Raw genomic sequence first — 144,179 nt, 5'->3', positions numbered from 1 at the left:
TGAAGCAGTCACACACTCACCTTAGCCAGAGTGATGAGAAGGCATTATGACTTGGGCTTAAGTCCAGGAGGAAGGCAATGGGTCCCTTGAAGAATAGATTATGTTCTCATAAACCAATCTAGGACTATATGATTGGTTGAACACTTATATGTGTCTGGAGCAATTCTAATTGGCTGTTCAAGGACCCTCTGATGGTGCTATTGACCATTTTACTGAGTGATAGCTTAGGCTGGTAAACATGTCTTATTCATATTTCTAAAAAGCTGCTTAGATGAAAGCATCTATCCACACAGACAAGTAGACAGAGAAACAGAGGGAGATGGGGAGGTAGAGAGATAGAAGGTGACAGAGACAGATATCTAGTAAGGGTAATAATGGGGCAATAGCTCAAGCGGACACAACAAACACTCTCCAGTGTGACCTTTCAGGTGGAGAAGGCTGAGCTCTGGAGAAGGCTGAGCCTCTGAATGGTTGAGTGACCTCATACATCACCCTGGGAATCTGCTGGTCTCACAGTGAAATGAGGGATTTTGTGCGGAAATACACACACATACATGTGCATACACACACACGATACGCACCCACACACACATGATATGAACACACACACCTCAGCTTGAGAAGAACACGCTACCGTGGGTTACTGTCTGTTACCATGACACTGCCTATCTGGAGTCCATCCAGCCTCTCTTACACAACCACACTATCAATCAGGGAGCCTTCCCGACACACTTCCACTAGAGCCAGTAATATACACACACACACACACGTATATGGGCAATATTTTACATTTCTCCCCTTTTATTCTGTACCAGACAGCATGTACTGTACTGTAAGAGCACCAGCTATCTGACAAGAATCTGGAGATGTGACAGAACATCCTTAAACTTTTAGTATCTCAAGGAAACTTGCTGATTAGCAGAATAATTATCCTATTAGCAAAGTGACTTAACAAGTGATAAAATACATGAGTCATTTAGAAGAGTTCCATCTGATACCTTATCCAAAAAGCAACGAAGCAATCATAATAATTAGACTAATCAGTGTAACAGTATAATTTTTAGACCGTCCCCTCGTCCATACCCGGGCGCGAACCAGGGACCTTCTGCACACATCAACAACTGACACCCACGAAGCATCGTTACCCATCGCTCCACAAAAGCTGCGGCCCTTGCAGAGAAAGGGGAACTACTACTTCAAGGTCTCAGAGCAAGTGAAGTCACCGATTGAAACGCTACTTAGCGCGCACCGCTAACTAAGCCAGCCGTTTCACATCCGTTACATCAGCACTAATCCGAAATGACAACGGCAGAACCTGACACCTAACAAACAGTGAAGAGAGGGAAAGAAGACAATGAGAAATAGAGGATGAAAAAGGAAGCAAGGAATGAAGAAAAGTGAGAGAGGAGAGGATGACAGAAAACTGAAAAGATGAGAAGGATGGAATGATGGGTAAAATGGAGGACATTTAAAAGGAGAAGTGAATGAGCATAGGAAAGATAATACAGAATGTTCTGTCTCCTGTCCTGTTGAAAGGAAGACAGGAAGTCTCCAGTGATGGTACATAGTGTGAGCGGGATGAATAGAGCTAGTCTGCCCACCAGAGCAAACACACACGCTCAGAAAAACATGAACAACAGGTGATAATGTTGGCTCTACTGGACTGTGATTAATCAATGACAGCAATCTACTAATTACAGCCTCCAATCAATTACCTCCACACTCATTAACCAGTCAACACAACACGTCTCTATATCCTCCACAGCATTAACCAGTCAACACAACACGTCTCTATATCCTCCACAGCATTAACCAGTCAACACGTCTCTATACCCTCCACAGCATTAACCAGTCAACACGTCTCTATATCCTCCACAGCATTAACCAGTCAACACGTCTCTATATCCTCCACAGCATTAACCAGTCAACACAACACATCTCTATACCCTCCACAGCATTAACCAGTCAACACAACACGTCTCTATAGCCTCCACAGCATTAACCAGTCAACACAACACATCTCTATACCCTCCACACTCATTAACCAGGCAACACAACACGTCTCTATATCCTCCACAGCATTAACCAGTCAACACAACACATCTCTATATCCTCCACAGCATTAACCAGTCAACACGTCTCTATACCCTCCACAGCATTAACCAGTCAAGACAATACATCTCTATACCCTCCACAGCATTAACCAGTCAACACGTCTCTATATCCTCCACAGCATTAACCAGTCAACACAACACGTCTCTATATCCTCCACAGCATTAACCAGTCAACACAACACGTCTCTATATCCTCCACAGCATTAACCAGTCAAAACAACACGTCTCTATACCCTCCACAGAATTAACCAGTCAACACGTTTCTATATCCTCCACAGCATTAACCAGTCAACACGTCTCTATATCCTCCACAGCATTAACCAGTCAACACAACACGTCTCTATATCCTCCACAGCATTAACCAGTCAACACAACACGTCTCTATACCCTCCACAGAATTAATCAGTGAACACAACACGTCTCTATACCCTCCACAGCATTAACCAGTCAACACAACACCTCTCTATATCCTCCACACCATTAACCAGTCAACACAAAACGTCTCTATATCCTCCGCATCATTAACCAGTCAACACAACACGTCTCTATACCCTCCACAGCATTAATCAGTGAACACAACACGTCTCTATACCCTCCACAGAATTAACCAGTCAACACGTCTCTATACCCTCCACAGCATTAACCAGTGAACACAACACGTCTCTATACCCTCCACAGCATTAACCTGTCAACACGTCTCTATACCCTCCACAGCATTAACCAGTGAACACAACACGTCTCTATACCCTCCACAGCATTAACCAGTCAACACGTTTCTATATCCTCCACAGCATTAACCAGTCAACACAACACATCTCTATACCCTCCACAGAATTAACCAGTCAACACAACACGTCTCTATACCCTCCACAGCATTAACCAGTCAACACAACACGTCTCTACATCCTCCACAGCATTAACCAGTCAACACAACACATCTCTATACCCTCCACAGAATTAACCAGTCAACACAACACGTCTCTATTTCCTCCACAGCATTAACCAGTCAACACAACACGTCTCTACATCCTCCACAGCATTAACCAGTCAACACAACACGTCTCTATACCCTCCACAGCATTAACCAGTCAACACAACACGTCTCTATATCCTCCACAGCATTAACCAGTCAACACAACACGTCTCTATATCCTCCACACTCATTAACCAGTCAACACGTCTCTATATCCTCCACAGCATTAACCAGTCAACACAACACGTCTCTATATCCTCCACAGCATTAACCAGTCAACACAACACGTCTCTATATCCTCCACACTCATTAACCTGTCAACACGTCTCTATACCCTCCACAGCATTAACCAGTCAACACAACACGTCTCTATACCCTCCACAGCATTAACCAGTCAACACAACACGTCTCTATATCCTCCACAGCATTAACCAGTCAACACAACACGTCTCTATACCCTCCACAGCATTAACCAGTCAACACAACACGTCTCTATATCCTCCACAGCATTAACCAGTCAACACAACACGTCTCTATATCCTCCACAGCATTAACCAGTCAACACGTCTCTATATCCTCCACAGCATTAACCAGTCAACACGTCACTATATCCTCCACAGCATTAACCAGTCAACACGTCACTATATCCTCCACAGCATTAACCAGTCAATACGTCTCTATATCCTCCACAGCATTAACCAGTCAACACGTCTCTATACCCTCCACAGCATTAACCAGTCAACACAACACATCTCTATATCCTCCACAGCATTAACCAGTCAACACAACACGTCTCTATATCCTCCACAGCATTAACCAGTCAACACGTCTCTATACCCTCCACAGCATTAACCAGTCAACACGTCTCTATATCCTCCACAGCATTAACCAGTCAACACGTCTCTATATCCTCCACAGCATTAACCAGTCAACACAACACATCTCTATACCCTCCACAGCATTAACCAGTCAACACAACACGTCTCTATACCCTCCACAGCATTAACCAGTCAACACAACACGTCTCTATATCCTCCACAGCATTAACCAGTCAACACAACACATCTCTCTCTATACCCTCCACAGCATTAACCAGTCAACACGTCTCTATACCCTCCACAGCATTAACCAGTCAACACAACACATCTCTATACCCTCCACACTCATTAACCAGGCAACACAACACGTCTCTATATCCTCCACAGCATTAACCAGTCAACACAACACATCTCTATATCCTCAACAGCATTAACCAGTCAACACGTCTCTATACCCTCCACAGCATTAACCAGTCAAGACAATACATCTCTATACCCTCCACAGCATTAACCAGTCAACACGTCTCTATATCCTCCACAGCATTAACCAGTCAACACAACACGTCTCTATACCCTCAACAGCATTAACCAGTCAACACAACACGTCTCTATACCCTCCACAGAATTAACCAGTCAACACGTTTCTATATCCTCCACAGCATTAACCAGTCAACACGTCTCTATATCCTCCACAGCATTAACCAGTCAACACAACACGTCTCTATATCCTCCACAGCATTAACCAGTCAACACAACACGTCTCTATATCCTCCACAGCATTAACCAGTCAACACAACACGTCTCTATACCCTCCACAGAATTAATCAGTGAACACAACACGTCTCTATACCCTCCACAGCATTAACCTGTCAACACTTCTCTATACCCTCCACAGCATTAACCAGTCAACACAACACGTCTCTATATCCTCCACACCATTAACCAGTCAACACAAAACGTCTCTATACCCTCCACAGCATTAACCAGTCAACACAACACGTCTCTATATCCTCCACAGCATTAACCAGTCAACACAACACATCTCTCTCTATACCCTCCACAGCATTAACCAGTCAACACGTCTCTATACCCTCCACAGCATTAACCAGTCAACACAACACATCTCTATACCCTCCACACTCATTAACCAGGCAACACAACACGTCTCTATATCCTCCACAGCATTAACCAGTCAACACAACACATCTCTATATCCTCCACAGCATTAACCAGTCAACACGTCTCTATACCCTCCACAGCATTAACCAGTCAAGACAATACATCTCTATACCCTCCACAGCATTAACCAGTCAACACGTCTCTATATCCTCCACAGCATTAACCAGTCAACACAACACGTCTCTATACCCTCAACAGCATTAACCAGTCAACACAACACGTCTCTATACCCTCCACAGAATTAACCAGTCAACACGTTTCTATATCCTCCACAGCATTAACCAGTCAACACAACACGTCTCTATATCCTCCACAGCATTAACCAGTCAAAACAACACGTCTCTATACCCTCCACAGAATTAACCAGTCAACACGTTTCTATATCCTCCACAGCATTAACCAGTCAACACGTCTCTATATCCTCCACAGCATTAACCAGTCAACACAACACGTCTCTATATCCTCCACAGCATTAACCAGTCAACACAACACGTCTCTATACCCTCCACAGAATTAATCAGTGAACACAACACGTCTCTATACCCTCCACAGCATTAACCTGTCAACACTTCTCTATACCCTCCACAGCATTAACCAGTCAACACAACACGTCTCTATATCCTCCACACCATTAACCAGTCAACACAAAACGTCTCTATATCCTCCGCATCATTAACCAGTCAACACAACACGTCTCTATACCCTCCACAGCATTAATCAGTGAACACAACACGTCTCTATACCCTCCACAGCATTAACCTGTCAACACGTCTCTATACCCTCCACAGCATTAACCAGTGAACACAACACGTCTCTATACCCTCCACAGCATTAACCTGTCAACACGTCTCTATACCCTCCACAGCATTAACCAGTGAACACAACACGTCTCTATACCCTCCACAGCATTAACCAGTCAACACGTTTCTATATCCTCCACAGCATTAACCAGTCAACACAACACATCTCTATACCCTCCACAGAATTAACCAGTCAACACAACACGTCTCTATACCCTCCACAGCATTAACCAGTCAACACAACACGTCTCTACATCCTCCACAGCATTAACCAGTCAACACAACACATCTCTATACCCTCCACAGAATTAACCAGTCAACACAACACGTCTCTATACCCTCCACAGCATTAACCAGTCAACACAACACGTCTCTATATCCTCCACAGCATTAACCAGTCAACACAACACGTCTCTATATCCTCCACAGCATTAACCAGTCAACACAACACGTCTCTATATCCTCCACAGCATTAACCAGTCAACACGTCTCTATATCCTCCACAGCATTAACCAGTCAACACGTCACTATATCCTCCACAGCATTAACCAGTCAACACGTCACTATATCCTCCACAGCATTAACCAGTCAATACGTCTCTATATCCTCCACAGCATTAACCAGTCAACACGTCTCTATACCCTCCACAGCATTAACCAGTCAACACAACACATCTCTATATCCTCCACAGCATTAACCAGTCAACACAACACCTCTCTATACCCTCCACAGCATTAACCAGTCAATACAACACGTCTCTATACCCTCCACAGCATTAACCAGTCAAAACGTCTCTATACCCTCCACAGCATTAACCAGTCAACACAACACATCTCTATATCCTCCACAGCATTAACCAGTCAACACAACACGTCTCTATACCCTCCACCGCATTAACCAGTCAACACAACACAAATCTATACCCTCCACAGCATTATCCAGTCAACACGTCTCTATACCCTCCACAGCATTAACCAGTCAACACAACACGTCTCTATATCCTCCACAGCATTAACCAGTCAACACGTCTCTATACCCTCCACAGCATTAACCAGTCAACACAACACAGCTCTATATCCTCCACAGCATTAACCAGTCAACACAACACGTCTCTATACCCTCCACAGCATTAAGCAGTGAACACAACACGTCTCTATACCCTCCACCGCATTAACCAGTCAACACAACACAAATCTATACCCTCCACAGCATTATCCAGTCAACACGTCTCTATACCCTCCACAGCATTAACCAGTCAACACAACACGTCTCTATATCCTCCACAGCATTAACCAGTCAACACGTCTCTATACCCTCCACAGCATTAACCAGTCAACACAACACGTCTCTATACCCTCCACAGCATTAACCAGTCAACACGTCTCTATACCCTCCACAGCATTAACCAGTCAACACGTCACTATATCCTCCACAGCATTAACCAGTCAACACAACACGTCTCTATACCCTCCACAGCATTAACCAGTCAACACAACACGTCTCTATATCCTCCACAGCATTAACCAGTCAACACAACACGTCTCTATATCCTCCACAGCATTAACCAGTCAACACGTCTCTATACCCTCCACAGCATTAACCAGTCAACACAACACGTCTCTATACCCTCCACAGCATTAACCAGTCAACACGTCTCTATACCCTCCACAGCATTAACCAGTCAACACGTCACTATATCCTCCACAGCATTAACCAGTCAACACGTCTCTATATCCTCCACAGCATTAACCAGTCAACACAACACGTCTCTATACCCTCCACAGCATTAACCAGTCAACACAACACGTCTCTATATCCTCCACAGCATTAACCAGTCAACACGTCTCTATACCCTCCACAGAATTAACCAGTCAACACAACATGTCTCTTTACCCTCCACAGCATTAACCAGTCAACACAACACGTCTCTATATCCTCCACAGCATTAACCAGTCAACACAACACATCTCTATACCCTCCACAGCATTAATCAGTCAACACAACACGTCTCTATACCCTCCACAGAATTAACCAGTCAACACGTCACTATATCCTCCACAGCATTAACCAGTCAACACAACACGTCTCTATACCCTCCACAGCATTAACCAGTCAACACGTCTCTATATCCTCCACAGAATTAACCAGTCAACACGTCACTATATCCTCCACAGAATTAACCAGTCAACACGTCACTATACCCTCCACAGAATTAACCAGTCAACACTTCACTATATCCTCCACAGCATTAACCAGTCAACACGTCTCTATACCCTCCACAGATTTAACCAGTCAACACGTCACTATATCCTCCACAGCATTAACCAGTCAACACAACACGTCTCTATACCCTCCACAGCATTAACCAGTCAACACAACACGTCTCTATACCCTCCACAGCATTAACCAGTCAACACAACACATCTCTATACCCTCCACAGCAATAACCAGTCAACACGTCTCTATACCCTCCACAGCATTAACCAGTCAACACAACACGTCTCTATTTCCTCCACAGCATTAACCAGTCAACACGTTTCTATATCCTCCACAGCATTAACCAGTCAACACAACACGTCTCTATATCCTCCACAGCATTAACCAGTCAACACAACACGTCTCTATATCCTCCACAGCATTAACCAGTCAACACAACACGTCTCTATATCCTCCGCATCATTAACCAGTCAACACAACACGTCTCTATATCCTCCACAGCATTAACCAGTCAACACAACACGTCTCTATATCCTCCACAGCATTAACCAGTCAACACAACACGTCTCTATACCCTCAACAGCATTTACCTGTCAACACGTCACTATATCCTCCACAGAATTAACCAGTCAACACAACACATCTCTGTTAACTGACCTCCAGACGAGCTTCAATGCCATACAACTCTCCTTCCGCGGCCTCCAACTGCTCTTAAAGGCAGGGAAAACTAAATGCATGCTATTCAACCGATCACTGCCCGCACCTGCTCGCCCGTCCAGCATCACTACTCTGGATGGCTCTGACTTAGAATACGTGGACAACTACAAATACCTAGGTGTCTGGTTAGACTGTAAATTCTCCTTCCAGACTCACATTAAGCATCTCCAATGCAAAATTAAATCTAGAATCGGCTTCCTATATCGCAACAAAGCATCCTTCACTCATGCTGCCAAACATAACCTTGTAAAACTGACCATCCTACCGATCCTCGACTTCGGTGATGTCCTCTATAAAATAGCCTCCAACACTCTACTCAACAAATTGGATGCAGTCTATCACAGTGCCATCCGTTTTGTCACCAAAGCCCCATTCACTACCCACCATTGCGACCTGTACGCTCTCGTTGGTTGGCCCTCGCTTCATATTCGTTGCCAAACCCATTGGCTACAGGTTATCTACAAGTCTCTGCTAGGTAAAGCTCACCTTATCTCAGCTCACTGGTCACCATAGCAGCACCCACTCGTAGCACGCGCTCCAGCAGGTATATCTCACTGGTCACCCCCAAAGCCAATTCCTCCCTTGGTCGTCTTTCCTTCCAGTTCTCTGCTGCCAAGGACTGGAACGAACTGCAAAAATCTCTGAAGCTGGAGACTCATATGTCCCTCACTAGCTTTAAGCACCAGCTGTCAGAGCAGCTCACAGATCACTGCACCTGTACATAGCCCATCTGTAAACAGCCCATCTATCTACCTACCTCATCCCAATACAGTATTTATTTATCTTGCTCCTTTGCACCCCAGTATTTCTACTATACATTCATCTTCTGCACATCTACCATTCTAGTGTTTAATTGCTATATTGTAATTACTTCGCCACCATGGCCTATTTATTGCCTTAACTCCCTTATCTTACCTCATTTGCACTCACTGTATATATACTTGTTTTCTTTTATTCTACTGTATTATTGACTATGTTTTGTTTATTCCATGTGTAACTCTGTGTTGTTGTATGTGTCGAATTGCTATGCTTTATTTTGGCCAGGTGGCAGTTGCAAATGAGAACTTGTTCTCAACTAGCCTACCTGGTTAAATTAAGGTGAAATAAAAAATAAATAAAAAACAGTCAACACAACACATCTCTCAGTATTCATAGGTCCCAACAACTTATGGAAAACGGACTGCTGGACAGACTGCAGCATGTGTGTGCGTGAACATGTGTCATATGCTTCGTAAACAACACGTGTAGACTAACAGTGAAATGCTTACTGTGTGTGTGTGTGTGTGTGTGTGTGTGTGTGTGTGTGTGTGTGTGTGTGTGTGTACAGTTGAAGTCGGAAGTTTACATACACTTAGGTTGGAGTCATTAAAACTTGTTTTTCAACCACTCCACTCATTTCTTGTTGACAAACTATAGTTTTGGCAAGTCGGTTAGGACAACTACTTTGTGCATGACAAGTAATTTGTCCAACAATTGTTTACAGACAGTTCCAGTAATACAATTCCAGTGGGTCAGAAGTTTACATACACTAAGTTGACTGTGCCTTTAAAAAGCTTGGACAATTCCTGAAAATGATGTCATGGCTTTAGAAGCTTCTGATAGGCTAATTGACATAATTTGAGTCAATTGGAGGTGGACCTGTAGATGTATTTCAAGGCCTACCTTCAAACTCAGCGCCTCTTTGCTTGAAATCATGGGAAAATCAAAAGAAATCAGAAAAAAAATTGTAGACCTCAACAAGTCTGGTTCATCCTTGGGAGAGTTTCCAAATGCCTGAAGGTACCATGTTCATCTGTACAAACAACAGTACGCAAGTATAAACACCATGGGACCACGCAGCCGTCATACCACTCAGGAAGGAGACACATTCTGCCTCCTAGAAGGCGAACGTACTCTGGTGCGAAAAGTGAAAATCAATCCCAGAACAACAGCAAAGGACCTTGTGAAGATGCTGGAGTAAACAGGTACAAAAATATGCACAGTAAAACGAGCCCTATATATCGAAATAACCTGAAAGGCTGCTCAGCAAGGAAGAAGCCACTGCTCCAAAACGCCATAAAAAAGCCAGACTACGGTTTGCGACTGTACATGGGGACAAAGATCATACTTTTTGGAGTAATGTCCTCTGGTCTGATGAAACAAAAATATAACTGTTTGGCCACAATGACCATTATATTTGGAGGAAAAAGGGAGATGCTTGCAAGCCGAAGAACGCCATCCCAACCGTGAAGCACGGGGGTGGCAGCATCATGTTGTGGGTGTGCTTTGCTGCAGGAGGGACTGGTGCACTTTACAAAATAGATGGCATCATGATGGAGGAAAATTATGTGGATATATTGAAGAAACATCTCAAGACATCAGTCATGAAGTTAAAGCTTGGTTGCAAATAGGTCTTCCAAATGGACAATGACCCCAAGAATACTTACAAGCAAAGTTAAAGTTAAGGACAACAACGTCAAGGTATTGGAGCAACCATCAGAAAGCCCTGACCTCAAACCTATTCTGACCCACTGTGAAAGTGTTGAAAGAAATAACAGATGAAATAAATCACTCTACACTATTATTCTGACATTTCACATTCTTAAAATAAAGTGGTGATCCTAACTGACCTAAGACAGGGAATTTTCAGTCTTATTAAATGTCAGGAATTGTGAAACACAGAGTTTAAATGTATTTGGCTAAGGTGTATGTAAACTTCTATATGTGTGTGTGTGTGTGTGTGTGTGTATGTGTATATGTGTATATGTGTGTGTCTGAAGTAGAGTAAAATCCCGGCCGTGGTGTAGCAAGCAGCCTCAAGCCTTCACTTTGCATTTTGAGCGAGACTAAAGATTAAAGCTCCTCTCCCAGCAGCTCTCTAACAGGGCACAGCCCAATTATACCTCTCTGGACCTGCACCACAGACCACAGAGAGAGAGGAAGGATAGAGAGGGGGGGTGAGAGGTGAGAGCGAGAGGAAGGAAGGAAATAGACAGTGTATGCAAGAATGGGAAGAGAAGATGGAGAGATAGAAAAGAGAGGGAGGGAGCAAACAGACCAAGTTGGGGTTCAAGGGAAAGCAGGAGAGGAAACACAAGAAGGGTGTAATAGAGGGAGAAAAGGAGGGGGGTTAGAGAAGGGAGAGCGGAACGAGAAATACGGAGGAATTCAAATGAACAAAAGCTTGTCACACCACCCAACATGTGCAGCCAGGTGCATCCACAGACCAAACAGCCAAGTCTTTATAAGCCTCCTCTATAACAAGACCATAGATCAGCATGGCTGGACTGACAGTACAGTAACTACCTGTCGCTACCCAATGCCTTGCCCTTCAACAGTACGGTTGTATCCCAAATGGCACCCTACCTTTCACCAGAGCCCTATGGACACTGATCAAAAGAAGTGCACTTTTACGAGGAAAAGGTGACAATTGGGAAGCGCCCGTTGTCACCAGACCAATCCTGTCACTATGCCTTGTGCTTCAACTGAATAAGGAACTGTGCCAGATCTATAGATCTGTCTTCTGAGTCCCAGCTAGTGTTGGTTTACTAGCAGTCTAGTGGTTTACAGTTCTAACCTAATTCCTTCCTTTTAGCCTCAGCTCACGGAGAACAGCACAGCAGGCAGCCACAGATCACATGAAGAGTAAAGGTTGGGCGGAGGAGGTGGGCAGACAGAAGCAGGTTAAATCTTCTTCCTCATTTCCCTTTTCCCAGCCGTTCACAGAGATTATACAGTTGGTGTTTGTAACTATCAAAGAGACGAGAGATGAAACGAGGAGGAGATCGAATTAGTGCACTTTCTCTTTCTTTCTAGCTTATTCTCAGGTACAGGCTCATTACACTGAGTGAATGGAAGAGGAAGGAAGGGAGGGGGAGAGGGCAGGTGTGTGTTAAGACTTCATTCTGAGAACCCTGCGTCAATGGTATAAGTGTGAGCCTTAGCGCTAGCCAGGGTGAGCCTTAGCGCTAGCCAGGGTGAGCCTTAGCGCTAGCCAGGGTGAGCCTTAGCGCTAGCCAGGGTGAGCCTTAGCGCTAGCCAGGGTGAGCCTTAGCGCTAGCCAGGGTGAGTATGTGTGGCTGAACTGAATATTCCAAGAAGATGGATTTCAGCTATTCCAATGACTCACGAGGAGTTGCAAGTTCAAGCTTCTGTATAACCTGTAAATCACTTGTCCTCAAAATGGACAAATGAGCCAAAGAACCTCCCTCTGGCCTCGTCTCCCCCAACCCCTCTGGCTGAGGTAAAAGGCTAGATAAATAAGGCATGGCTGTGGGGTCACTGAGGCGTGACCTTTCGGCCCATTTGCTGTGGCACTGCAGCAGGGGGACAGGAGTGCAGCCTCAGCCCTGGTCTGCTGCCCACTCCTCTGGCTCATCCAGCCCTGGTCTGCTGCCCACTCCTCTGGCTCCTCCAGCCCTGGTCTGCTGCCCACTCCTCTGGCTCCTCCAGCCCTGGTCTGCTGCCCACTCCTCTGGCTCCTCCAGCCCTGCCGCTGCAGACGGTGCATTTTAATCAGCACTGCGCTAGGATGGCTGGGGCAGTGCATCAAGCTGAGAGAATCCTTTCATTTACCCACATGCTGGTAACAAATGGACCGGGCCCATCGCAAGACAACCCCGCTCCCTCGCTGTCCTTCAAAATCTCACTGTTATGACACAATGTCTGTCTCCTTCCCTCCAGCTCACGCCATCTCTGTTTCTTCCCCTCTGTATTAGCGTGCTCTCTCCTCCCTCCACACCCTCAAGTCCTCCCTCTGTATTTTCCCTCCAGTCTCTGCCTGTCCTTGTGCAGTATCTTTCTTTCTGCCTCTCTCCGGGCGCTCATCCTCTACCGCCTCTCTCCGGGCGCTCATCCTCTACCGCCTCTCTCCGGGCGCTCATCCTCTACCGCCTCTCTCCGGGCGCTCATCCTCTACCGCCTCTCTCCGGGCGCTCATCCTCTACCGCCTCTCTCCGGGCGCTCATCCTCTACCGCCTCTCTCCGGGCGCTCATCCTCTACCGCCTCTCTCCGGGCGCTCATCCTCTACCGCCTCTCTCCGGGCGCTCATCCTCTACCGCCTCTCTCCGGGCGCTCATCCTCTACCGCCTCTCTCCGGGCGCTCATCCTCTACCGCCTCTCTCCGGGCGCTCATCCTCTACCGCCTCTCTCCGGGCGCTCATCCTCTACCGCCTCTCTCCGGGCGCTCATCCTCTACCGCCTCTCTCCGGGCGCTCATCCTCTACCGCCTCTCTCCGGGCGCTCATCCTCTACCGCCTCTCTCCGGGCGCTCATCCTCTACCGCCTCTCTCCGGGCGCTCATCCTCTACCGCCTCTCTCCGGGCGCTCATCCTCTACCGCCTCTGTCCGGGCGCTCATCCTCTACCGCCTCTCTCCGGGCGCTCATCCTCTACCGCCTCTCTCCGGCGCTCATCCTCTACCGCCTCTCTCCGTCTATCTCGTCATCTACTCCTCTAGTCTTTCAGCTCCTTCCATCTCCTCCTTGTCTTAACCAACAGTGCATCTCTTTCAGTCACATACCCTCCCTCTACCTCTTTCTCTTCTCACCATTTCTCTCTCCTTCCTTCCACCAGCTCCCTTTCCTCACTCCTGCTCTCCCCCTTCCTGCCGTGCTCTCCCCCTTCCCCCCTCCCTCTCCTAGAGTTGTGTGTTGTCCTCCCAGGCAGAGTTCAGCTCCATCACTCATCTGCTCCACAGGTCTCATTAGGGACGGGCCAGGCCAGGAGGGAACATTTTAATAAATAGATGAATGTGAAACTGCCACAACAGTGGGTACACACACACACGAATGCATACACGTGCAAACACACAAATTAACACACACTCCAATGCGTCTTTGGGGATCTTGAGAAAGATTAAGCCAGGGATGAGCCCGACACTCACGGAATAAAACTCTTTCATTTGATTATTTCAAGCCGAATGATTCTCCGCGCTCAGACACACTCTTCAACCTAGCTTGAATAATAGCAACAAAGTATCCTCTGTGGCAACACAAACACATACTGATAACAGGGCACCTAGTCACAAACACCCCCCCCCCCCCACCTACCTACCTCTGCTGCATTGTGCACAATAAGTCTTGCTTCATTAAAGCCAAATCTCATCCACTATCAGTTCACAACCACAGAAGTCGTTTGAACCGCCAGGGAAATACAATTCCATTTCAGGGTTATCTTAATATATGAGCTTGTCTCCCCCTCACTGGTCTGTTGTTATGAGCCAGGCAAACACCCACAATAGCACAATATTGCTCCTGCTCCATCGCACCACAGATTGGAGCTCACAAAGTAATTAGCAGTTTATATATGAGTGTGTGCATGTCTATGTGTTAGTGTGCTCTCAGCTCCCTGGTCTAATTCGTTCCCAGCTCTAATTTCTCCATCCGTTGTTAGCAGCCGGTTCATTTCACATATCTGGGGGAGAACGTGTCTGTCTGCCCTCAGTGTGCAGCAGACTATCCTCTCAGAACACTACGGAGGAATCAGACCAACACCTGCTTTTTACACAAAACTAAACAGACACACCGGGAAAAAGTCATGTTTGTTGTTGAAACAAAGTTTTGTGATTTATTTTGTCAAGATCCGTCAATAAACCAGACAGATCTGTACAAGAGGATCAATTCATTTTCTGTCTAGTTTTCCTTCTCTCACTGTCTTGTCCCATCTGTCACCTGATCATCTCCCTTCATCTATCTAGCTATTATCCCCATCCGTCTCCTCTTCCATCTCTCCCCCGAGGCCTCAGTCTTTTTCACTTGTCACATGAGAGGGAGGGGTCATGGAGTAGAAGACTTATCATATGTGTTGTAGTGTGTAATGGAGTCAGATCGTACAGGATAGTCACCCACAGCTTGAAAAGGAGCCAATGGAGCCATTGAATTAGATACTTTTCAGTGGTGAGTACGTTGTCAAGCATGGCGGCGAGGTAGACGTGTTGGCGTGGCAGGGAGCACGAGATCAAGCATGTTGTGGGAGAGGAAACAACACGCTCAGCAGTACAGTGAAGCCCGTTACATACTGTACAGAAATAGACCACAGGAATATGACATGACCTTGTATACATTGATTGGTGAGTGTACAGACAGTGTTGTACAACAGTATAATGTATCAATAGAAAATATCAGCCATGTGTTAGGATATTAGTGGATATGCTGAATGTATGCATGTGAACACATTGTGTGCAGGCTCCTTTATAATCCATCTCCAGGCTTTGCCATTGGAGTTGTCAGGGTTTACAATGCTGTCTGGAAGATCTAAGTCAATTCTAAGCCTTCCCTTTCACAACTGCTTCCCTCCCCCTTTCCTGCCTCCGCCCGTCTTCCCTCCCCCCTTCGCACGTCTTGCCTCCCTCTGCCCGTCTTTCCTCCTCCCCTTCATCCCGCCATCTTCCCTCCCCCTTTCCTCCCTTGGCCCGTCTTCCTTCCCCCCTTTCCCCCGTCTTGCCTCCCCCTTTCCTCCCTTGGCCCATCTTCCCTCCCCCTTTCCCCCGACTTGCCTCCCCCTTTCCTCCCTTGGCCCGTCTTCCCTCCCCCTTTCCCCCGACTTGCCTCCCCCTTTCCCCCCTTGGCCCGTCTTCCATCCCCCCTTGGCCCGTCTTCCTTCCCCCCTTGGCCCGTCTTCCTTGGCCCGTCTTGCCTCCCTCCGCCCGTCATGCCTACTCCCCTTCCTCCCCCCTCCCTTTCCACCTTTCCCCTCTCTCCCTCCCTCTTCTTTCTGCTGCAGGGCAGAGTGGAGCAGTGGACATCAATCTTAAGGCCGGCTTCTCTTCTTTAGCTGTGGCGGGCTGACACAGCCACAGAGCTTGTTACCTAGTTTACAGCACTGACCTGCTGGCTCATCTCTCACTCCCATAAAGAGTGAGAGATGGGGTGATGTGGGAAAGAGGGAGAGGGAGGAGGGGAAGGAAGGCGAGAGCGACAGACTTACACAGCATGCATGCCAATAGCACCCGCCTCTCCTCATCTATCCCTCTATCCAGCCATCTCTTCCCGAGGCTCTAAACCGCTTACAGAGCCCACACACACACACACTCAAGGGAAGCTTGGACATGAGTATGTAAAGTAAAGAAGCCAGCTCAGAGGAGTCCCAGACTTTTCTCTCCTCAAAGACAGACTTGTTGGTATAATAAAGGACAACTGAGAACAATTCAAGGACAAGGCTTAGTAAAAGGATGTGTGACTAAACCATACGGATAGAAATACACTCAATGTGGTTCACGATGACACGCACATGTGTACACACACAAACACACACACACACACACACACACACACACACACACACACACACACACCTTGATCTAAACAGCAGAGTCTATGCCATGGTTGCAGTGTCTGGAAAGCATACTCACTAGCCTAGCTCTGCCTGTGACCACTTTCCCTCCCCTCCCAGTAGCCCTGCCTGTGACCACTTTCTCTCCCCTCCCACTAGCCTAGCTCTGCCTGTGACCACTTTCCCTCCCCTCCCACTAGCCCTGCCTGTGACCACTTTCTCTCCCCTCCCACTAGCCCTGCCTGTGACCACTTTCTCTCCCCTCCCACTAGCCTAGCTCTGCCTGTGACCACTTTCCCTCCCCTCCCACTAGCCCTGCCTGTGACAACTTTCTCTCCCCTCCCACTAGCCCTGCTTGTGACCACTTTCCCTCCCCTCCCACTAGCCCTGCCTGTGACCACTTTCCCTCCCCTCCCACTAGCCCTGCCTGTGACCACTTTCTCTCCCCTCCCACTAGCCCTGCCTGTGACCACTTTCTCTCCCCTCCCACTAGCCTAGCTCTGCCTGTGACCACTTTCCCTCCCCTCCCACTAGCCCTGCCTGTGACCACTTTCTCTCCCCTCCCACTAGCCTAGCTCTGCCTGTGACCACTTTCCCTCCCCTCCCACTAGCCCTGCCTGTGACCACTTTCTCTCCCCTCCCACTAGCCCTGCCTGTGACCACTTTCTCTCCCCTCCCACTAGCCTAGCTCTGCCTGTGACCACTTTCCCTCCCCTCCCACTAGCCCTGCCTGTGACAACTTTCTCTCCCCTCCCACTAGCCCTGCCTGTGACCACTTTCTCTCCCCTCCCACTAGCCCTGCCTGTGACCACTTTCCCTCCCCTCCCACTAGCCCTGCCTGTGACCACTTTCTCTCCCCTCCCACTAGCCCTGCCTGTGACCACTTTCTCTCCCCTCCCACTAGCCTAGCTCTGCCTGTGACCACTTTCCCTCCCCTCCCACTAGCCCTGCCTGTGACCACTTTCCCTCCCCTCCCACTAGCCTAGCCCTGCCTGTGACCACTTTCCCTCCCCTCCCACTAGCCCTGCCTGTGACCACTTTCTCTCCCCTCCCACTAGCCTAGCTCTGCCTGTGACCACTTTCCCTCCCCTCCCACTAGCCCTGCCTGTGACCACTTTCCCTCCCCTCCCACTAGCCTAGCTCTGCCTGTGACCACTTTTCCTTCCCTCCCACTAGCCTAGCTCTGCCTGTGACCACTTTCCCTCCCCTCCCACTAGCCTAGCTCTGCCTGTGACCACTTTCCCTCCCCTCCAACTAGCCTAGCTCTGCCTGTGACCACTTTCCCTCCCCTCCAACTAGCCTAGCTCTGCCTGTGACCACTTTTCCTCCCCTCCCACTAGCCTAGCCCTGCCTGTGACCACTTTCCCTCCCCTCCAACTAGCCTAGCTCTGCCTGTGACCACTTTTCCTTCCCTCCCACTAGCCTAGCTCTGCCTGTGACCACTTTTCCTCCCCTCCCACTAGCATAGCCCTGCCTGTGACCACTTTTCCTTCCCTCCCACTAGCCTAGCTCTGCCTGTGACCACTTTTCCTCCCCTCCCACTAGCCTAGCTCTGCCTGTGACCACTTTTCCTTCCCTCCCACTAGCTCTGCCTGTGACCACTTTTCCTTCCCTAGCACTAGCCCTGCCTGTGACCACTTTCCCTTCCCTCCCACTAGCCCTGCCTGTGACCACTTTCCCTTCCCTCCCAACAGCCCTGCCTGTGACCACTTTCCCTTCCCTCCCACTAGCTCTGCCTGTGACCACTTTCCCTTCCCTCCCACTAGCCCTGCCTGTGACCACTTTCCCTTCCCTCCCACTAGCTCTGCCTGTGACCACTTTTCCTTCCCTCCCACTAGCTCTGCCTGTGATCACTTTTCCTTCCCTCCCACTAGCTCTGCCTGTGACCACTTTTCCTTCCCTCCCACTAGCTCTGCCTGTGACCACTTTTCCTTCCCTCCCACTAGCTCTGCCTCTGACCACTTTTCCTTCCCTCCCACTAGCCCTGCCTGTGACCACTTTTCCTTCCCTCCCACCTAGCTCTGCCTGTGACCACTTTTCCTTCCCTCCCACTAGCCCTGCCTGTGACCAATTTTCCTTCCCTCCCACCTAGCTCTGCCTGTGACCACTTTTCCGTCCCTCCCACTAGCCTAGCTCTGCATGTGACCACTTTTCCTTCCCTCCCACTAGCCCTGCCTGTGACCACTTTTCCTTCCCTCCCACCTAGCTCTGCCTGTGACCAGTTTTCCTTCCCTCCCACTAGCCTAGCTCAGCCTGTGACCACTTTTCCTTCCCTCCCACTAGCCCTGCCTGTGACCACTTTCCCTCCCCTCCCACTAGCCCTGCCTGTGACCACTTTTCCCTCCCCTCCCACTAGCTCTGCCTGTGACCACTTTCCCTCCCCTCCCACTAGCTCTGCCTGTGACCACTTTCCCTCCCCTCCCACTAGCTCTGCCTGTGACCACTTTCCCTCCCCTCCCACTAGCCTAGCTCTGCCTGTGACCACTTTCCCTCCCCTCCCACTAGCCTAGCTCTGCCTGTGACCCCTTTTCCTTCCCTCCCACTAGCCCTGCCTGTGACCACTTTTCCTTCCCTCCCACTAGCCCTGCCTGTGACCACTTTTCCTTCCCTCCCACCTAGCTCTGCCTGTGACCAGTTTTCCTTCCCTCCCACTAGCCTAGCTCTGCCTGTGACCACTTCTCCTTCCCTCCGACTAGCCCTGCCTGTGACCACTTTCCCTTCCTCCCCCACGGGCCTTACCTGTGACCACTTTGCCTTCCCTCCCAATAGCCCTGCCTGTGAACCCTTTACCTTCCCTCCCACTAGCCCTGCCTGTGGCCACATTCCCCCCTCCCCTCCCACTAGCCTAGCTCTGCCTGTGACCACTTTCCCTTCCCTCCCACTAGCCCTGCCTGTGGCCACATTTCCCCATCCCCTCCCACTAGCCTAGCTCTGCCTGTGACCACTTTCTCTCCCCTCCCACTAGCCTAGCCCTGCCTGTGACCACTTTCTGTCCCCTCCCACTATCCTAGCCCTAACTGTGACCACTTTCCCTCCCCTTCCACTAGCCCTGCCTGTGACCACTTTCCCTCCCATCCCACTAGCCTAGCTCTGCCTGTGACCACTTTCCCTCCCCTCCCACTAGCCTAGCTGTTGCCTGTGACCACTTTCCCGTCCCTCCCACTAGCCTAGCACTGCCTGTGACCACTTTCCCTTCCCTCCCACTAGCCCTGCCTGTGGCAACTTTCCCTTCCCTCCCACTAGCTCTGTCTGTGACCATTTTCCCTCCCCTCCCACTAGCCTAGCTCTGCCTGTGACCACTTTCCCTCCCCTCCCACTAGCCTAGCTCTGCCTGTGACCACTTTCCCTCCCCTCCCACTAGCTCTGCCTGTGACCACTTTCCCTCCCCTCCCACTAGCTTAGCTCTGCCTGTGACCACTTTCCCTTCCCTCCCACTAGCCTAGCTCTGCCTGTGACCACTTTCCCTTCCCTCCCACTAGCCTAGCTCTGCCTTTGACCACTTTCCCTTCCCTCCCACTAGCCTAGCTCTGCCTGTGACCACTTTCCCTTCCCTCCCACTAGCCTAGCACTGCCTGAAACCACTTTCCCTCCCCTCCCACTAGCTCTGCCTGAAACCACTTCCCCATCCCTCTCACTAGCCCTGCCTCTGACCACTTTTCCTTCCCTCCCATTAGCCCTGCCTGTGACCACTTTCCCTTCCTTCCCACTAGCCCTGCCTGTGACCCCTTTCCTTTCCCTCCCCTCCCACTAGCCTACCTCTGCCTGTGACCACTTTCCCTCCCACTAGCCTAGCCCTGCCTGTGACCACTTTCCCTTCCCTCCCACTAGCCCTGCCTGTGACCACTTTCCCTCCCCTCCCAATAGCCTAGCCCTGCCTGTGACCACATTCCCTTCCTTCCCACTAGCCCTGCCTGTGACCACTTTCCCTCCCCTCCCACTAGCCCTGCCTGTGACCACTTTCCCTCCCCTCCCAATAGCCTAGCCCTGCCTGTGACCACATTCCCTTCCTACCCACTAGCCCTGCCTGTGACCACTTTCCCTCCCCTCCCACTAGCCCTGCCTGTGACCACTTTCCCTCCCACCCCAATAGCCTAGCTCTGCCTGTGACCACTTTCCCTCCCACCCCAATAGCCTAGCTCTGCCTGTGACCACTTTCCCTCCCCTCCCACTAGCGTAGCTCTGCCTGTGACCCCTTTTCCTTCCCTCCCACTAGCCTAGCTCTAACTGTGACCCCTTCTCCTTCCCTCCGACTAGCCCTGCCTGTGACCACTTTCCCTTCCCTCCCACTAGCCCTGTCTGTGACCACTTTCCCTCCCCTCCCACTAGCCTAGCCCTGCCTGTGACAGCTTTCCCTCCCCTCCCACTAGCCTAGCTCTGCCTGTGACCACTTTCCCTCCCCTCCCACTAGCCTAGCTCTGCCTGTGACCACTTTCCCTCCCCTCCCACTAGCCTAGCTCTGCCTGTGACCACTTTCCCTTCCCTCCCACTAGCCCTGCCTGTGACCACTTTCCCTCCCCTCCCACTAGCCCTGCCTGTGACCACTTTCCCTCCCACCCCAATAGCCTAGCTCTGCCCTTGACCACTTTCCCTCCCCTCCAACTAGCCTAGCCCTGCCTGTGACCACATTCCCTCCCCTCCCAATAGCCCTGCCTGTGACCACTTCCCCGTCCCTCCCACTAGCCCTGCCTGTGACCACTTTCCCTCCCCTTCCACTAGCCTAGCTCTGCCCTTGACAACTTTCCCTCCCCTCCAACTAGCCTAGCCCTGCCTGTGACCACTTTCCCTCCACTCCCACTAGCCTAGCTCTGCCTGTGACCACTTTCCCTCCCCTCCCACTAGTCTAGCTCTGCCTGTGACCACTTTCCCTCCCCTCCCACTAGCCTAGCTCTGCCTGTGACCACTTCCCTTCCCTCCCACTAGCCATGCATGTGGACACTTTCCCTTCCCTCCCAATAGCCCTGCCTGTGGCCACTTTCCCTTCCCTCCCACTAGCCCTGCCTGTGACCACTTTCCCTCCCCTCCCACTAGCCCTGCCTGTGACCACTTTCCCTACCCTCCCACTAGCCTAGCCCTGCCTGTGACAGCTTTCCCTCCCCTCCCACTAGCCTAGCCCTGCCTGTGACCACTTTCCCTTCACTCCCACTAGCCCTGCATGTGGCAACTTTCCCTTCCCTCCCACTAGCCCTGCCTGTGACCACTTTACATCCCCTCCCACTAGCCTAGCTCTGCCTGTGACCACTTCCCTTCCCTCCCACTAGCCATGCATGTGGACACTTTCCCTTCCCTCCCAATAGCCCTGCCTGTGGCCACTTTCCCTTCCCTCCCACTAGCCCTGCCTGTGACCACTTTCCCTCCCCTCCCACTAGCCCTGCCTGTGACCACTTTCCCTCCCCTCCCACTAGCCTAGCTCTGCCTGTGACCACATTCCCTTCCCTCCCACTAGCCTAGCTCTGCCTGTGACCACTTTCCCTCCCCTCCCACTAGCCTAGCTCTGCCTGTGACCACTTTCCCTTCCCTCCCACTAGCCTAGCTCTGCCTGTGGCCACTTTCCCTTCCCTCCCACTAGCCTAGCACTGCCTGAAACCACTTTCCCTCCCCTCCCACTAGCTCTGCCTGAAACCACTTCCCCATCCCTCCCACTAGCCCTGCCTCTGACCACTTTTCCTTCCCTCCCATTAGCCCTGCCTGTGACCACTTTCCCTTCCTTCCCACTAGCCCTGCCTGTGACCCCTTTCCTTTCCCTCCCCTCCCACTAGCCTAGCTCTGCCTGTGACCACTTTCCCTCCCACTAGCCTAGCCCTGCCTGTGACCACTTTCCCTTCCCTCCCACTAGCCCTGCCTGTGACCACTTTCCCTCCCCTCCCAATAGCCTAGCCCTGCCTGTGACCACATTCCCTTCCTTCCCACTAGCCCTGCCTGTGACCACTTTCCCTCCCCTCCCACTAGCCCTGCCTGTGACCACTTTCCCTCCCCTCCCAATAGCCTAGCCCTGCCTGTGACCACATTCCCTTCCTTCCCACTAGCCCTGCCTGTGACCACTTTCCCTCCCCTCCCACTAGCCCTGCCTGTGACCACTTTCCCTCCCACCCCAATAGCCTAGCTCTGCCTGTGACCACTTTCCCTCCCACCCCAATAGCCTAGCTCTGCCTGTGACCACTTTCCCTCCCCTCCCACTAGCGTAGCTCTGCGTGTGACCCCTTTTCCTTCCCTCCCACTAGCCTAGCTCTGCCTGTGACCCCTTCTCCTTCCCTCCGACTAGCCCTGCCTGTGACCACTTTCCCTCCCCTCCAACTAGCCTTGCCTGTGACAGCTTTCCCTCCCCTCCCACTAGCCTAGCTCTGCCTGTGACCACTTTCCCTCCCCTCCCACTAGCCTAGCTCTGCCTGTGACCACTTTCCCTCCCCTCCCACTAGCCTAGCTCTGCCTGTGACCACTTTCCCTTCCCTCCCACTAGCCCTGCCTGTGACCACTTTCCCTCCCCTCCCACTAGCCCTGCCTGTGACCACTTTCCCTCCCACCCCAATAGCCTAGCTCTGCCCTTGACCACTTTCCCTCCCCTCCAACTAGCCTAGCCCTGCCTGTGACCACATTCCCTCCCCTCCCACTAGCCCTGCCTGTGACCACTTTCCCTCCCCTTCCACTAGCCTAGCTCTGCCCTTGACCACTTTCCCTCCCCTCCAACTAGCCTAGCCCTGCCTGTGACCACTTTCCCTCCACTCCCACTAGCCTAGCTCTGCCTGTGACCACTTTCCCTCCCCTCCCACTAGTCTAGCTCTGCCTGTGAACACTTTCCCTCCCCTCCCACTAGCCTAGCTCTGCCTGTGACCACTTCCCTTCCCTCCCACTAGCCATGCATGTGGACACTTTCCCTTCCCTCCCAATAGCCCTGCCTGTGGCCACTTTCCCTTCCCTCCCACTAGCCCTGCCTGTGACCACTTTCCCTCCCCTCCCACTAGCCCTGCCTGTGACCACTTTCCCTACCCTCCACTATAGCCTAGCCCTGCCTGTGACAGCTTTCCCTCCCCTCCCACTAGCCTAGCTCTACCTGTGACCACTTCCCTTCCCTCCCACTAGCCATGCATGTGGACACTTTCCCTTCCCTCCCAATAGCCCTGCCTGTGGCCACTTTCCCTTCCCTCCCACTAGCCCTGCCTGTGACCACTTTCCCTCCCCTCCCACTAGCCCTGCCTGTGACCACTTTCCCTCCCCTCCCACTAGCCTAGCTCTGCCTGTGACCACATTCCCTTCCCTCCCACTAGCCTAGCTCTGCCTGTGACCACTTTCCCTCCCCTCCCACTAGCCTAGCTCTGCCTGTGACCACTTTCCCTTCCCTCCCACTAGCCTAGCTCTGCCTGTGACCACTTTCCCTTCCCTCCCACTAGCCTAGCACTGCCTGAAACCACTTTCCCTCCCCTCCCACTAGCTCTGCCTGAAACCACTTCCCCATCCCTCCCACTAGCCCTGCCTCTGACCACTTTTCCTTCCCTCCCATTAGCCCTGCCTGTGACCACTTTCCCTTCCTTCCCACTAGCCCTGCCTGTGACCCCATTCCTTTCCCTCCCCTCCCACTAGCCTAGCTCTGCCTGTGACCACTTTCCCTCCCACTAGCCTAGCCCTGCCTGTGACCACTTTCCCTTCCCTCCCACTAGCCCTGCCTGTGACCACTTTCCCTCCCCTCCCAATAGCCTAGCCCTGCCTGTGACCACATTCCCTTCCTTCCCACTAGCCCTGCCTGTGACCACTTTCCCTCCCCTCCCACTAGCCCTGCCTGTGACCACTTTCCCTCCCCTCCCAATAGCCTAGCCCTGCCTGTGACCACATTCCCTTCCTTCCCACTAGCCCTGCCTGTGACCACTTTCCCTCCCCTCCCACTAGCCCTGCCTGTGACCACTTTCCCTCCCACCCCAATAGCCTAGCTCTGCCTGTGAAAACTTTCCCTCCCACCCCAATAGCCTAGCTCTGCCTGTGACCACTTCCCCTCCCCTCCCACTAGCGTAGCTCTGCGTTTGACCCCTTTTCCTTCCCTCCCATTAGCCTAGCTCTGCCTGTGACCCCTTCTCCTTCCCTCCGACTAGCCCTGCCTGTGACCACTTTCCCTCCCCTCCAACTAGCCTAGCCCTGCCTGTGACAGCTTTCCCTCCCCTCCCACTAGCCTAGCTCTGCCTGTGACCACTTTCCCTCCCCTCCCACTAGCCTAGCTCTGCCTGTGACCACTTTCCCTCCCCTCCCACTAGCCTAGCTCTGCCTGTGACCACTTTCCCTTCCCTCCCACTAGCCCTGCCTGTGACCACTTTCCCTCCCCTCCCACTAGCCCTGCCTGTGACCACTTTCCCTCCCACCCCAATAGCCTAGCTCTGCCCTTGACCACTTTCCCTCCCCTCCAACTAGCCTAGCCCTGCCTGTGACCACATTCCCTCCCCTCCCACTAGCCCTGCCTGTGACCACTTCCCCGTCCCTCCCACTAGCCCTGCCTGTGACCACTTTCCCTCCCCTTCCACTAGCCTAGCTCTGCCCTTGACCACTTTCCCTCCCCTCCAACTAGCCTAGCCCTGCCTGTGACCACTTTCCCTCCACTCCCACTAGTCTAGCTCTGCCTGTGACCACTTTCCCTCCCCTCCCACTAGCCTAGCTCTGCCTGTGACCACTTCCCTTCCCTCCCACTAGCCATGCATGTGGACACTTTCCCTTCCCTCCCAATAGCCCTGCCTGTGGCCACTTTCCCTTCCCTCCCACTAGCCCTACCTGTGACCACTTTCCCTCCCCTCCCACTAGCCCTGCCTGTGACCACTTTCCCTACCCTCCCACTAGCCTAGCCCTGCCTGTGACAGCTTTCCCTCCCCTCCCACTAGCCTAGCCCTGCCTGTGACCACTTTCCCTTCCCTCCCACTAGCCCTGCATGTGGCAACTTTCCCTTCCCTCCCACTAGCCCTGCCTGTGACCACTTTACATCCCCTCCCACAAGCCTAGCTCTGCCTGTGACCACTTCCCTTCCCTCCCACTAGCCATGCATGTGGACACTTTCCCTTCCCTCCCAATAGCCCTGCCTGTGGCCACTTTCCCTTCCCTCCCACTAGCCCTGCCAGTGACCACTTTCCCTCCCCTCCCACTAGCCCTGCCTGTGACCACTTTCCCTCCCCTCCCACTAGCCTAGCTCTGCCTGTGACCACTTTCCCTCCCCTCCCACTAGCCTAGCTCTGCCTGTGACCACATTCCCTTCCCTCCCACTAGCCTAGCTCTGCCTGTGACCACTTTCCCTCCCCTCCCACTAGCCTAGCTCTGCCTGTGACCACTTTCCCTACCCTCCACTATAGCCTAGCCCTGCCTGTGACAGTTTTCCCTCCCCTCCCACTAGCCTAGCTCTACCTGTGACCACTTCCCTTCCCTCCCACTAGCCATGCATGTGGACACTTTCCCTTCCCTCCCAATAGCCCTGCCTGTGGCCACTTTCCCTTCCCTCCCACTAGCCCTGCCTGTGACCACTTTCCCTCCCCTCCCACTAGCCCTGCCTGTGACCACTTTCCCTCCCCTCCCACTAGCCTAGCTCTGCCTGTGACCACATTCCCTTCCCTCCCACTAGCCTAGCTCTGCCTGTGACCACTTTCCCTCCCCTCCCACTAGCCTAGCTCTGCCTGTGACCACTTTCCCTTCCCTCCCACTAGCCTAGCTCTGCCTGTGACCACTTTCCCTTCCCTCCCACTAGCCTAGCACTGCCTGAAACCACTTTCCCTCCCCTCCCACTAGCTCTGCCTGAAACCACTTCCCCATCCCTCCCACTAGCCCTGCCTCTGACCACTTTTCCTTCCCTCCCATTAGCCCTGCCTGTGACCACTTTCCCTTCCTTCCCACTAGCCCTGCCTGTGACCCCATTCCTTTCCCTCCCCTCCCACTAGCCTAGCTCTGCCTGTGACCACTTTCCCTCCCACTAGCCTAGCCCTGCCTGTGACCACTTTCCCTTCCCTCCCACTAGCCCTGCCTGTGACCACTTTCCCTCCCCTCCCAATAGCCTAGCCCTGCCTGTGACCACATTCCCTTCCTTCCCACTAGCCCTGCCTGTGACCACTTTCCCTCCCCTCCCACTAGCCCTGCCTGTGACCACTTTCCCTCCCCTCCCAATAGCCTAGCCCTGCCTGTGACCACATTCCCTTCCTTCCCACTAGCCCTGCCTGTGACCACTTTCCCTCCCCTCCCACTAGCCCTGCCTGTGACCACTTTCCCTCCCACCCCAAAAGCCTAGCTCTGCCTGTGAAAACTTTCCCTCCCACCCCAATAGCCTAGCTCTGCCTGTGACCACTTCCCCTCCCCTCCCACTAGCGTAGCTCTGCGTGTGACCCCTTTTCCTTCCCTCCCATTAGCCTAGCTCTGCCTGTGACCCCTTCTCCTTCCCTCCGACTAGCCCTGCCTGTGACCACTTTCCCTCCCCTCCAACTAGCCTAGCCCTGCCTGTGACAGCTTTCCCTCCCCTCCCACTAGCCTAGCTCTGCCTGTGACCACTTTCCCTCCCCTCCCACTAGCCTAGCTCTGCCTGTGACCACTTTCCCTCCCCTCCCACTAGCCTAGCTCTGCCTGTGACCACTTTCCCTTCCCTCCCACTAGCCCTGCCTGTGACCACTTTCCCTCCCCTCCCACTAGCCCTGCCTGTGACCACTTTCCCTCCCACCCCAATAGCCTAGCTCTGCCATTGACCACTTTCCCTCCCCTCCAACTAGCCTAGCCCTGCCTGTGACCACATTCCCTCCCCTCCCACTAGCCCTGCCTGTGACCACTTTCCCTTCCCTCCCACTAGCCTAGCTCTGCCTGTGACCACTTTCCCTTCCCTCCCACTAGCCTAGCACTGCCTGAAACCACTTTCCCTCCCCTCCCACTAGCTCTGCCTGAAACCACTTCCCCATCCCTCCCACTAGCCCTGCCTCTGACCACTTTTCCTTCCCTCCCATTAGCCCTGCCTGTGACCACTTTCCCTTCCTTCCCACTAGCCCTGCCTGTGACCCCATTCCTTTCCCTCCCCTCCCACTAGCCTAGCTCTGCCTGTGACCACTTTCCCTCCCACTAGCCTAGCCCTGCCTGTGACCACTTTCCCTTCCCTCCCACTAGCCCTGCCTGTGACCACTTTCCCTCCCCTCCCAATAGCCTAGCCCTGCCTGTGACCACATTCCCTTCCTTCCCACTAGCCCTGCCTGTGACCACTTTCCCTCCCCTCCCACTAGCCCTGCCTGTGACCACTTTCCCTCCCCTCCCAATAGCCTAGCCCTGCCTGTGACCACATTCCCTTCCTTCCCACTAGCCCTGCCTGTGACCACTTTCCCTCCCCTCCCACTAGCCCTGCCTGTGACCACTTTCCCTCCCACCCCAATAGCCTAGCTCTGCCTGTGAAAACTTTCCCTCCCACCCCAATAGCCTAGCTCTGCCTGTGACCACTTCCCCTCCCCTCCCACTAGCGTAGCTCTGCGTGTGACCCCTTTTCCTTCCCTCCCATTAGCCTAGCTCTGCCTGTGACCCCTTCTCCTTCCCTCCGACTAGCCCTGCCTGTGACCACTTTCCCTCCCCTCCAACTAGCCTAGCCCTGCCTGTGACAGCTTTCCCTCCCCTCCCACTAGCCTAGCTCTGCCTGTGACCACTTTCCCTCCCCTCCCACTAGCCTAGCTCTGCCTGTGACCACTTTCCCTCCCCTCCCACTAGCCTAGCTCTGCCTGTGACCACTTTCCCTTCCCTCCCACTAGCCCTGCCTGTGACCACTTTCCCTCCCCTCCCACTAGCCCTGCCTGTGACCACTTTCCCTCCCACCCCAATAGCCTAGCTCTGCCCTTGACCACTTTCCCTCCCCTCCAACTAGCCTAGCCCTGCCTGTGACCACATTCCCTCCCCTCCCACTAGCCCTGCCTGTGACCACTTCCCCGTCCCTCCCACTAGCCCTGCCTGTGACCACTTTCCCTCCCCTTCCACTAGCCTAGCTCTGCCCTTGACCACTTTCCCTCCCCTCCAACTAGCCTAGCCCTGCCTGTGACCACTTTCCCTCCACTCCCACTAGTCTAGCTCTGCCTGTGACCACTTTCCCTCCCCTCCCACTAGCCTAGCTCTGCCTGTGACCACTTCCCTTCCCTCCCACTAGCCATGCATGTGGACACTTTCCCTTCCCTCCCAATAGCCCTGCCTGTGGCCACTTTCCCTTCCCTCCCACTAGCCCTGCCTGTGACCACTTTCCCTCCCCTCCCACTAGCCCTGCCTGTGACCACTTTCCCTACCCTCCCACTAGCCTAGCCCTGCCTGTGACAGCTTTCCCTCCCCTCCCACTAGCCTAGCCCTGCCTGTGACCACTTTCCCTTCCCTCCCACTAGCCCTGCATGTGGCAACTTTCCCTTCCCTCCCACTAGCCCTGCCTGTGACCACTTTACATCCCCTCCCACAAGCCTAGCTCTGCCTGTGACCACTTCCCTTCCCTCCCACTAGCCATGCATGTGGACACTTTCCCTTCCCTCCCAATAGCCCTGCCTGTGGCCACTTTCCCTTCCCTCCCACTAACCCTGCCTGTGACCACTTTCCCTCCCCTCCCACTAGCCCTGCCTGTGACCACTTCCCCTCCCCTCCCACTAGCCTAGCTCTGCCTGTGACCACATTCCCTTCCCTCCCACTAGCCTAGCTCTGCCTGTGACCACTTTCCCTCCCCTCCCACTAGCCTAGCTCTGCCTGTGACCACTTTCCCTTCCCTCCCACTAGCCTAGCTCTGCCTGTGACCACTTTCCCTCCCCTCCCACTAGCCTAGCACTGCCTGAAACCACTTTCCCTCCCCTCCCACTAGCTCTGCCTGAAACCACTTCCCCATCCCTCCCACTAGCCCTGCCTCTGACCACTTTTCCTTCCCTCCCATTAGCCCTGCCTGTGACCACTTTCCCTTCCTTCCCACTAGCCCTGCCTGTGACCCCTTTCCTTTCCCTCCCCTCCCACTAGCCTAGCTCTGCCTGTGACCACTTTCCCTCCCACTAGCCTAGCCCTGCCTGTGACCACTTTCCCTTCCCTCCCACTAGCCCTGCCTGTGACCACTTTCCCTCCCCTCCCAATAGCCTAGCCCTGCCTGTGACCACATTCCCTTCCTTCCCACTAGCCCTGCCTGTGACCACTTTCCCTCCCCTCCCACTAGCCCTGCCTGTGACCACTTTCCCTCCCCTCCCAATAGCCTAGCCAAGCCTGTGACCACATTCCCTTCCTTCCCACTAGCCCTGCCTGTGACCACTTTCCCTCCCCTCCCACTAGCCCTGCCTGTGACCACTTTCCCTCCCACCCCAATAGCCTAGCTCTGCCTGTGACCACTTTCCCTCCCACCCCAATAGCCTAGCTCTGCCTGTGACCACTTTCCCTCCCACCCCAATAGCCTAGCTCTGCCTGTGACCACTTTCCCTCCCCTCCCACTAGCCCTGCCTGTGACCACTTTCCCTCCCCTCCCACTAGCCTAGCCCTGCCTGTGACAGCTTTCCCTCCCCTCCCACTAGCCTAGCTCTGCCTGTGACCACTTTCCCTCCCCTCCCACTAGCCTAGCTCTGCCTGTGACCACTTTCCCTTCCCTCCCACTAGCCCTGCCTGTGACCACTTTCCCTCCCCTCCCACTAGCCCTGCCTGTGACCACTTTCCCTCCCACCCCAATAGCCTAGCTCTGCCCTTGACCACTTTCCCTCCCCTCCAACTAGCCTAGCCCTGCCTGTGACCACTTTTCCGTCCCTCCCACTAGCCCTGCCTGTGACCACTTTCCCTCCCCTTCCACTAGCCTAGCTCTGCCCTTGACCACTTTCCCTCCCCTCCCACTAGCCTAGCTCTGCCTGTGACCACTTTCCCTCCCCTCCCACTAGTCTAGCTCTGCCTGTGACCACTTTCCCTCCCCTCCCACTAGCCTAGCTCTGCCTGTGACCACTTTCCCTCCCCTCCAACTAGCCTAGCCCTGCCTGTGACCACTTTCCCTTCCCTCCCACTAGCCTAGCTCTGCCCTTGACCACTTTCCCTCCCCTCCCACTAGCCTAGCCCTGCCTGTGACCACTTTCCCTCCCCTCCCACTAGCCTAGCCCTGCCTGTGACAGCTTTCCCTCCCCTCCCACTAGCCTAGCTCTGCCTGTGACCACTTTCCCTCCCCTCCCACTAGCCTAGCTCTGCCTGTGACCACTTTCCCTTCCCTCCCACTAGCCCTGCCTGTGACCACTTTCCCTCCCCTCCCACTAGCCCTGCCTGTGACCACTTTCCCTCCCACCCCAATAGCCTAGCTCTGCCCTTGACCACTTTCCCTCCCCTCCAACTAGCCTAGCCCTGCCTGTGACCACTTTTCCGTCCCTCCCACTAGCCCTGCCTGTGACCACTTTCCCTCCCCTTCCACTAGCCTAGCTCTGCCCTTGACCACTTTCCCTCCCCTCCCACTAGCCTAGCTCTGCCTGTGACCACTTTCCCTCCCCTCCCACTAGTCTAGCTCTGCCTGTGACCACTTTCCCTCCCCTCCCACTAGCCTAGCTCTGCCTGTGACCACTTTCCCTCCCCTCCAACTAGCCTAGCCCTGCCTGTGACCACTTTCCCTCCCCTCCCACTAGCCTAGCTCTGCCCTTGACCACTTTCCCTCCCCTCCAACTAGCCTAGCCCTGCCTGTGACCACTTTCCCTTCCCTCCCACTAGCCTAGCTCTGCCCTTGACCACTTTCCCTCCCCTCCAACTAGCCTAGCTCTGCCTGTGACCACTTTCCCTCCCCTCCCACTAGCCCTGCCTGTGACCACTTTCCCTCGCCTCCCAATAGCCTAGCTCTGCCTGTGACCACTTTTTCTTCCCTCCCACTAGCCCTGCCTGTGGCAACTTTCCCTTCCCTCCCACTAGCCTAGCTCTGCCTGTGACCACTTTCCCTCCCCTCCCACTAGCCTAGCTCTGCCTGTGACCACTTTCCCTCCCCTCCCACTAGCCTAGCTCTGCCTGTGACCACTTTCCCTTCCCTCCCACTAGCCTAGCTCTGCCTGTGACCACTTTCCCTTCCCTCCCACTAGCCTAGCTCTGCCTTTGACCACTTTCCCTTCCCTCCCACTAGCCTAGCTCTGCCTGTGACCACATTCCCTTCCTTCCCACTAGCTCTGCCTGTGACCACTTTCCCTCCCCTCCCACTAGCCTAGCTCTGCCCTTGACCACTTTCCCTCCCCTCCAACTAGCCTAGCCCTGCCTGTGACCACTTTCCCTCCCCTCCCACTAGCCTAGCTCTGCCCTTGACCACTTTCCCTCCCCTCCAACTAGCCTAGCTCTGCCTGTGACCACTTTCCCTCGCCTCCCAATAGCCTAGCTCTGCCTGTGACCACTTTTTCTTCCCTCCCACTAGCCCTGCCTGTGGCAACTTTCCCTTCCCTCCCACTAGCCTAGCTCTGCCTGTGACCACTTTCCCTCCCCTCCCACTAGCCTAGCTCTGCCTGTGACCACTTTCCCTCCCCTCCCACTAGCCTAGCTCTGCCTGTGACCACTTTCCCTTCCCTCCCACTAGCCTAGCTCTGCCTGTGACCACTTTCCCTTCCCTCCCACTAGCCTAGCTCTGCCTTTGACCACTTTCCCTTCCCTCCCACTAGCCTAGCTCTGCCTGTGACCACATTCCCTTCCTTCCCACTAGCTCTGCCTGTGACCACTTTCCCTCCCCTCCCACTAGCCTAGCTCTGCCCTTGACCACTTTCCCTCCCCTCCAACTAGCCTAGCCCTGCCTGTGACCACTTTCCCTCCCCTCCCACTAGCCTAGCTCTGCCCTTGACCACTTTCCCTCCCCTCCAACTAGCCTAGCTCTGCCTGTGACCACTTTCCCTTCCCTCCCACTAGCCTAGCTCTGCCTTTGACCACTTTCCCTTCCCTCCCACTAGCCTAGCTCTGCCTGTGACCACTTTCCCTTCCCTCCCACTAGCCTAGCACTGCCTGAAACCACTTTCCCTCCCCTCCCACTAGCGCTGCCTGAAACCACTTCCCCATCCCTCCCACTAGCCCTGCCTCTGACCACTTTTCCTTCCCTCCCATTAGCCCTGCCTGTGACCACTTTCCCTTCCTTCCCACAAGCCCTGCCTGTGACCCCTTTCCTTTCCCTCCCCTCCCACTAGCCTAGCTCTGCCTGTGACCACTTTCCCTCCCACTAGCCTAGCCCTGCCTGTGACCACTTTCCCTTCCTTCCCACTAGCCCTGCCTGTGACCACTTTCCCTCCCCTCCCACTAGCCCTGCCTGTGACCACTTTCCCTCCCCTCCCAATAGCCTAGCCCTGCCTGTGACCACATTCCCTTCCTTCCCACTAGCCCTGCCTGTGACCACTTTCCCTCCCCTCCCACTAGCCCTGCCTGTGACCACTTTCCCTCCCACCCCAATAGCCTAGCCCTGCCTGTGACCACTTTCCCTCCCCTCCCAATAGCCTAGCCCTGCCTGTGACCACATTCCCTTCCCTCCAATTAGCCCTGCCTGTGGCCACTTTCCCTTCCCTCCCACTAGCCCTGCCTGTGACCACTTTCCCTCCCCTCCCACTAGCCCTGCCTGTGACCACTTTCCCTACCCTCCCACTAGCCTAGCTCTGCTTGTGACAGCTTTCCCTCCCCTCCCACTAGCCTAGCCCTGCCTGTGACCACTTTCCCTTCCCTCCCACTAGCCCTGCATGTGGCAACTTTCCCTTCCCTCCCACTAGCCCTGCCTGTGACCACTTTACATCCCCTCCCACTAGCCTAGCTCTGCCTGTGACCACTTCCCTTCCCTCCCACTAGCCATGCATGTGGACACTTTCCCTTCCCTCCCAATAGCCCTGCCTGTGGCCACTTTCCCTTCCCTCCCACTAACCCTGCCTGTGACCACTTTCCCTCCCCTCCCACTAGCCCTGCCTGTGACCACTTTCCCTCCCCTCCCACTAGCCTAGCTCTGCCTGTGACCACATTCCCTTCCCTCCCACTAGCCTAGCTCTGCCTGTGACCACTTTCCCTCCCCTCCCACTAGCCTAGCTCTGCCTGTGACCACTTTCCCTTCACTCCCACTAGCCTAGCTCTGCCTGTGACCACTTTCCCTTCCCTCCCACTAGCCTAGCACTGCCTGAAACCACTTTCCCTCCCCTCCCACTAGCTCTGCCTGAAACCACTTCCCCATCCCTCCCACTAGCCCTGCCTCTGACCACTTTTCCTTCCCTCCCATTAGCCCTGCCTGTGACCACTTCCCTTCCTTCCCACTAGCCCTGCCTGTGACCCCTTTCCTTTCCCTCCCCTCCCACTAGCCTAGCTCTGCCTGTGACCACTTTCCCTCCCACTAGCCTAGCCCTGCCTGTGACCACTTTCCCTTCCCTCCCACTAGCCCTGCCTGTGACCACTTTCCCTCCCCTCACAATAGCCTAGCCCTGCCTGTGACCACATTCCCTTCCTTCCCACTAGCCCTGCCTGTGACCACTTTCCCTCCCCTCCCACTAGCCCTGCCTGTGACCACTTTCCCTCCCCTCCCAATAGCCTAGCCCTGCCTGTGACCACATTCCCTTCCTTCCCACTAGCCCTGCCTGTGACCACTTTCCCTCCCCTCCCACTAGCCCTGCCTGTGACCACTTTCCCTCCCACCCCAATAGCCTAGCTCTGCCTGTGACCACTTTCCCTCCCACCCCAATAGCCTAGCTCTGCCTGTGACCACTTTCCCTCCCCTCCCACTAGCCCTGCCTGTGACCACTTTCCCTCCCCTCCCACTAGCCTAGCCCTGCCTGTGACAGCTTTCCCTCCCCTCCCACTAGCCTAGCTCTGCCTGTGACCACTTTCCCCCCCCTCCCACTAGCCTAGCTCTGCCTGTGACCACTTTCCCTCCCCTCCCACTAGCCTAGCTCTGCCTGTGACCACTTTCCCTTCCCTCCCACTAGCCCTGCCTGTGACCACTTTCCCTCCCCTCCCACTAGCCCTGCCTGTGACCACTTTCCCTCCCACCCCAATAGCCTAGCTCTGCCCTTGACCACTTTCCCTCCCCTCCAACTAGCCTAGCCCTGCCTGTGACCACTTTCCCGTCCCTCCCACTAGCCCTGCCTGTGACCACTTTCCCTCCCCTTCCACTAGCCTAGCTCTTCCCTTGACCACTTTCCCTCCCCTCCAACTAGCCTAGCCCTGCCTGTGACCACTTTCCCTCCCCTCCCACTAGCCTAGCTCTGCCTGTGACCACTTTCCCTCCCCTCCCACTAGTCTAGCTCTGCCTGTGACCACTTTCCCTCCCCTCCCACTAGCCTAGCTCTGCGTGTGACCACTTTCCCTCCCCTCCCACTAGCCTAGCTCTGCCCTTGACCACTTTCCCTCCCCTCCAACTAGCCTAGCCCTGCCTGTGACCCCTTTCCCTTCCCTCCCACTAGCCTAGCTCTGCCCTTGACCACTTTCCCTCCCCTCCAACTAGCCTAGCTCTGCCTGTGACCACTTTCCCTCCCCTCCCACTAGCCCTGCCTGTGACCACTTTCCCTCGCCTCCCAATAGCCTAGCTCTGCCTGTGACCACTTTTTCTTCCCTCCCACTAGCCCTGCCTGTGGCAACTTTCCCTTCCCTCCCACTAGCCTAGCTCTGCCTGTGACCACTTTCCCTCCCCTCCCACTAGCCTAGCTCTGCCTGTGACCACTTTCCCTCCCACCCCAATAGCCTAGCTCTGCCTGTGACCACTTTCCCTCCCCTCCCACTAGCCCTGCCTGTGACCACTTTCCCTCCCCTCCCACTAGCCTAGCCCTGCCTGTGACAGCTTTCCCTCCCCTCCCACTAGCCTAGCTCTGCCTGTGACCACTTTCCCTCCCCTCCCACTAGCCTAGCTCTGCCTGTGACCACTTTCCCTCCCCTCCCACTAGCCTAGCTCTGCCTGTGACCACTTTCCCTTCCCTCCCACTAGCCCTGCCTGTGACCACTTTCCCTCCCCTCCCACTAGCCCTGCCTGTGACCACTTTCCCTCCCACCCCAATAGCCTAGCTCTGCCCTTGACCACTTTCCCTCCCCTCCAACTAGCCTAGCCCTGCCTGTGACCACTTTCCCTTCCCTCCCACTAGCCTAGCTCTGCCCTTGACCACTTTCCCTCCCCTCCAACTAGCCTAGCTCTGCCTGTGACCACTTTCCCTCCCCTCCCAATAGCCTAGCTCTGCCTGTGACCACTTTCCCTTCCCTCCCACTAGCCCTGCCTGTGGCAACTTTCCCTTCCCTCCCACTAGCCCTGCCTGTGGCAACTTTCCCTTCCCTCCCACTAGCCTAGCTCTGTCTGTGACCACTTTCCCACCAACTAGCCTAGCTCTGCCTGTGACCACATTCCCTCCCCTCCCACTAGCCTAGCTCTGTCTGTGACCACTTTCCCTTCCCTCCCACTAGCCTAGCCCTGCCTGTGACCACTTTCCCTCCCCTCCCACTAGCCTAGCCCTGCCTGTGACCACTTTCCCACCAACTAGCCTAGCTCTGCCTGTGACCACATTCCCTCCCACTAGCCTAGCTCTGCCTGTGACCCCTTTCCCTTCCCTCCCACTAGCCTAGCCCTGCCTGTGACCACTTTCCCTCCCCTCCCACTAGCCTAGCCCTGCCTGTGACCACTTTCCCTTCCCTCCCACTAGCCTAGCTCTGCCCTTGACCACTTTCCCTCCCCTCCAACTAGCCTAGCTCTGCCTGTGACCACTTTCCCTCCCCTCCCACTAGCTCTGCCTGTGACCACTTTCCCTTCCCTCCCACTAGCCCTGCCTGTGGCAACTTTCCCTCCCCTCCCACTAGCCTAGCTCTGTCTGTGACCACTTTCCCACCAACTAGCCTAGCTCTGCCTGTGACCACATTCCCTCCCCTCCCACTAGCCTAGCTCTGTCTGTGACCACTTTCCCTTCCCTCCCACTAGCCTAGCCCTGCCTGTGACCACTTTCCCTCCCCTCCCACTAGCCTAGCCCTGCCTGTGACCACTTTCCCACCAACTAGCCTAGCTCTGCCTGTGACCACATTCCCTCCCCTCCCACTAGCCTAGCTCTGCCTGTGACCCCTTTCCCTTCCCTCCCACTAGCCTAGCTCTGCCTGTGACCCCTTTCCCTTCCCTCCCACTAGCCTAGCCCTGCCTGTGACCACTTTCCCTCCCCTCCCACTAGCCTAGCCCTGCCTGTGACCACTTTCCCTCCCCTCCCACTAGCCTAGCCCTGCCTGTGACCACTTTCCCTTCCCTCCCACTAGCCCTGCCTGTGGCCACTTTCCCTTCCCTCTCACTATCCCTGCCTGTGGCCACTTTCCCTTCCCTCCCACTATCCCTGCCTGTGGCCACTTTCCCTTCCCTCCCACTATCCCTGCCTGTGGCCACTTTCCCTTTCCTCCCACTATCCCTGCCTGTGGCCACTTTCCCTTCCCTCCCACTATCCCTGCCTGTGGCCACTTTCCCTTCCCTCCCACTAGTCCTGCCTGTGACCACTCAGCTGTCCATCTCCTTCTCCCTACACTACTAATACCAGGGACCACACCATTCTATCCTGAAAGAGATGTAGGTTGTGTCCCAAATGACCACCCTGGTCACGAATAGTGTACTAAACATGGAATAGGGTGCCTTTTGGGCACTGTAGAGTCTGGACGGTGTGTTAGCTAGTGGACAGAGATGGCTGGGACACGTGGCAGATGACTGATAGACTGGTGTGGAAACAGCTTCTCTAGCGACTTCAGGGTGATGGGAGTGCTGATAGGAGTCCTGCTGGGCTACAACCTCGGTCAACAGAGACAAATCCTGTTCAAATACACACCATTAGCCCAGCAGACCGAGGAGATTACATCTGTAGTCACAGACAGGAAGCACACTAAGATCAAGTCAAACACAACTAGAACTGACAGTGCCAACAGAAAAGGCTATACACCAGACATACCCTGGCACTTACAGTACAGTAGGATGAGGTGTGTGTAGGGGATTTAACAGACTTTGATCATGTGTGGATGAGATGTAAATAGGGCTGAGTGCAGCCGTTTCAAATGGGTGTTTATCCAGTTAATCGTTGGCAGACATGGTCACCACACACACACACTAATGACAACTCAGTAGATACTGAAAGACAACAGGGCTTTTACAATCCAAAATAGCTGTATTTTGTGTTTAGACAAAACATTTGTTAGCGTTTTGACAGTGACGCAGGAGTGCGTTCTAATTCCACCAATGAGGAAAGTAGTCCTGAAAAGGGTCAGAGTAAAAACAGTTGATATAATATGTTTTTGTATGTCGTTTTTCTAAGAGAAAAAGGTTGGACATGTTGAACATTAAAACGTGTTCATCTCCATCTTGTTTCTTGCAAAAATCACCTTTCGGTGAGAAAAATGCTTAAAATGTTATTCTGTACAAGATGGATGTCAAACATGAACTACAGGGTTTTTCTCTGCTCAGGGAAGATGACTGGGACATGGTGGCACTTCATCACCCAAAACCTTATCTTTGTCCATTTCTGGTTATTGTCTTTTTTGTTTGTTTTTCTGATTTCATACATAAAGCTTGGGCTTTTACACAATGCTACAAGGAGGACTTAAAAAAAATGTAAAGTAAAAAAAAAAAGAATTTACAACTTCTACCTCCCTCATATACCCAAACACTCTGTTCTCTACAGGTGTACAGGGTAAGACAAGGTAGTCACTGTCTATATTCAGTTATCAGGGTGGATCATCCCTTTTTTTCATCGTCTTTGTACCAAATCCATACCATCCCCCCTGTCTTTTCAGCTGAGGGAGGAGCTCTGGTATCAATCTGGGCGTCTCTAGGTTCTGGAGGAGGCCTGGAGGAGGAGGAGAGCAGAGTAGGGCCCTCTGTGGTCCCAGGGCAGAGCAAAGCTGGGCAAGGGATCCAGGGACACTAGGACTGTTTGAGGCGTTTGCGTGGGGGTCCCAGGAAGGGGCACTGGGCCGAGGCCAGGGAGCGATAGGCCTCAGCCACCAGGTGGGGGTGGGATGCCACCATGGACTTCCAGCCAGACGTCTCCATCACCTCAGCAGCATGGCTAGAGGAGACAGAGAGAGAGGTGGGGGAGAAAGAGGAAGGGACAAGGAGAGGAGGAAAGAGTGAGGCAGAGGAGAGACATTAGCACTGTTCTCACCTGGCCCCTCCATCCCATCCCTCCCTCCCTCCATCCTCCAAACAGGCCTGACAGACTGCATACCACTGGGCCCTGTGGGAATCCCCAGCCTCCTCACACCCTCAGGGTGCAGTACTGCACTATCACGCACACACATACATGGCCTTTAATGACATTTGTTCTGTGTATTAGTGTGTGTATGTTATTGAAAGTGAATGTGTGTCCAGCAGCATACCTCCCAGACATCCAAGCCCACCTCTGACCCAGTTCCCTGGTAGGGACATGTACCCCCTGCTCCCTCTAATGGCCAATGGGCTATGAGCTGTGCCTGGGGTTAGCAGACCAGCAAAGGGCACAGAGAGCAGCCACAGCTGGAGAGCAGGCCGGGCCCAGGGGGCTGGAGGAGAGGGGGGGAGAGGAGAGAGAGAGAAGGTAGGGGGAGATGAAGGAGAAGCGGAGGGAGGGAAGGAAGGAGAGAGGGAGGGAGAAAATGGAAGGAGAGCAAGTGGAAGAGGAAGAGAGGTGGGAGCTAACTGGTGTTGACTGCAGGGCGGGGGGACGGAGGTCTGGGGTTTATTGGTTACACTGTGTAGTTTCTTTTCTATATTCGTCCTCTTTATTGATTTCAGTTGTTGTCGATGTTGTCCGAGGGAGGAGGGTTGATAGCGCTTTGCAAGCCAGAGTCCCCCATGGTCAATTTCCACAACAACAACAATACAGTCAAATTAAACTGTCATAATGCCCATAACCACAATTAATGACCAGTATTAGGAGTGGAATCACAGGAGAGAGAGAGAGAGAGGACAGAGGAGTAGGAGCGAGAGAAAGGACAGAGGAGTAGGAGAGAAAGAGAGAGAGGACAGAGTAGGAGAGAGGGGGGTCAGAGCGTAAGGTAACGGGGGAGAGGGTGACTGAGAAAGGAAAAAAACGACTCAAAGATGGAGAAAGAAAAGAGTGGATATGTGCAGGAGTAGGGACTGAAGAGAGTACAGAATAGAGGACCAAGGCCCTCTTCACATAATTAAAATGCCCTTATTGGTATGGCAAGTTTAATGGATGACCTTCGTCAGTGTTGACTAAGGGAAGAGTAATGTCGTGTTCACATTAATGTTGACAAATCATAAACAACCAGCACATTCAGGAGCAACCTCATGCCGTGTATGGCCTCGGTCATAGAGAATCGCTCTAGTTAAAGGGATACTTCTGGACATTGGCAATGAAGCCCTTTACCTACTTCCCCAAAGACAGATACAATTGTGGATACCATTTTAACATCTCTGTGTCCAGTATGAAGGAAGATAAGAGGTTCGTTTTGCAAGACAATGCAAACTAACGTTAGCGCAATGCCTCAAAGTCTATGGCTATCCGCTAGCATGCTACCTCTAACTTCCTTCATACTGGACACAGAGCTATAACATTGGTATCTACAAATTCATCTGACTCTGAGGAAGTAGAGAAAGGGCCTCATTCTGAAATCCCAAAGTATACCTTTATATCCCTGCCATACAAGTTCAAGTGTGTCAAAACATGTTTGCTGCTAAATTGCCCCTGTTAATATGGCATAAAATTGGTCTGAGAAGAGGTAAAATACAATTTCCAAAAAGAGTAAACGAGCTCCCAGTGAAAATTAATGACGATATTTCTGTGTTAGCCATTTAGCGAAAATGTTCTGAGTGATGGATGCAGTAACGGTATATGTTAGGTATTTAGCAAGAGTGTTTTGAGTGAGGGGTTCAGTAACAGTGAGAGTGTTTTGAGTGAGGGGCACAGTCGTGTGTGTTAGGTATATAGCGAGTGTTCTGAGTGAGGGGTACAGTAACGGTATGTGTTAGGTATATAGAGTGTTCTGAGTGAGGGGTACAGTAACGGTATGTGTTAGGTATATAGAGAGTGTTCTGAGTGAGGGTTACAGTAACGGTATGTGTTAGGTATAGAGAGAGTGTTCTGAGTGAGGGTTACAGTAACGGTATGTGCTAGATATATAGAGAGTGTTCTGAGTGAGGGTTACAGTAACAGTATGTGTTAGGTATATAGAGAGTGTTCTGAGTGAGGGTTACAGTAACGGTATGTGTTAGGTATATAGAGTGTTCTGAGTGAGGGTTACAGTAACGGTATGTGCTAGGTATATAGCGAGTGTTCTGAGTGAGGGTTACAGTAACGGTATGTGCTAGGTATATAGCTAGTGTTCTGAGTGAGGGTTACAGTAACGGTATGTGCTAGGTATTTAGCGAGAGTGTTCCGAGTGAGGATTACAGTAACGGTATGTGCTAGGTATTTAGCGAGAGTGTTCCGAGTGAGGATTACAGTAACGGTATGTGCTAGGTATTTAGTGAGAGTGTTCTGAGTGAGGATTACAGTAACGGTATGTGTTAGGTATATAGAGAGTGTTCTGAGTGAGGGTTACAGTAACAGTATGTGTTAGGTATTTAGAGAGTGTTCTGAGTGAGGGTTACAGTAACGGTATGTGCTAGGTATATAGCGAGTGTTCTGAGTGAGGGTTACAGTAACGGTATGTGTTAGGTATTTAGAGAGTGTTCTGAGTGAGGGTTACAGTAACGGTATGTGTTAGGTATTTAGAGAGTGTTCTGAGTGAGGGTTACAGTAACGGTATGTGTTAGGTATTTAGAGAGTGTTCTGAGTGAGGGTTACAGTAACGGTATGTGTTAGGTATTTAGAGAGTGTTCTGAGTGAGGATTACAGTAACGGTATGTGTTAGGTATTTAGAGAGTGTTCTGAGTGAGGGTTACAGTAACGGTATGTGTTAGGTATTTAGAGAGTGTTCTGAGTGAGGGTTACAGTAACGGTATGTGTTAGGTATATAGCGAGTGTTCTGAGTGAGGGTTACAGGAACGGTATGTGCTAGGTATTTAGCGAGAGTGTTCTGAGTGAGGGTTACAGTAACGGTATGTGCTAGGTATTTAGCGAGAGTGTTCTGAGTGAGGATTACAGTAACGGTATGTGCTAGGTATTTAGCGAGAGTGTTCTGAGTGAGGATTACAGTAACGGTATGTGCTAGGTATATAGCTAGTGTTCTGAGTGAGGGTTACATTAACGGTATGTGCTAGGTATATAGCTAGTGTTCTGAGTGAGGGTTACAGTAACGGTATGTGCTAGGTATTTAGCGAGAGTGTTCTGAGTGAGGATTACAGTAACGGTATGTGCTAGGTATATAGCTAGTGTTCTTTCTGAGTGAGGGTTACAGTAACAGTATGTGCTAGGTATTTAGCGAGAGGGTTTTGAGTGAGAGCTACAGTGCTGGTGTGTGTGTTTGAGTGAGGGGTATATAATGAGAGCGGGGTGCAGTGTGTGTGAGTGAGGAGTATAGAATGAGAGTGGGGTGCAGTGTGTGTGTTTGAGTGAGGAGTATATAATGAGAGCGGGGTGCAGTGTGTGTGTGTGTGAGTGAGGAGTATAGAATGAGAGCAGGGTGCAGTGTGTGTGTTTGAGTGAGGAGTATAGAATGAGAGCAGGGTGCAGTGTGTGTGTGTGAGTGAGGAGTATATAATGAGAGCGGGGTGCAGTGTGTGTGTGAGTGAGGAGTATATAATGAGAGCAGGGTGCAGTGTGTGTGTGTGAGTGAGGAGTATAGAATGAGAGCAGGGTGCAGTGTGTGTGTTTGAGTGAGGAGTATAGAATGAGAGCAGGGTGCAGTGTGTGTGTGTGAGTGAGGAGTATATAATGAGAGCGGGGTGCAGTGTGTGTGTGAGTGAGGAGTATATAATGAGAGCAGGGTGCAGTGTGTGTGTGTGAGTGAGGAGTATAGAATGAGAGCAGGGTGCAGTGTGTGTGTTTGAGTGAGGAGTATAGAATGAGAGCAGGGTGCAGTGTGTGTGTGTGAGTGAGGAGTATATAATGAGAGCGGGGTGCAGTGTGTGTGTGAGTGAGGAGTATATAATGAGAGCGGGGTGCAGTGTGTGTGTGTGTGAGTGAGGAGTATAGAATGAGAGCAGGGTGCAGTGTGTGTGTGTGAGAGTGAGGAGTATATAATGAGAGCGGGGTGCAGTGTGTGTGTGTGTGAGTGAGGAGTATAGAATGAGAGCAGGGTGCAGTGTGTGTGTTTGAGTGAGGAGTATAGAATGAGAGCGGGGTGCAGTGTGTGTGTGTGAGTGAGGAGTATAGAATGAGAGCGGGGTGCAGTGTGTGTGTTTGAGTGAGGAGTATAGAATGAGAGCGGGGTGCAGTGTGTGTGTTTGAGTGAGGAGTATAGAATGAGAGTGGGGTGCAGTGTGTGTGTTTGAGTGAGGAGTATAGAATGAGAGTGGGGTGCAGTGTGTGTGTGTGAGTGAGGAGTATATAATGAGAGCGGGGTGCAGTGTGTGTGTGTGTGAGTGAGGAGTATAGAATGAGAGCAGGGTGCAGTGTGTGTGTGTGAGTGAGGAGTATATAATGAGAGCAGGGTGCAGTGTGTGTGTGTGTGAGTGAGGAGTATAGAATGAGAGCAGGGTGCAGTGTGTGTGTGTGAGTGAGGAGTATATAATGAGAGCGGGGTGCAGTGTGTGTGTGTGTGAGTGAGGAGTATAGAATGAGAGCAGGGTGCAGTGTGTGTGTTTGAGTGAGGAGTATAGAATGAGAGCGGGGTGCAGTGTGTGTGTGTGAGTGAGGAGTATAGAATGAGAGCGGGGTGCAGTGTGTGTGTTTGAGTGAGGAGTATAGAATGAGAGCGGGGTGCAGTGTGTGTGTGAGTGAGGAGTATAGAATGAGAGCGGGGTGCAGTGTGTGTGTGAGTGAGGAGTATAGAATGAGAGTGGGGTGCAGTGTGTGTGTTTGAGTGAGGAGTATAGAATGAGAGCGGGGTGCAGTGTGTGTGTGAGTGAGGAGTATAGAATGAGAGTGGGGTGCAGTGTGTGTGTTTGAGTGAGGAGTATAGAATGAGAGTGGGGTGCAGTGTGTGTGTGTGAGTGAGGAGTATAGAATGAGAGCGGGGTGCAGTGTGTGTGTGCCACTCACTAGTTGATGAAGTCCACAGCCTGTGTTTTGAGTTGGTCTGCACTGTGCAGGTCTGCCAGGATGAGGATCTCTGCAGTGTTCTCCACAGACAGACTGGTGCACAGAGCATCCTCACACATCACCTTCAGCCTCTCCAGAGCATACTGACAGAGAGACGGGAGGGGGGAGAAAACTAATACATTTGTACTTGCTATCTATCACCATTTACAATAGGAAATGCTGGACAGTTTAATGATTTCATAACATCAAATTGCTCCTGTCACGTCAATGAAGCTAGTTTGACTTTGAGAGAGAGGGTTTGAAAAGGAGTGTTGACAGTGAGTGGTGGAGGTGGAGCGCGGGAACCAGGGAGAGAGAGCAGAGATCATGGTAGTGTGTAAACACTGAAAGGTGATTTATCTGACGTCCTGTTAAACCCTGAGTGTCCAACTCAACACACCACGGTGCAGTACACCCACAGTGTAGACAAACACACACAACTCTGAGGCAGAAAGTCACTCACAAAAGGCCTGGCCACTGTCCACACACTGACAGATAGGCGAGTGTGTCCTTGTGTGCAAATGGGCACATCACATATACACTACATGACCAAAAGTATGGACACCTGCACGTCAAACATCTCATTCCAAAACCATGGGCATTAATATTTAGATGGTCCCCCCTTTGCTGCAATAACAGCCACCACTCTTCTGGGAAGGCTTTCCACTAGATGTTGGATTATTGCTGCAGGGACTTGCTTCCATTCAGCCACAAGAGCATTAGTGAGATCAGGCATTGATGTTGGGCGATTAGGCTTGGCTCGCAGTCGGCGTTCCAATTCATCCCAAAGGTGTTCGATGGAGCTGAGGTCAGGGCTCTGTGCAGGCCTGTCAAGTTCTTCCACACTGATTGACAAAATATTTCTGTATTAACCTCGCTTTGTGCACAGGGACACTGTCATGCTCAAACAGGAAAGGGCCTTCCAAAAACGGTTGGCACAAAATTGGATGCACAGAATCATTTGGAATGTCATTGTCTGCTGTAGCGTTAAGATTTCCCTTTACTGGAACTAAGTGGCCTAGCCCGAACCATGAAAAACAGCACCAGACCATTATTCCACCAAACTTTACAGTTGGCACTATGCATTGGGGCAAAAATTGTTCTCCTGGCATCCGCCAAACCCAGATTCGTCTGTCGGACTGCAAGATGGTGAAGCGTGAGTTATCACTCCAGAGAACGCTTTCAACTGGTCCAGAGTCCAATTGCAGCGAGCTTTACACCACTCCAGACGACGCTAGGCTGCTCGGCCATGGAAACCCATTTCATGAAGCTCCTGACAAACAGTTCTTATGCTGACGTTGCTTCCAAAGGCAATTTGGAACCTCGGGAGTGAGTGTTGCAACCGAGAGCAGATGATTTTTAAGCACTATGCGCTTCAGCACTCCATCCCATTCTATGAGCTTGTGTGGCCTACCACTTCACAGCTGAGCCGTTGTTGCTCCTAGATGTTTCCACTTCATAATAACAGCAGTTACGGTTGACCAGGGGAGCTCTAGCAGGGCAGAAATTTGACAAGCTGATTTGTTGGAAAGGTGGCATCCTATGACAGTGCATTGTTGAAAGCCACTAAGATCTTCAGTAAGGCCATTCTACTGCCAATGTTTGTATATGGAGATTGCATGGCTGTGTACTTGATTTTATACACCCGTCAGAAACGGCTGTGGCTGAAATAGCCGAAGCCACTAACTTGAAGGGGTGTCCACATACTTTTGTATATATAGTGTACAAAGCCCCACAACATTGCTAATCTTCCGACTGCAGCCAGGAGGACTGAGGCTGGCGATTCAGAGGTGTGTGTGTGTGTGTGTGTCTGTGTGTGTGTGTGTTACATAAGAGCTGTACTATTGTGTAGCCAGAGAGGCTGCTGGGATAGCATTAGAGGGGTAAAGGAGGACCTTAGTGAGACCTGGCCTTGGCCTCCAGTTATTCCAGCAGCTCCCTACAGAGTTAACCACATGCACCGTTATTAAATAAATCACACACACTGCATGAGAAAAGAGAGGGAAGGAAATGAATGGGAGGAGAGAGGATGAATGCAGAGTTAAGATGAGGGAGTGTCACAAAAGGAATCCTTGAGGAGCGAAGGGCAGCACTTAACACAAACAATGTAGGGTGTGTGCGTGTGTGTTTGTTCGCGCATCAACAGATCTGGGGTCCTAGCAATTACTCAAATATGTTGACAGAAAACCAAGGAAGTTATGGAGGTTGAATTCTGCCACATTCAGTTCATTTATTTAGATTCACATACACCTCACAAAGACCTAGCATCATTCTGCACACAGGACCACTACATATGGTACATAGCATCTCATACACCTCACACACAAACATAACATAATACTGTAGGCCAGTGAACATAACATATGATATACTCACTCATCCATACAATATGATATCAGATACGATATACACACCTCCTCATTCCTCCTCCACCCACACTAACCTTGTCAGCCGCAGCCAGCAGGTCGTCAGCCATCTTGTCCAGGTTGGGGGCTTTGCCCGTGTAGATGAAGCACATCATCTCCTTGAACACCTCAGGCTCCACATCGTTGATCTCCACACGGTTCTGGAGGAGGAGAGAAGAGACCCAGGGCAGTGCTCAGAGCCTATATTACCACAACTTCCCAACATCAGACCCATTATGAGCACTCCATTGACTGTGATCCTGTTCCAGCAGTCTTTCCATGATGCAGTCTGCTTAACTCATTTCAGATAGGTGAAGTTAACTATCTACACTGAACAAAAATATAAACGCAACATGCAAAGTGCTGGTCCCATGTTTCATGAGCTGAAATATAAGATCCCAGAAATGTTCCATACACACAAAAAGTTCATTTGTGCACAAAATTAGTTTACATTTCTGTTCGTGAACATTTTTCCTTGGCCAAGATAATCCATCCACCTGACAGGTGCGGCATATCAAGAAGCAGATTGAATAGCATGAACATTACACAGGTGCACCTTGTGCTGGGGAAAATAAAGGCCACTCTAAAATGTGAGTTTTGTCACAAAACAATGTTACAGATGTCTCAAGGTTTGAGGGAGCGTGCAATTAGCATGGCGACTGCAAGAATGTGCACCAGAGCTGTTGCCAGAGATTTGAATGTTCATTTCTCTACCATAAGCCACCTTAAACGCCATTTTAGAGAATTTGGCAATATATCCAAAAGGCCTTACAACAGCAGACCATGTGTAACCACGCCGTCCCAGGAACTCCACATCTGGATTCTACACCCGTGGGACAGTCAGGGGGGAAGAGGAAGGGGGTGCTGAGGAGTGTTTGTCTGTCACAAATTCTGTAATAAAGCCCTTTTGTGGGGAGAAACGAATTCTGATTTGCTGGGCCTGGGACTGGCTCCGCAGTGGGTGGGCCTATGCCCTCCCAGGCCCACCCAAGGCTACGCCCCTGCCCAATCATGTGAAATCCACAGATTTGGGCCTAATTAATTGATTTCAATTGAGAGATTTCCTTATGAACTGTAACTCTGTAAAATCGCTGGGTTTATATTTTTGCTTAGGTAAAGCTAATTTTACTATCTACTTTATCATTCATGTCACCCACCATGTCTAAACCCATAAAACACACACCAAATAGTTGTGAGCAGACCAGAGCACCAGAACACCTCTGAAACAGTCTGAACACGTTCAACCCCAAAATTGAAAACGACATTTGAGATGTATTCCCCCCCACAGTCGATTCCTGGAATTAATCCGGAGAATTCGTTCCCAACGAACGGTGCCTGCAGCCAACGGCAACGCTCTTTATCGCTCGTCGGCACGGTAACCTGAACCCTTTTCTCCGCTCCGAGAGGCAGAACAAGGCAGTAAACCAATTATGTTGCTGCTTTATCATCGTCACGGCGACCTGAGGTATTTCAGCAGGGTCAGGCCGGGTATACAGACAGCTCAGAGCACATTAATGTTCCACTCTGGACACTAACAAAACAGCACACTACAAATCAACCCATTACACATTAGCACAGACATACATGTGTTTGTTTATCACCAACAAACACAAACATTCATCCTGTACAGAGAGTACACATGTGATCTTTCATGGTCTACCAACACACACACACACACACGAGTCTACCAACACAAACACACACAAACAGAGTCTACCAATACATACAAACAGGCACAAGGCTGGGCTATTATTGTGTTTATTTACAAACACATTCATTCTCCCTCTATAGACTGGTGAATCTGTTTTCTCTATCATATGGGGACACATTCCTCCCCCTCTCCCTGATGAAGACGCCCACTTATATAGCAATTAAGATGCATTTCCTCGCTGTGTGCTTTATAATTTCCAAATTTGAGCAGGGCCCGCATCAATATTCTGCCAACACGACCTCTAAATCACCACCATTCAATCTCACCACCTCCCTATCAGATGAGCAGGACCCACCATGGCAGGGGGCTCACACACACACCTAACAAGGATCTATTTTGGTCAAACTCCCACAAATCCTACAGTTACAGATCTTACAGTGAGCCTGCCAACTCCATGCAGACAGAGGCAACATTCTGGAAGGGTACAGTAACTGTGTAGACACATCCCTGTCTGAACTAGTGATGATGCAACAGAGAGAAAGATATGTGAAGAACCTCCCCACTGAGACACAGGACTGTTCAGGTCACAACACTGTCTACAACACTCACCTTTTTACTCTCCTCCATCTCATGTTCAAACATGGCACTGAACACTGGCGATCGGGCTGGAGGGGGGGGGGGGGGTAGAGAGAGCACATCAAAATGTATGTCACATGCGCCGAATACAAATGCTTACTTACAAGCCCTTAACCAACAATGCAGTTCAAGAAATGGAGTTAAGAAAATATCAAATCAAATAAAAAGTTACATAACGAGGCTATATACAGGGGGTACCGGTACCAAGTCAATGTGCAGGGGTACAGGTTAGTTGAGGTAATTTGAACATGGATAGATTGATAGAGCAAGTGAGCGAGAGAAGGAGAGAGAATAGTTTAGTTGGCTAATGTGTCTCCAATCTGTCTGTCTTTCTGCCTGCCACAGGGTCTGTGGAAAGAACGAACAGCCTCCGGTACACACCGTCCTGCTACTGCTACTCCCAAGGCCTAATGCACCAGCTCTCAGGATGTGCCCCAAATGGCACCCTATTTCCTATATAGTGCACTATTTTTGACCAGGGTAGCACACTAGGGAATAGGCTGTAATTTGTGACGTACTGAACCATATAGCGTTGTTTAATTCAGAGATTTGTCAGAGAGAGAGAGATAGAGAAACCCAACCCCACAGCAGCACACAATTAAAATGGCTCAAAATGACTCAATAATTGACAGCCATTCTTAATGGCAAATAATTGTTTCATAGTCTACATGTGTTTTTCTAATAAAGAAATGGGATTCCTCTATATGACAGTATGAGACTAGTGTGCTTGGGAGTAGGACACCTGAAGTGTTGTTCCATAGCTGAGAGTTGTTTCGTTGTGAGTGTTGTTCCATAGCTGAGAGTTGTTTCGTTGTGAGTGTTGTTCCATAGCTGAGAGTTGTTTCGTTGTGAGTGTTGTTCCATAGCTGAGAGTTGTTTCGTTGTGAGTGTTGTTCCATAGCTGAGAGTTGTTTCGTTGTGAGTGTTGTTCCATAGCTGAGAGTTGTTTTGCTATGAGTGTTGTTCCATAGCTGAGAGTTGTTTTGTGTGAGTCCTGTTCCATAGCTGAGAGTTGTTTTGTGTGAGTCCTGTTCCATAGCTGAGAGTTGTTTTGTGTGAGTGTTGTACCATAGCTGAGAGTTGTTGTGTGAGTGTTGTACCATAGCTGAGAGTTGTTTTGCTGTGAGTGTTGTTCCATAGCTGAGGGTTGTTTTGTTCCATAGCTGATAGTTGTTTTGTTGTGAGTCCTGTTCCATAGCTGAGAGTTGTTTTGTTGTGAGTCCTGTTCCATAGCTGAGAGTTGTTTTGTTGTGAGTGTTGTTCCATAGCTGAGAGTTGTTTTGTTCCATAGCTGAGAGTTGTTTTGTTGTGAGTGTTGTTCCATAGCTGAGAGTTGTTTTGTTCCATAGCTGAGAGTTGTTTTGCTGTGAGTGTTGTTCCATAGCTGAGAGTTGTTTTGCTGTGAGTGTTGCACCATAGCTGAGAGTTGTTTTGTGTGAGTGTTGTACCATAGCTGTGTGAGGGTATTAGAGATGCAGTGCCAAGCTCGTTCTGCAGTAGACAGAGAGAGAAGCACCACACACTGTTTTAGATCACATGACCAATAAGAAGCCAATTTAAAGTGTTCCGCTCAGCCAGCACACACCCTTCCACAGCCCTTTTGATCCTGCTCTGTCCGTTTCCACAGTGATTAACGGACCGGAGAGTTGTCACAGGAACGGTGGTGGAGAGGGAGAACAATGAGGGGAGTGGGTGTCACCTAACCCAGGTAGCGGAAGAAGCGAGGGAAAAGGAGAAAAAGTGAGAGGGAGGTGCAGAGAGCCAGATGAGGGGGTGGAGAGAGAGAGTGAAGACCCCAATGCCACAGTAGCACACAATTAAAATGTCTCAAAATGACTGGATAATTGACAGCCATTCCCATTCTCCACAGGGAGAGTTCCTGAAAGTTTCAGTCAGATACTCAGCCATGGGGCTCTATTTGCAGCTGCCATTAACAGCCTGCTCTTTGGCAATTTCAACTTCAAAAAGCCAGCACTCCACTATTTTCCAACCCTGACGCAAGGGTTGGTAATTTACCTGTCTTATATTATATATATCATTATCAAAAAATAATGTATTTTCAGCTGTTTAAAGCTGTTGTACAAAACCAAAAGAAAGACAAAAACAAACTTATGAGCGGGTAGCATAGAAATAGTGTACATTGAACAGATCTACCGCTTCCTCGACTTGCTTTCAATGAGAATGACAGATCTATAACTGCTGATAAAAACATTTAAAAATTTCACCTTGTGTATTCTACTATTCTAACTCGCAAAAGTTGAGACCACAACTACTATCTGTAGAAGTGCAAATATTTTTATTTTTATTTTTTATTTAACCTTTATTTAAACAGGTAAGCAAGTTGAGAACCAGTTCTCATTTACAATTGCGACCTGGCCAAGATAAAGCAAAGCAGTTCGACACATACATCGACACAGAGTTACACATGGAGTAAAACAAACATACAGTCAATAATACAGTATAAACAAGTCTATATACGATGTGAGCAAATGAGGTGAGATAAGGGAGGTAAAGGCAAAAAAAAGGCCATGGTGGCAATATAGCAAGTAAAACACTGGAATGGTAGATTTGCAGTGGAAGAATGTGCAAAGTAGAAATAAAAATAATGGGGTGCAAAGGAGCAAGATAAATAAATCAATAAAATACAGTAGGGAAAGAGGTAGTTGTTTGGGCTAAATTATAGGTGGGCTATGTACAGGTGTAGTAATGTGAGCTGCTCTGACAGTTGCTGCTTAAAGCTAGTGAGGGAGATATGAGTCTCCAGTTTCAGAGATTTTTGTAGTTCGTTCCAGTCATTGGCAGCAGAGAACTGGAAGGAGAGGCAGCCAAAGAAAGAATTGGTTTTGGGGGTGACCAGAGATATATACCTGCTGGAGCGCGTGCTACAGGTGGGTGATGCTATGGTGACCAGCGAGCTGAGATAAGGGGGGACTTTACCTAGCAGGGTCTTGTAGATTACATGAAGCCAGTGGGTTTGGCGACGAGTATGAAGCGAGGGCCAGCCAACGAGAGCGTACAGGTCCCAATGGTGGGTAGTATATGGGGCTTTGGTGACAAAACTGATTGCACTGTGATAGACTGCATCCAATTTGTTGAGTAGGGTATTGGAGGCTATTTTGTAAATGACATCGTCGAAGTCGAGGATTGGTTTGATGGTCAGTTTTACAAGGGTATGTTTGGCAGCATGAGTGAAGGATGCTGTGTTGCGAAATAGGGAGCCAATTCTAGATTTAACTTTGGATTGGAGATGTTGGATGTGGGTCTGGAAGGAGAGTTTACAGTCTAACCAGACACCTAGGTATTTGTAGTTGTCCACGTATTCTAAGTCAGAGCCGTCCAGAGTAGTGATGTTGGACAGGCGGGCAGGTGCAGGCAGCGATCGGTTGAAGAGCATGCATTTAGTTTTACTTGTATTTAAGAGCAATTGGAGGCGTAGAGGTGGATCAGAGACTCACCAGCAGCAAGAGCGACATCATTGATGTATACAGAGAAGAGAGTTGGTCCAAGAATTGAACCCTGTGGCACCCCCATAGAGACTGCCAGAGGTCCGGACAGCAGACCCTCCGATTTGACACACTGAACTCTATCAGAGAAGTAGTTGGTGAACCAGGCGAGGCAATCATTTGAGAAACCAAGGCTGTCGAGTCTGCTGATGAGGAGATTGACAGAGTCGAAAGCCTTGGCCAGATCAATAAATACGGCTGCACAGTAATGTTTCTTATCGATGGCGGTTAAGATATCGTTTAGGACCTTGAGCGTGGCTGAGGTGCACCCATGACCGGCACTGAAACCAGATTGCATAGCAGAGAAGGTATGGTGAGATTCGAAATGGTCAGTAATCTGTTTGTTGACTTGGCTTTCGAAGACCTTAGAAAGGCAGGGTAGGATAGATATAGGTCTGTAGCAGTTTGGGTCAAGAGTGTCCCCCCCTTTGAAGAGGGGGATGACAGTAGCTGCTTTCCAATCTTTGGGAATCTCAGACGACACGAAAGAGAGGTTGAACAGGCTAGTAATAGGGGTGACAACAATTTCGGCAGATCATTTTAGAAAGAAAGGGTCCAGATTGTCTAGCCCGGCTGATTTGTAGGGGTCCAGATTTTGCAGCTCTTTCAGAACATCAGCTGACTGGATTTGGGAGAAAGAGAAATGGGGAAGGCTTGGACGAGTTGCTGTGGGGGGTGCAGTGCTGTTGACCGGGGTATCAAACACCAGGCTGTAATGACGCCACAACACTTCGATGCAGTGCCTTAGACCGCTGCGCCACTCAGGAGGCCCTGCTGTTTAGTTATTAGAATTATACACTTTCTTTTTCGGCCTTATCGATAGCCAAGTGAATTTAGTCTTGCTTATTGACTATGTTTGGCATGACCACACTGCAATTTACAGTAGGCCTAGCCCCTATATCGGTGTGAATGCTATAGCCTATGTTTAATCGTGTAATTACATATTAAAGCAATGCAATTAAAACAATGTGGAATGCAAACATGTTGAAAATATTTAGCAAATATGGGGAAGGATATTTAACGAACTAGGCTATAACGGACTAATATTCGAATTGGAGTTGATGACAACGCTATACATAACAGACAGTAAATAAACAACTTTAAGCAACTACACATTTAGCCATAGAGCACGTTCCGATTGGTCAGTGTGGGGCCAAGCCTCGACACACCTACAATGTGTTTTATAAGTCCAGAACTTTCGCTCCACCGCCAGCTACTGTGGCCATTATTCTGGTTGTGAAAATTGCTAAAATATTTCTACTACTACCGACAGCGCTAAGACTTAACATTGCGTTAGGTTTGATACAATAGAGCCCATAGTCTGTGTTTCTGTCATTGATGTGTCAATATCTGTAAGAAGTGGGTCCGGTGTTCTGTGTGGTCAGTATGCACGTGCGTGGCGTGCGAGACAAAAGTAGTCTTACCTGCCAGGATGGCTTTGTGTGCCTGGAACTCCTGTCCCGCCACACACAGGGAGCAGTCAGTGAAGCGGGAGTGTTCCCAAAGCCCTCCCAGCTCATCGGCCAGCCTGCAGTCTGGCACCTTCACCATGTTCATAGTGTTCTGACCTGAGATGTTCACAGAGTCCTGCACCACACTCACCTACAGGGAGGGAGAGTTAGACGGAGAGACAGGAGAGGAGAGAGAAAAAGGAAAAAATAAGAAAAAAAACAGAAAGAAAGAAAAAGACAGAGGGAAGATCAGTCAGTCAGTCTACTCACACTGTATACATTACAGTAACCAGACAGACAGACAGACATCAGCGGTATTAGACCGTCTATCACCTTACACATTCTAATGGACAAATCAGACAACACACACATCAAATCATATACAGGAAGACCAGCCATTAACAGATGATCTCTGCCACACCAATCAATACATCAACCGTTAAATAAAGCTGCCATGCAAACACACACCTCCAACAATTAACGTGTGCTCTGCTCATTTACCACATCCACTCACAAACTAGACAGGGACTTGACTCAGTCTATTAATCATTAGGGTGTGTGTGTATATATTCTCCATGCTGGCTTAGCCACCTGTTCAAGACAACATCGAACATACTAATTTATCTCACTACAGGACAGTGTGCGCCCCACACACAGTCTTGTACAACTAACCTTGTTGGGACACAAAATGTAGTACCATTCAAGATCCTATTTTCCCTCCTAACCTTAACACTAATTCTAACCTAAACCCTAAACCCCCTAGAAATAGCATTTGACACTGTGGGGACTAACAAAATGTCCCCAGTTTGTGTTCGTTTACTGTTCTTGTGGGGACTTCTGGTCCCCACAAGTATAGTTAAACACGTCCACACAGACACTAGGTTATCAGCAACCTTTAATACCATAGAAGTAAAGAACCAAACATCGCCCAACAATTTCCAAGAAGAATCCAAACATTTTAAAGCAGAATTCCTAAGACACTGAAACGGTTCCCCAAAAAATATGTTCCTAGAAAAAGCTGTGTCATGGCTCCCAGTAAGGTGACCTTGCTACTGGGCTGTTCAGACAGGGAGGGACGGAGGCTGCCCCCCATGAAAAACACCCTCCCTGTCCCCCTCTCTGTCTGTTCCTCTCTCCGTTCCTCAGTCCGCCCGTCCCTCTGTCTGCCCATCTGACTCAGGCAGAGACGAAAGGGGAGAAAAACACACAATGAAAAAGTGTGTGGCAAGCAGGAAATTGAATGTCAAGGACCCTTGTTTGCTCCTGATGGAGGTGTAAGTGTTAGCCTGGAGGGGAGAGAAAGACAGGGCGGGTGGGTTAGACATGGAGAATAAAAGACTGGGAGAAAAAGGCAGGACAGGGTGACAGACAGAGAGAAATAATAGGAGGGTATAGGATCCCAAGGAGGAAATAGACTCTCATAAACACAAGCTCATTTCCTGTGATGACATTACAGGGACACAGTACAAAGGAAATGGTGATGTTGAGAGGAGAGCATTGTGACCATGAGTATTGTGTATCACTGTGTGTGTGGCACAGTCTGGTACCCACAGCTGGCTCCATAAATCACACTCCAGGGGGACTTTAGTATGAATGATGTACATCCATCTCCACACACACACACTCACTCAAGAGTACACCCACAAGGCACTCATAAGACACTGATTAGCAACTACAAGGACTGGGAGAGACAGACGTGTGGAGGAGAGATGAAGATGGAGATGAGAAGGAGAAAGAAGACAGTATAGGAGGCATATTAAAAGAGGTCAACTGGAGACTGAGTAAGAGGGAGGGAACAGGTAAGTCAACACAGACAGCACTGGGTCTGTTGAGATGCACTCTGTATGGCCGTGTCTCAAATAGCACCCTATTCCCTATATAGTGCTCAACTTTTGACTGTAGGGAATAGAGTGCCAATTGGGCCGAACTCATTATATATAGTGGTAAATACAGATGGGAGTGGTTCTGTTTTATGTGTGTCTGTTGGTATAAATAAGCATGGCGGTGCACTCAGCCGCTGTATAGCACGGCAAGCCGCGCTAGGCTAGCCACGCTAGGCTAATCACACTGGCTAACCTGGCCCATTATTCCATCAACTAACCAGGTGGAAACAACACTTTGCTGTAGCTCTGCAGCTAGCTCCTATTTACACACACTGACTAAACTACTCTCTGTCTTCACCACTCAGTCACGTTCTCCTGTCATCATCTTCATCACCAGCATGTTCAACAATCATCACCATCATCCTCGTCAGCAAGGCCGTATATTACTATCATTATGGTGGCGATGTTCATTAATGGCCTTAACCCCTGACCTGCTGGTTTCTCTATCAACTCACAGCAGCCCTCTTGATCTCTGCAGACCAGACAGTTGCGATGGAATCTCAGAGCCCAGAAGATTCATTCATTTCTGCGTCAGTCTCTTTTACTCCTCTACGTGTCTGTTAATAGATTTACAGTACGCCATGAGTGAAATGGTCCCCAAAAAATTTGCAAATCAAGTTCATTAAGTTATGGAACACTCTCTTTTCCCTCCACTGTGTCTTATGTTCAATATGAGACTCTTCTCTGATCAATCCAGAGCAGACTGGGTCACACGCACACACACCTTTCCTCAGCTCTGCCTTAATAGGTGTGTGATCTTTTAAACTTGTCGTCTGAACCCCCGAGCGCAGAACTCATCAGCAGCTTTTTATAATGCATGACTGGCCCTTCATCCGCTCTCTCTCCAGCTGCTCTCCAGTCAACCAGAGTAAACAGCACTGCTCAAGACACACAAACTATATTGAATGCAAACACGCTGTCTTTATAAACATACTTTCCTCAGAGGTATCAGCAAACCCCAAAATAAGGCCACACACATCTAAAAGCCCACGCTCACACATGCAGACATTAAACCAAATGACGTAAATCTAGGTGCTTAACTGGGGCAAAACATACCAGTCAACCCTGCTGGCAACCCATTAAAGCCTCATAGCGGATGAGACAAATTATTCCCATACTTTAGACGGTGAGTGACAGTTAACACTACTGATGAGCATTCCATTGAGTCCGTGGAGACACCATTCACACCAGGGTACTGGGTATTTCAGCAGACCAGCCTGCACCTGCACCCTTCCGCCACAGACGTTTTTGAGTGGATCGACACACAGATGGGGGCAGAGGCATATTTCATGCATGATTTGAAGTCAAGCTGGTGAACGACGCGCACGAGAGAGAGAGAGAGAGAGAGAGAGAGAGAGAGAGAGAGAGGACCGGAGCCACAGCAGCCAGTTTCCCATTGTTTCGGAGCCATGTGTTACTGTTGTCTCGCCAGCCTTGTTCTTCCACAGAGACAAACAACTGCCTGGGTGGCAGAGAGAAATGCAGACAGACCGACGCAGACACACGGATGCAGGAAAACAGGCAGGCCAGCCATTCAGGTCCCTTGAAACTAGTTGTGTTTTCTCTGCTGGAAGATCACAGAGACACTAAACTGATAGCTTTGAGACGGAGGCCCGATTTAACAGCGCTTGAAGGAAACGATCTGGAGGAGCACGGGAGAAAGACAGTTACTTGGTGCTTCATTTTTTATAAGAACTAAAGTTTTTGGGGATTGGGTTTAAAGATCTGTTGGTGTTGTTGCGTCAAGGTGTAACTTGTTCTCAACCTGAATGAGGAGGCCTCGAAACTAGGGTTTCTAAATACCCTCGTACGATACCGTTTTAAGCAAATTTGAATATTTGTACATTTCATATAAATACATGCAGTCAACTTGAGCACTAGGTAACAGACAAAGCAGATTACATTCATTATTTTGACTGTTACATTATTTTTCATTATGAAGCTTACCAGTATTTGTTTTCCAAAACAGCTGTCACGTGTGTTTGTTTATAAAGAAGCACAATGAGACCAGTCACTCCTTGCAGTGCAACTGAAGAGAGGTGATCAAGTTACACTTGTATGATATTCACTACTAATGTTTGCCAGCTATATATCTTATAACTATTAAGTTAATTATCTAAGATGGGACAAATTCTCTCCAGCTAGGTTTTGCTAAACGGCTAACATTAGCTTGAAAGATCAAGCTTCTTGTAACTTTTTACATTTAACTGGGCAAGTCAGTTAAGAACAAATTCTTACTTTCAATGATGGCCTAGGAACAGTGGGTTAACTGCCTTGTTCAGGGGCAGAAGGACAGATTTTTACCTTGTCAGCTCGGGGATTCAATCTTTCAACCTTTCGGTTACTGGTCCAACGCTCTAACCACTAGGCTACCTGCCGCCCCATGAGGATCAGATGAGGATCAACATGAAACAAAGGCACTTTTCTCCTCTCTCACCTTCTCTCCATCTATCACTATTCATCTGTCCGTCTCAGTTACTGGGTCTCTAACCCTCTTTCTTTCTCTCAAGTGTCATCTTGCTTTATTTCCCTCACTTATTCTCTCTGTCGCCTACGCCATTCTACCCTCGCTCTCTCCCTTCTCCAAACAAGGCTCGGGCGGTATATCGTATAGCGGTGTATTTGGAAAAAGCCACGGAATGGTTCTGCCAATATTCAAAAATATTTATTCAAACTCTTTCAATAAATGTTCATATTTGTAGCCACTTTTTAAGTTGTTACCCGCAGTCCACATGTGCAATACATTAGGAGATAAAGCTTTCTTCATTTCACCTGTCACATTTTAAATGATGAAGCTTATCGTAGTTCCCCAGAACAGTTGAGCCAGTCACGTGTTTGTTTATAAACAGCACAGCGGGAGAAAGCCATGTGGTGAATCCATAGCATTCTATATCTATCAGTGAGTCTCTGTTGTGCAGCGCAATGAGGTGATGTACTTACACTTATGTGCAATTCACTACTCAATGTTTTCCATCAGTTATCTTAGTATGGCTTTCTGCCAGAAGTCAAAGATCTCTGGATGAGTTATTCTTTCCCCTGTGCTTCCTACTAGTGTTCCCTCTTCTCCATGTACACATGGTTCTCTTCCTTCAGAAAAGCAAGCATCACAACTTTGTTAATTTGCACAATTTATCTTGTTCACTTTCGCTTGTCAATGTCCATACAGATCGAAAATGATAGCCGGTAGCTAGTCGCTATGCTTGTATAACTTTACGAGCTGGGTTTGCCAGTCTTTGCAAATAGTTTATCCGTTTTTGCCCGTTAGCATTTAGCTATGTGATTTCACTATTATAGTAGTTTGTGCTAATTTTGTTAGCATTCTGGTAATACAGGCCCGATGGGCTTTTCTTGTGTTTTTAGCACCCACTTGTGTGCTATGCCGGTTATACCGTAAATCCTGGTATATGAGAAGGGCGATATGACAATATGAAAATCTGGATACCACCCAAGCCTACTCCAAACCCTGTTACATCTCCTCTCAAACTATTTCCACCCTCTTACACCCATCTTCCATCCTTCCCATTCTTTCTCTGTCTATCCTCCCTAACCAAGTCTCTCACTTTGTGTCTCAGTCTCACTGAGCCTCTACACATCTACCTGTCTCAGTTTTGGGGAGGTGTGTGAGGTGAGGGAGGTGTGTAGGGAGGTAGATAGGGGTGAAGAGAGCAGCTGGAGCATCTGCAGCAGTCTCCTCTGACAGCAGCGTGGCATATGGCAGGGCCCTGTGAAGGATGGGCGCTGTCACCCAGCAAAGTGCTTACCCACAGACAGCCAGGAGAACGAGAGAGAGCGAGAGAGAAAGAGCAGGAGTAAGAGAAGGAAACAGCTGAACATCAGCACCCACCTCATTTATTTACACACTCCCTGGGAGGAGACGATGGAGATAAAAAGAGGAGAGAGAGGATACGGAGGAGAGAGAGAAAGATAGAAAGAAAGCTCTGTGGATACAAAGAGGCTGTAGGGTGGTTAGGATGAGACTAGAAGCACTATTGTATCATCACTGTTATGAAGTAAGAGTTATGCTGGGGTAGAATGAGAAAACCCTTCAGTGGTTCATTCACTCCCTGAGGTGACAGAGTGGGTTAAACAACCCCATCATGCCCACCAGCCGAGGCTCTCTGACACTGACACAACTGTCTGCCTAAAGGTGGACCACTGACTTACCAATTTAGGATGACTGAGTATCCGAAAGACACTTCTGTTCAACTTTCTGAATAGAGCTAGCCACACTTAACAGTAAGCAAAACCCCTTAGGCAGAGATACAGTACATTTTATGAGGAAGTTCTCCAACAAACGTATGTAAGGGGTGGAAAACTACGGTCCTTGAGAACTACTGGTGTGCAGGTTTTGCTTCATCCCAGCTGGTTTTGGAACAAAATCCTGCATACAATTAGTTCTCCAGGACCGGCGCTAGAGTTCCATATATTACACTGCTTTTAAACTAGATCCATACAGTGTATTTAAACTGTGACCTTGGTGAGTGAGGTTAGTATGAGCCCTGTCAGAGATGCGAGAGACAGAGAGACCAGCCATTTACCAGGGTGTCTCATTAGAAAAGTGAAGAAAGTAAAAACACTTCTCCTAAACTTCTATCCATCCAAATCTGCCCGTCAGCCCCTCTCCCTCCCTCCCTCCCTCCGTCTCCCTCTCGTTCATTCGTTCGTTCGCCCTCTCGTTCATTCGTTCGTTCGCCCTCTCGTTCATTCGTTCGTTCGCCCTCTCGTTCGCGAGAGAGAGAGAGAGAGAGAGAGAGAGAGAGAGCGAACACGAGAGAGTGAGAGAACGAGAGAGAGAGCAAACACGAGAGAGTGAGAGAACGAGAGAGAGAGCGAGCAGGAGAGAGAGAGAGAGAAACTATCCTTTCATTAAATACCTGCGAGCAGAGATGATGAGGAGAGGGAGAGATATAAAAAAGAGGGGAGGCGTAGAGCAAAGGAAGGGAGAGGAGGGAGCAGTGAGGAGGAAACAAGAGAAGGGAGAGGAGCAAAACCAGGAGACAGGGAAGGGATGAGGGGTGATATTGGGGGGGGGGGGGGGGGGGGCTAAATGCCCCAGAGCAATGGGCTCTGGGGCGTTCCCTCTCTCTCAGAAGCAGGACAGGACCATGTGGCCAAGACAAGGAGAGAGAGGGAAGGAAGGAAGGAGAGATGAGGTTTCAAGTTTTAATGTCAAATGCACTAGAACAGTGAAATTCCTTTCTTGCACACTCCAAACCCAAATATGCAGTAAGTAATAAATATCAATGAAGCACTAAAAATGACATAAGGTAGAACAAAAACACACAAGAAAAAAAAGAACATAAGTAAGCTATGCACAGGGTCAGTTTGAGTGCAGGGATGCTAGAGTGAGGTACGTACTATGCATTTACAAAGTATTCAGACCCCATAGACTATTTGCACATTGTTACCCATTATGACAAAGCAAAAATAAGTTCATAAATAAATATCACATTTACTTAAGTATTCAGATCCTTTACTCAGTACTTGGTTGTAGCACCTTTGACAGCGATTACAGCCTCGAGTCTTATTGGGTATGATGCTACAAGCTCGGCACACCTGTATTTGGAGCGTTCCTCCCTTTCTTCCCTGCAGATCATCTCAAGCTCTGCCAGGTTGGATGGGGTGCGCCGTTGCACAGCTATTTTCAGGTCTCTCCAGAGATGTTAGTTCAGGTTCAAGTCCGGGCTCTTGCTGGAACACTCAAGGACGTTCAGAGACTTGTCCCTAAGCCACTCCTGTGCAGTCTTTGCTGTGTGCTTAGGGTCGTTGTCCTGTTGGAAGGTGAACCTTCACCCCAGTCTGAGGTCCTGAGCGCTCTGGAGCAGGTTTTTTTAACAAGGATCTCTCTGTACTTTGCTCCGTTCAGCTTTCCCTCGATCCTGACTAGTCTCTCAAGCCCTGCTGCTGAAAACATCCCCACAGAATGATGCTGCCACCAGGGATGGTACCAGGTTTCCTCCAGACATAACTCTGGGCATTCAGGCCAAAGAGTTCAATCTTGGTTTCATCAGACAAGATAATCTTGTTTCTCATGGTCAGAGTCTTTACGTGACTTTTGGCAAACTCCAAGCAGCCTGTCATGTGCATTTTACTGAGGAGTGCACTCTGTCAAGCCCCTCTACCATAAAGGCCTGAGTGGTGGAGAGCTGCAGAGATGCTTGTCCTTCTGGAAGGTTCATCCATCTCCACAGAGGATGTCTGGAGCTCTGTCAGAGTGACCATTGGGTTCTTGGTCACCTCCCTAATCAAGGCCCTTCTCCTGATTGCTCAGTTTAGCCGGGCGGCCAGTTCCAGGAAGAGTCTTGGTGGTTCTAAACTTCTTCCATTTAAGAAAGATGGATGCCTCTGTTCTTGGGGACATTCAATGCTGCAGAAATGTTTCCCTTTCCCAGATCTGTGCCTCAATACAATCCTGTCTCTGAGTTTTACAGACAATTCCTTCGACCGCATGACTTGGTTTTTGCTCTGACATGCACTGTCTACTGTGGGACCTTAAATATGCAGTTGTGTGCCTTTCCAGATAGTGTCCAATCATTTGAATTTACCACAGTTGGACTCCAATCATGTTGTAGAACAGCAGCAAAGGACCTTGTGAAGATGCTTGAGGAAACCGGTACAGAAGTATCTATATCTACAGTAAAACGAGTCCTATATCGACATAACCTGAAAGTCCGCTCAGCAAGGAAGTAGCCCCTGCTCCAAAACCGCCATAAAAAACCCAGACTACGGTTTGTAACTGCACATGGGGACAAAGATCGTACTTTTTGGAGAAATATCTTTCTGGTCTGATGAAACAAAAATAGAACCGTTTGGCCATAATGACCATCGTTATATTTCGAAGAAAAGGGGGGAGGCGTGCAAGCCGAAGAACACTATCCCAACCGTGAAGCACGGGGGAGGCAGCATCATGTTGTGGGGGTGCTTTGCTGCAGGAGGGACTGGTGCACTTCACAAAATTGATGGCATCATGAGGGAGGAAAATTTGGTGGATATATTGAAGCAACATCCCAATACATCAGTCAGGAAGTTAAAGCTTGGACAATGACCCCAAGCATACTTCCAAAGTTGTGGCAAAATGGCTTAAGGACAACGAAGTCAAGGTATTGGAGTGGCAAGGAGGACTACACATCTGACTCAGTTACACCAGCTCTGTCAGGAGGAATGGGCCAGAATTCACCCAACTTATTGTGGGAAGCTTGTGGAAGGCTACCCGACACATTTGACCCAACAATTTAAAGGCAATGCTACCAAATACTAATTGAGTGTGTATAAACTTCTGACCCACTGGGAATGTGATGAAAGAAATAAAAGCTGAAATAAATCACTCTACCATTATTCTGTCATTTCACATTCTTAAAATAAAGTGGTGATCCTAAATGACCTAAGACAGGGAATTTTTACCAAGATTAAATGTAAGGAATTGTGAAAAACAGTTTAAATGTATTTGGCTAAGGTGTATGTAAACTTCCGACTTCAACTGTAAGGTGACTTGGCATCAGGATATACACAGAGTATAACCAACATTAGAAACCTCTTCCTAATTATTGAGTTGCAACCCGCCCCTTTCGCCCTCAGAACAGCCTAAATTCGTTGGGGCATGGACTCTACAAGGTGCTGAAAGCGTTCCACAGGGATTCTGGCCAATGTAGACCCAAATATTTGCCACAGTTGTGTCAAGTCGGCTGGATGTTCTTTGGGTGGTGGGCCATTCTTGATACACACAGGACACTGTTGAGCGTGAAAAACCCAGCCGCATTGCAGTTCTTGACACAAACCGGTGCGCCTGGCACCTACTACCATAACCTGTTCGTAGGCACTTAAACATGTTATATTGCCCATTCCCCCTCTGCATGGCACACACACACCCCATGTCTTAATTGTCTTAAGGTTTAAAAATCCTTCTTTAACCGGTCTCCTCCTCTTCATCTACACTGATTGAAGTGGATTTAACAAGTGACATCAACAAGGGATCATAGCTTTCACCTGGATTCACCTCGTCAGTCTCATGGAAAGAACAGGCGTCCTTAATGTTCTGTATACTCAGTGTATGATAATTTACACTGCTGCTACTCTGTTTATAATTGTATGTGAGTGTGTGTGCATGTATGTAGATTCAGTATAAATGTGTGTGTGTTGGAGTGTCAGTGTGCGTGAGTGTGTAGAGTCCTGTGAGCGTGCCATAGAGAAATAAATACAAGGGCCAACTCAGATATTCCCTAGAACCTATTTAGAAGTGTTATGGCTTGGGGATAGATGCTGTTCAGGACCCTGTTGTTGTCAGACTTGATGCACTGGTACCACTTGCTGTGTGGAGCTGAGAGAACAATCTATGGCTTGGGGGGCTGGAGTCTTTGATGATTGTCCGGGTCTTCCTTTCACACCGCCTGATATAGAGGTCCTGGATGGCAGGGAACTCGGCCCCAGTCGAGGGGGCTGTCCGCACCATCCTCTAGCACCATGCGACCGAGGGCGGTGTTGTTGCCGTACCAAGCAGTGATGCAGATAGTCAAGGTGCTCCCAATAGCGCAGCTGTAGACCTTTTTGAGAATTTGAGGGCCCATTGCCAAACCTTTTCAACTTCCTGAGGGGGAAGAGGCGCCGTCACGCCTTCTTCATGACTGTGCACGTGGACCATTTTAAGTCCTTAGAGATTAGAACACCCCTGTGGAGGCCCCATGTTGAGGGTCAGTTTGGTGGACGTGATGTTGCCTACCCTTCACCACCTGGGGTCGGCCCGTCAGGAAGTCCAGGATCCAGCTTCAGAGTGAGATGTTCAGTACCAGGGTCCTAAGCTTGGTGACGAGCTTGGAGGGGACGATGGTGTTGAACGCTGAGCAGTAGTCAATGAACAGCATTCTCACAAATGGAGAGAGAAAGAGTGGAGAGAGAGAGAGGAGAGAGAAAGAGAAAAATGAAAGAGAAAGAAAAAAAAAAGAAAGAGAATGAGAGAACGAGGAGACAGGTCTCCAATGGTAGTAAAGACTGCATCCCAGGGGGAACAAGGACCAGGAATATTGAAGTACTTTACAGTCTTACCTGCCCACGGGAAGACCTTGTGGTAGCTAGAGGTCAACCGATTATGATTTTTCAACGCCGATACCGATTATTGGAGGACCAAAAAAGCCGAAACCGATTAAATCGTCCGGTTTTTAAAAAATGTATTTGTAATAATGACAATTACAACAATACTGAATGAACACTTATTTTACCTTAACATAATACATCAATAAAATTAAATTTAGCCTCAAATAAATAATGAAACATGTTCAATTTGGTTTAAATAATGCAAAAACAAAGTGTTGGAGAAGAAAGTTCAATATGTGCCATGTAAAAAAGCTAACATTTGAGTTCCTTGCTCAGAACATGAGAACATATGGAAGTTGGTGGTTCCTTTTAACATGAGACGTCAATATTCCAAGGTAAGAGGTTTTAGGTTGTAGTTAATATAGTATTTATAGGACTATTTCTCTCTATACCATTTGTATTTAATTAACCTTTGACTATTGGATGTTCTTATAGGCACTTTAGTATTGCCAGTGTAACAGTATAGCTTCCGTCCCTCTCCTCGCCCCTACCTGGGCTCGAACCAGGAACACATCGACAACAGCTACACTCGAAGCAGCATTACCCATCGCTCCACAAAAGCCGCGGCCCTTGCAAAGCAAGGAGAACAACTACTCCAAGTCTCAGAGCGAGTGATGTTTGAAACACTATTAGCCCGCACCCCGCTAACTAGCTAGCCATTTCACATCGGTTACACCAGTCATTAGGCTTGAAGTCATAAACAGCGCTGTGCTTGCGAAGAGCTGCTGGCAAAATGCACGAAAGTGCTGTTTGAATGAATGCTTACGAGCCTGCTGCTGCCTACCATCGCTCAGTCAGACTGCTCTATCAAATCATAGACTTAATTATAACATAATAACACAGAAATATGAGCATTTGGTCATTGATATGGTCGAATCCGGAAACTATCATACCGTTTGGTATTTTATCTAACGGGTGGCATCCCTAAGTCTAAATATTCTTCTTACATTGCACAACCGTCAATGTTATGTCATAATTACGTAAAATTCTGGCAAATTAGTTCGCAATGAGCCAGGCTGCACAAACTGTTGCATATACCTCGACTCTGCGTGCAATTAACGCAAGAGAAATGACACAATTTCACCTGGTTAATATTGCTTGCTAACCTGGATTTCTTTCAGCTAAATACGCAGGTTTAAAAATATATACTTCTGTGTATTGATTTTAAGAAAGGCATTGGTGTTTATGGTTAGGCACAGTCGTCCAACGATTGTGCTTTTTTCGCAAATGCGCTTTTGTTAAATCATCCCCCTGCGTTGCATCGATTATATGCAACGCAGGACACGCTAGATAAACAAGTAATATCATCAACCATGTGTAGTTATAACTGAACCAATTATCTCTTGGCTCCACAATGTCTGTGTGCCAGTCACTGTGTCTCCGTGAGCTTGTCCAGAATGGGAGTGTCTAAAATGACAATTGATGTATATGTACTATGTTATACCAAGAACGAGAAGTAGAACCTCGTTTTAGGAGAGCAAACTGAACAATAATTTATAGCTAATGCTGTCTGGCTATGGAATACTCCTCTCTCAAGTAAAGTCTTCCTTTGTAATGTTCCTAAGATCTGTTATTCGTCATGTGAGTTGAGATAGTATCATTTATAGCCAAGACACATCTAAGAACTGTTTTGTAAGGACTCTCAGGGTTGTGATGGAGCTCATATAATTAAAGATGGACTTTATGATAACTCTGACTTGTGTGTGGTTTGCTCTCATGATTTGGTAAATACAGGAAATTTCCACTACAAGCGGTGGACTAGTTAACTGTAAGATTGCAAGATTGGGTCCCCCGAGCAGACAAGGTGAAAATCTGTCGTTCTGCCCCTGAACAAGGCCCATCGTTCCTAGGCCTTAATTGAAAATAAGAATGTGTTCTTAACTGACTTTCCTAGTTAAATAAAGGTTTAAAAAATAAATACATTTAAAAAGGCAAAATAGGCATTCAAAAATACTGATTGTTATGAAAACTTGAAATAGGCACTAATTAATCGGTCAACCTCTACTCACTACAGTAACTCACACTAGGGCTGGGTGATATGGCAAAAAAACATGGGCATTAAATATGGAGTTGGTCTTCCCCTTTGCTACTATAACTGCCTCCACTCTTCTGGGAAGGCTTTCCACTAGATGTTGGAACATCGCTACAGGGATTTTCTTCCGTTCAGCCACAAGAGAATTAGTGAGATTGGGCACCAATGTTGGGCGATTAGGCCTGGCTCGCAGTCGGCATTCCAATTCATCCCAATGGTGTTCGTTGAGGTTGAGGTCTGGTTGTAAGAAACTCAAACTCAGTGTATTTATAGAACGCTTGTGGATTTATATTAACCTCTTGGATATAGGGGGCACTATTTTAATTTTTGGATGAAAACGTTCCCGTTTTAAACAAGATATTTTGTCATGAAAAGATGCTCGACTATGCATATAATTGACAACTTTGGAAAGAAAACACTCTGACGTTTCCAAAACTGCAAAGATATTGTCTGTGAGTGCCACAGAACTGATGTTACAGGCGAAACCCAGATAAAAATCCAATCAGGAAGTGCCACATTTTTTTAAACCGCCTCATGCCAATGACTCCTCATATGGCTGTGAATGAGCTACGAATGAGCTTACATTTTCCACGCATTCCCCAGGGTGTCTACAGCATTGTGACGTCTTTTTAGGCATTTCCATTGGAGAATGGCTGTAAGGGACCATATATAGCGAGTGGTCACATGGTGTCTCCCGGAGAAAATCTTGCGTAAAATACTGAGGTAGCCATTTTTCCAATCGTTTCTTATGAGAAACCAATTGCCTCGACGGATATATTATCGAATACATATGTTAAAAACACCTTTAGGATGGATCCTAAACAACGTTTGCCATGTTTCTGTCGATATTATAGAGCAAATTTTGAAAAAAGTTTGGCGTTATAGTTTAAGTATTTTTCGGTCGATTTCTCAGCCAAGCATGATGAACAAACGGGAACTTTTTCGCCTACAAGAATATTATTTTTTCTAACTGGGAGTCTCCTGAGTGAAAGCATCTGAAGTTCTTCAAAGGTAAATGATTTCATTTGGTTGCTTTTCTTATTTTCGTGAAAATGTTGCCTGCTGCCAGCCGAGCCTAGCATAGCATTATGCCATGATAAACTTACACAAATGCTTGTCTAGTGTTGGCTGTAACGCATACTTTGAAAATCTGAGATGACAGTGTTGTTAACAAAAGGCTAAGCTTGTGTTTGAATTTTTTTATTTCATTTGCGATTTTCATGAATAGGAAACGTTGCGTTATGGTAATGCGCTTGAGGCTATGATTACGCTCCCGGATACGGGTTTGCTCGTCGCAAGAAGTTTTAAGAAGCTAAGTGAAAACTTCATTGTCATCAACATTGTTGCATGTGCTGCATTGATCATGCAGACTGAACACAAGTGTCTTGTGGTTAAGCAACAACAAATTAGCTCCTTGAGTGAGACGGGGCACGGCTAGGTCTGCGAGGAAATGGACATTACACATGGCATATTACAAACCAAACATCCAAATACCGTTATACAAGTTAAAGAAAAAAACCTAAACCGGTCAGTGCATAAATGCTGGTATATAGTAAAATAAGGACTATAACCAACCAGCAGCCTAACACCACTGGGGAGGGCTATGTTGGAAGTACTCTCTATGCCAACCCTCTCTCACATACACAGGGACATGTGCATACACACACAGTACACGCAGTCACACACACAGTACACGCAGTCACACACACAGTACACGCAGTCACACACACAGTACACGCAGTCACACACACACACAGTACACGCAGTCACACACACACCTCCCCCACAGCTCTGTAGTAGCTGCTATGCCCCTCTTACTCGTCTGTCAATAGGCCCAGTTTGGAAGCACTTTAAACAGACTTGCACATCGCTCCTCTCTCTCTCTCTCTCGTAACAAACAGGGGGAAACTTCAAGACATGGATTTCAGCACCATACCCACAGGGTTAATTAGGTTTGCTTTAAACAGCCACCACCATGCTTTTTAAACATTTATGGGTGAATGCATGACAACGAGAACATTACCATATCCAGAAAGTTAACCTCTACTCTGTTCCCCGATCCAACAGGGGGGGCTGGGCGACACAGAGAGAGAGATGGTTGACCTCTGCTGCCCCCTCTGTTACAGCCTAGTAATAACAGGGGATATAATCTAGCCCAACACTACACAGCATCTGACCTGAGCCCTACTGACAAACTGACGGAATAAGAATCCACACAGACCTTTTTGGTCTTAATTTAAAAAGTTAGGCATAAGGTTATCAGTGTGGTTGGGGTTGGCAAAGAGTAATTGCAGGAATAGACAGGGTTTATGACTTTGTGGCAACTAGTGATAACCCATGAGGTTTTCCTGGTCAGGTCACATGGTTAAGACAGACCCCTGGCCCTAGTCCCAGTGTAGCTGTGTGTGTGTCCTATAAACGGGTCAGCTGTGTGTGTCCTATAAACGGGTCAGCTGTGTGTGTCCTATAAACGGGTCAGCGATGTGTGTCCTATAAACGGGTCAGCGGTGTGTGTCCTATAAACGGGTCAGCTGTGTGTGTCCTATAAACGGGTCAGCGGTGTGTGTCCTATAAACGGGTCAGCGGTGTGTGTCCTATAAACGGGTCAGCGGTGTGTGTCCTATAAACGGGTCAGCGGTGTGTGTCCTATAAACGGGTCAGCTGTGTGTGTCCTATAAACGGGTCAGCGGTGTGTGTCCTATAAACGGGTCAGCTGTGTGTGTCCTATAAACGGGTCAGCGGTGTGTGTCCTATAAACGGGTCAGCGGTGTGTGTCCTATAAACGGGTTAGCGGTGTGTGTCCTATAAACGGCTTAGCTGTGTGTGTCCTATAAACGGGTCAGCTGTGTGTGTCCTATAAACGGGTCAGCTGTGTGTGTCCTATAAACGGGTCAGCTGTGTGTGTCCTATAAACGGGTTAGCTGTGTGTGTCCTATAAACGGGTTAGCTGTGTGTGTCCTATAAACGGGTTAGCTGTGTGTGTCCTATAAACGGGTCAGCTGTGTGTGTCCTATAAACTGGGTTAGCTGTGTGTCCTATAAACGGGGTAGCTGTGTGCACACTTCAAAGCAGCATAAGGCTGTGTGTTATGGTTTTGGATGGCCAGATTGCTAGCAACAACGACAAGAAACTATGTGGTGAATCGTAAGTGTCTCGTTTCAGCTCATTTGATCTTGTTTTTGATTCCATGCCTTGTTTTGAAGTGTTTTGACTGATTTCACATCTATGCTAACATGGCAAAAAATGTGCTATCTAGCAAGTTAACCAACAACCACAACAAACTATTTGAGAGACAAGTTCTCATTCTGCAACTTTAATTAGGTTTTCAATAAACATTGGGGACAAAATATTGTTTACATGTTATCAAAAATATAAGCCAACCTCGTCTGTTTTGCCCCACAGTTGAGCACAAGTCGATGTAGTTGCTAACCAACCAACCCGTCTACAGAGATACATCTAACTGCCAACATTATAGGGCGTTGGGCCCCACGAACCAGAACAGAACAGGATCCGAACATTCTTCCATGAGAAATTCCATCATTTGGTGTTCTGTTGACGGTGGTGGAAAACACCGTCTCACGCGCCACTCCAGAATCTAATATAAAGTGTTCATTTGGGTTGAGATCTGGTGACTGACACACCCTTTAACCCCACATGCTCCTTTGAGACGCTCTTTAAAAGTCACTGACATCTATTATTCTAGCCAGGGTAGACAAAATAATCTACAACTGGGCTTTTTTTATACATGACCCTAAGCATGATGGGATGTTAATTTCTTAATTAACACCTGCACCTGCTTTCAATTTTATTTTGGCAGTTACCTGTGTCTCTATGTTGTGTGAACTTGTGCCCTACCTCACAGAAGAGAGTGAGCTTGTCGTCAGGCAGCAGCCCATTGGCCTCGTCCAGCAGGAAGTCTCTCCTGATGAATTTCTTAAAGCCCCAGTCCTTCCCCTGGACAAACCGGTATGCCCTCTGGCTCTCTGTAAAAGGGAACAACACAGACAGTTAGTGCACGTGTGTCTGTCATGACCATGAGAAAGGAGAAAGTGAGAGTGAGCACAGCCAGACAGGAGGTTGAATGAAGGAAGTGTCACCTGCAGGGGACTTTTAACACCTCATAAGAAAACGATGCCACACTCCACAGACATTTTTCATACACTCCCTCATCTCTGGCACACAGGCACGATAAGCAGGTGGGATAAGCAGGGATCAAAGCATCCCATTATAAAGTGCTTATGGACTGCCAACTATGTCTGCCTGAGAAGAGGCAGGGAGGGTTCTGTGCACTACAAACACACAAGAGAAATGCCTTCGTGGGGTCCTTCATATTCCAGGAATACGTACATACACTGGTTGCGTCCAGAAGGGCACCCTTTTCCCTATATAGTGTACAACAAAAGTAGTGCACTACACAGGGAATGGGGTGTTATTTGGGACACAACCACTGAGGACATCCTCAACGTACATAACACAATAACTAGAGTCAGAGACACTGCTGTACCATAGTGGTTCTGATGGCCCAGTTGGTAAGACTGATGCTAACAACGCCAAGGTCATGGGTTCAAGTCCCTCAGGGATCACATACTACAAATATAAATGCACTCACTTTACTGTAAATGGCTTTGGATCAAGTCGTCTGACAAGTCAGATCACAATGAATTCCCTGCCCAGACATTTTCCTACTCCAAGACCCTCTCAAAGATCTCCAATGAAACTTCACATACAGATCCCTGGTCATGTATAGAATGACATGATCCCATCTAAGAAGCTCCTGTAGGGCAGGCCCCTCCTGTAGGGCAGGCCCCTCCTGCTATATAGGACGAGGATCCCTGGGGACTAAAGAACCACACACACCAGGCCGACAGCCCATCTGCCGTTCGTCTGCCGCTCTTTCGGCGTGGTGTGTTTTAGGAACCACCCACTGATGGACGTCTGGCTGCAGACGTTTTCACCCGATTCTACATGAAGAATCGGTTAGCAAATTACAGCCGGTTAGCAAATTACAGCAGGGGTGCTGAGTACCATCGGCCAGCTAACGCTACTGGTGTCCAAGCCTTAAGAGTTAAGAGATCTCCTGCCATATCCAAGTGGGAGTCATTCAGATGGGGTAACAGCTCTGCTGAAAGCTCTATGTGAAATTCACCAGCAGCGGTATGATGCAGTGGTGGGTACAGTAGTCAACCAGGCAGGCAGGGTCTGCGCTCCAAATGGCACCCTATTCCCTTTATAGTGCACTACATTGACCAGAGCCCTATGGGCTATATGGAATAGGGAATATGCTGTCATTTGGGATGCGTACAGACAGTGGTGGAGTTGAACGCATATCCAGTTCTCCACCCCAGTGCTCAATCAGGGGGTCCTCTCCCTCTAATCCCTCCCCTGGAGATGGGCTACAAACAGGCCCTGACAGCCACCCTCTCAGACTGACAGAAATCCAAACACTCCAAAGGCTCTTTTCTCTACTCTTTTTTTCCTACTTTATTCATCGTCACTCTCCTCTTTTCCTCTCTGCATAGTAGGAACTGATGTCAGAAGACTTTCATTTAAAGGCTTTGCGTCAGTCTCTCACTCTCATCTTAAACCTGTGTTGTTGAAAGCCACGTCAAACTTTTATGGACTTGACATGCCAAGTAGTGTATGGTTGGATACACAAACACACAGAGCAAAAGCACTGCATCTTAGTCTTATCCTTGTCTGCCTGTTTGTCTGAAATCTTTCAGTCTGCGTTTTCTCTATTTCCTTTCCGATATGTGAGAGACTCAGGCATGGTCCCCTGGCCAGCAGCTCCTCTCCCTGTGTGGTGGAGAGATTGTCCTGTGTGTTATCAGGGTATATGGAAGAAGACCAGCAGCCTGTGACAACTTCCTACGGGGCTAGGTCTCAGCCTAACTGAGGTGTGAGGATGGTGGGAGAAGAGAGAGAGGGGGCTAGCTGGGAGGAGGGCGGGACGGAACGGGAGCACAGAGAATGGAGGAGAAAGGGTGAGAGGAGTCCTACTGCTCAGTCCCTGCTCACTCTCCACACTAAGGTGTATGTCTGTGTGTACGTGCGCCTGTGCGTTTGTGTATGCGTGTGTGTATTAAGAGGAGCTTTCCCAAGCTGACCCTGCTACCTCCACTGGGTCTCCTGAGCAGAACCTGATCAACCTCAAGTCAGACCGCATGTGGTCACGGTAGGGTCACAGCAGGCTGGATCACCGAGTCGGGAGGGGAGGAACACACCAGGAATAACAAATATGAGAGGGAGAAGACCAGTGATAGAAGCCTGTCACTAACAGTGCAGGCAGAGAGGTGGCATGTGAGGTGAGATATGTAGATAGATTGAGTGAGACAGAGATAAAGGAAGAAAATAGGAAGGCGAGAGGGACAGAGTTTTAGAGAGGAGAAGGGAAAGATAGAGTCAGAGAGAGCGAGAGAGAGGAGAGCCAGGCTGTTTTAGAGAGCATAGCATACATATTCAGGCTGTGGCTCAGGGGCCTGGTTGGCACACACAGTGAGAAGGTCACCCAGAAGACTGGCTGGCAAACATCGCACTCCGGGCCAACAGAGTGTGGATCACACTAAGCGTGTGTGTGTGTGCGGGCATGACAGAGAAAGTGTAATGTACAGTATGTACATCAGTTCAAAACACAACTCTAATCCCGCCGTGATCATCTGTTCTCTGGAAGGAGGTTTAGAGAATCCCAAAAGGAGCCTGGAGCTTTTCCACACACCTACATAGGCTGACATATAACCAGGAAGGCAGGCACACAAGCTCGCTCGCTCGCTCACACGCACCACAAATACACAAAACGAATGCACACGCCATTTCCGAAGAAAATCAAATCTCTATTGAATAATGAGCTCTATAAGCAAGTGTCAGCACAAACATGTGTAATGACGTTCCTTCTAGCCGTGTCGATATGTGATTATGTAAAGACTGTCCAATGACTCTTCCCACAACACAACCACATTGAATGCCTGACCGCCCCCATCAGTTACCGCAGGCAACCAGCTCTGACAACCACATACAAGCATTCAGACAGAGGTTTCAATCAGCCAGGAGACCATATGGAACTAAAGACACTAACCACAACACCACAAACACTGTACTGGCAAATGAGATCGTTCTTTTAAAATGTACAGTGTATGAAGAAGACCTGTGTACACATAGCAAATTAACCTGAACTTGAACCTGTGACCAAACAGACTGGAGACATAACCTCTCCTTAGCACTTAGCCATTTAAATAAACCCTAGCCACCACCGCCATATAGCAGGAGACTTCCTCTCTCTCTCTCTCTATGTTCTCAGAGCAGTCAGTGCAGCAGTGTGTCTGCCAGCAGGCTGCTTTATCTGGCACGGGAGAAGAGGGGGGGGGGGGCAAGAGACACGTTACAAACCGTTCATCCACAATCCCACAGGAGAGCCAGCTAGCTAGCGACTAAGCCAGGGAGAGATATGATGTGGCGGAGAAGAGAGGAGAGGATGTTCGAGGGAGAGGTGGGGGGGGCTGCCAGTGGAGCCCAAATCTATCTCCATTAGCAGGCAGTAACACCATCGGAGACCAACATACATTACTGATTGAGGCTCTCTATTCAGGTGGGGGTGGCTGAACAGTATGAGGTTGAAGGTTAGATCCACTTGAAACAGTTAATGTTTAAGGCAGCAAATGATATATGCAGCATCTTTACATTACTCACAATCATCTTTAACCACCTATATATATATATATATATATATATATATATATATATATATATATATATATATATATATATATATATATATATATATATATATTTATTTATTTAGCTATGTATCACACCAATATGTACTTGAACTTACTATCCATTTCAGTGGAGTGTGTGGCCCTGTGAGACTGTGTGGAGAGCCCCAGCAGTGACATGCCACATAAACAGTCCTCACACTCTGAGCCACAGCCTTCTTAATTAAGGCACTTTGTTTTTATTTGGCCTGGGTTCTCTTCAGGAGGCATGGATTTAATTGGATTCTAAATGATCCAGAACAGATAGAGCTATCTTTACTGCCATATTCTCAGACGGAGTGCTCGCTGAAGTCCCTTGTCACGAATACGGTGGCTGCGGGTAATTTTCTCCAGCGACAAGGCGAGCAGAGAGCTGAGGGGAAGATGGGGTGCATCTGGGGGGGGGGGTCCTAACAGCCAAAGAACACAATTTACAGCAAACCCCCCAGAGACACGAAGAGAACAACAGAAGACATTTTCTCCACTGCTCTCAACATTCTCCATCTTTAATCTCTTTCAGTGGTCATGTGGAGAAGCAGATTCAGGTGAGCTGACCGAGTGAAGGAATGAAACGGCTCTAGGTGGTGTTTACCACCCACTCTGCAGGCTACTGCTGTCCCTCTTAGAGTGGTGCAGCGAAATGGGCACAGCCAACTATGCATTAACTGTACCTTAAGAGCCTCTCAAGTGAGCTTGATGCACAATTACAGTATGCGGCCCAAGGCCTGTTTCATAACAGTAGTGTTTGTGAATGTGTTGTTGTTGTTGCGGAGAGAAAAAGCACTGCCACAGTGAAGATGTAGAGTGTAGAACGGAGAGAGGGAAAGTGTGTGAGGGAGGGAGGGGTTGAGTTCACGCGGTAGATGTTTCTCAGCAGGAAAACCATTTCCCTTTCTACATGACCTGCACTGCGGGGGGTTGTACAGTCTTTCTGCATACACCTCTGATACAAACATTCCTCCTCTGCCCCTCTCCTCACCTCCTCCCATACTTCCTGTGCTCGACGGTGTGCCGGAGGAGAGACAACCAACCAGGTAGAGAGCCTGGTAACCAGGAAGCGGTCACATCTGGCCAACTCTAATTCAATTCCACACAAGTTTGCTTTTCCTCCCCATAACATAACCTAATTAAAAAGAGCAGGCATCGGAAGAAACACATCCTTTCCAATTCATCAGCCAGAAAACAGGCAGAAGACAAAAATTGCTCCAAGCTACTTTGAATTAAATATGGGGGGGAACGAATCCCACCCAAAGTGATTATACACACCCATATGGCTATCAACACCTCGGCCCGCACACTGAATTAGACACTTTGGCTCCCTCACCCCCTCCTATGGACACACTCACTTAGTAAACCTCAGAGACACAGGTAATACATACCTTAAACCTCCTAACCTTGTTCCTATTAGTCAACATGTCTTCCATGTTCTACTGCCAAGCTACAGGTTTGAGCTGAGAGGTTCAAGAGTGGATTGTTATAAGTAGTTCTGTTATCACATTACCTCTCACACACCTACATAATATCAAGCCAGGTACACTATGGGATTACAATAGCAGAGCACCCCTGACCCTATAGAGATGGTGGGTTGTTGGGGATAGATATTTCCCAAGCAAAAAAATGATTCATATTCAAGAAAACATTAAAAAGTACATCTACTAAGATTGACCATATGACTGGACAGATACTGACACCTGAATTGACTGTTACCTTTCAGGTATTTTAAATGTCTGTAATGTCTACTTGTTAATGTTATTTAAATGCATGAATTTGAAAGTATTTTTGTTTGAAATGCCATTTTCGTCATGTGTCGGACCCCAGGAAGACTAGCTGTCGTCATGGCATTAGCTAATGGGGATCCAAATCAACTCAAATCAAGTGTGACTTACCCATAGCCTTCGTCTCCTCTCCCTTGGCATTGAGGATGGAGAACTTGAACTTGGCACGCACCTCGCTCTTGGGACAGCTGACCAGGAGCAGGTAGAGGGACAGGTAGTCTTTACTCTCCTCGTCCAGGCCTTTAGGGTTTACACGCAAACACCTGGACACACAGAGGGAGGAATCAGCATCAGTGATCATCAGACTCAGTCAAACAGAGACGAGGTCAGTCAACTATGCTCAGTAACTGTCCAACAGAATAGAGACCAAACCCTGTCCAACAGACTTAGGAGTCTAAATCAGATCAATCATGGACAAGTTATCGGTCCTGTAGTCCCTTATGGTTTATCCATAGCACCCACTTCTTGGCCCCGCCTCCACTCACCATTTAAGCTTGTCATTGGCTCCCGAAGAGAAGGTGGAGCTCTTGATGACCTCGCCCATCTCCTCACGACAGAAGCTGAAGTTGTTGATGGTCCACATGTAAGAGAACTTCACCACTTTGATCTAACAGAGGTAGACACACACACACACACACACACACACACGGCAGGAATCAGACATGATGACTAATTTATTTATCTATTCTATACAGGTAGCTAAGTGGCTGGTTGGTCAGCCTGGACTTCAAAACCACACATCAAACCTGCCTTTCATCTCAATAAACATTGACAACAAACAGGGGGAGAAGAAAGGATATTAAAAAGCTGCAACAAAAAATGATTTTGCAAGGACAGCGAGATGAAAAACACATCAATAGAAAAACATCCCTCTTCTTTAAACAGGCTGTTATCAAAAACACCAGCACTGGCAGCAGTCCTGACTGACTGACTGACAGACAGACTGACAGGTGTAAGTACTGTACATAGAAAAACAGATACATGTACACACACACACCAATCCCCACGCTTACCTGAGTGTAACACCAGCTCTCAGCCACAGGGCCGCTGGACATGTCCGCGGGGGGAGGGGGACTCGGGACTCTTGACATCGCCAGCGTTGAGGCAGGGGGGGCCTGAGCTGAGCCTGAGCACCAGCCAGGAGGAAGGCAGAGTGGAGGGGTGGCTGAGCCCAACAACACCACTGAATGGGCTAAGTATTCCACCAGACCACCACACACAGCACCAAGGTCCAGCCAAGGATAACGTCTGGGGAATGTCCAGGTAACCCACAGCAACACCCTACAATCAGAAAGAGTCGCATTATCATAGGTGTTATAGTCAGTGCGTGTGCTAAAAGGCTAATTGTAATTGAGCTATATCAGTAAGTAGGACAAAACAGCTCTGAATTCATTTGTTTTCAAAGGGCCTCTGCATTCAAAGCAGAGAGGCTGTGAACGCTGCTCGCTCGGCTTCAGTGAGAAAAGCCCTCGTTTATCTGCCATGGTTCTGCCTTTCTTTTGCTTTCGGCGGAGCGGAGCGCCAGCCGATCTGTGACAGAGTGAAGAGCAAGGCTTAAGACCCTCATCCCACGCCTGCCTGCCAATCTCCACTCACTCAAGTAGCCTACACAAGGTCACATTCAACTTTCAAAGAGCACATCGACTTGGAAATGTCATAGCCTTTTCCAAAATGTGCAAACTTCTATCAATCTGTGTGCACAAGTTATTCACTCTGGTTTTTCAAGGTACATGTGTGAATACAGCCACAATAGAAAAACAGCATTGACTTCAGTTGAACCATAGATCTATGAGAGAGAACTGTGACTTTAACCAATGACTTCTCTTCAATATCACCTTTACAGAACCACAGATGACCCCTGGGAATAGAACAAGAATGTGTTAATTGACTTGCTGGTTAAATAAAAATCAACAAATTATCATATTTTGTTCTCCTTTCCTCCCTCTCCCCTGGCTCCTTTCCTCCCTCTCCCCTGGCTCCTTTCCTCCCTCTCCCCTGGCTCCTTTCCTCCCTCTCCCCTGGCTCCTTTCCTCCCTCTCCCCTGGCTCCTTTCCTCCCTCTCCCCTGGCTCCTTTCCTCCCTCCCCCCTGGCTCCTTTCCTCCCTCCCCCCTGGCTCCTTTCCTCCCTCCCCCCTGGCTCCTTTCCTCCCTCACCCTGGCTCCTTTCCTCCCTCACCCTGGCTAATTTCCTCCCTCTCCTTTCTCTATTTTCTCACTCATCCTGCACATGTCAAATTGAAGCTATCACGGGGTCTCGGGGCAAAGTCTCCTCTTCTCTCGTTCTCTCTCTTTTCTCAGTCAACCTGCAAGTCCCCCTGTCTCGTAGCCAGACAATCCCTTTGCTTTGCTTCTTAATTAGTGGCTGATTGAAAGGGAAGTTCAGGACCTAGAGAACTTCCCAGAATCGGTGAGTGAAAGCGTGAGAGAGAGGGAAGGGCAATGGGGGGGTCCACCTCCTCTGTATGAGAGTGGAGACGGGTGAGACGACACACAGAACTCCACGGACGCAGACAGGACTTCATGAATGTTTAGAGAACTTTCTGTTGGATCTGATCTTTCTGTTTCTTATTTTGTTCTATTTGCATCTGATGAAAAACACTGGTGGCATTTTCACTCAGTAAAACAATACAATATTAATCAAAAGATGAAGAACAAGGCAGCACGGATTTGCAATTTAAATTACCTGAGACTTCCTAACAATTAATTATAGTCTGTGTGAACTTGTGGGTGTTCATGGGTGTAACAAATATGCAGCTTAAGTGCACAAATGCATGCACACATGCAAACTGCTGTGTGGCGGAGTGTGTGCATTGCATGGGTGCAATAAATGTGCCCCTGTATGTTTCTTTAAGCTGTGTGTTCTCATGTCTCTGTATAGGCTACTGTCTCCCAACGTGTGTGTTGCCAACAGCGATCACAAGGGAACCACTAAGAAAACATGACAATACTGGCATCATAGCGAACAACTTCACAGCTTTTCTAAATACACCCAGATGACACTTAACCAGAATAAAGCTGGGGATTGATTTGTCTTTTCATGACAATCATCAGGAGCAGAGAAGCAGAAAAATGACAGTAACAACTCAGAGACAGTGGGGGGTGGGGTGTGTGGTAATCCTTGTACTCCCTCACTTCAAAATCTTGAGATGGTTCATTCATCATGGTGATTCAGCTGGTGACAGTCAGCACCAATGGACAGGAGGACTAACAGGTGAGAATACACACGGCAGGGGAAATAAATATCACCACAGCAGTACGTCAGAGAGCGTTAAGAGGGTTGTGTGGATTGTGTGCTCCCCCTGAAAACAATCACTAGACAAAGTATGAGGTAAGGATGGCAGCGGTGTTGTGTTGTGAGTGTTTCTCGGGTTGTGTATATGCGTGATTGCCTACCGCCCACATCTCATTTCCCTATCCCATCCTAGTCTGCTGCTGTGGGGACCGACAGGATGAGGACCTGGAGCACATTTATATTAATCACATAGACAGGCCTCTCTCACTGTGCGAGTCCAGATCTCCCTCCCTCCCACCACCGCCTTCACCTCCCTCCCAACACCGCCTTCACCTCCCTCCCAACACCGCCTTCACCTCCCTCCCAACACCGCCTTCACCTCCCTCCCAACACCGCCTTCACCTCCCTCCCAACACAGCCTTCACCTCCCTCCCAACACAGCCTTCACCTCCCTCCCAACACAGCCTTCACCTCCCTCCCAACACAGCCTTCACCTCCCTCCCAACACAGCCTTCACCTCCCCACTAAGAGGTGAGTGCATTACTCAAACATTGACATATGGACAAACAGTTCCCAGGAAACCAACGGTCTAAATGGATGTCATGTCCTCTCCATCCCTCCCATTAGAAACAGAAGATAGGGGTGCAGAGGAGGATGTTATAATATATATATATATAAAACATGCGCCCCTTTATTTTTTTATATACATACATACACACACACACACACACACACACACACACACACATATATACACACACAAGGGCAAAAAAGTATTTAGTCAGCCACCAATTGTGCAAATGCTCCCACTTAAAAAAAATGAGAGGCCTGTAGTTTTCATCATAGGTACACTTCAACTATGACAGACAAAATGAGGAAAGAACATTTCCAAATAATTCATTAAAAATTATGTTGGAAAATAAGTATTTGGTCACCTACAAACAAGCAAAGTTTCTGGCTCTCACAGACCTGTAACTTCTTCTTTAAGAGGCTTCTCTGTCCTCCACTCGTTACCTGTATTAATGGCACCTGTTTGAACTTGTTATCAGTATAAAAGACACCTGTCCACAACCTCAAACAGTCACACTCCATTATGGCCAAGACCAAAGAGCTGTCAAAGGACACCAGAAACAAAATTGTAGACCTGCACCAGGCTGGGAAGACTGAATCTGCAAAAGGTAAGCACCTTGGTTTGAAGAATTCAACTGTGGGAGCAATTATTAGGAAATGGAAGACATACAAGACCACTGATAATCTCCCTCGATCTGGGGCTCCAAGCAAGATCTCACCCCATGGGGTCAAAATGATCACAAAAATCCCAGAACCACACGGGGGGACCTAGTGAATGACCTGCAGAGAGCTGGGACCAAAGTAACAAAGCCTACCGTCAGTAACACACTAAGCCGCCAGGGACTCAAATCCTGCAGTGCCAGACGTGTCCCCCTGCTTAAGCCAGTACATGTCCAGGCCCGTCTGAAGTTTGCTAGAGAGCATTTGGATGATCCAGAAGAAGATTGGGAGAATGTCATATGGTCAGATGAAACCAAAATAGAACTTTTTGGTAAAAACTCAACTTGTCGTGTTTGGAGGACAAAGAATGCTGAGTTGCATCCAAAGAACACCATACCTACTGTGAAGCATGGGGGTGGAAACATCATGCTTTGGGGCTGTTTTTCTGCAAAGGGACCAGGACGACTGATCCGTGTAAAGGAAAGAATGAATGGGGCCATGTATCGTGAGATTTTGAGTGAAAACCTCCTTCCATCAGCAAGGGCATTGAATATGAAACGTGGCTGGGTCTTTCAGCATAACAATGATCCCAAACACACCGCCCGGGCAACGAAGGAGTGGCTTCGTAAGAAGCATTTCAAGGTCCTGGAGTGGCCTAGCCAGTCTCCAGATCTCAACCCCATATAAAATCTTTGGAGAGAGTTGAAAGTCTGTGTTGCCCAGCAACAGCCCCAAAACATCACTGCTCTAGAGGAGATCTGCATGGGGGAATGGGCCAAAATACCAGCAACAGTGTGTGAAAACCTTGTGAAGACTTACAGAAAACGTTTGACCTCTGTCATTGCCAACAAAGGGTATATAACAAAGTATTGAGATAAACTTCTGTTATTGACCAAACACTTATTTTCCACCATAATTTGCAAATAAATTCTACAATATGATTTTCTGGATTTTTTTTCCTCATTTTGTCTGTCATAGTTGAAGTGTACCTATGATGAAAATTACAGGCCTCTCATCTTTTTAAGTGGGAGAACTTGCACAATTGGTGGCTGACTAAATACCTTTTTGCCCCACTGTATATATTATTATTTAACCAGGCAGGCTAGTTGAGAAAAAGTTCACATTTACAACTGTGACCTGGCCAAGATAAAGAAAAGCAATGCGACACAAACAGAGTTAGACATGGAATAAACAAACAGTTAATAATACAATAGAAAAATGTATATACAGTGTGTGCAAATGAGGTAGGATAAGGGAGGTAAGGCAATAAATAGACCATAGTAGCGAAATAATGACAATATAGCAATTCAACACTGGAGTGATAGATGTGCAGATGAGTGTGCAAGTAGAGATACTGGGGTGCAAAGGAGCAAAATAAATAACAGTATGGGCATGAGGAAGTTGGATGGGCTATTTACAGGTGCAGTGATTTTAGAGCTGCTCTGACAGCTGGTGCTTAAAGTTAGTGAGGGAGATATGAGCCTCCAGCTTCAGAGATTTTTGCAGTTCGTTCCAGACATTGGCAGCAGAGAACTGGAAGGAAAGGCAACCAAAGCAGGAATTGGCTTTGGGGGTGACCAGTGAAATATACCTGCTGGAGCGCGTGCTACGGGTGGGTGCTGCTATGGTGACCAGTGAGCTGAGATAAGGTGGGGCTTTACCTAGCAAAGACTTGTAGATGACCTGGAGCCAGTGGGTCTGGCGACGAATATGAAGCGAGGGCCAGCCAACGAGAGCATACAGGTCGCAGTGGTGGGTGGTACATGGGGCTTTGGTGACGAAACGGATGGCACTACTACATGCAATTTGCTGAGTAGAGTGTTGGAGGCTATTTTGTGAATGACATCGCCAAAGTCATGGATCGGTAGGATAGTCAGTTTTACGAGGGTAAGTTTAGCAGCATGAGTGAAGGATGTTTTGTTGCGAAATAGGAAGCCGATTCTAGATTTTATTTTGGATTGGAGATGCTTAATGGGAGTCTGGAAGGAGAGTTTACGGTCTAACCAGACACCTGGGTATTTGTTGTTGTCCACATATTCTAAGTCAGAACCGTCCAGAGTAGTGATGCTGGACGGGTGGGCAGGTGTGGTAATTAGTTTTACTTGCATTTAAGAGCAGTTTGAGGCCATGGAAGGAGAGTTGTATGGCATTGAAGCTTGTCTGAAGGTTAGTTAACACAGTGTCCAGGGGGGCCACAAGTATACAGAATGGTGTTGTCTGTGTTGAGGTGGATCAGAGAATCACCAGCAGCAAGAGCAACATCATTGATGTATACAGAGAAAAGAGTCCCTGTGGTACCCCCAAAGAGACTGCCAGAGGTCCGGACAACAGGCCCTCCAATTTGACACACTGAACTCCATCTGAGAAGTAGTTGGTGAACCAGGTGAAGCAGTCATTTGAGAAACCAAGGCTGTGGAGTCTGCCGATAAGTCTGTGAGTCTGCCGATTCTATGCATGAAACCAAGGCTTTTATGGTTACAGAAGTCAACAAATGAGAGCGCCTGGGAAATGGGAGTGGAGGAAGGCACTGCAGGGCCTGGATTAACCTCTATATCACCAGAGGAGTAGTAGGATAAGGGTATGGCTAAAGGCTATAAGAACTGGTCGTCTAGTACGTTCGGAACAGAGAGTAAAAGGAGCAGGTTTCTGGGCGCGGTAGAATAGATTTAGGCATAATGTACAGACAAAAGGTATGGTAGGATGTGAATACAGTGAGGTAAACCTATGCATTGAGTGACGATGAGAGATATTTTCTCTAGAAACATAATTTAAACCAGGCAATGTCACTGCATGCATGGGAGGTGGAACTAAATTATTAGCTAAAGCGTGTTGAGCAGGGCTAGAGGGTCTACAGTGAAATAAGGCAATACTCACTAACCAAAACAGCAATGGACAAGGCATATTGACATTAGGGAGAGGCATGCGTAGCCGAGTGATCATAGAGGTCCAGTGAGTAGCTAGGCGGGCTGGAGACACGGCGATTCAGACAGCTGTGGGCCGGGGCTAGCAGACGGGGGATGTCGTGAAGGAAGAAATCTGTTGTAGCCCCCTCGTGCTGTTACGTCGGTAGTCCAGTCGTGATGGATCAGCAGGGCTCCGTGTGGTAAAAGGGTCCAGGCCAATTGGCAAAATAGGCATAGTGGCCCAAGAACTTGGTCGATGGACCTATTCAGGTAACAGTCCAATATGCTCTAGACAGCTTGCTAGCGGCTAGCAGATGGGCATTCGGGGGACGTCGCGACAGAGGAGCCAGTTGAAAAACCCCCTCGGGCAGATTACGTTCGTAGTCCAGTCGTGATGGATCGGCGGGGCTCCGTGTCAGCAGTAAAAGGGGTCCAGGCCAATTGGCAAAATAGGTATTATAGCCCAAGGAGTAGCTGATGGACCTCTTCAGCTGGCCGGGAAATGGGCCTAGCAAAGGCTAGCTCCTGGCTAATTGGTTCTGTGTTGAGGTTAAGAAAAATATTTTGTAAATATAAATGCAAAGAAAAAAGATACAAAAGAAAAATACACGGGACACGACAAGACGAGGACAACGAAGTCTGACTGCTATGCCATCTTGGAACTGGGGAGAGCCTGGGGCAATATGAATGTTTGTCAGTCATCCCAGGTGAGTTCAGGTTGCCTAACTGACAGTCGAGGCATCCAATCTACCTCGTGGTTCTCCTTCTCACTAGAACATTCCAGTGGGGGTTTAGTGTACTCATATGTGGCAGACCAGCCATGATTCCAATCTATCAGCATTCAGAACAACCCTCCATTCTCTCTCTCCTAGAGTTAATATACAGCTGGAAAGTAGCTTGGCGGGAGCTTGCAGATTCAACAGTCCACTTCTTAATAAACACACATTATTACATCCTCTAGTTTAAGAAACATAAATAAAAAGGAACCACATGAACAAAGCCCTGGGTATATATTGAACATTTGTAGATAGACATAATCCTACACTAGTGCAAGTGTTGTCAATTTGTGTAGTGACTACCAGGAGTGGGCAACATACAGCCCACAGGCCGTATATGGCCTCCAAGCCCATTCAATCAGTCCCCGGGGTGGTTTGAGTAAAAAAATAAATGGGTGTCAAGGTTAAAAAACAATCCAGGCCACTCTTGAAATTCTAAAACTAGACAATGTATGGAGAAGTGATGATGGACCTACATTTTCAAATAACTGTCCTTTCTCTGGTCCACAAACTGCTTAAGACAAACAAATTAGTCCGGAAAAAAACGCAGAATTTTCAAATTGGCCCTCAAGCCGAAGTTATTGCCCACCCCTGGACTAGTGAGTGTCTAAATACATCCATATAGAATAGTTAAAATATGGCAGGGACTTAAAGACGTTGGGCCTGCTGTGAAATAGGAGGTCCTGCTGGATGACAAGAGAAGATGGAACCCCTTCTGGAATTCATTACAGCTGGCTACTGCTCTACTCAGAAGAAAAAAACTTTCATTCTGGAAAAAAAAGCAGACGCATAACGGCTCTCCATTTAAATTCCCTTTCACTTGCAACATGAAAGAGAAACATCAAATACACGGCACCACCCAGCAGCCTCTCCCTCCGGGCCGCTTCCTGCTGAGAGGAGAAGACACACGCTAGCTAGCACCGAGCAGCCAGACACCGCCACCACCTGGCCAGGTGGAGGATGTGCAGCCAGAGGAAGTGGGAGGGGGGGTGAAGTTTATCCACATATCAAAATACGGAGATTCTCGTTACCTTATTTTAACATCACCCCCCCCCTCCTCCCCCACACCTTCCTTTCCCCCAGCTCTGGCGAAACATCTGACAGAGGGTTAATGAAGTCTGCTAATTAGAAGGTCAGGTTGAATTAAAAGCGGCTAGGGTGGTAGAGCGATGAAAGGGAGCGTATTAAAGAAGTGTGTCCAGACCAGACTAGATTGATCAGCTGAAGGCTCTGACCCTCATTTGAAAAACACACATGGTACTGACTGAAGGTTCCCCACCAATTAGACAGACAGACAGACCAGTCATAACTGATCACTGAAACACTCTGCTATTAGAGTAAGTATAATTATCCCTGCAGGCTAGCCGGCTGCTGTGTGGAGAGCAGTTGACGTGTGATCTTAGCTCTGATTTGATCTAGGGGTCTCACTGAGTCAGGGATAAAAACTGCTCCAAGATCAGTGGGGGTCAAAGGAACAGGTGACATACAGGGAGGAGTAAAGGGATAACTTGATTTCCAGATACAGGAATCAAAAAGGTAAGAGTAACAGGCTAAGATACAGGAATCAAAAGGTAAGAGTAACAGGCTAAGATACAGGAATCAAAGGGTAAGAGTAACAGGCTAAGATACAGGAATCAAAAGGTAAGAGTAACAGGCTAAGATACAGGAATCAAAAGGTAAGAGTAACAGGCTAAGATACAGGAATCAAAAGGTAAGAGTAACAGGCTAAGATACAGGAATCAAAAGGTAAGAGTAACAGGCTAAGATACAGGAATCAAAGGGTAAGAGTAACAGGCTAAGATACAGGAATCAAAAGGTAAGAGTAACAGGCTAAGATACAGGAATCAAAAGGTAAGAGTAACAGGCTAAGATACAGGAATCAAAGGGTAAGAGTAACAGGCTAAGATACAGGAATCAAAATGTAAGAGTAACAGGCTAAGATACAGGAATCAAAGGGTAAGAGTAACAGGCTAAGATACAGGAATCAAAGGGTAAGAGTAACAGGCTAAGATACAGGAATCAAAGGGTAAGAGTAACAGGCTAAGATACAGGAATCAAAGGGTAAGAGTAACAGGCTAAGATACAGGAATCAAAAGGTAAGAGTAACAGGCTAAGATACAGGAATCAAAGGGTAAGAGTAACATGCTAAGATACAGAGATTGGAGAGTAGATCATGTAGTATGATGGCTCCAGTAAATAAAGACAGGAAGAGATACTGGCCTTAAGGGCAAGAGAAGACAACATATATGGAGTGCAGTTACGGGTAGGATTGACAGTTGGAAGAGTAACATACAGCACCTGTATGACAGACATGTACAGCTCTGACAAAAACACGTGGTGGTTGTGGTGCATGTAAGGTGAGCTGTGTCTGTCCAGCCAGCTCAGCACAGAGCAGCCCTGATGCCCCAGACACACAAAGACCAGAGGCAAGGAGTGTGTCAGAGCAGAGCCGGGGCTGCAGAGCCGCAGGCAGGAGCGATGGATTAAGAGCCACTCAGACAAAAGCCCTATGAGAACCATGGAGACAGCCCTACTGATACTATATCATTATCTGGCTCCATATCACGGACTCCCTACCCAGAGATCTCCACCTTTCTCTCCCCTCAGAATACCTCCAACTCAACCCCCTTTCTCTGGCTTTCTATAGCCCCCAGAAGGTTGACATGGCATTAAACCTCGATCTCACTCTCTCCCCTTCTATGGCTCTATCATATCTTATATCCCAACCCTCTCCCCTCCCTGCTTCCTCTCAAAGCTGGCCAGCTGCCATGTGACCTAGTCCCCTCTCATTAAGTCACAGGTCTGAAGCCTTGCTCACAGTTCTAGTAGGATCAACTAGAGCTACACTCACAACAGAACACCTAACTGTGTGCAATTGTAAGTGCAGACAAATAAACACAGTTGTAAGCTCACATAGGCACAGTCAAACACCACATGTAAGTGTAACTTCTTCCAAAATGACAGGCTTTCCTGACAAAGACAAATAGTGTTGAGCTTTAGGAGCCCTTAACACGCCAACCTTCTCCTGATTAAAGATGACAGCGGCCATAGAAGGACTCTGAACAGACATAACAGTAGACCGTAGCTATATATCCATCTCCTGCACATCAAGTTGCCAGAAGGGATTGTGTATAAACCAACACACTTCAGAGCTAATAGTAATGCTGCTTTAACCTTTGCCTTGCCGCAGTTTTCCCACTCCTATTTATTTATCTACCCGAAAGAAATACTTGGAGTTAGAGTTCTTCGAACCTATGAAGTGAAGCTGGTAGGAAGAGGGAGGGAGAGAGAGAGAGACTGGTGTGATACCTTACTCGTTGTAATTATGCGATTTATAATTAAAATGCGAATTAAGAGAGAGGGAGTCTCTCTTCGCCTCGTTTAAATGTTTTCATTTTTTCTCCATTGTTCCATTAGTCTCCAACAGAGGAGCATGAAAGGCTGCTGATTGCCATTACACGGCAGTAACCACATTTTAGATGGATGGTGCTACTTGCTATTGGTGGTTATGGAAACAACTCTGGTGACCCATTTCCTTTCCCTCACAGTGACCTTCTTGGTATCTGGTACTCCATTGTTAGAGACCGGCCAAGAGAGAAACATGGTGCAAAATGTGAACAAAGAGAAACTGCCAAAAACACAACAAATATCCAGATAAACAGAAAACCTCACACACGTATTCCCTCACGCAGCAAACACACAAAAAAATGTCAGATTACATAAATGGGATGAGCCCAATTAAAAAGTAAGACCATAAGGCTCATACCATCAGGAAAAATCACCACAGCCGATTGACTGTATTCTCTCATTGACCTGTGCACTTCCCTCAACAAAGTCTCTACAACCCCAACTCCTATCGTCTGGAGGCCCGTGTTCATATCTGTGAAAGCAATCATTACACCTAGCAGAGGACATGAGCTGTAAACATAGATGTAACTATCTGTAAATGTGAAGAGACGCTTGACTTTCATAATAAGCTCCAAGGAATCAGTCAGGTAAGAAGAGTGCTTTCAGACAGACAGTGGGGATCCCCAACACGCCCCCTTCGACCCTTACTTTTTTTCGTTATCTGAAGCAAAAAAAGAATCTCAATGTGGACCCAAATCTCCTTTTAACTTAAAACTGCAACAACCCAGAGAGATACTCTAAAATGCTCTATAATTTGGGTGTTATAATTCAAAGGAGAGCATGAGAGAAAAAGCAAACAAAAAGAGAATTAGATCATGTTTTTGAAGTAGACGTCCTTCAGTTTGACTTTACCAGGTAACACGCTTTCGCCTCCATTTCCCACATCAAGTGGATTTCAAAACACATTTGAGGACCAGAGAGCTTTGTAATTAGCAGTCCTTGCTCATAAAGGGACCAAAAACTAAGCCTGTCTTAAGCTCCATTTCTCCATACCCTCCAGTTGTCTCTTCTGATTCCTCTCCTCTCATAAATTATGTTGCCTGGAAACAATCAATGTGCCTAAATGTTTTATTTTTAACATATTCCTGGCAGCTTTGGTCAGCATTCGGCCTATTTTCTGTTCTCGAAATACAACATTGTTGTGACAGTTCTTGCTGCCCCTAACAACTTGACAGATATGAGAGCTAAGACAGACTTATTAGATTTAGATCTATATTAGATTTATGGTCTCGTATAGAAGGCTATATTACATAAAATGTCTACTATAAATGCTGTTTACTGACAGAGGCCTAACACAAGGTCTAGTCTCGCTCCACAATCGTCAGTTCTGTCATGACTACACATGAGGATCACAATGGGTCAGATCAGCTTGGCAATGGCTGAGGGGGGAGACTTTTGACACATCACACCCGGTCGTAAATCAAGCAGGAGAGAACTCTCTCTGGGTCTCTAGTATTGGGATCGGAATGTCTGTGTTCAAAAGTCTTTTGCCAGCCAAAAACCGCTAACATCAAAACAGTGAACAGTGGAACAAATGTGAGAAATGGTCAAAGTGTAGATGTGGAAAACTAATGTATATTTTATGTAATTAAAAATTTTATAATGAAAATATTGCAACTTTGTCAACTATGTCAAGTTTACTGACATAGTGATGTGAACATAATGAATAATGATTCAACTATTTTTGTTAAGATAGGAATGTGATTAGCCACACCCCGAGGGAGCTCATAGATTGTGTCAGGATAATGGAACGCCCCTTTTTACCAGAGTATATAAAGGACGAGTTAAGAATTAACATAGACCAAAAAAGCATGGAGCGTTAGCTACATGTGGGAAACGGTTGAAATATTGAACCGACACGAGGTGAAGAAATAAAGTCACCTTGCGTGGTCCACATGTTGAAATGGTTAGAAACTCAACACGAGGTGAGGAAAATGAACTTACAAGACACCGCCAATCTGAAGCTGCGCATGTAAAGTGAGTTAGGAACTTTGACTATCCACCCGAGGAAGAAACTAGAAAATCCTCTCAGATAATCACTAGTACAGCTAAGTAGCTGCTCTTAAGAAACAGCCCATTGGAGACCGGACAACTAAGAAGAACATTGTGACCTCTGGTGGACAATCAGAGCATTCAGACATGGGCGGTGGTTTGTGTGCAAAGTGAAAGGTTACTGTGAGCGTAGTTTCCAAGTGTACGATAACTGTCTTTCCCTCTCCCCTCTAATGTTATGTTGTAACAAGCCGTCATATTGTCAGCCAACTAGGAACCTGTAGACTTGTTTACATGCTGCTGCGCGGTTTGTTGCTAAACTTACTTTGCTACCTGCCAACTTCACAGTTTTTCCTTTTTTATTACTGTTTTATATTTGAATTTTTTTCCCCTCGCTCAACTTTTTCATTCAACTTTTCTCCCCGGACGCCTTATCTGGACGTGGTTCGTCAAGACCTCCACCAGCCGAAGCGAAGTGGATGTCGGAAAATGTTCTACTTTTAAACTCGGACAAAACAGAGATGCTAGTTCTCGGTCTCAAGAAACAAAGATATATTCTGTTGAATCTGACAATTAATCTTGATGGTTGTATAGTCTCAAATAAAACTGAAGGACCTCGGCATCACTCTGGGCCCTGATCTCTCTTTTGACAAACATATCAAGACTGTTTCAAGGACAGCATTTTTTCCATCTACGTAACATTGCAAAAATCAGAAACTTTGTCCAAAAATGCAGAAAAATGTATCCATTTTGTATCCATCCATGCTTTTGTCACTTCTAGGTTAGACTACTGCAATGCTCTACTTTCCAGCTACCCGGATAAAGCACTAAATAAAACTTCAGTTAGTGCTAAACACAGCTGCTAGAATCTTGACTAGAACCAAAACATGTGATCATATTACAAGACACCCCCAATAAAGGACTGGTTCTGCAGGTGGTGACCACAGACCACTTCTCAGTTCCTATGCTTCCTGGCTGATGTTTTGGTCACATTTGAATGCTGGTGGTGCTTTCACTCTAGTGGTAGCATGAGACGGAGTCTACAACCCACAAGTGGCTCAGGTAATGCAGCTCATCCAGGATGGCACATCAATGCGAGCTGTGGCAAGAAGGTTTGCTGTGTCTGTCAGCGTAGTGTCCAGAGCATGGATGCGCTACCAGGAGACGTGGAGGAGGCCGTAGGAGGGCAACAACCCAGCAGCAGGACCGCTACCTCCTCCTGCTCCTCCTTGCAAAGGCGGAGCACTGCCAGAGCCCTGCAAAATGACCTCCAGCAGGCCACAAATGTGCATGTGTCTGCTCAAACGGTCAGAAACAGACTCCATGAGGGTGGTATGAGGGCCCGACGTCCACAGGTCGGGGTTGTGCTTACAGCCCAACACCGTGCAGGACGTTTGGCATTTGCCAGAGAACACCAAGATTGGCAAATTCACCACTGGCGCCCTGTGCTCTTCACAGATGAAAGCAGGTTCACACTGAGCACATGTGACAGACGGGACAGTCTGGAGACGCTGTGGAGAAGGTTCTGCTGCCTGCAATATCCTCCAGCATGACCGGTTTGGAGGTGGGTCAGTCATGGTGTGGGGTGGCATTTCTTTGGGGGGCCTCCATGTGCTCGCCAGAGGTAGCCTGACTGCCATTAGGTACCGAGATGAGATCCTCAGACCCCTTGTGAGATCATATGCTGGTGCGGTTGGCCCTGGGTTCCTCCTAATGCAAGACAATGCTAGACCTCATGTGGCTGGAGTGTGTCAGCAGTTCCTGCAAGAGGAACGCATTGATGCTATGGACTGGCCCGCCCGTTCCCCAGACCAGAATCCAATTGAGCACATCTGGGACATCGTGTCTCGCTCCATCCACCAACGCCACGTTGCACCACAGACTGTCCAGGAGTTTGCGGATGCTTTAGTCCAGGTCTGGGAGGAGATCCCTCAGGAGACCATCCGTCACCTCATCAGGAGCATGCCCAGGCGTTGTAGCGAGGTCATACAGGCACGTGGAGGCCACACACACTACTGAGCCTCATTTTGACTTGTTTTAAGGACATCAAAGTTGGATCAGCCTGTAGTGTGGTTTTCCACTTTAATTTTGAGTGTCACTCCAAATCCATACATCCATGGGTTGATAAATTTGATTTCCATTGATAATTGTGTGATTTTGTTTTCAGCACATTCAAATATGTAAAGAAATAAGTATTTAATAAACATATTTAATTCAGATCTAGGATGTGTTATTTTATAGTTTTCCTTTTATTTTTTGGATCGGTGTATATCAACCGGGACAGTTGGCTTTTCACTAGGACCGGGAGGAACAATGGCCGCCTCTCTCTTTTGCGCAAAAATCACTCTGAGAGCCCCCACCTGACCACTTACGTAATGTGGTCGTTAACGCTCATTCTTCAAAATAAAGGCCTGAAACTATATCTAAAGGCTGTAGACACCTTAGGGAAGCCATAGAAAAAGGAATATGGTTGATATCCCTTTCAATGGTCAATATGGATGCATAGGAACACAGAGGTTTCAAAATAAGAGTCACTTCCTGATTGGATTCTTCTCAGGCTTTTGCCTGCAATATCAGTTCTGTTATACTCTCACACAATATTTTTATCTTAATCTGGCAATTACATGCATATTCTAACATCTGGTCCTGAGAAATAGGCCGGTTACTTTGGGAAAGTTATTTTTCCAAACATAAAAATAGTGCCCCCTAGCTTCAAGAGGTTAAACCAATTTGTGTAGTACTGAATAATCAGCAGGCCCGGGGTTCTTGCAGATCCAAGGTTGCAACTGTTCAGAAAGAAGAAGTTACAGGTCTGTGAGAGCCAGAAATCTTGCTTGTTTGTAGGTGACCAAATACTTATTTTCCACCAGAATTTGCAAATAAATTCATTAAAAATCCTACAATATGATTTTCTGGATTTTTTTTCTCAATCATAGTTGAAGTGTACCTATGATGAAAATTACAGGCCTCTCTCATCTTTTTAAGTGGGAGAACTTGCACAATTGGTGGCTGACTAAATACTTTTTTGCCCCACTGTACTTCACTAATCTCAGCAGCCTCTCAGTCCAGTTAATACAAAATATATTTGCTTTTCATAGTCATGATATTCATGATGAGGCCAAAACCACCCCAAACTCCAGCTGCCATGCATCCTTCAATCCTCCATGCATTGTTTTCCATTTTAATGGGGTTTAAATCAATTTCAGTACGCTCTAGCACAGGAATGTCGCACCAATGTGGTTTTCGGACATACTCCAGACATATTGTTGATCATGAAATATTACTTTCTAAATTTCATTATTACATTTTTTATAATTATACATATCATTGGCTATATAGTTATGTTGATGCAAATGGATGTGCATCTACCAGAAATGTTGTATAAAAAATAGAGCAAGAAACTCAATTAGTGGGAAAGTCACATCCACTAAATTCCTCAGAGTTTCAATTGATGAAAAGTCATCCTAGAAAGATCTTATTACATTTGTTTGCAGGAAAGTGATGAAATCTGTTGGGATCATCAGAAAGATTAATGGTTTGGTTCATCAGGCCTGCTTCCTGACTCTATACTATAGGTTATTTTAATCATATGCCTCCTACCTACACAAATTACTTACCAGACAAAGGACATTTGCAAGACTAGCCACCTCCTCTAATTACCTGGCTCCATCTGCACCTTTGTTGTAGAAACTCAATATCTTGACTATTAATGTACGCCAATCTACAAATACTTCAGACAGTTTACTGAAACCCTTCAATGGATTCATCCAGGTCAAATCTGAAATCCATCTATATATACAGTGCATTCGGAAAGCACTCAGACCCATGGACTTTTTCCACATTTTGTTTTGTTACGTCATTCTAAAATTGATTAAATAGTTTTTTTACCCTCAATCTACACAAAATACCCCATAATGACAAAGCAAAAACAAGTTTTTAGAAATGTTAGGTGCCTTTTGTCAAACTCCAGGCAGGCTGTCATGTGCCTTTTACTGACGATTAGCTTCCTTCCATATGGCCAGTCTCCACACTGGTGGAGTGCTGCAGAGATGGTTGACCTTCTGGAAGGATCTCCCATCTCCACAGAGGAACTCGGGTTCTTGGTCACCTCCCTAAGACCAGTCTCCCCTGATTGCTCAGTTTGGCCGGGCGGCCAGTTCTAGATAGAGTCTTGGTGGAACCAAACTTCTTCCATTTTAGAATGATGGAGGCCACTGTGTTCCTGGGGATCTTCAATGCTGCAGACATTTTTTTGGTATCCTTCCCCAGAGCTGTGCCTCAACACAATCCTGTCTTGGAAGTCTACGGACAATTCCTTCGACCTCATGGCTTGGTTTTTGCTCTGACATGCACTGTCAACTGCCGGACCTTATATAGACAGCTGTGTGCCTTTCCAAATCATGTCCAATCAATTGAATTTATCACAGGTGGACTCCAAGTTGTAGAAACATCTCAAGGATGATCAATGGAAACAGGATGCACCTGAGCTCAATTTCGAGTCTCATAGCAAAGGGTCTGAATACATATGTAAATAAGGTATTTACAACCACCGGCGTGCATCCCTCCCACTGTCCTTTCTGCACTTCTAACAATTATAATGATGAACAGTCCCGGCAGTGGTGCTGAATTTGTAATTTGCTGTCTGCAAATGAGGGAAAGAGACCAGAGAGAGACGCCAGAGAGAGAGAGAGGACGCGTGCGGAGAGAGAGAGGGCGCGGCGCGAGAGAGAGGGCGCGGCGCGAGAGAGAGAGGGCGCGGCGCGAGAGAGAGAGAGAGGGCGCGGCGCGAGAGAGAGGGCGCGGCGCGAGAGAGAGAGAGAGAGGGCGCGGCGAGAGAGAGAGGGCGCGGCGCGAGAGAGCGCGGCGCGAGAGAGGGCGCGGCGCGAGAGAGAGGGCGCGGCGCGAGAGAGAGAGGGCGCGGCGCGAGAGAGAGAGGGCGCGGCGCGAGAGAGAGAGAGGGCGCGGCGCGCGAGAGAGAGAGGGCGCGGCGCGAGAGAGAGAGGGGGCGCGGCGCGAGAGAGGACGCGTGCGGCGCGAGAGAGGACGCGTGCGGCGCGAGAGAGGGCGCGGCACGAGAGAGAGAGAGAGGGCGCGGCGAGAGAGAGAGAGAGAGGGAGAGGCGAGGGAGAGAGAGAGGACGCGTGCGGCGCGAGAGAGAGAGGGCGCGGCGCGAGAGAGAGAGGGCACGGCGCGAGAGAGAGGGGGCGCGGCGCGAGAGAGAGAGAGCGAGGGCGCGGCGCGAGAGAGAGAGAGGGCGCGGCACGAGAGAGAGAGAGGGCGCGGCGAGAGAGAGAGTGCGCGGCGAGAGAGAGAGAGAGAGGGCGCGGCGAGAGAGAGAGAGGGCGCGGCGCGCGAGAGGGCGCGGCGCGAGAGAGAGGGCGCGGCGCGAGAGAGGGCGCGGCGCGAGAGAGAGCGCGGCGCGAGAGAGAGGGCGCGGCGCGAGATAGAGCGCGGCGCGAGAGAGAGAGAGGGCGCGGCGAGAGAGAGAGAGGGCGCGGGCGCGGCGCGAGAGAGAGAGGGCGCGGCGCGCGAGAGGGCGCGGCGCGAGAGAGAGAGGGCGCGGCGCGAGAGAGAGAGAGGGCGCGGCGCGAGAGAGAGAGAGGGCGCGGCGCGAGAGAGAGGGCGCGGCGCGAGAGAGAGGGCGCGGCGCGAGAGAGAGGGCGCGGCGCGAGAGAGAGGGCGCGGCGCGAGAGAGAGGGCGCGGCGCGAGAGAGAGAGGGCGCGGCGCGAGAGAGAGAGGGCGCGGCGCGAGAGAGAGAGAGGGCGCGGCGCGAGAGAGAGAGAGGGCGCGGCGCGAGAGAGAGAGAGAGGGCGCGGCGCGAGAGAGAGAGAGGGCGCGGCGCGAGAGAGAGAGAGGGCGCGAGAGAGAGAGAGGGCGCGGCGCGAGAGAGAGAGAGGGCGCGGCGCGAGAGAGAGAGAGGGCGCGGCGAGAGAGAGAGGGCGCGGCGAGAGAGAGAGAGAGGGGCGAGAGAGAGAGAGAGAGGGCGCGGCGCGGCGAGAGAGAGAGGGCGCGGCGAGAGAGAGAGGGCGCGGCGAGAGAGAGAGGGGCGAGAGAGAGAGAGAGAGAGGGCGCGGCGCGCGAGAGAGAGAGGGCGCGGCGCGAGAGAGAGAGAGGGCGCGGCGCGAGAGAGAGAGAGGGCGCGGCGCGAGAGAGAGAGAGGGCGCGGCGCGAGAGAGAGAGAGGGCGCGGCGCGAGAGAGAGAGAGGGCGCGGCGCGAGAGAGAGAGGGCGCGGCGCGAGAGAGAGAGAGGGCGCGGCGCGAGAGAGAGAGAGGGCGCGGCGCGAGAGAGAGAGGGCGCGGCGCGCGAGAGAGAGAGGGCGCGGCGCGCGAGAGAGAGAGGGCGCGGCGCGCGAGAGAGAGAGGGCGCGGCGCGCGAGAGAGAGAGGGCGCGGCGCGCGAGAGAGAGAGGGCGCGGCGCGAGAGAGAGCGAGAGAGGGCGCGGCGAGAGAGAGAGAGAGGGCGCGGCGAGAGAGAGAGGGCGCGGCGAGAGAGAGAGAGAGAGAGAGGGCGCGGCGAGAGAGAGAGAGAGAGGGCGCGGCGAGAGAGAGAGAGAGAGAGAGGGCGCGGCGAGAGAGAGAGAGAGGGCGCGGCGAGAGAGAGAGAGAGAGAGAGAGGGCGCGGCGAGAGAGAGAGAGGGAGAGGCGAGAGAGAGAGAGGGCGCGGCGAGAGAGAGAGAGGGCGCGGCGAGAGAGAGAGGGCGCGGCGCGCGAGAGAGAGAGGGCGCGGCGCGCGAGAGAGAGAGGGCGCGGCGCGAGAGAGAGCGAGAGAGGGCGCGGCGAGAGAGAGAGAGAGGGCGCGGCGAGAGAGAGAGGGCGCGGCGAGAGAGAGAGAGAGAGAGGGCGCGGCGAGAGAGAGAGAGAGAGGGCGCGGCGAGAGAGAGAGAGAGAGAGAGGGCGCGGCGAGAGAGAGAGAGAGGGCGCGGCGAGAGAGAGAGAGAGAGAGAGAGGGCGCGGCGAGAGAGAGAGAGGGAGAGGCGAGAGAGAGAGAGGGCGCGGCGAGAGAGAGAGAGGGCGCGGCGAGAGAGAGAGGGCGCGGCGAGAGAGAGAGGGCGCGGCGAGAGAGAGAGGGCGCGGCGAGAGAGAGAGGGCGCGGCGAGAGAGAGAGGGCGCGGCGAGAGAGAGAGAGAGGGCGCGGCGAGAGAGAGAGAGAGGGCGCGGCGAGAGAGAGAGAGGGCGCGGCGAGAGAGAGAGAGAGGGCGCGGCGAGAGAGAGAGAGGGCGCGGCGAGAGCGAGAGAGGGCGCGGCGAGAGAGAGAGAGGGGGCGAGAGAGAGAGGGCGAGGCGGCGAGAGAGGGCGAGGCGAGAGGGCGAGGAGAGAGAGGGCGAGGCGAGAGAGAGACAGAGACAGAGACAGAGACAGAGACAGAGACAGAGACAGAGACAGACAGAGACAGAGACAGAGACAGAGACAGAGACAGAGACAGAGACAGAGAGAAAAAGAGAAAAAGAGAAAAAGAGAAAAAGAGAAAAAGAGCCACGAGAAAGACACCAGAGTGTGTGGGTCTACTCAGGTCCACCGATGCATAGAGAAACAGAAAGACAAGGGGGCGAACATTTGGAGCTGAGGACAGGCTTTTTTCTTCTAATTAAAAATGGAAACCTGTCATTTCTAAATGTACTCCCTAACACACACAGACACGGCTGACAGTGAGGGTCAGACACCAAGGCCCAGACCACCCACTGCCCACCTGCCTCTCCACAAAGAAAGACTAAACTACTTTAGGAGCAATATACAGTCATGGAAGAATGTGAACACCTATAGCTGCAATCGCCACCAACACATCAGCTTCAAAAACACATACTTCAGCAGAGCCAATTAAGATCAACCCCTCTCTTAAGTTGTCATGCTGGTGTGCTGAGACACTGCAATCAAGGGCAAACGCCTGCCATAGGGAGATAACGGAGTACAACCCTCGCCCTCACCCCACCTCTGAAGATTCTCCCTCATTTCTAACAGAGAGAACACAGCCTCCCTTCCTGCCCCTTCCAGGAGAACCTGTGGGCCCTCCCACAATGAGACTAAGCAGGACCATTCAACAGCACAAACCCCCTGTGGAATAGGCATGTCAGCCCACTGTGGTACACCATCGCCAGAGCTGTGTCTAGTAATGGAGATAGAAGGGCGAGTCAGATGATGGAGGGTCCGAGTGAATGGTAATGCATGGACAAAGACAATACAACAAGTAACATGGACAACAGCCTTTTTTGGACGAACACTCAACACAGTAGACAAGCAGAAAGGAAGGAGTGAGAGAAAAGAGAGGGAGGGGTTGGAGATGGAGGTAAAGAAGGAAAAGCTGTGCTCTGCCTCTTTCTGTCTTCTCGTGTTGCTCTTTTCAGCTTGGGGAAAGGAGGGGAAGGCAGCAGCACTAATAAGTTCAGCTCTATCCGTCTGCTGCTCGCCATGCGACAGGGGCTACTCTTCTGGTGCCCCGACGTCACTCTGCTTCCCAATTACCACATTTACACACTGCACCTCATACCGCACGCACGCACACTGCTTCCCTCATTTACATTTCTGCAGCGCTATTTTAAATGCTTTACGTACTTCCATCTCACCTTTCTACATGTATATTATCCATACATGAATTAAACAGTGAGTTAGTTATACAGTGGATGCTGAGAATGAGCATCTCCTCTCTGTGGAAGGTGTAGAAGCAGTGCATGAAGACTAACAGATGCCACCACCTGTAGCTGTGGCCAAACTGTTTATTTTATTTATTTTTTAGTCTGTTTATTAAGTTTTACACACACACACACACAGACAAGACAACACAAAGCAATATAAATAATATACTCAACTAGAAGAAAAAAAAATACAAATTTAAATTTAAAAAATAGCTTTAAAGACACCATACTTTAGACAAGTTAAACACACCAGGCAGAAGGCTACAGAGGTTAAGGGGCAAAACTGTCTATTTTTAAAGCCCTACGGTTGTGATGAAGTGTTGAGATTACGCTGAGTATTGAGTACATCTCGACTCTAGACACCTTGGTGTGCGTGTGTGGTGGCTGGCCTCTAAATGCCAATGCGTCTAGTCAGTACTCAGACCCAACACTGTCTTGACTCAGGACTGGGACTGAGAAAAATATACAAAATTGTAAATCTTTGCAACCTGATTCCAGACCATTTGGCCATCTCAGTGAGGAATGTTGTCGACTTAACATCCAGTCTGATCTGATCCAGGATCAGTGTATTACCTGGCCACTGAGCGCTGTGCAAAGCTGCCTGGCAGGCAACAGGCATCACATCCACCCAGCCAGAGTCTATTAAGATAAGATCCAAACAATAACAGTGCTGTAAGTGGCTGTCCCCACCTCATACCTCACCCTCCCCGTCTGACCTTTCCTAATTCAAGTTCAGGTTAAGTGTACCTGTGCTCGCTGCCTCTCAATATGTTCTCTCAGGGAGGCCTTTTGGTGAGTCATCAGATAGCGCCGGCTGCAGCAGTATTCTCTGAGGTTGGAAATGCCAGGCAGATAAGGCTGCTCTGGTGTTAGGCGTGAACAGATGCGCGCGCACGCACGCACAGTGCCGGGTGACATTTTAAAAGTCCTCACTGCTTCTCAGAGCACACCAGTTTAGTTTAACATTATCCATTCTCCTCACTGCTTCTCAGAGCACACCAGTTTAGTTTAACATTACCCATTCTCCTCACTGCCTCTCAGAGCACACCAGTTTAGTTTAACATTACCCATTCTCCTCACTGTAGCTTATCCTCAACATAATCCTCCAGCCATCACTCTCAGCAGCCAGACCCTTTAATCTTCCAGTCCATCCTGTCAGTCTGTGCCGGAGTTAACTTTCCCCAAGGCACACCTCTCACAGATTAACACACTCTAATGGTCATTAGAGTCTGGCACATTCCAATCTCCAACCGGCCAGTCAAACTCACCACCGAGACTGATTCAGTTCCCGCAGACTCATGGTGACAACACCAGACAATGATGCGGAGAGAGTGATGGAGAAAGTCCCCACTCAAAGGGGTCAATTCACAAACCGGTAAACGTAAACAGCACATCACAGAGCAAGTACCTGTAGATGCTTAAGGGAAGGTGTGGCTGGGAAAATAGGCAGAAGTGAGGAAAGGAAAGAAGGAAAGAGGGATAGACAGGGTGGTAGAGGAGCTGATCACAGTTGGATTGTGGCCCTTCGGGAGGAGAAATAGAAATAAAACCTAATCATTAAGCAACTCCACACAAGCAGCCCGCTTGAGACTGGGGGAGCCACCGGCAGAACAGCTGCAGGGTTGCCGCAGCAACTGGAATTAGAACCAGGAGGCCGAATGTGAGACAGAAACCAGGTGAAAGAGAAGAGTGAAAGAAAAGGAGAGGAATCAAACACCTTTCAAGGTTGCCAAGCGACAGGCGATGCCAGTCAGTGAATGTAGAGCACAGTTGATCAAAGTTGGCCGCTGGGCGGTAATACGTCCAAAAATAATTACTATAAAAAGACCTTTAAGATGTAAACCTGCACTGTCACATATGGCCGTTGAGCTGCCACATACGTCTGTTAGCATATGTGTTAGTGAGTAATTGCAATATGGTTGGAGTAATGACTGGGTTAGATATGTATATCAGACAAGTCCTAAGGATTCCTTTCCCAGCACTGATATGTTGTTGCGTGGTCTCAAAGGATCAAATCATGTAAGGGATAATTAATGAGGGACTACGCGTTCTATCGATAATCATAAAAAAGGCCTCCCGAGTGGCGCATTGGTCTAAGGCACTGCATCGCAGCGCTAACTGTGCCACTAGAGATTCTGGGATCGAGTCCAGGCTCTGTCGCAGCCGAGCGGGAGACCCATGGGGAGGCGCACAATTGGCCCAGCGTCGTCCGGGTTAGGGGAGGGTTTGGCCGGCAGGGATGTCCTTGTCCCATCGCTCATTAGCGACTCCTGTGGCGGGCCGGGTGTTTCCTCTGACACATTGGTGCGGCCGACTTCAGGATTAAGTGGGCATTGTGTCAAGAAGCAGTACGGCTTGGTTGGGTCGTGTTTCAGAGGACTCACGGCTCTCGACCTTCATCTCTCCCGAGTCCGTACGGGAGTTACAGCGATGAGACAAGACTTTAACTACCAATTGAATACCAAGAAATTGGGGAGAAATAGGGCTAAACATTTTTAAGAAATACAGACATGGAAATTGTGTTCCACGACACACTAGCAGAGTGGAACTGACCTTCCACAGAGTTGCATTATTTTCCAGAGAACGCATAGAGTCCCTAGTTGATTATCCCTTTAATACCATGGCTATAATTTAACATGACGCTAGAAATGCATTCAACATCCACTGAAGTAGCTAGAAAGTTTACTAGATAGCTACAGTAGTTGCCTTGGTAACCAAAACAAACATACTTGCTTGTTTAGCAAACCAAACCATCAGTCCTAGCATGCTATTATGAAAAATCCAATAGAACAATGCTAATAATGTTTTCAATTTGACCTTTGCTTTCAAAAGCAGCTCAAACATAGAACATGTAAAAATTACCTATATTGAATTCTACCGTGCAAACATACCATGCGTTTTAGAGAAATAATGAACTCTAGAAAGCCCTTCAAGCCAATCAGAAACAAGTATTTAACAATGCCATGGTATAATTAAGCAATAAGGCCCGTATATGGCCAATATAGCACGGCTAAGGGCTGTGATTAAAAACGACGCAACTTGGAGTGCCTGGACACAGCCCTTAGCCGTGGTATATTGGCCATATACCAAACCCCAGAGAAGCCTTTTTGCTATTATAAACACTTCACCAACATTATTAGAGCAGTAAAACTAAATGTTTTGTCATACCCGTGGTATACAGTCTGGCATAACATGGCTTTCAACCAATCAAACCACCCAGTTCATAAAAACATTTGTTTTTACTGCTCTAATTACGTTGGTAACCAGTTTATAATATCAATAAGACACCTCTGGGGTTTGTGGTATATGGCCAATATACCACGGCTAAGGGCAGTGTCCAGGCACTCCGCTTTGCGTCGTGGTTAAGCATATTGGTCATATACCACACCCCCTCTGGCCTTATTGCTTAAATAAAGTATACCAATCAATAACAGCTTGGATAAAGTCTATATGAAGCGATTTGAGGTTTCATCCACCATAGATTTTTAGTCTTACATGAGTTGTTTCTCTCACGTACAGTGCCTTGCGAAAGTATTCGGCCCCCTTGAACTTTGCGACCTTTTGCCACATTTCAGGCTTCAAACATAAAGATATAAAACTGTATTTTTTTGTGAAGAATCAACAACAAGTGGGACACAATCATGAAGTGGAACGACATTTATTGGATATTTCAAACTTTTTTAACCTGTTAGAGCTCTAGGGGCGCTATTTCATTTTTGGATAAAAAACGTTCCTGTTTTAAGCGCGATATTTTGTCACGAAAAGATGCTCGACTATGCATATTCTTGACAGTTTTGGAAAGAAAACACTCTGAAGTTTCAGAATCTGCAAAGATTTTGTCTGTAAGTGCCCCAGAACTCATTCTACAGGCGAAACCAAGATGATGCATCACCCAGGAATTAGCAGAATTTCTGAAGCTCTGTTTTCCATTCTCTCCTTATATGGCTGTGATTGCGCAACGAATGAGCCTACACTTTCTGTCGTTCGCCCAAGGTCTTAGCAGCATTGTGACGTATTTGTAGGCATATCATTGGAAGATTGACCATAAGAGACTACATTTTCCAAGTGTCCGCCTGGTGTCCTGCGTCGAATTCGGTGCGCAATTGCCAGCTGCTTCTACTTTACCATTTGATTCAGGGGAGAAAGCATGTGTCCAAGAACGATGTATCAATGAAGAGATATGTGAAAAACACCTTGATGATTGATTCTAAACAACGTTTGCCATGTTTTCAGTCGATATTATGGAGTTAATTTGGAAAAAAGTTTGCGTTTTGAGGACTGAATTTATGGATTTTTTTTGGTAGCCAAATGTGATGTATAAAACGGAGCTATTTCTAATACACAAGGAATCTTTTTGGAAAAACTGAGCATCTGCTATCTAACTGAGAGTATCCTCATTGAAAACATCAGAAGTTCTTCAAAGGTAAATGATTTTATTTGAAGGCTTTTATGTTTTTGTTAATGTTGCGTGCTGGATGCTAACGCTAATGCTAACGCTAAATGCTAACGCGAAATGCTAACTCTAGCTAGCTACTTTTACACTAATTATTGTTTTCCTATGGTTGAGAAGCATATTTTGAAAATCTGAGATGACAGTGTTGTTTACAAAAGGCTAAGCTTGAGAGATGGCATATTTATTTCATTTCATTTGCGATTTTCATAAATAGTTAACGTTGTGTTATGCTAATGAGCTTGCTGATAGATTTACACAATCCTGGATACAGGGGTTTTTTCATAGCCAAACGTGACGCAGAAAACGGAGCGATTTGTCCTAAACAAATAATCTTTCAGGAAAAACTGAACATTTGCTATCTGAGAGTCTCCTCATTGAAAACATCTGAAGTTCTTCAAAGGTAAATGATTTTTTTGAATGCTTTTCTGTTTTTTTGTGTAAATGTTGCCAGCTGAATGCTAATGCTAAATGCTACGTTAGCCATCAATACTGTTACACAAATGCTTGTTTTGCAATGGTTGAGAAGCATATTTTGAAAATCTGAGATGACAGTGTTGTTAACAAAAGGCTAAGCTTGAGAGCTAGCATATTTATTTCATTTCATTTGCGATTTTCATGAATAGTTAACGTTGCGTTATGGTAATGCGCTTGAGTCTGTATTCACGAACCCGGATCCGGGATGGGGAGATCAGAAAGGTTAACAAATCAAAAACTGAAAAATTGGGCGTGCAAAATTATTCAGCCCCCTTAAGTGAATACTTTGTAGCGCCACCTTTTGCTGTGATTACAGCTGTAAGTCGCTTGGGGTGTCTATCAGTTTTGCACATCGAGAGACTGAAATTTTTTCCCATTCCTCCTTGCAAAACAGCTCGAGCTCAGTGAGGTTGGATGGAGAGCATTTGTGAACAGCAGTTTTCAGTTCTTTCACAGATTCTCGATTGGATTCAGGTCTGGACTTTGACTTGGCCATTCTAACACCTGGATATGTTTATTTTTGAACCATTCCATTGTAGATTTTGCTTTATGTTTTGGATCATTGTCTTGTTGGAAGACAAATCTCCGTCCCAGTCTCAGGTCTTTTGCAGACTCCATCAGGTTTTCTTCCAGAATGGTCCTGTATTTGGCTCCATCCATCTTCCCATCAATTTTAACCATCTTCCCTGTCCCTGCTGAAGAAAAGCAGGCCCAAACCATGATGCTGCCACCACCATGTTTGACAGTGGGGATGGTGTGTTTCAGCTGTGTTGCTTTTACGCCAAACATAACGTTTTGCATTGTTGCCAAAAAGTTCAATTTTGGTTTCATCTGACCAGAGCACCTTCTTCCACATGTTTGGTGTGTCTCCCAGGTGGCTTGTGGCAAACTTTAAACAACACTTTTTATGGATATCTTTAAGAAATGGCTTTCTTCTTGCCACTCTTCCATAAAGGCCAGATTTGTGCAATATACGACTGATTGTTGTCCTATGGACAGAGTCTCCCACCTCAGCTGTAGATCTCTGCAGTTCATCCAGAGTGATCATGGGCCTCTTGGCTGCATCTCTGATCAGTCTTCTCCTTGTATGAGCTGAAAGTTTAGAGGGACGGCCAGATCTTGGTAGATTTGCAGTGGTCTGATACTCCTTCCATTTCAATATTATCGCTTGCACAGTGCTCCTTGGGATGTTTAAAGCTTGGGAAATCTTTTTGTATCCAAATCCGGCTTTAAACTTCTTCACAACAGTATCTCGGACCTGCCTGGTGTGTTCCTTGTTCTTCATGATGCTCTCTGCGCTTTTAACGGACCTCTGAGACTATCACAGTGCAGGTGCATTTATACGGAGACTTGATTACACACAGGTGGATTGTATTTATCATCATTAGTCATTTAGGTCAACATTGGATCATTCAGAGATCCTCACTGAACTTCTGGAGAGAGTTTGCTGCACTGAAAGTAAAGGGGCTGAATAATTTTGCACGCCCAATTTTTCAGTTTTTGATTTGTTAAAAAAGTTTGAAATATCCAATAAATGTCGTTCCACTTCATGATTGTGTCCCACTTGTTGTTGATTCTTCACAAAAAAATACAGTTTTATATCTTTATGTTTGAAGCCTGAAATGTGGCAAAAGGTCGCAAAGTTCAAGGGGGCCGAATACTTTCGCAAGGCACTGTAGATCACAATAGTTGTTCTCATTAAAGTGTCTGTAATGCAGTGTCTTAACTAATTGTGAGTGGACCGATCCACTGCCAGGCCAGGTCCTCCAGGTCCACTCCTGCTGTGCTGAACGGGAGAGACAGAGCGTTAAGAGCTCGTTGAGCCTGGCAGCCGGCTGGCAGGCCAGCCAAGGGTGAGTGACAGGTCAGGTGAGCGACGCTGGGCCAGTCAGGCGTGGTGAAACCAGCAAGCATAGAGCAGAGCATAGCAAATCCACTGAATATAAAAAATACAAAAGAAAATACAAAAATTTAAAAACACACTCAATGATCTTAAGTGGCGTCAATTACCTGGAGCAGCCGTGAGGAGGGGGACAGGGGATGGAGCCACTGACCGAGGAGTGGATGAGGTGAGGTGGAAGGGGGCTGGGGGATGAGAGAAACCCAGTGACAGGTCCTCTAAAGCCCTGAACTAATTACTCTGTCTCCATAAAGAGACACTGGTCTCTGATCACTGCTAAGGGCTCTCACTGCAGGGTCAGCCTCGCACATCACTCATACACACAACAGCATGCACGAGGGCCTTCACACACAAAAAGTATTTTAACTATTTTAACATACATATTTGTAATTTAATCTGAGAAATACCGTGTGGGCGATGGTCAATTTCTACATAACGGACTCTGTTCACCTTTTGTTCCATCTAGACGGTTGTTTCAGATCATATTTAACGATTTGTTAGGTTTACTAGAACGTCTACAAACACTTTATTTCATAAAAATCCTCCGTTCTCTCCAGTTTACAGTTCTGTCACCGGTCATGTACAGTTACAATATCCTCCCCTCCCTCACACCAACACTGATAATTATTCCCCTTTTCACACCTGTAAGTCCTTTATTAGAAATGAAGTGTTACTTTAGCTTTTTGAAGACAGACACATCTGAATCATATATTGAATGATTCAATGCTGCCACCTACATCGAATCCTGCTGTCTTTGCATCCACCCTCTTTCCTCTCGTTTGTCTCTTTGTCCTCTTTCCTCTCATTTGTCTACCTTTGTCCTCTTTCCTCTCATTTGTCTACCTTTGTCCTCTTTCCTCTCATTTGTCTACCTTTGTCCTCTTTCCTCTCATTTGTCTACCTTTGTTCTCTTTCCTCTCATTTGTCTACCTTTGTCCTCTTTCCTCTCATTTGTCTACCTTTGTCCTCTTTCCTCTCATTTGTCTACCTTTGTTCTCTTTCCTCTCATTTGTCTACCTTTGTTCTCTTTCCTCTCATTTGTCTACCTTTGTCCTCTTTCCTCTCATTTGTCTACCTTTGTCCTCTTTCCTCTCATTTGTCTACCTTTGTTCTCTTTCCTCTCATTTGTCTACCTTTGTTCTCTTTCCTCTCATTTGTCTACCTTTGTTCTCTTTCCTCTCATTTGTCTACCTTTGTTCTCTTTCCTCTCATTTGTCTACCTTTGTTCTCTTTCCTCTCATTTGTCTACCTTTGTCCTCTTTCCTCTCATTTGTCTACCTTTGTCCTCTTTCCTCTCATTTGTCTACCTTTGTCCTCTTTCCTCTCATTTGTCTACCTTTGTCCTCTTTCCTCTCATTTGTCTACCTTTGTTCTCTTTCCTCTCATTTGTCTACCTTTGTTCTCTTTCCTCTCATTTGTCTACCTTTGTTCTCTTTCCTCTCATTTGTCTACCTTTGTCCTCTTTCCTCTCATTTGTCTACCTTTGTCCTCTTTCCTCTCATTTGTCTATCTTTGTCCTCTTTCCTCTCGTTTGTCTATCTTTGTCCTCTTTCATTTCTTTGCGTCATTCATTTATTCAAACCCTAAATCTCACACCTTCCCCCATCTAAAAGTAACCTTCTTCCTCTCTGTCAACAAAATTCTCCCACAACTAGTTATTTTTTTCTCTCTCAACATTGCCCTCAGTCTCTTCAAACCAGCCACCAGTCACTGCCCCACCCAAAATCACCCATCTTCCCTGTGTTGGTACACCCCCCCCCCCTTTATCTCCAACCCAGTTGGTACTCACCCAGATCAAAGTCCCTCAAACATCTGTGCTGCTGGCTGATGCCATGGCTGGGCCAGCTGGGCCCTCTGTCTGTCAGTCTGGGAGCAGTCCTCTATCTGTACGTCTGTCTGTCTGCGTCTCTGGCTGTGTTCCTCTGTTTGCCTGGGCCTCCTGTCCGGCTGCAGAGAAGGAGAACACAAACAAGAGATTGAGAGGAGTGTGAGTGTGTGAGTTCATTGTGAAAAACAACCATTACAAAAAACCTTGACGCAAGACACATAGTCAGCGGTTTGTTTGTATCTGAACGGACTCCGGTACCTCAGTGTACGCACACAATAATACTTTGGGAATGTGTAGTGTAGGTTTAGTAAGGAAAGTCCAGCCAGAGAGTACAAGGTAGGGCCCCAGTAGTTCAATCAGAAGGCCACCTCAGTGAGACTCCAATAACATGTGGGAGTCTCCAATAACAGTTCCAGTCTATGGTGGAGGAGAAGCCTGTCCGTCTCCTTCCCTCTCCCTGTCGACATGGCTGAGGTGGCTCTGTCTCCCCCATGGACCGATGCCAAACAGAATTATTAAAACACTTCATTATGTCTAGTAGGGATGCACAATAAATCGGTGAGCATTTCGGAAAAGGCCTATATTAGTAAAAAAATGCCAACATCGGCACGATGTCTTGCGCCAATATGCAAAACCGATGTTAAAGCTTACGTGCATACCTATATAACGTAGGTAGATGAGGTACATACCTATATAACGTAGGTAGATGAGGTACATACCTATATAACGTAGGTAGATGAGGTACATACCTACATAACGTAGGTAGATGACGTAATGACGCCATGAAAAATACAGCGCTACACAGAACAAAAGCATTAAAATACTAAGTGCACACTTCCAACAACCAAACAAGTTCAAGTCCAGCAGTCATTTGAAAGAGTAAGAACATTTCAGCGAGAGAATTCAAAGGCAAAATCCAATAACGCCAAGATAAAGGAATTAATTGCCCTTGACAATCAACCCTTCTCTGTTGTGGATGATGTTGGCTTTCACCGACTGGTTGAGCCCCGGTACACACTACCAAGTAGGCACTATTTTTCAGAAGTTGCCCTACCGGAGTTACACAGTATTGTTGAAACGTACATCTGCTATTAGCTTCCCGACTGACATTTGGACCAGCGATGTCAGCCCCATTAGCATGCTGAGTCTGACAGCATAGTGGGTCGACAAGGATTCCGTACTGAGGAAAGTCGTATTGCATGCTGAATGTGCTGGTTCTCATACCGCTGCAGCCATTTCAATAGCATTAGAGGACATGTTTGAAACATGAACACACTCCTAGCGCCATTCGAACAACTGACTGGAGAAATAAGCTAATCAACAGTGTCTGCAGCAGACGTGATACCCTCTGTCATGGCATTGAAACGCCTGCTCAACAAAACTGCCGACAGACCGGGGGTTTAAAACTTACAAAAGTACTCGAGGCTGTGAACAAGCAATTCGGTGGCATTCTCTGAGCCTCTACTGTGTTGCCATCAAACTCGATGATAGGTACAAGGACCGCTACTTCGATGCAGACAAGGAACAGGGTTTACGTGAAATGTTACATACACAGCTGGGCAAGATGGAAACGGACACAGTGTCAGTGTGCAGCGAGGAAGTGAGGCATCAGACAGACAGATCAGAAACTTAACTGCTTGACATGTATGATGAAATCCTGGTTGATCCCCAATGAGAAATCACATCTCCCAAAAACCTTTTCAACATGACTCACCGGTCTCTACATTGCAGATGAGCTGAAGGCAGTCATCAATGACCTTGGACCACAGAAGGTATTTGCGCTGGTGACAGACAATGCTGCAAACATGAAGGCAGCTTGGTTTAAATTGGAAGAGTCCTAGCCTCACATCACACCCATTGGCTCTGCTGCTCATGCATTGAATCTGCTCCTCGAGGACATCATGGCACTGAAAACAATGGATACACTCTACAAGAGAGCCAAGGAAATGGTTAGGTATGTGAAGGGTCATCAAGTTATAGCAGCAATCTACCTCACCAAGCAAAGTGAGAAGAATAAGAGCACCACATTGAAGCCGCCCAGCAACACCCATTGGGGTGGTGTTGTCATCATGTTTGACAGTCTCCTGGAGGGGAAGGAGTCTCTCCAAGAAATGGCCATATCACAGCCTTCTGATATGGACAGCCCCATCAAGAGGATCCTCCTGGATGATGTATTTTGGGAGAGAGTGGTAAGCAGCCTGAAACTCCTGAAATCTATAGCAGTAGCCATTGCACGGATTGAGGGAGACAGTACCATTCCGTTTTATGTTCAGACTCTGCTTGCAGATGTAAGAGAAGAAATCCATACTGCCCTTCACACTTCACTGTTCCTCCAAGCAGAGGAAACTGTAGTTCTGAAATACATCAAAAAGCGTGAAGACTTCTGCCTGAAGCCCATACACGCCGCAGCGTACATGTTGGACCCCAAGTATGCTGGCAAGAGCATCCTGTCTGGTGCAGAGATCAACAAGGCCATGGTGTCATCACTATTGTGTCTCGCCACCTTGGCCTGGGTGGGGGCAAGGTTCTAGACAGTCTGGCGAAGTACACTTCCAAGCAAGGGCTTTGAGATGGAGACGCAATATGGCAGTCGTGCCAACATATCTCATCAGCCACCTCGTGGAAGGGACTTAGTGGATCTGAGGCTCTTACCCCTGTTGCCTCCATCGTCCTCCAAATCCCACCAACATCAACCGCCTCAGAGGGCAACTGGTCCTTGTTTGGGAGCACACACACCACAGGCTGACCAATACAAGGGGTGAAAAATTGGTGGCCATCTGGGCAAATTTGAGGCTTTTTGAGCCTGACAATAAGCCATCCTCAACGAGGTTGGAAAGTGATAGTGAAGATGAGGCCTCAGATTCTGATGTTCAAGAGGTGGACATTGAGAAGGTCCAGGGAGAAGACATGGACGCCTAAGAGGAAGACGATCAAAGCTTTAGTTTCTAGACTATCATTTTACAGATGTATGTTGAAAATGTTTTTGGGAGAAGTGATGGATCATTGGGGATCATTCAATATTCACTTTTGTTGTTCAGTGAAATTATCCCATGTGAAGAGTCAACTCATTTAATTAAAGTTCAATTTATAACTAAATTGTTTTTTTTATTTCTATTGGAAGGATTTATTCATTTGCAATTATGTCTACTTATGATAAGATAAAAGGTTTATGTTTATGGTAAACATATCCAATGCAAAAAAACATCTACATTTAAATGGCATTAATATCAACTCCCATGGAAAGTTGCCACCTCTGAATATTCCCCAAAATGTGTTATCAGTATAGATTTTTTTTTGACAATGAAAATATTGGATATCAGTATCGGCCAACAATGTCATATCGGTGCATCCCTAATGTTTAGTAATAAACACTAGCACTTCAGGGGGACAGAGACTCCCACATAACTGAACAAGAGATAAACTTCATCAGGTTGTATGGTCCCTTTAAAATACATAGTCATATTAGGCTTCATTTTATAATTTACAGACATGTACAAAGACAATAGCTGAGATGTGAGACACTTCAAGCTCTTCTGGTTTGTAAGACAAAGTACTGTTTCAGAGCAGTAATCTAAAACAAATAGACCCAACTTGAGACCATGAAGAAAGCCAATCCAACCTGAATCACAACGCGAAGCCAAGTGCAATACCATTCTGACTAACAATGTCTCTCTGTGACATGTTTTGAATAAAGAACACTCTTCCCCCTCTCTTTAATACAGACCCTGCCATAGCCCCTGGGTCAGAAAGTCAGAGAGAAGAGAGGTGGACTGAAGGAATGAATGGAATCATCTTAACACCCTCAGGTTTACACAAGCCAGTCAAAAATGTCAATCAGATGCAAAATATAGAGGCAAAATGCAAGCACGGAATGTGAGAGGCAGTGCTACTCTCAGAGGTGTGCGTCTCAGGGGGACAGAGGCTTGATCAATAGCTCACCTGCAATGAATATGTGAGTGTTCTTATTGACTGGACAAGCAGATGTGTATTCAAAACCTGACAACAGAAGCATGAGTCCAGTCGATATTTTTGGGCTCCAAAATCACTAATGCCTCCTGGTTCAAACACCGTTTTAACAGGCAAAATGGGGATTAAGAGAAACTTAGGTCTGACAATATGCTGTGATTGTGTCAGACTACGTACAAAATAATGAGTCAACTGTGTGAGGTGAAGAGGTTGTGTCTCCGTGGTCCTGTGGTGGGCAGAGCCTTCCTGGTTGGTCTGTATAGTGTAAGTCATCTGGCTAAACCAGCCTTCAGACCTACATAACAGCGGAACAGATACTTAGATCTACTACCTCTACTGTCTGAATCGGAGACTAAAATCCCCTTGACTCACTGCAACAGTCTGTCCTGTCTATGACCTATGATCATTTACTCTGCTTTCTCTCATCTCAATCGCTTCTGGCCATCCCTCCTTCACCCCCTCTTCTCCTTTCTCTGACCTGTACTCATTCTCTATGCATCAGTCTCCACCTTCCTCCTTCTCTTCCCTTCCCTCCCTCCCTGACTGATAGGCGTTGGTCAGCGGTGTGGTAATGAGTTGGAACTCCAGGAAATGAGGGTTGACCTGCAGTGTGTGATCCTGTAATCAGGTTGGGTAAACGCTGGGGCCTCGCCCTGCCACCCTCCTTGCCTCTGCACTCCCTGCCCCGGCCTGTCTGTCTGTCCACCAGTGAGCCTGATCGTTTAGTCAGGTTGGAGAGGGGAGGGGAGATGAGATGACAACACAGACACCCGCTGCCATCCATCCTGTCAAGACTCCATGGCAGAGCAAACATACATCACCGCAGCTTGAGAGAGCAGGGATTGGATGGTGAGGAGGGGAATGAGGGAGAGGGAGGGAGGGGAAGAGGACAGGAGAGTAACGGGGGGAAACAAAAGTGTAAGAAGAAAACAAATGGAAATCAGAAAAAGCAAAGTGAGGAAGAATGGGAGATGAGACAGGATGAAAGATGGGTTAATGTACTACAGGCTGATGAAAAAGAGAGAAGGGGGGCAGCAGACTAGACAAGGAGAGGATAAAAACAAAACTAGAAAGGATTGAAGACAAATTAAGCAGAGGGCGGAAAGGGACGGGGAGAGATGGGGATAGACATTAAAAGACGTCAGCCATGATACGGGGAAAAAGAGAGAAAAAAGGACTGTTCCTCACAGGTTCACCGCTGCTGAAACCCCCTAAGACTTGAAAAAAAAGGAACATTTTGAGAGCAGCAGCTGGCCAGGGGGGTCACATCAAGCGCTTGACTATGTTTAAAAAGAGCCACTAAGAGTGAATAACTGTCATAATTATGAGCACAACTGGGCCATTCAACCCTGTGCTGCTGCTGCGCACACACAGTCGAGGATCTGGGTTATTCACACACACACAGGGCCATAAAGGAGTAACATGCCTAGGGTAATTCAAAGGTCGCCTACGATAGACTATCATCCTGTCCTGGGGGTGTACACCATCAGCCAATCAGGTGGCTACTTAATACTAGGGCTGGGAATTGCCAGGAATCTCACAATACGATATTATCACAATACTTAGGTGCCAATACAATACGTGTTACGATTCTGTATGTATTACAACTCGATGTTCCAAGCATATTGCTCACCATATGGTCTGCTGCAGAGGCACAACAGAGAGCCATGAGAAAATGCATTTTAATCAAGCTATTTAAAAAGAAGTTGGAGAACAATAATATATGAAGGAAAAATACTCGAGTTTTGGTGCAGGTACAGCCAATTAGCGCAAAATTAACACTGCGATATTGTCAAAACAATACAATATGGCCTCCTGAGTGACGCATTGGTCTAAGGTGCCACTACAGCCTCCAGTTCTATCCCAGGTTGTGTCACAGCCGGCCGTGACCGGGAGTCCCATGGGGTGGGCGCATAATTGGCCCAGCGTCGTCCGGGTTAGGGGGGGGGGGTTTGGCCGGGGGATTTCCTTGGTTCGTCATGCTCTAGCGACTCCTTGTGGCCGACCGGGCACCTGCAAGCTGACCTCAGTTGTCAGTTGGACGGTCTTTCCTCCAACACATAAGCACACATTGGTGCAGCTAGCTTCTGGGTTAAGTGAGCAGTGTGTTAAGAAGCAGCGAAGCAGAGCAGTGTGGCAGGTCATGTTTCGGGGGACACAACTCCCACAGAACTACTTGACCTCTTACTCCCCTCTCTCTCTAGATGAAAGCCTGCGACTAATGAAGGCTGGCTACCCAACAACCTGTCCACTTGACCCCATCACCTCCTCCAGACCATCTCTACAGACCTTCTCCCATTCCTAACTTGCCTCAAATTCATCCCTGACCACTGGCTGCGTCCCCTCTGACTTCAAGTTTGCCTCTCCTTAAGAAACCAACACTTCCTTCCTCTGACATCAACAACTACAGACCAGTATCCCTTCTTTTCTATCCAAAACACTTGAGCGTGCTGTAACTCTCTCGTTATCACTCTCAGAACAATCTTGTTGATCCTAACCAGTTAGGCTTCGAGTCGTGTCACTCATCCGAGACTGCTCTCCACTCTGCCAAAGCTGACTCGGTGTCTGCACCACGTACTCTCACTACTTGTGTCCCCCAGAGCTCAGTTCTAGGCCTGCTCCTCTTTACACTAAGTTATTCTGCTCCGTCATATCTTTTCATGGTCTTCCTATCATTGCCATGCAAATGACACTCCACTTTTTCTCCTCCCCCCCTTCTGACAGTCAGGTGGAGACACACATCTCTGCGTGCCTGGCATATCTCAGCTTGGATGTCGGCCCACCACCTCAAGCTCAACAAAACACAGCTGCTCTTCCTCCCAGGGAAGGCCTGCCCGCTCCAAGACTGCTCCATCACAGTTGACAACTAAAAGGTGCCCCCCTCCCAGAGTGCAAAGAACCTTGACGTGACCCTGGACAACACTGTCATTCTCTGCAAACATCAAAGCAGTGACTCGCTCCTGCAGGTTCACTCTCTTCAGAGTACAACCTTTCTGCACACAGGAAGCGGCGCAGGTCCTAATCCAGGCACGTCTAGACTACTGCAACTCTTTTGGGTTGGCTACCAGCTTCTGCCATCAAACTCCTGCAACTTGGTGGAACAAGCTTCCCCCTAAAGTCAGGGCAGCGGAGTCCCTGCCCATCTTTCAAAAACATCTGGAAGAAATGTGTTGAGGGAAATGTACTCGATACAATTATGATGTATTCTCACACCTAACCATCTTAAGATGAATGCACTAATTGTAAGTCGCTCTGGATAAGAGCTTCTGCTAAATGACTAGAATGGAAAACGTAGAATGAACAGTATGTGCTCACAGACCTAGACACACATTATGGTTACATATGGTTCTTATGCATAGCTCATTTGTGTATGCAAATACGCATCTTGACAGGAACTGTAATACAAATCTGTTTATTCGTGAAAACTTGAACTAAGAGGGTAAATCAATTTTAACCCCTTTTTGAAAGCACCCCTTTTGATTTGAAGCAAACTTTACATACATCTTTGCCCATTGTAGAAGTGCTCAAAAAGTTCATTTTTGGGCCCGAATGCCAAAAGATTCATGAAGTTAAAAAGGTACCAGAAATCCTTGTCTTCATCACTGCAAAAGAGAAACGGTTGAGATTGATATCAAAAACTCCTCAATTTGTAATTTTTATTTCATTTTTTACCTTAAACGTTATTTTTCTAAAAACACGTAAACTACTGTTTAATTAGATTGACATATGTTGTAGCTTAGAGCCTTGTGTTGTGCTCACCATCGGTGTCATGTTTTGGTAACTAAATGTACTGAAATGGGAATAAAATTGACATTTCCACTTTCAAATTGTACCACAAAGATGGTGTGAGGGAGAATGTTGCCTTGAATGGGAACATCTGTTTGTTTTAATTATACTGTTTATACTCCATAGGAAACCTATTGAAATCATAGAAATATAGACAATATAAATATGACCATTTAAGTTGACATCTGATGGTGGGTGGACCGGCAGCCATCTCTGTGGTAGTAATTAGAAGTTACAATTTTAATTGAATTTACATTTCAATGGTGTAGCAGCTAAACTACAGTGGTCTTACAGTGGCCGTCTGAAGGAGGGATAGGTCCATTCTATGAATAATTGTTCTACGCTTGAAATGACATCCACCATTCAAGAGCATGTTGTGTCTCAACAGATAGCGGGCACAACACAAAACACGCAGAAGATGTGAAGTTGGGTCGATGCTACAATATACACCCATCAACAAAAAAATCTGAGTTTCCTCATTTATGCTAATTAGTAAAAACGTTTTTTTTATTATAACATTTTTTGGGAAGAAATGATCAAATAGTTTGACAACCCTGCTTGTGAGCTTTTGATATCATTTCAACTCAACAGTTTATATTTTCCCAGTGATGAAGACATGGATGTCTCATGGTATGGTATACAGTGGATGAACTTTGAGCACCTTTATCTCCTGAATGTTTTGGCAATTAGGGCCAGAAAGTGACTTTTTGGACCTTTCTTCCATTCTTCCAATGGAAAGTTTTGCTTAAATCAAAAGGGATGCTGTCAAAAATGTATTGAATTCAAATGGATTAAACCAAGAGACAATTGTGTGTGTGCGCGAGTACTGCGTGTGTGGGAGTCAGATAATGGGTGAGGACTGATGAGTCCAAGCCTAATCTCTGGTCATGTTTACACAAAAAACACATTCAGATAAACACAGCCCCCCTGACACCTTCACATAATTTCATCAACTCCAACTCGTCCCCCATTCATCTCCTAACCTCTCAAGCACCATCTCTTTTTATCTACTTTTCCCACTATCACTCTCCTTCAAATTTCCCATTCTTAATCCATTTCCTCCCTCCCCTCTTTTTCTCTGCCCATCCACAATAGCAGCCTTTCCAGGAGGGCCATCAATCTTCTTCAAGGAGAGCAGAGCCAGAGAGCGCTAAGGCTACGGCAGATTACCAGCTCTCCTTACTGATCACTGCTGCTGCTCACTGGACAACACAGGGAGGGAGGCACAGGGAGGGAGATCGTGGTTGGAGCTCCAAACCAGGAGAGAGCTACGCCCACCAAATCTGCAAAAGGTATTTGCATCCTAATTCAGAGGTGTATACATTTAAATCCAAACTGAGAACTTTCTACCTGTCCAACCCACACCAGTCTGTCTGTCCCCTGAGAGGACTCAGAGCCTAAGGAGAGAGCATTTAGCTAGGTTTTCTATAGATAGATAAGACCCACTTCTAGTCTTTAGTCTATATGTAATGACAGGGTAGAGGTAATAGCCCAGTGATTGTGGGGATCCATAACCAGCCTACAAGGGTCGGCTTCCACTTACAGCCTGTGAGATACGGTAGAGTTAGAGGGAGAGTGTAGGACAAGTCAGGGGCAGATAAGGTGGAAGAGAGGAGGTGGAAGAGAGGGGGGGAGCATTATGCGTTAGGTAGAGGCTGGGAGGCAGGTGGGCAATGAAGCAGTTGATGTTTATTCACTTGTCAAAACGCTACAGGCAAAGACATGCGAGGTGTGCCTTCCGGAGACTTCTGGGCAGAACAGAGAGGGGTGTGTGTAGCTAAGGGGAGGTATTATGGTGTTAGTGTGGGGGGTGTTAGATATTTATTTACAGGCCAGGATTAGGGGGATGAGGCAGAGAAGAGACGTGACCTTGCAGCCATGAGTTGTTGTTTTTTTACGAGACACCTCACAATAATCCACACACCCACGCCTGTGCCACCACCAAAGCCAGTCCTCTACTCTAGAGAGAGGCTGGTGGAGAGGGGGGAGAGGAGGGGGTGAGGACTGAACGACAAGGGCTCAGATCTTATATATCTCCATGCTATCTTCGGTAACCCCCTGCAAGTTCAAAATCTAACTGGAATAATAAGAATAACTAATATCATTCTGCAATGTAAGGCCCTGTCCTTGTTTCTCCTTCTAAAAACAGGGTCATCTCAGCTTGGATAAGAACCTAAGCACCAGGATAGATTTATACATTTATCCTATAATGTAATGCAATGCCTCTTCCTCCTCACTGAGGTTAAGGCTTTATACATTTATCCTATAATGTAATGCAATGCCTCTTCCTCCTCACTGAGGTTAAGGCTTTATACATTTATCCTATAATGTAATGCAATGCCTCTTCCTCCTCACTGAGGTTAAGGCTTTATACATTTATCCTATAATGTAATGCAATGCCTCTTCCTCCTCACTGAGGTTAAGGCTTTATACATTTATCCTATAATGTAATGCAATGCCTCTTCCTCCTCACTGAGGTTAAGGCTTTATACATTTATCCTATAATGTAATGCAACGCCTCTTCCTCCTCACTGAGGTTAAGGCTTTGGGGGTGTTGCCAACTTTCAGTACACTGTCACCTTGTTGTCTGGGGATCAGAGTTGAGGACAAGGGTTATACTTAGAGCTGTCTACATACTGTACGTCCCTCCACAGCACTGACTTGGGATCAGTAGCTCTGTTCGGGGCCTCTGTGCCACATGGCGGGGAGGAGAGGTACGGCTCAGCGCTAAAGACTGACACCAACTTAATCACTGATAATTGAGTCGGCTGCTGGGGAAGGTGCAACATTAAAAGGGGCAATCTGCAGTTAAGGGATGGGGCAGGAGAAATGTAACCACTATGAAATTCATAGGCAGAGCTATGAATGCAAGGACTGACAAAATGTACGTTTGAACTATGTTTTGAGGCTATATAGTATTTGTTTACACTTAGTTTACAAACAGTGGAGTAAAACAAGGTTATATTTTGGGTTTTGATGGGGTATGACAGTAGAACTAAGCTCATGAGGCATTTCTAAGTTATATTCTTCAAGAATCAAATGGGTACTTATCATTCATAGATTTAAAAAATGGATGCCGCAACTGCAGATTGCCCATTTAAAGGATAAAAACAGTAGGCAGGGCTGGCTCAGCCTGTCATTGGGTGTCTAATCACTGAGAAGACGCACACACACATCAGATCACTACTGGCTATTAGCTCAGAACCACTCAGGAACCTCAAAGGGGCTTTGATCAGTCGAGGGGCGAGGAGAGCAAACGGACAAGGGGGGCGAGGACACAGCACACACCGTCAGAGGAGTGAGGGACAGAGAGACAGACAAGATGAGTGTCCTTCCCTGTCATCAGGACCCTGAGGTGTCCAAGGTGGGGCATATTCAAAGGGGTTTCTACCTCCATAGCTGCCCCCAAGAAGCTTGGATCAATTACACTGTAATTACACTGTAACTGCTTAAGTTAGGCTGCTACCCCAAAAGTCAGGGTGCTACCCCCAAAGTTAGGGGGGAATGTAACCCCATTCCATGGCCTTCAATATCATCAACTTGAGCAACAACACATGTTCTTGCTAGTGATCCCAGCAGCAGTTTTAGTGAGTGATGAGACAGGTAAAGTGACAGTGGGTTGTATAAAGCCTATAGCAGTGGGTTGTGCATAGCCTATAGATAGCTGGTGAGTGGATTTATGAAGATGGAGGGGTCCTGTAATAGAGTGTTGATGAATTGACCAGCCTCCACCCTTTCTTGACCATAGGGAGCATGTCTGGGAGAATGAGACTGGAGATCTGTCAAACTGTCTGGAGCTGCAGGGTTAAATATCAACTGATTAAACTACTGCTCTATCGAACGACAGAGAAGAAAGGAAAGGACACACTAGGAAAAAGCCCAACAGGAACAAGCAGAGAGAAGGACAAGCAGAGAGAGGACAAGCTCTTCCCTCTTATTAAGAGTTTCTCCCACAAATGCTGACAACCTCACACTGCCAAATTAAAGGTTTTTGAGTACACACACACACACACACACACGTTTCATTATTGTGCCGCAACATCCACACACTTTTCTGTCGTGGCTCAGTGCATGGATGCCGTGAGATCAAAGATTTTACAGATCGCATGAGATGCTTTAACGGTGGACTGCAGGGGTCTGACATCCCCTGCCATGGAGACAAAGGTATGGAGCAATGGAGGCGAGGGAGCAATGGAGGAGTGAGAGAAATGAAGAGGGAAAAAGAATGAGAGAGCAGGAATCCAAATGAAAGGCTGCCAAGCAAAAAGAGGTAGAGTATCTGTACACTGAAAAGCAATAGTAAGCAGACATAATGAAAGAAGGTGAGAAATACATTGGCAATGTGTGAGAGAAGTAAGCACAGCATACATCATATACATTGAGCTTTTATTTCTGAAATGGGCAGAAGAATGTAGATTTGAGTTGAAGAAAAAATGACGCACACAAAATGAACAATATCATAACAATTTCTCTGATCAGAATTGGATCAGAGGCCAACAGAGTAATGTTTTATTTAGGGATGTGCCAAATGGACATTTTTTCTTAACGTTTAAACTGTCATGTTTGGGGGGGGGGGGGGGGGGGGTCCGTTTAAACCGATAAGAAAGAAAAACTATCCACATTTATTCATAATGCAAATTAAAATGGTCCTATTACAGACGTATTACCGTTAGGGCCGGGCAATGAAATTATCTACCGCGACCCTTTACACACACAGAACGCAGTACAGTAACATGTCCATAATTTATCATTTTGACAATTTAAATTCTGCTCCAGCATAGAACTTTCAATTGTTTCCCTGACAACAAACATTGCTGATTGATGTGCTGCTGTGTCATTTATGAAGTTTTTTTATGGTAGGGTAGCTAGAAGTGCTTTCTTTCTACTAAATGTCTTCGTAAGTCGCAATAATTAACATACTTTAAAGTACTGTTTTTTAGTCAGAGCACAAGCAGCAGGCATGCTAGGATTGAAAGTTCTGGTCGCCTAGTGATGGAAGGTAGTCCCTCTTCGGCATTCATTTACAGACAAGTAAAATGGCGTTCATGTCTCCAGAGAAGGTTTCTTGTCGGCATTTAGCCTACCCTAACAGTCAAACAAGCATGTCGTAACCGAGGCGCTTTCAAGGGGACACATCATTATATCACCCCCCTATCCACATCGATGGAACAGTAGTGGAGAGGGTAGCAAGTTTTAAGTTCCTCGGCATACACATCACAGACAAACTGAATTGGTCCACTCACACAGACAGCATTGTGAAGAAGGCGCAGCAGCGCCTCTTCAACCTCAGGAGGCTGAAGAAATTCGGCTTGTCACCAAAAGCACTCACAAACTTCTACAGATGCACAATCGAGAGCATCCTGGCGGGCTGTATCACCGCCTGGTACGGCAACTGCTCCGCCCTCAACCGTAAGGCTCTCCAGAGGGTGGTGAGGTCTGCACAACGCATCACCGGGGGCAAACTACCTGCCCTCCAGGACACCTACACCACCCGATGTCACAGGAAGGCCATAAAGATCATCAAGGACATCAACCACCCGAGCCACTGCCTGTTCACCCCGCTATCATCCAGAAGGCGAGGTCAGTACAGGTGCATCAAAGCTGGGACCGAGAGACTGAAAAACAGCTTCTATCTCAAGGCCATCAGACTGTTAAACAGCCACCACTAACACTGAGTGGCTGCTGCCAACACACTGACACTGACTCAACTCCAGCCACTTTAATAATGGGAATTGATGGGAAATGATGTAAATATATCACTAGCCACTTTAAACAATGCTACCTTATATAATGTTACTTACCCTACATTATTCATCTCATATGCATACGTATATACTGTACTCTATATCATCGACTGTATCCTTATGTAATACATGTATCACTAGCCACTTTAACTATGCCACTTTGTTTACATACTCATCTCATATGTATATACTGTACTCGATACCATCTACTGTATCTTGCCTATGCTGCTCTGTACCATCACTCATTCATATATCCTTATGTACATATTCTTTATCCCCTTACACTGTGTACAAGACAGTAGTTTTGGAATTGTTAGTTAGATTACTTGTTATTACTGCATTGTCGGAACTAGAAGCACAAGCATTTTGCTACACTCGCATTAACATCTGCTAACCATGTATATGTGACAAATAAAATTTGATTTGATTTGATCATTATATCTGAAAATGGTCATCAATACAGGCTACACCAGTAGCCTACTGTAATTTCATATGAAACACCCCTACCCACTAAGCAACTAAGAGAAGCCTACCCAGTGCAAGACTGGCCCGAAGATACTGTATACCGCCAACACCAGTGCCATGAATAGCCTAAGCGAGGATATTCTACATGCAACTGACCAGACTGAACACACACACTTGGGTCATTAGCGAAGAGAAAGAGCAGGCAGGCCAGCATGAGGGAGAGAGAGGAGGGGCAGGCAGAACCGTACACGTCTTGGTAATCTGCATCTCGCAATGTCTTAATTGTCTTCCATGCCTCGCAAATTCACCAAAGTAGCCTAAAGTTCACTTCTTCCTCTCTGAGTTGATTTAAAATTACACTACCTTCTGTAGGCCTTTATAGCCATAGTCTAGTTGGGCTATAACAAAGGGATTTAAAAAAGAATGATAACTGCACTGTGACTTTAATATGTGGGGTGGGGGTTCGGTTAGGGATTTTTCTTAACTTTAAGGATCCCAACTTCATTGAAATGTTCACACCCTTAGTTTAATTAATGTACAGACATAAAAAAATCCTACATGTCAAAATGTAGGTGATATGTATATTGGTACATAGTGGGGCGGAAGGTAGCCTAGTGGTTTGAGCGTTGGACTAGTAACCGAGAGGTTGCAAGTTCAAATCCCGAGCTGGTAAAAAAATAAAATCTGTCGTTCTGCCCCTAGACCGTCATTGAAAATAAGAATTTCTTCTTAAATAAATAAAGGTTAAAAAAGTTGGCTACAGCTTCATGTCCAAACCGATGCTGACATATTTAACCATAAACATAATTGTTTAAAACCTGGAAATGTAATGTAATTTTATGAACCTTGTTTCAAAGTAGCCTAGCATAGCCAAAATACAACCATAGAAATGTTGAGGGAATTATTTTAACACTTAATACACCATTGAAAACAGCAATGTTCTACTGGTTTTCAGCATAATCCTAGTCATATTAGTAAACCATGCTAGTTAATGCATCTTTAGATCTCCCCTTAATTTTTACATGAAACCACTGGTGCATGCAGTGCGCTTCTGAGATGTTTTCCTGCTAATTGTATTTTGGAACATTCGCGCATAGCCTACAGCCATGATCGCATTGTTGAGCTGAAAATATAAAGAAATAAAACTATCAACATTTTAAGCTAAAACGGTCTGATCTGTTGCATCATTGGTTTAAAAAAGATCTATACATATGTGCAGTGGTTGGATGAACTTTAAAACAGTCTGTTTATCAGACATTAAAACAGTCCGTTTAACAGACATTTATCATCATCACAGGGACAACGGGACTCCCTTAATATCGAGCCCTGTAGGGAAAAGTATTTTGTTGTAATTGTAACATTGTATTTTGAGATAGGCTTGACTATGCAAAGAGTGTAGCAAACATTGTGGTCTGATTCTCTATGTTAAAAAAAAGATGGTAATGCATGGGTCCTTGATCATACAATGACGTGCAAATGGTGTTCGTGGCATGACAAGCAAAAAGTTTATGTCTAGCCCTGCCACTCCATATTCCCTTGACAAGATCTCCACAGCGATGTCAGCTCTGGCTCATGAATATTCATCCACTTCATTAACACACAAGTGGGGAAACAACATATTGCATGAGCCTGACATTATTTGGAGAGAAGGAATAAAATACAGATGGGACAGACGCTAGAGAAAGAGGAGAGTCCACTAGTAGAGACAGACAACACAATAACTCTACTGAACCTCAAGAGTACCAGAAAGTTGTCCTACATTATTCCACGATCCAGCAGCCCCCTTCCAAACCCAGATAAGGCTCTCTAAAAGCAGAAGCAAAGGCAAGGACATCAGGCTGGGAATTACATGCCATTTTACCTTGGAAATCCTCCAGGAACAAAGGCGACAAACAGCTGCAATTTCTCTGCTCATGTCTGGCTCCACACACAATGAACAGCTAAGTGCAGCGTGGAGGAAGCCACAGAGCAATCTGCTGTCATTCTACTGCCATTCAGCCAGAGAAGAGAGTCTGCTACTTGGTGTTGTTTTTCCAACCTGCCCCCACAAATACACACACTCAATCACACAAGTGTACAAAGAATGTATGTTTCCTGCACATAGGTTATGCAAACCCACTCCCACAACAGAGACATACTCAAATCCACTTAGCCACAGACACACACTGACAAACCTACACACAAACAAGATTATTTTCTCTTTATGCTGTAATGCCAGTGAATCTCTTAAGAGGGACGGCCATGGGGGAAATCTCCATTCTCTAGTGATGTCCTCAGAGACCCAGTGAGACAGCACACGATATTTCTCAGCTAACCTCTTTGATGACTGAAAAAGTGGGCCGCTTTGGGGAAGCGATAAGACAAAGTCAGTCGTCACCCAAAAACTTTGTCCGGCCTTGTCCCCAGCTCTTTAAGGGCTGCGTAGCGAGGGTCTCGGACAAAAACACCCAACTATAATTGGAACACGGCCCAGGAATCGATACTGCTGCTCAAGTAACGGTCCTCAGCCAGAGCCATTTCATATTATACCCTCCATACCTGTTTCTCTGACAACAAAAAAAAAGAAAAGAAAAAAAACTCAATTTCAGAATGGTATGAACTATCGATTTCACTACCGCAATCCTCTTCCACCCCCAACATCACCTCTCTCCCCCCCATCTCATTCGCTCTCTCTATACCTCCACCTCACCTACTATATAACTCCTTTTCTCGTTCCATCTTATCTAGATTTGTTCATCTTTTTAGCTCCATCTTTGCACATAACACTCCTCACTCCACCTGCATTAAACCCGTTGCTCTCACTCCCAATTACCTAGACGATAGTTTAGTATCTCCCTCTGTAAAGTCTCACTTATCTTTCTCCCTCCATCCCTGTCTGGGCATCTCTTTGTATCATTTCACCTTTGACCTTGAATTTGCACAGCGCTTAAACCCTGTCTCACCCAACCCTCAGAGATACTACCCCTAGATGGGTGATTCATTCCCAAAATACCAAACAGCCATAGGGAAATTACCTTTGAATTCAATTGGACTCGCATCACAACAGCAATATGGTCTACTGCTGCTTTCCAAGCTCAAATGGCAGTAAATACCAGCACGATTAGATCTGACTTTGGGGCCATGGCCGCTTCTAAATCACTGCATTGTCATTGATATTCAGATAACTTCTCGGGGTCAGCGGCAAGGCTACTCGGCCAGGGAGAAGTAGGCCTCAAGCCCCCAGACCAGGCAGGCCTCCAGCCCACACTCTCCACACCCAGCCAGCCAGACGCTCACTAAGCTAAACCGCCACCAGCACAGCAAGGCAGCACATTTAAATACATCTAAATGGCAGATGGAATGAGCCGTGTCCGGTTTCCCGATACCGATGGAATTTACACTTACGAGTGTTTCAACAATGCATCTTTCCAATAAAGGCCAAAGATGTAATACGCGTTTCCCAAAACACCACGCAGAGAGAATGGTCGCTAAGTGCATTGTAGGAGCATGTGTCGATACTGATAGGCCGGAAAGAAAAGGCAGTGCTGCTCTCGGATTAGCTTTCTCCATTAAAAATCTTGCCTTAACATTAGAATGATTTCACAATACTGACGACGGATCAGAACTTAGAATGAAGTTACCACCTAAGGCTGCAAATATTGAGGCGTCTTATTCTAATGCTTACCCAATAAAAATGCACTAAGTCACCAATTGGCACATCATTGCGCATATTAGGCTACACATCATGAAATATATTGAGGCAAATTAGAGAAATTTGCCAAATAGAACATGAAATATATTTCTATATGATTGAAATAGGCCTATAGCTTATTGTTAATATTTGAATGCAGTTCTCAGTTTTCATTTGAATAATATTTTTAAACATAGCTTGGAATTAATTGCAAAGACATTGACAACTCTGTATTTGTAGTTATCGGCAGTCAGAGAGACCGATAAACCATTTGATTCTGTTTAGCGGAGATCTTCTGTGTTTAAAATGACGTGGGGGGGCATCTAACGGCGGACTTAGCTGTTCTACGAGCAGTCTGAGGCCAGCATTAAATTCCAAGCATTTTCAAGTGCAACGTTGGATTTAACAATGCTCCTACGAAGGCTCTAACGATGAACTGAGCCTTATGATGCTTTTGGGAAACCGGCCCTAGGTTTGTGTTTCACTTTAAAATGGATGCCGTAATGGAAGAGCAGCAGGCTTGGTTTTAGTCTGGCTGAAAAATGGCCTGGCGTCTCTTTAAGGTAACAAAAAACATCCACTTCGTCTGCGTCAGTCCTGCTCCCACCCTGTTATTGGAGTGCAGGAATGAGCAGTGGAAGACAATTAGATACCGCCACTGTCTGCATCAGTCACAAGCACAAAAAATACATTTCATCCCACACATCCGAAACAGCCAATAGCACAGGCAGGCATTTGCGACCCCAATCCATATTTCAATTTCCAACCTCTCAGCAAAGTAATTCAATACTTGTTGCATTCCCTCACAAGTAATCAGCATTGTGAGAAATGGGCTTCTTCTAAAGCTGTACCTGTAGTGTCACACTGACTCACACACATTTACTGGAGCTGCACACACACCTATTACCACCATTATCCACACACACACATACACATATATATTTAACACAGGTGGAAAGACACAGTCACTCAACTAAACTGCCTGGATGCACACTCTGGTGCTCTTCTCCTCACGGCTCTGTGGCCATGTGGAAGCGGAGGCTGGCGAGTATTAGCGACAAATTTAGGAGCTTAAACAGCGACAGCTTTACGATGCCTGAGCGGCCTCTACCACTCCATTGCTGTCAGATTACATTAGCTTGCCCTTCGCCATGCACTTCGATTGGCTGTTATTCCTAGCAGTTACAGAAGCACCTCGCGTAAATAAAACAAAGTGTTCTGTCCTATGGATGGTGTGTAGAGTGCATCTCCGCTAAATCGAGTGCTGTCCAATTTAACATATCATAACATAGAATGGATGGAGTTGGCTGGGAAGTGGTGGCTGGCTAGGGGTTTGTGTGCAGTGAAACGACTAGGTAGGCATTGCAGTACAGGTAACTTTTGAAGTGTTCCATCGCCAGTCATGGTCATGAAGGTGTTGTGCAACGGAAATTTATTTTACCATTTTGGCCTAATCACTGACTACAGCCTGACTTTAACTACGGAACAATGGAAACCTGTGCCTGCTCTGAGGATCCTTTCCTGTCAACGCAGTCTGGAAGCACGTACAAAATTTGTCTTCATACAGAGAAGCACATTCCTGTTGACAACCACAGGGTTTTCCTTACCGTTATGAGATGGCTGTCTCTCAGAACAGCCACACTGACTGGTGAGGCCAGCATGTCAAATCAAGGTAAGTACTCCAGTCAGACAAGTACTCCACTCACACCAAAATGACTTTCCCAGTTAAAACAGCTGCCAAGATGAAGTCTCTGCACTCAAGCCACAACTAAACACATGTCTGTCTTCAGACTTTCACAGGCCCCATTTTCCTCATCAATAGAGCCAAAACTCTCACTTACACTGAAATAGTGTAGGCCTATCAGTTTTGAGGTGTCTGTTGGAGCAGGTGTGTACCAGGTGAATGACTACTTCTAGTGCAGCTCCTTGAGGGCAGCTTTTAGGACTGGGATTGTAGTGGGTGTCCCAGTAGTTGTTATCTATGCTGTCTCAGAGCATACCTCAATAAACCACTCAGATGCTCAACTTAACTCCAACAAAGCTCCCTCAGTTTCAACCTGCGTGTGTTTACAATCTGGAAAAATGCAGAAGGACCACACAAGAATGATTGAGAATTCCCACAGCACTTCATGTACTAAAACTAATCTTGCGTCAACATTTTATTTGGTTTAATACCAGCTGTGCTCCAAAACGCCCACTTAAAAAACATCTGCCACCGTAATTCGCTCTGTCTGTGCGTGGTTAACCATACTGACAATTTCACAGTTTCTCATCTTTAGGCAGGACCTTATTCTGCAATGCAGCAACCCCTCAGCCTGGCTCTTCACATTCTCTATGGAGCTCCGTTTCTGGCAAAGGACACTGTGCTGCACAACTCATGCAAACAAATACGGGAGACAAGTGATGGTCACTATCTGGCAGGATACAGGCAGTTGTGGGATGGTGGCTTCAGAGGAAATTGTGGGTTCATAATGTGGCAAAAAAAATGCTTTTACTTACGCACAGGGCCCCTGTGAGAATTACTCATGTATTCATTTCTAGAAATAACCCACCTCTTTACCGCACACCAACTGCATAAAATGAATCTTTCCTTCACAAATGGTCAAGCTAAAACCAGCTGTCAGACAAGCGCGAGGCAGCTTAGATTGGCTAGCTAACTAGCTCAGCTGGCTAACCAACTAGCTAGCAAGCTGGCTAAGTAGGAAACTACAACAAGTGTTTTGTTACATTTTAGCACGATTAGCTAATGTTTGGTAGACAATTTGTCAGGGCTAGCTTCCGACGAGCTAGCTACCAATCTGCTGGTCAGTTAACTAGCTAGCGAGCGAACGTTCGCTAGCTACGTGTAGCTTGCTATCTCGAACATCAACAGTCGAGATTGTTGAGAAGGTAAAATAGATAGATACAAGTTGGCTAAGTGCCTTCCGTATTCCTGTTAGATACCAAACTCACATGTTCACTGGTGTTTGGTCTCAGAATGAAAGCGAGTACAAACAAAGTTTCCTTTTGTTTTAAAACTCACCTTTTTTCAGTCTGTTCCACGACAGGATAGGATTTTTTTTGTCAGCACTGGCACTCTACATCCGGGTTATGCCTGTGACGAAAGCATGCACTCCCATACCAAAACAAAGCCATGCTTTGTTATTTTAGCTAAATACTTTACTCATGAATGTACATGTCTTATTAATAGATTTATTCATGTAAATATAAAAGTCAAAAACCTCTGTTTATTATTTTTGAGAATTAAATTGAACATTAAATAAACACAATTCATTCTTCTCATAGCAAAAAAAAACAATCAAGACAAGTTATTTTTATAATGTATTGTCTGTATTCCCCTCACTGTCGTTTGTAATGCTTGTATACTCTGTTGTAAACTCATTGTATTTCTATATATTTTGATTTGGTTTACAATAAAGTATAAATTAAAAATATAATTGCCATGCTGTGATAGGACAGTCAGTATGTGAAAAAGCCTGATACAGTTTTCTTCCTCTTCTCCTTTTTCAATAAAATTACATAACAATAACGAGGCTATATACAGGGGGTACCGTCCCAAGTCAATATGCTGGGATACAGGTTAATCGAGGTCATTTGCACATGTAGGTAGGGGTAAAGTGACTATGCATAGATAATAAACAGTGAAGTAGCAACAGTGTAAATAGTTCGGAGAGCCATTTTATTAATTGTTCAGCAGTCTTATGGCTTGAGGTAGAAGCTGTTAAGGAGCCTTTTGGACCTAGACTTGGCGCTTCAGTACCGCTTGTTATGCGATAGCAGAGAGAACAGTCTATGACTTGGGTGACTGGAGTCTGACAATTTTTTGGTCCTTCCTCTGACACCGCCAAGTATATAGGTCCTGGATGGCAGGAATCTTGGACCCAGTGATGCATTGGGCCATATGCACAGCCCTCTGTAGCACCTTACGGTCAGATTCCGAGCAGTTGCCATATCAAGAGGTGATACAACCGGTCCGGATGCTCTCGATGGTGCAGCTGTAGAACTTTTTGAGGATCTGGGGACAAATGCCAAATCTTTTCAGTCCCCGAGGGGAGAAAAGGTGTTGTCGTGCCCTCTTCACGAATGTCTGGGTGTGTTTGGACCATGAGAGTTTGTTGGTGATGTGGACACCAAGGAACTTGAAATTCTCGACCCGCTCCACTACAGCGCCATCAATGTTAATGGGGGGCCTGTTCAGCCGTCCTTTTCCTGTAGTCCACGATCATCTCCTTTGTCTTGCTCACATTGAGGGAGAGGTTGTTGTCCTGGCACCACACTGCCAGGTATCTGACCTCCTCCCTATAGGCTGTCTCATCGTTGTCGGTGATCAGGCCCACCACTGTTGTGTCATGTCACGAACCGGCTCAAAGCCCGTAACAAAGGGAGACAACGTGGAGATAAGGAGTAACAAAATATATATTTATTTAACTAAAGCAACTAAGGAAAATATACAATGATGTGTGTAATCAGTAATCAGTAGTGTAAGTGAGTTTTGCGTGCATGAATGTGATAATGCAGGGTGTTGAAAGGTGCCAAAGCAAACAAACAAAAGGCCACCAAGAACCACAACACAATCTACAAAGGTGTCGGCATGGAGAGAGTCTCCTCCATGAATGTGGAAGAGGTCTATTTATCCTGGGAGACACCTGGCCCAGGTGTTTCCCATGAAGCTGACGACCCTCCCAACTCCGCCCACCGGCATCCTAATAAGGAAACAAGAACAAAGACAGAATACAGCAGACAGAGTGGGACGGTCGTCACAGTCATCAGCAAACTTAATGATGGTGTTGGAGTCGTGCTTAGCCACGCAGTCATGGGTGAACATGGAGTACAGGAGTGGACTAAGCACGCACCCCTGAGGGGCCCCCGTATGGAGGATCAGTGGGGCAGATGTGTTGTTGCCTACCATTTACCACCTGGAAGCGGCCAGTCAGGAAGTCCAGGATCCAGTTGCAAAGGGAGGTATTTAGTCCCAGGGTCCTTAGCTTAGTGATGAGCTTTTGGGCATTATGACCTTGAACGATGAGCTGTAGTCAATGAACACCATTCTCACATAGGTGTTCCTTTTGTCCAGGTGGGAAAGGGCAGTGTTGAGTTCGATTGAGATTGCGTCTTCTGTGGATCTGTTGGGGCTGTATGCGAATTGGAGTGGGTCTAGGGTTTCCGGGATGATGGTGTTGATGTGAGCCATGACCAGCTTTTCAAAGCACTTCATGGCTACCGATGTGAGTGCTATGGGGCGGTAGTCATTTTGTCTGGTTACCTTCGCATTCTTGGGCACAGGGACTATGGTGGTCTGCTTGAAACATGTAGGTATTACAGAGTCGGTCAGGGAGAGATTGAAAATGTCAGTGAAGACACTTGCCAGTTGGTCCACGCAAGCTCTGAGTACAATCCGCGTCATCTGACAACTTCCGCATTGAGCGAGTCACTGGTACTTCCTGCTTTAGTTTTTGCGTGTAAGCAGGAATCAGGAGGATAGAATTATGGTTTTGCCCAATGGAGGGCGAGGGAGAGCTTTTGTATGCATCTCTGTGTGTGGAGTAAAGGTGGTCTTGAGTTTTCCTTTCCTCTGGTTGCACATGTGACATGCTGGTAGAAATGAGGTAAAATAGATATAAGTTTGCCTGCATTAAAGAAGCTCTTCTCCTGGATGAGCATTTTCTTGTTTGCTAATGGCCTTTTACAGCTCGTTGACTGCCGTCTTAGTGCCAGCATCGGTTTGTGGTGGAATATAGATGAAAACTCTCTAGGTAGATAGTGTGGTCTATAGCTTATCATGAGGTACTCCACCTCAGGTGAGCAATACCTCAAGACTTCTTTAATATTAGACATTACGCACCAGCTGTTATTGACAAATCGACACACACCCCTGCCCCTCGTCTTACCAGATGTAGCTGCTCTGTCCTGCCGATGCACGGAAAACCCAGCCAGTTCTATTTTATCCGTGTCGTCATTTAGCCACGGCTAGGTGAAACATAAGATATTACAGTTTTTAATGTTCCGTTGGTAGGATAGTCTTGACTGTAGATAATCCTGTTTGTTTTCTAGTGATTGCACATTGGCCAACAGAACCGATGGTGGTGGCGATTAACTCACTAACCTACGAATCCTCACAAGGCACCCCGACCTTCGCCCCCTGTATTTTTTCTTCACGCGAATGATAGGGATTTGGGCCTGGTCTCGGGAAGCAGTATATCCTTTGCGTCTGACTGATTAAATAAAACCATTTGTCTAGTTCTAGGTGAGTAATCACTGTGTTGATGTCCAGAAGCTATTTTCGGTCATTAGAGACAATAGCAGCAACTTTATTTTTATTTTTTTATTTCACCTTTATTTAACCAGGTAGGCCAGTTGAGAACACCTTTATTTAACCAGGTAGGCCAGTTGAGAACAAGTTCTCATTTACAACTGCGACCTGGTCAAGATAAAGCAAAGCAGTGCAACAAAAACAACAGCACAGAGTTACACATAAACAAACGTACAGTCAATAACACAAAATAAAATAAAAATAGAAAAATCTATGTACAGTGTGTGCAAATGTAGAAGAGTAGGGAGGTAGGCAATAAATAGGCCCTAGAGGCAAAAATAATTACAATTTAGCATTAATACTGGAGTGATAGATGTGCAATTTATGAATGTGCAAGTAGAGATACTGGGGTGCGAGTAGAGATACCAGGATGCAACAAAGCTAGAGAGTAAGTAATAATATGGGGATGAGGTAGTAACTTTATATACAAAATAAGTTACAAACAATGCAAAAAAATGAACAAAATAGTACAGATGGTTAGGAGCCCGTAAAACGGCAGCCAGTTACAGTTCATATAAGGAAATCAATCAATTGAAATGATTTCATTAGGCCCTAATCTATGGGTTTCACATGAATGGGAATACAGATATGCATCTGTTGGTCACACCATTGGCCTCATGCAGCGCAGCACATCTCATTCGCATAGAGTTTATCATCCTGTTGATTGTGGCCTGTGAAATGTTGTCCCAATCCTCTTCAGTGGCTGTGTGAAGTTGCTGGATATTTGCGAGAACTGTAACAAGCTGTCATACATGTTGATCCAGAGCATCCTAAACATGCTCAATGGGTGACATGTCTGGTGAATATGCAGGCCGTGGAAGAACTGAGACATTTTCAGCTTCCAGGAATTGTTTTCAGATAATTGCGACATGGGGCCGTGTATTATCATGCTGAAACAAGATGTTATGGCGTCAGATAAATGGCACGACAATGGGCCTCAGGATCTCCTCACGGTATCTCTGTGCATTGAAATTGCCATTGATACAATGTGATTGTGTTCATTGTCCGTAGCGTATGCCTGCCCATACCATAATCCCACCGCCACCGTTGGGCACTCTGTTCACAACATTGACATCAGCAAACCGCTCGCCCACACGTGCCATACACCATGTCTGCCATCTGCCCGGTACAGTTAAAACTGGGATTCATCCATGAAGAGCACACTTCTCCAGTGTGCCAGTGGCCATCGAAGGTGAGCATTTGCCCTGTTGAGGATGATGAGCACGCAGATGAGCTTCCGTGAGACGGTTTCTGACAGTTTGTGCAGAAATTCTTCAGTTGTGCAAACCCACAGTTTCATCAGCTGTACGGGTGGCTCGTCTCCGATGATCCAGCAGGTGAAAAAGCCGGATGTGGAGGTCCTGGGCTGATGTGGTTACACGTGGTCTACGGTTGTGAGGCCGGTTGGACATCCTGTCAAATTGACTTTGGAGGCAGCTTATGGTGCAGAAATGAACATTCAATTCTCTGGCAGCAGCTCTGGTGGACATTCCCACAATTAGCATACCAATTCCACACTCCCTCAAAATTTGAGACATCTGTGGCATTGTGTCTTGTGACAAAACTGCACATTTTAGAGTGGTCTTTAATTGTCCCAAGCACAAGGTACACCTGTGTAATGACCATGCTGTTTAATCAGCTTCTTGATATGCCACACCAATCAATGGATTATCTTGGCAAAGAAGAAATGCTCAATAACAGGGATGTCAACAAACATGTGCACCACATTTGAGAGAAATAAGCTTTTTATGCATATGGAAGATTTCTGGGATCTTTTATTTTAGCTCATGAAACATGGGACCAACACTTTACATGTTGCGTTTATATTTTTGTTAGGTATAAAATAAAATTATCAAATAAATCCCTACTAACTTCTAGAACATGCTCCCCCAAAATCCCTCCCTCCTTTATGCTTTCCATACTAGACACTCCACTGCTTTCAGTATCATGATCTCTCTTCTTCCTATGTCTTTCCACTACAGACCATTCAGATCCTTGACCCTCATCTTTCCACTCCATATCATCAGAACTGTCACCCATAAAGATCGCATTCCAGCACAGCTGTTGCTTCCCCAACCTTTTCTCCATTTCCTCCACTTTGTCCGCACTACTCGCCGCCATTTGATCTCATTCCAGGGCCATGTTCATTACGAACATGTTGTAGATAGAAATACCACAAATAGAGCTGATGTGATTCCTTATTCTAGATGTCATCGAGGCTTGTTTATTCTATCTGAACGTTCCAAAACGTTGTTTCCTCCTGTACGTGGCCCTGGTGAAAACTGTTGAAGCAGAAAGTGACAATGTCACAGCGTTGAAATGAAAGATGTGATTTTCACAGACAGATTGCATATTATTTTGTGGACTTTAATCTTTCATAGATTATTCATCTTGAACTGAAGTTCTTAGATTCTATATCTGTGATCTTCTTCCAAGCAGTTGTCTACCGGGACATATGGTTTTGAAGGCAGAAGAAGTTTATAGAAATATAGTAAAGAAATGTAAAATATTTGTCAAGAAGAAAAAAGATAACTTTAAGCGTTTATTGAACTCTTACTAAAATAAAAAAAATGCATTGGCACCGGCATCTGGATGTTGGCTTGAACATTCGTGATGTTCCCGAAACAGTGGATGTGTTTGCTCTTTCCCACTCATAGCAAGGGGAACAGCCTTGACAGGAATACAATTACATATTTAATTTGTGATTTTTACTACCAAACATAACACACATGTTCATGAGTTATGCAAAATCCTTGTTATTCCAAGCCAATAGAATGCAGTCACCACATAGTAGTGTATTACCCTGTGACAGTGTGTGCTCAGTCTGCAGGGTTGGCACCATGTTCTCCAGTAGCTCCACTCTGAAGGACTTTAATGCAATTATAAATAAATAAGCATGTGGTGGGGAAGAAGACGGGGCCCGTTGGGGACAAGCTGAGAGAAAATAGTGGAAGTTTAATTAAAGCTGCAAAACCATACTCCTACTCACACACACACACACACACACACACACACACACACACACACACACACACACACACACACACACACACACACACACACACACACACACACACACACATAGTGAAACACACAAACAAACACATACTGGGGAAAAATCGTTGTGTGTGCGTGCATGTGTGTGCTCATGGATGAGCTTTCATTATGTGTAGCATCTGGAGAATATCCACTCATGTGGCCACACTTATCACTTCACTGGTTTTGATAATGTAATCATTATCATTAGAAAGAAAGGACTTAGATTACCTGAATGTGGAAAAAAGTGAAGGCAAGATTTCCGGGAGGCAGCTCAAGTGGTGGTACAGTCAGTGTGCTTCAGTTGTGCACTCCTATCCCCACACCATAAAAAGGCAGCACATTGTCTTTTTTTTGCTCATGTTTTTTGCTCATGTTTTTTGCTCATGTTTTTTGCTCATGTTTTTTGCTCATGTTTTTTGCTCATGTTTTTTGCTCATGTTTTTTTCTGGTGAATGATTGAACTACCAGTCTCCCTGTAATTACCTGAGGGGTGTCAGGCGAGCAAATGTGCAGCCAGTAAAATGTTGATGAGGGAGTATTGAATTCTCACTTTAATTAGAGTGCTTATAGAGTGTGGATTACACGTAGCACTCCAGGTTCACCGCTCTCACTCAATTACTACACCAACTACATCATGGGAGGAGGGACAGAGGGAGGGGGAACGGGAACGGGAGGGTTAGGGTTAGGAGAGAGAAGGTACAGGAGGAAATGAGGAAGGTTGGATATGACAGGATGAGGAGCTGAGGTGCAGTTTAGGTCATTTAGTGGACTGCACTGAGGACATGTGAGGAGAGTCAGAGTAAATAATAGATGGGGTAGGCAAAAGGAAGACCCTAAGAAATTAAGAGAATTATGAAACATTGAGCAGAGAGGAAGGTTGAATACATTCCCAGTGCACTTCTGTACGTTTTATTAAAAGCAAGTGGATACCAACCACTCAGTCCAACAGTGATGACTTTTTGTCTGTTGAAGTGTTTATCTCGCCATTTTCCATTTATGTGCTGTTTATTTACATAATTATCCTTGAAGTTGAAGAGTCTAGACCGAGGAGTCAGTAAAAAAGGAGAGTAAACAACAACATCAACCACAACAATGCGCCGGAGTCCCTGGGTAAATTCACAAATGGATTTATTGAGCCAATGAGTGAATATCTCCGGCCATTTAGAGTGGATTTGTCTGTTAGGCAGCGATAAACGACAGCTTGCCTTTCTTCGGATTAGCTCCTCAGTTCTGAAAACGAGATCGTTGAAGGACGTGCTTATAGAGTAAACAAGGCAATGGCAAAAAGGAAAAATAAACGAATTTGATTGCTTGGCTGCACTTTAAAAGCCAAAGCGAGATAATATGAATAATTAATTGTTACAGGTCATTATGGCTGGCTTTTACTACTTAATTACTGTTTGTGTTGTTTACACAATCAAGACAGACTCAGATTAAAACATTTCAAAGGGATAACTTGAACAGAGGCATTACAGTGGCAAAAATCTGTTTAAAATTCTTCAGTCAAACTTATATCACAATATATCATAATTAATTATAAAATATATAGATATATTTTTTTGATATATCCCTACACAAAATGTGTGAACAGACACAGAGGAATGACTTGAAGCATATTAGCCTCCTGTACTAATTTAGAAAGTAATAGGCCTACAATGATATGTCCATTGTCCACATGCTTTGCATAATAATAATTAGAATGGGATCAGATTAGATCTCTCTCTCTCTCTCTCTCTCTCTCTCTCTCTCTCTCTCTCTCTCTCTCTCGTCAACATAGAGGGTGTGTAGCCTTGTGTGTAGTCTTCCCACAGGCCCTGAAGGAATCTCTCCCACCGCACTCACATAATCTCTTCAGACCCAGCTACTTAGGCCAACATATCCACCGAGACTCACAAGCCCCTCGCTGTAAAGGGGCTTTTGTTTCTGTAAAGACAGAAACAAAATACTACAAGTCAGACTCTGTCATTTAGATGCTTACTGTCACATGGTATTCTACTTTATTTCACTGTGGTTTGTATGGAAATGAATGCTGGACTTTAGGCCTACACTCAATGGATAATGCAGGCTGTAAGACTAAATATTCAGTGTGTGTTTGCTTGATCAGGCTTGTATCCTTGACTTCCCCGCCAAGGAAATGAAAATATGCATAGAAAAAGCTCACAATGCCCAATCCACAGACTAAATGGGCTAAAACTCCCTTCAACGATATTAAAGGAGAGGGCTTTAATGGTGTGTTTAATGATTCCTTACTCTGGCAAATGGACTTTTTCAAAATCCCAACGCTGTTAGAAAAGTACTCTTTCTCCTCCAATTAGAGACAGTTCCACTATTCCAAACGGAGGTCGTTTTCTTTATTGTAAAGAAGAAATCAGTGCTGTTTGTGCTTGCTACCTCTCTTATGACGAGCTTGAAATGCATACTCAATCAGTCAGCCCGGGTGGAAAGGAGTCCTGCAATGAAATGATTAAGTTGAAAAGATAGTTTGAACATTTTCAGAAAGGCCTCTTGAGGGCTGAGAGCATAACATGATAGTTTGTGTGCTCTGGGACATTAGCATACATTTGTGGGAACCAGATTCTCAGTTTGCCCACGATGGGAAGGGGATCTTTTCTATATACAACCAATATAATGCTTCCCAGATAGATGTCCTATTTGCTATTTCAGTTTTCTCCCCACATTGCTTGTCAAAGGAGCCAATTACTAATATCTTAATTAGCTACTAGGAGATGAAAAGTGAGGGAGAAACATTTGAAGTGGAAGCTGCTTGGACACAGTTAGGCTGTAGCCAGCACTATGCAACTGGAATGATAATTGCTTTATAAAGCCAGGGAATAAAAACATTCTGCTATGATTGACTTCTCAGCGAGGTGAATCTCAGGGCCCTGTGCCATATACTGTACCTGCACTGCTGCACTTCCAACTAAGACATTCTGGCACACATGTTCTTCACACTGTTTAGCCCATACAGTATGTCTGCTCACTGCAGTAGATACCAATCAGCTCAGTATGGGTTTGTACTTGTCTTTATCAATCTGTTTTCCTGACATTGAAAGGGCGTGACGACTCCAAGCCGCAGGTCAATGCACTTTTTCTTCTCTTCCATCCCCAAATGAGGCCATTAGTGCAGCGCAGTGCTTATAGACAAACAAAAACTGCTGTGGCCTTTAAAGATGCCATCAACTTTTTAATTAAGTCTCATTAAGGCACTATGAAGTGATACAGAGTAAAGCCCATCCTATCTCAGTTGTGTGTTCAGAGATTCTGAGACGCAGAGAATAGTGTGTTCTCATTTCAGTGTCGTAGAGAAGAGCTGAAACAGAAACATTTAACATCTCTGTCATCAGTGTCTTAGTAATACCTTATCATCTCCCAAAGCAATACTGACTTTTCTTATTACCGCTCCCTCTTCACTTCAGCCATCAATCACATTGTTGATTTGTCCAGAGAGAGAGCGATCAGAAATGCATGACCTGGATTTGGATAGCTTCAGACGTTGACTCCTCAGAGGCACAAATGGCGTTTGAATCCTTTGAATCCCAGTCTGTAGATGAGTTATCCAGGGTCAAGGTGTTATTGGAAAACCTTCGTAGACCTCACACTGGGACAGGTCACACTGACCTCAAATCTTCATGCATAGTCTGAACTAGCAGGACCTGGGTTGACCCATCATCACACATGTTACTGACAAATAGAGGGTTGGTAGGTTGGCAGGTAGCCTAACGGGTTTGAGCGTTGGTCCAGTAACCAAGAGGTCGCTGGTTCGAATACCTGAGCCGACAAGTTGAAAAACCTGTTGATGTGCTCTTGAGCAAGGCATTTTACCCAATTTGCTCCAGGTGCACCCTACAACTATGGCTGACCCTGTAAAACAACACATTTCAATGCACTTATCTGGTGTATATGAAGATAAAACACTTTTTTGGGGGGGGTGACACTCCTAGGGCCATTCTCACATGGCATCACCAGATTAAACTGTGTCCTACCTCCTCAAATCAACTGACAGACTGGGAATGGCTTAAGTCTTCTTTGTACAGCACATAATTCATATAGATGACACATATTCCCAGGCAGTGGTATATTAAAAACATGAAAGTATCACATTATTATATAAACGCTCGGCCCAAGAACCAATAATGAACATAATTGCATCCGTTCAGGCATTCAGAAGGGGAGCTTCTTTTCATCCTGAAACAATCTCCAGCTCCAATAGTCAAAGACCTGCAGACCCGTCTAGGACATTAGTTTCAACCAATCGTGGGAAGGCAAGAGAGAGAAGGTAATCGGGTTAGCCACTTAAAAGCAGCGCACCAGAAACTCTATTATTGGAAAAGTAATGGAGACCGACGTTTGTCTGTAAGCTTCGGCTGTTTGGTTAATTACAGATCTATGAACAACATTTACATACAGTATGCAAATTCAGAGCAGATCAGCAGCAGAGCTGTGTCTGTCACTGGAGGCATTTGTCTGGAGGAGAGAGAGAACGAGAGAAGGAAAGAGGGGAAGAGAGGAGAAGAAACATGACGTAGGTGGAAATGTTGAGAGAAAATGGAGAGATAGCAAGAAGAGATAGAGAGAAAGAGTCCTAACAGAGAGCCAGGCAGAGGAGACAAGATATTGAGATTCTCTGCAGTCTAACTGAAGTGTTGAGGAAGCAGTGGGAGGGGTAGGGCTTTGTCAACACAAGCCAGTTATACACACAGTCAGTGAATCAAGTGGAAATGACTTCACCTGAACACACACCAATTATCTGAGTTCTAAATATGACAAGACAAGACAACCACACACAGTACAGGGAGGACAACCATATTGTCTATGCAGTTATGCTGAGACACTCAGTTTTGGCACATCATATGAGTGTTTGTACTCAAACAATTACACATTCCATATGGTGACAGTTACAAGTTTCCTTTAGGTGTACTTCCCTAGTAAGTTCAAGGGGGCTCCCGCTGTCACTGTGATGCTCAGGTGTGCACAGATGTTGCTTTGCATGAAGGTGTGATCTGCTAGTGTTTGTAGCATTGCATGTTACTAATTCAATTAGACACCGGGGGGACAAGGGGTGCGGGTCCCTGGGGCTTTCTCTGCTTTACACACTGTATGCCACAAGCTGTCTGGTAGAGGGTAGGGGACAGGGTGCTGGTTGTGGTGGGGTGGTTGGGGGCCTTGAAACTGAACAGCTAGCAAACAAGTCATGTGTCTGCTGCTCTAATGAGTCACATGTCACTGCTCCATTGACGTCAGTGAACAGCGAGAGGCGTCCCGCTTGGGGAGGCCTTTGCAGACAAATACTCTCTCTCTCGCTCTGCCTCTTTCCCTCTCTCACACAAACACCGACTGAGTTTACACACTAATATCAATAAAATCCATGTCCCAAGTTGATGTCTTCCTCCTGACTGAAGCCTCCTCCCTCCTCCTGCTGATTTCCCCATCAGACTGCCCTAATTCACACAGTCTCCTGAGGAGCCATGAAAGTGCTACCTGTTTTGTCTGTGTTCTCTTCCCAGCTTTCCCCTCTCCTCCTCCCTCCACTGTACTGCTGAGGAGGACTGCCTGTGGATGCTGCTGGCGCTGGAGCTACAGTCCAGTAATTAATCTCTTCAGAGGACGAGTGAGATTCCAGATGGTCCGTCTCTGATGGTGTGTGTGTGTGTGTGTGTGTGTGTGTGTGTGTGTGTGTGTGTGTGTGTGTGTGTGTGTGTGTGTGTGTGTGTGTGTGTGTGTGTGTGTGTGTGTGTGTGTGTGTGTGTGTGTGTGTTTGTGTGTATGTGTGTGTGTGTGTGTGTGTGTTGTTTCATTGGATTATTAACTTCTGTTTAATGACCTCGCTCCACTTTGCCTAATACACTCCCACACTGGAGCCATATGTGTGCCTACCTTGTGTAAAAAACACCCACGAGTCAACCCAACAACGGCACAGAGAATAGAATAAGGTTTGGAAGGAAGGGTATCCTTAATGAGACTAGGGGGCAGTATTTTGATGTTTGGATGAAAAACGTGCCCAAATGAAACTGCCTATTTCTCAGGCCCAGAAGCTAGAATATGCATATAATTGGCAGATTAGGATAGAAAACACTCTAAAGTTTCTAAAACGGTCAAAATATTGTCTGTGAGTATAACAGAACTGATATTGCAGGCAAAAACCTGAGGAAAATCCAACCCGGAAGTGCTGTTATTTTGGAACCTCTCTCTTTCCTATTGAAAAAGCTACCGTCCAGTTGAAATGTTATCGATTATCTATTGTAAAAGCAACCTGAGGATTGATTCTAAAAAATGTTTGACATGTTTCTACGAACTTTACGGGTACGATTTGGAATTTTCGTCTGCCCGTCGTGACCTGCACGAACCTGTGGATTCGTGCAGAGAGCTGTGCTCACATAAACGCTTGGTATGCTTTCGCTGTAAAGCTTTTTTGAAATCTGACACGCCAGGTGGATTAACAACAGGCTAAGCTGTGTTTTGCTATATTGCACTTGTGATTTCATGAAAATGTAATATATGTAATATTAATATAATGTAATATTTTTAGTAATTTCATTCGAATTTGGCGCTCTGCAATTCAGCGGATGTTGACAAAAATGATCCCGCTAAAGGGATCGGTGCGCCAAGATTAATCATCTGCTCTCAATCTCTTTTTGCCACTGAGATTCGATATTGCGTGTGAGAAATTTCAGCACCATGGACAGCTCTGTCCCCTATTAAATAGGCCCAATTACATAGAAAATGGAATTTAAACTGCGATGGAATAAATAATAAATAACCTGCTCTTTATGTCCCATTTTGTGTCTCTGTATGTTGATGGATGTCAGGGTTATTATGATCAACTTGCAACAGAGGAATGTGGGTCTGTTGAACGCTCACAACCACACACTCCCGACACGTCGAGTCTTTCGCAAAATCAATAATCCAATATGTTCAGTCAGAAATAAAGGATGATCAGAAGATAGGTGCATCGGCCCCGAGAGAAGCTTCCATCACGCGGGGCTTGCACATTACAGGAGAGGAACAGAAGGTGAGCCTGCCAAATAGATTCTCGCGGGAGTGTCAATCACATGCACAGTAATGATAACACGGGAGACAAATGAAGGCAATAACTTGCAATGGGATTAGACTTCCTATGAAAGTGTGGATATGGGCGATTTGGGGCATTTGTCTCCACTATATTGTGCAAATATGGCAGCAATACAGTAGGCTCATATGGTTAACGAGCCTGGTGCTTTACAAATCAGGAATAGACCTACAATTATTAGCATGGTCCAAAGCAGAATTCCTGCATCAGCTGTTACTCAACTCAGGTAAAACACACAGGGAGATGTTCATTTAAAATAAGTGATGTCACTTATGTAGACAGATTTCTAACAGAAAACACAAGAAAAGCATATGGCTCTGCTACTATTTAGCACTCGCTTCTATTTGCTGCTTAGCCTATTACCCTTTTCACACCACTGAGCCAAACCAGGCTGAGCCAAGCTGTACTAGTCTAGCCTGGTTGGTTACACATCCACCATATTATTTTCAGTTGGCTAAACATAAGACCAGACTTCTTTGATATGTGGCCCAATATCCTCACGCAAAGAGATGATGAAATGGGGTTTTAGTTGGATGGTTGTTCTTCTGTGTGGGCAGGGGGGAAGCATACAGATAAAAGCACCTGGGTGGCTGAAATAGCTTTATAAAACGACTGTCGGAATTCCGAATGCGAGGCATCACAGCAGGCCCAGAGCGGAAAGTCAAAGGTGTAGGCGGTAATCGCCCCAATAGCGCGCTTGGCCATTTCTTCAGTGTGATTGTGAGCTGAGCCGCAGCACAACCGTTTGGTTAGAGCAAACCAAGGTAGAAAATTAAAATGTTTCACCTCACTCGCATATCAAACCACCCATGTGTCAATAGGACAGGGAGGATAGGCAAATATTTGTCACTGTAAGAGAGGTCAATGAGTTTAGAAAATAGGTATAAGCACCTTTCAGCATAAGCATATGTTTTAAATGATTTTATGAGGATGACCATCACATCATAGGCATTTTTAAACAAATAATGTCATGTTGGGCCATTGAATAAATGCTCTGCTGCACATCCATCAATCTTCTTGCAATTGATAGCCTGCAGGTTTCACAAAGCGCTGAGTTTAGTGACCCAGCAGGGACACAATCAGTGCCAGGTCTGTCTGGGGGAATAGAGGCCCTAAGAAATCAGAGGCCAAATTCGCACCATGTCACAATGTGTCGCTTAATGGACTATGTGACTGTGGATGCTATTGCTGAGGATATTTGCACAGACAAATTATTGTTTAACTCTCCGGTTTTAGGAGAGCGTGCATTTCGTGGCCCCCGTGTGGCGTCTGACCTGTCTCTCATCAAAGTACTGCCAGCATGAATACTATATTGTGATAATCTCAACTCTGCCTCATGCACGTACGCATTTGTCAGGAAGGAAAAACTGATATGAAAGTCTAGACAAATAGTTTAGTTTATTTATTTGTTTTACATTTTCATATCATCGCCTCGAGGCTCCAGCTATAATGACCAGCATAGCTCCTGATGAGTTTTCACTTTAGCTGTGCATAACGTTTTGGTTTTAACTATGCTAGAAGTCTCCAGGTCTCATAACATTTTTGCTTTGACTATATGATTCAGTTTTCAATAAGTAACATCAACCTTGGACAAATTAAATCTGCTATATTATGGAGTTACACATCCATAATATTGAATGTCCAATGTGTTATGGGGACCGGGGTAGCATACATACTAAAAACTACAGCAAGCCGATTTGTCTGTAGCTGTTGAGGCTGAGTTAATTGGCTACATACAGCCTAATCAGGTCTGGCTGATTGTCTGTTTTGAAAATTCCTCTCTAGCCTGTAGCAATTTGCAACTAAATGGGAACGGTCCACCAGAGATGTATCAGAATTAGTCATGTTTTTTTCTCTCTCTCAGTCAAACACATCTGCGGACATAGGTTCATTTCTGCAGTAGGCTGTAAGACAGGGGAAGGACAGAATGTGAATAGTGAATCCCAATGTGAAAACCTTGTGGTACCATTTAGAAGCACTTGAGCTCAGAATACAAAAACCAGTCCCAGTGTAGCAGAACACGACTCTTGTGTCCCAGCAGTGTTTGGGACCTTCACATAATTAAAATATAGTGGCTGGCATGTAGAAGAGGTGACACCGCCACCTAGGGCCAGCGTCATATATTGCACACACTCATATTCTCACTGTAGCAACATCTAGAAGAGCAAGAGCACTTCCCCTCTAACCTGGTGCTTCTACAGATACTTTTACTCCAAATGTAGAAATTGTAGGTTATCACAAATAGTTCCCAAAATAATAACATCCTTGGTGAAGACACTTTGAGCTTAAACAGAATGAGGCAAAGCGGGAAGGAAAACTAGAGGATGTGATAGAGAAGATGAGGAGGAAGGAAAGTCAGATGCTGGGAGTGCTGGCAGCTGGTGGGGGTGGGCACGCCTGTCTGTGGCTCTCTCTGTCTCCCTCTGCTCTGCTGTGACTGTGGAGAAGGCAACAGATGGAGTCCGAGGGTTCTGCTCCAGTCCCAGCGCTGCTCTACCATTCTGACTGCTCAGGATGAGGGCCAGCAGCCAGGGGAACATGGTGACCCTGCCAAACCCCGGGGGTCAACCGCTTACAGAGAGGGGTCGCCCTGCCTAGTCCTCACCTCTGCTTCCACACACACACACACTCTGCTGCCTCCATGTGGAGGAAATAACAACAAATCAATTATTTTGTCAAAGCAATCTGTGAATTCAAATCACATATTATTTGTCACATACATCGTAGACAACAAGTGTACACTACCAGTGAAATGCTTACTGACGGGCCCTTCCCAACAATGTAGAGAAATAAATAATTGTGATGAAAATGAATACCCTATTGCATGTACTATTAGAGAAGAGTGTTCTATATCTGTAAGAAAATCTGTGTGTAGCTGGTGTATAGGAGTCAGGCGCAGGACTGCAGATAGAGTAAATAAATGTCTTCGATATACACCACTACACCCTGCCCGTGCAGGTCCCGGAAAATCTCATCAACAAAGGCCTGGAAGATCAACCCATACGGCATGACGAGGTACTTATAGTGCCCTGAGGTGGTACTAAATGCTGTCTTCCACTCGTACCCCTCCCGGATATGCACCAGGTTGTAAGC

The 144,179-nt window shown here is 47.3% G+C and overlaps 1 protein-coding gene across 2 annotated transcripts; it reads right to left on the bottom strand.

Annotated features, from left to right (window-relative positions):
• Nucleotides 1-38,068: 38,068 nt before the first annotated feature.
• On the bottom strand, nt 38,069-127,777 carry LOC110538651 (speckle-type POZ protein). Of its 2 annotated transcripts, XM_021625605.3 has the most exons (11): nt 127,694-127,777; nt 107,002-107,159; nt 77,231-77,498; nt 76,703-76,824; nt 76,329-76,480; nt 70,550-70,677; nt 53,669-53,846; nt 48,715-48,770; nt 46,493-46,615; nt 44,011-44,153; nt 38,069-38,988 (listed from the first exon to the last, which is right to left on the bottom strand). In XM_021625605.3, exons 3-11 carry the CDS (start codon nt 77,306-77,308, stop codon nt 38,844-38,846), a joined length of 1,125 nt encoding a protein of 374 aa, XP_021481280.1. In that variant the 5' UTR covers nt 77,309-77,498; nt 107,002-107,159; nt 127,694-127,777; the 3' UTR covers nt 38,069-38,843. The 2 variants fall into 2 exon arrangements, with proteins under 2 accessions (XP_021481280.1, XP_090049978.1); XM_090193852.1 differs by lacking the exon at nt 107,002-107,159 and having other exon boundaries at nt 127,694-127,752.
• Nucleotides 127,778-144,179: the final 16,402 nt, after the last annotated feature.

Source organism: Oncorhynchus mykiss, chromosome 12 (assembly GCF_057628025.1).
Source record: "Oncorhynchus mykiss isolate SJ-2025 chromosome 12, ASM5762802v1, whole genome shotgun sequence".
Lineage (NCBI taxonomy): Eukaryota > Metazoa > Chordata > Actinopteri > Salmoniformes > Salmonidae > Oncorhynchus > Oncorhynchus mykiss.
Note: the sequence above shows the minus strand (reverse complement) of the source record. Positions and strands in the feature narration are given on the sequence as shown.

Coding starts and splice junctions, on each gene's coding strand:
- LOC110538651 (XM_021625605.3), bottom strand. CDS start 77,308: ATGTCAAGAGTCCCGAGTCCCCCTCCCCCCGCGGACATGTCCAGCGGC. Junction 70,678..76,328: donor AGAGGAGACGAAGGCTATGG/GTAAGTCACACT, acceptor TCCCTTTTACAG/AGAGCCAGAGGGCATACCGG. Junction 53,847..70,549: donor AGCTCACTCTCTTCTGTGAG/GTAGGGCACAAG, acceptor CCCTCCCTGTAG/GTGAGTGTGGTGCAGGACTC.